This window comes from Gobius niger (assembly GCF_951799975.1).
Source record: "Gobius niger genome assembly, chromosome: 21".
NCBI classification, from domain to species: Eukaryota; Metazoa; Chordata; class Actinopteri; order Gobiiformes; family Gobiidae; genus Gobius; species Gobius niger.
In genome coordinates, this window is record NC_136872.1 from 16,797,309 (window position 1) to 16,941,487 (window position 144,179).

The 144,179-nt window shown below is 41.0% G+C and overlaps 6 protein-coding genes and 3 long non-coding RNA genes across 10 annotated transcripts; 8 read left to right on the forward strand and 1 right to left on the reverse strand.

The window, feature by feature from the left end:
• Window positions 1-547: 547 nt before the first annotated feature.
• On the forward strand, window positions 548-29,748 carry capn1 (calpain 1). The gene is made up of 20 exons (XM_079580422.1): window positions 548-1,148; window positions 4,398-4,467; window positions 7,985-8,103; window positions 15,821-15,954; window positions 18,581-18,749; window positions 20,066-20,149; window positions 20,746-20,831; window positions 21,115-21,189; window positions 21,270-21,430; window positions 23,428-23,597; window positions 23,852-24,063; window positions 25,314-25,353; window positions 25,424-25,489; window positions 25,560-25,617; window positions 25,689-25,753; window positions 26,781-26,849; window positions 27,017-27,095; window positions 27,193-27,309; window positions 27,406-27,464; window positions 28,382-29,748. Exons 1-20 carry the CDS (start codon window positions 891-893, stop codon window positions 28,406-28,408), a joined length of 2,118 nt encoding a protein of 705 aa, XP_079436548.1. The 5' UTR covers window positions 548-890; the 3' UTR covers window positions 28,409-29,748.
• A 538-nt stretch (window positions 29,749-30,286) lies between these two features.
• On the reverse strand, window positions 30,287-33,361 carry pnp5a (purine nucleoside phosphorylase 5a). 2 transcript variants are annotated; one of them, XM_079580680.1, is made up of 6 exons: window positions 33,164-33,361; window positions 32,412-32,581; window positions 31,994-32,097; window positions 31,743-31,918; window positions 31,449-31,639; window positions 30,287-30,785 (listed from the first exon to the last, which is right to left on the reverse strand). In XM_079580680.1, exons 1-6 carry the CDS (start codon window positions 33,184-33,186, stop codon window positions 30,568-30,570), a joined length of 882 nt encoding a protein of 293 aa, XP_079436806.1. In that variant the 5' UTR covers window positions 33,187-33,361; the 3' UTR covers window positions 30,287-30,567. The 2 variants fall into 2 exon arrangements, with proteins under 2 accessions (XP_079436806.1, XP_079436807.1); XM_079580681.1 differs by lacking the exon at window positions 30,287-30,785 and adding an exon at window positions 31,025-31,084 and having other exon boundaries at window positions 31,408-31,639.
• Window positions 33,362-52,859: 19,498 nt separating this feature from the next.
• kcnj10a (potassium inwardly rectifying channel subfamily J member 10a) lies at window positions 52,860-69,151 on the forward strand. The gene is made up of 6 exons (XM_079580400.1): window positions 52,860-53,294; window positions 62,530-62,935; window positions 63,075-63,286; window positions 63,788-63,919; window positions 65,044-65,221; window positions 68,415-69,151. The coding sequence occupies exons 2-6, from the start codon at window positions 62,548-62,550 to the stop codon at window positions 68,825-68,827; spliced, it is 1,323 nt and encodes a 440-aa protein (XP_079436526.1). The 5' UTR covers window positions 52,860-53,294; window positions 62,530-62,547; the 3' UTR covers window positions 68,828-69,151.
• A 4,144-nt stretch (window positions 69,152-73,295) lies between these two features.
• LOC306980354 (uncharacterized protein) lies at window positions 73,296-76,580 on the forward strand. The gene is made up of 5 exons (XM_079579702.1): window positions 73,296-73,453; window positions 73,590-73,886; window positions 75,208-75,492; window positions 76,058-76,203; window positions 76,266-76,580. The coding sequence occupies exons 1-5, from the start codon at window positions 73,417-73,419 to the stop codon at window positions 76,521-76,523; spliced, it is 1,023 nt and encodes a 340-aa protein (XP_079435828.1). The 5' UTR covers window positions 73,296-73,416; the 3' UTR covers window positions 76,524-76,580.
• Window positions 76,581-85,604: 9,024 nt separating this feature from the next.
• Window positions 85,605-86,404, forward strand: LOC306980812. The gene is made up of 4 exons (XR_013794053.1): window positions 85,605-85,647; window positions 85,722-85,778; window positions 85,916-85,969; window positions 86,245-86,404. It is a non-coding gene; the product is annotated as an uncharacterized lncRNA (long non-coding RNA).
• Window positions 86,405-105,882: 19,478 nt separating this feature from the next.
• Window positions 105,883-137,166, forward strand: LOC306980884. The gene is made up of 5 exons (XR_013794061.1): window positions 105,883-105,952; window positions 106,020-106,067; window positions 110,732-110,779; window positions 111,104-111,154; window positions 137,080-137,166. It is a non-coding gene; the product is annotated as an uncharacterized lncRNA (long non-coding RNA).
• LOC306980874 (uncharacterized protein) lies at window positions 113,785-116,220 on the forward strand. Its single transcript, XM_079580409.1, has 10 exons — window positions 113,785-113,891; window positions 113,968-114,243; window positions 114,309-114,419; window positions 114,641-114,656; window positions 114,729-114,796; window positions 114,882-114,935; window positions 115,442-115,480; window positions 115,555-115,611; window positions 115,748-115,801; window positions 116,077-116,220. Exons 1-10 carry the CDS (start codon window positions 113,861-113,863, stop codon window positions 116,136-116,138), a joined length of 768 nt encoding a protein of 255 aa, XP_079436535.1. The 5' UTR covers window positions 113,785-113,860; the 3' UTR covers window positions 116,139-116,220.
• Window positions 131,785-132,344, forward strand: LOC306980885. Its single transcript, XR_013794062.1, has 3 exons — window positions 131,785-131,854; window positions 131,922-131,969; window positions 132,293-132,344. It is a non-coding gene; the product is annotated as an uncharacterized lncRNA (long non-coding RNA).
• Window positions 137,167-139,468: 2,302 nt separating the features above from the next.
• LOC306980622 (Fc receptor-like protein 4) lies at window positions 139,469-142,752 on the forward strand (the record flags this gene model as incomplete). The annotated part of the gene is made up of 6 exons (XM_079580048.1): window positions 139,469-139,505; window positions 141,334-141,579; window positions 141,677-141,943; window positions 142,009-142,305; window positions 142,377-142,486; window positions 142,735-142,752. The coding sequence occupies 6 exons, from the start codon at window positions 139,469-139,471 to the stop codon at window positions 142,750-142,752; spliced, it is 975 nt and encodes a 324-aa protein (XP_079436174.1).
• Between the last annotated feature and the right edge of the window lie 1,427 nt (window positions 142,753-144,179).

Consider the following 144,179-nt stretch of genomic DNA (forward strand, 5'->3'; position numbering starts at 1 on the left):
GCAACTTGACTGCCACCGGACCGGAGCAACCAATACACACTAATGGAATCACGAAGAAGAAGCTAACATGCTAACGAGCAAAGCTAACTTGCTATATCCACTTTAAACAGTATTTACAGCCAAGTTTGAGTGAAAAAAAAACATCTCCATTGTGTAATTGGGTGTACAGTATCCCTCTCTCCCTTTGTCTTTTCTGTCAGCGTAGTATTTACTCTCACAGACAATTAATAAGTTAAAAAATCGCAACTTGCTCCAGCGCCTGCAGTTGCGCTTATGGCCTCTACGGGCGAGAGAGGGGATAAAGTTATCAGTTTAGCAAGATGCTACAATATGGCAAGATCTCTGAGTGGTTCTATCTTACTGAGATTTATAAACTATTTGGTTAAATAGCCTGAAACAAAAGCATACGGTAGCTTTTAAAATGTGCCAAAGTTCAGTTTAAATAAGGATTTTCCTCATTTTGTTCAAATGTATCATATTTTCTGGTATTCTGCAAGATTGTGTCATTTTTTTTACGTTCATCTATCTTCTTTTTCAGGTTTCCTCTGCTTTGTCCAGACTCGGAGCTGCAACCATTTGGATTAAATATCTTTGTTCTGAGGAGGAGACTTCACTCTTGAGACCGCAGATCCTGATTGCGTTTTCTGCCGTAGCTGAACCACAAGTAACCGGCACAACGCTGCAGTCGAGTGGTCATGTATTTTTAATGCCTTCTTAATGGCAAAGGAAGCTTCATTCTGATTTATGATCAAGCCCCCCCTCACTTCAGATTCACATCCCGCTGCGCGACATAAATCTACAATAGGTCACAGTTGCAGCGTTAAATATTTACACTCTCTTGTACTTTCCAAGCAAGTGACCCTGAGTCGTCAGCCGTACCCAAGCTCAAAATGGTGGAGGCGCCCTTCTATGCCACAGGTTCTGCGGCCCGTTTGAGGAGCCAGTGGGACCGGGACGAGGGGCTGGGGCAGAACCACAATGCGGTGAAGTTCCTGGGGCAGGATTTCGAGTCGCTGAGGGCGCAGAGCCAAAGGAGCGGCAAGTTGTTTGAAGACAGCTACTTCCCAGCGGCGGGATCCTCTCTGGGCTTCAACGAGCTCGGACCAAGATCCGCCAAGACCTCCGGAGTGCGCTGGATGAGACCCGCCGTGAGTATCGACCTAATGGACTTTCTGTTTCATGCTTGAGTTCATGGGGACTGGAATAGCACTTTTTCATTTATGGAAAGATGCTATTCTTGTTTTGGACAACATTGCATGAGAAGGAAATGGTCAAAATAGAAAGATTTACAAGATATTTAACTTGATATTATGAGAAAAAACAGATAAATAAAATAATACTTTGTTGGAAAATGCATAATGATACAATGCTAGTATAATTCTGTAATTGTTTCAACTGTAGATGGATGAATGCATACATACGCAGTACATTTTTAGCATTGCTTAACGATTGTGTTTTAGGTAGTATCACTAATAACAATGACAGAGATACTCATTTGAGCTGCACGATATGAAAAAAAAAATGGCGATATTCGATAAGTGACTGACTTGAATATTGCAATAACAATAATATTTCAGCTCAACCCATTACACTGAGCAGTCATGGACCAAGGCCACGTCTAAAACAACCTCATTCATTAGCAATTTCGCTGCGGTCAAAGCGTCTTGCCTGGAAACAAAACAATAATATTCAATGTAGTGGGGCTCAAACCAACCAGCTTTTTTATACTCACTACTGCCACCTCAGGTCTTACACGTAACTGCAGCTTCTATATTAAGCTCGTGCATGACGGTGCTTCAGACCCGAAATAACACCTTTTTTCAGTACAGGATTTTAGAGGCAGTTGTGGTGAACAGGTCTGAGCTCATTCTACACATTAGGACAGGGCTGGAACATGTTGGGGAGGAAAATACTTAGTTATATAGTCCTATAAGTACATTTTATGATGAATACTTTTTACTTTTACTTCACTACATTTTAGAGCCTGTATCTGTACTTTCTACTCCACTGTATTTTTAAATTGGGTTAAAAGTAAAAGTATTTTATTTTCAAAGTGACCTCTCTACGATGACCTGGTTTAGTCCCAGTTTTGACTTGGTTTAGTGGTCTACTCCTTTAGACCTTGTTTGGATCTGGTTTAGACCCAGTTAAGACCTAGTTTAGTTTAGACCCGGTTTAGTTCCTGTTTTTGACCTAAGTTAGTGGTTTACTCGTTTAGATCTGGTTTGATTCAAATTATTTAAATATCCTGCACATTAAACTCTTAAATACTTTAACTTTTTATTTATAAAGTACATTTTACAATGCATACATTTATACTTTTACTTAAGTAGACATTTCATCAGATTACTGAAAGGCACTGTCACTCAAAAAGTTGTTACTTCGGGTCCGAATTGCCGTCATGCACGATGACCTGAGGTGGCTGTAGTGAGTATGAAATTGCCAACTTGCATCTAGCCCCGTTAAGTACATTTTTGGTCCTGTATCTGCACTTTTACTTAAGTTAGAATATTGAGTCCTTCTTCCACCACTGCATATTAGTTTAGATTTACTAATCAAACTAAAAAGTGCAGAAGAATCCCTTAATACTACTCTCTTTTATTGTCGCGTCCTTGTCAATGATGAAAAACTTGACTTTGTAATGTAGCATAATTTGAAACGACCAGTTAGATATGATCGTTCTCATCTTCTATGTTTCGCAGCCTTCTTATCTCACCCACTGAAACCATTAGCTCATCATGTCCTTTTAGTAGATGGTCCCTCTGGTCTGGTTGTAGTCTGGGCTCAGCTCGTCTGCTCCGTCAGCCCTGTACCCTCTGCTCGGCACGCTCTCGGGATCTTAAAAGCTTGGAGGTCGTGAACTCGCGTGCCTGCTGCCTCTCCGCTCCTACATTTTGCTCTTTTAAAATCAAGATTCAGGCGCAGGTTTTTAAACACACTCGAGAAGCTCCTTGCTATTCCATATGTCTCCAAAAACTGTGTCCAGGATTGAAAAAGCGGCGAGGGAGAAATATCTGACCTTTTTGTGCGTTGCGGTGAATCCAAGCGTGATGTTTGTGCGATTGTGCAGCTGCGTGTTGTGTTGTGGGACGTGACACGAGATGAATCGGATCTTTTTATAGCTCCATGTGGTTATTCTTCGGTATCATTCAGATATGCAGAGCAGGAGCGGAGACACTAGACTGAGCTTATGTCCTTTTCATGAGCTGCCTGTCTCAAATGGATTTCAGACTAGACGGTGATTACTATTGATAAGCCGAGTGCGTTTTCGTAGTAGCTGTGCACTTTTCACGGGACGCTCGCACTTTCTGCATTGTCGTCAAGTGAGAACATTAGAAAACACTCTAAGGAAATGTTAATGTTAATGTTCTCTTGAGACTCTTGCCTTGTTGCTCTTAAGGCTGCGGGACAAGCACATCTTAGGCTTTGCATGAAACAAACCCTGAGTCTTCACGTGAAAAAGAGGCTCAGGATGATCCGCTTCTTTCTGCCACAACACAGGCTGATACATGTCCACATTTGTGCAATTCAGGAGCAACTATTTATCTGTGAAATGCTCACGGAAACAAGGAAACAATCGTCAAAACAAACAAACAAAAATTACATTCAAAGAAATAATCATAATCATTTTAATCATCTTGGTCATCAAAATTTAAAAGAAAAAAAACTAATTTTTTGGGGACTAATTTTGGGGGAAAAAGTGGGAAAATTGGGAAAAATCACATGGAAAATTGTGGAAAAATGTGGAAAAAATATGGAAAATGTAGAGAAAAATGTTGGCAAAGAATATTAAAATTTTGAGAAAAAATGTGAAAAATGTTGAGAAAAAATATGGGAAATTTTGGAGGGAAAAGTGAAAAAAAAAATAGGTTAAAACTTTTGAGGACTATACAGAGTTTAAAAATGTTACAATTATGTATTTTCCTCACCCCGCATTTTCCAGCCATGTCTTAAGGTGTATGAGCCAAGACCTGTTCACCACGTCTGCCGCCAAAATCCTGCACTGTCACTCAAAAACCTGTTAATTCGGTCCAAAGTGCCGTCATGCACGAGCTTAATATAGAAGCTGCAGTTACGCATAAGACCTGAGGTGGCAGTAGTGACTTGCATCTAGTTCCTTTAAAGGAAGTTTCTTGGTTGTTTCCGCTAAAATAAATAATACAAATGCAAAATAAATTAAATGGAAGGAAAATCAATAAATAAAGAAATTAATTAATCTGTTGTGTGGTTTTTCTGAAAAATATTTTAATATAGGTATCGGGAAAAGTATCGTTATAGTACCAGTATTGAGTAAAGACCATACCCAGCCCTCATCATGTGAATCTGTTCTGCTGTTCTAAGTAATGGCGTATTGTTCTTGTATCGAAGCCTAACCTTTTGCCCCGTCTGCTCAACAGGAGGTGTGCCGGAGACCTGAGTTTATTGTGGATGGAGCGACGCGCACAGACATCTGCCAGGGAGCGCTGGGTTAGTCCCACTGGAGACAGTCAATGTCTCTGCTACTTTCACTACTACACTGTTCTGCTTTTACTCCAACGACCACAGGCTTCTCTAATCAAGTGGGCACTTATATAAAACACATTTTGCAACATTAAAATTGACATTGTAGTGAGTGCCACTTGAGGCTTTTATTTACAGAGGTATTTCAGTCGTACAAGGAGCAGAGCTTTGCAGAGATACAGAGCTCTATCTATAATTCATGCATTGTTTCTTTGGCTCATAGCCGTAAACAAGGCCAGCATCAGTGCGGCGCAGCGCTCGCAGATGAGGAAAGCAATACTCAAAACACAAAAAGAGGAAGAGAGAGTAACCTAGATCTGTCAGGCTACAGACACGACGCTGTTGACGCGACAAAATGACAAATAGTTGAGATGAGGTCACGAAACACGGAATGTAACAGCAAGAATATAACATAGACTTTCCCCCTGCCATAATCACTCTCACCTACAACAAGAAGTTCCGAGGTTCGATTGTTGATTGCATGATTTATTTCTTAAAACAAGCCTTTATTGATTCTAATTGACTTTGTAATGATTTTGTCAGTGACTGTTTGCCCTGCTGTGTACTGCACTTTGGTCAACAGTGTTGTTTTTAAAGTACAATATAAATGAAGTTGGATTGGATTAGATCTACCCTGTTGGCGCTGGTTTCCCCGTCAATTAACCTCTTTACCTCTTAATAATAATAATAATAATAATACATTTTATTTATATTGCAATTTACATCTTTACAACTTTAATCCCAGAGCATATTTTGGTCCAGTTTATGCAGCAAATGATTCGAAGATGTGACAAAAACTCTGCGACAACAACGCAACAAAAAAGCTCAGATCAGTTTTGTAGGTCATAGCTTTGAAATGAGGCATTACTCTGGTCTGTAGGCTAATGTGCTCGGTGAAGGCGGGACGTAAGAGGTTAAAGCATGTACAATGGTGTCCCCTCCAATGCCTGGATTACCCGGAAGAGCTATCTAAGTAACTTGTTTACCTTAATAAATCCTTTCCGTAGTCCCTCTGGAGGTAATACAAGTGTTAATGGAATGATTGGGGGGGGTCTTTCATCTCCCCCTGGTGTCTCTTGCCAGAAAACCACCCTTGCAACTTTCCTGCCTCTAGGTCGGGGTCGCAATACACACTAATAGAATCATGAAGAAGAGGCTAACAGGCTAACGGGCAAAGCTAACTTCGGGCTAGCGCCACATAAACAGTATTTACAGCCAAGTTTGAGTGAAAACAAATATCTCCATTGTGTAATTGGATGTACAATATACCTCTCTCCCTTTGTCTTTTCTGTCAGCGTAGTATTTACTCTCACGGACAATTAATGAGTAAAAAAACGCAACATGCTACGACACCTGCAGTGGCGCTTATGGCCTCTAGGGGTTACTTAGTTCTGCATTAAGCTTTCCAGTATAGATATTGATAAGACAAGGAGGCGTATTTCACATGTCTGACATTTTTTCAAATATGGGATCAAAGCTACATAGCTACATATCTTAAAGGTTGTCCCGGGTCAACTGAAAACTGAAAGTACAGGTTGTGCCAGTGAGATGAGGGTTTTTGGAAACGATAATGTGTGTCTGTTGTATACATTTTAGACTGCTTTACATACTGACACTGTGTTCTTGGGCAAGACACTTTACCCCCCTTCATTATTTGAGTGTAACAGTTCAGTTCAGCTTTGTGACAGGTTCGGTTTTCTGCCAGTCCACTCTGCCCCGTGGCAATTATTGTGCTGAAATTTAGGCAAACTTACATCACCTCGTGTCTCCCAAAGAGGCAGGCACATTGCAAGACAGAGGTAACCTAAAAATGTCAAGCTGGAGCTGTAACGCTGCACTTTGTCGAACAGTCTAAGTGGAGACATCTTTCCCAGCGGTTCCTCCTGTGTGGCACCGCCTTTCAGCGCCACTTCGAGCTATTTTTAGATTTTACGGAAGATCAAATAATATGTTACCGGGCAGAATAACAATGGCTAAGTCAGTAGAAGAATCAAGGTGCTCAAGTCGATGATTTCACCATTTGGCAAGCGGCGAATAAACTATTATTAAAGGAATTGTGCACAATCATTAGCAATAGTCCATTAACTTTAAGTGTCAAATATAGCACTGTCACAGCACACTTGAAGACATCTCTGTCTTCAAGGCATTTTTAAAAATAGCGTGATCTCTTGTGGTGTGGGGTCAGGAAGGAGGTCGGAGCCTGCCACAAATATGAAGTCAGTGAATGCAAAGGAATAGATGCAATAACAAGATTCAAGAAAGAAACATCTTCCCACCTCGGAGCAATTTTTTCTCATGGCAATAAACAAACCCAGTCCAAAAACGTTTCCACTTTTGAAACACCCAATATTTCCTCTCTCTATTGCCTCTCTCAGAAACCCTCAAGTCGTAAACTGTTGATCATAATAAACAGTTTTCCTTCGGGAGTCCCAGTAACAACATAAGACAGATTCTGCGGTAACGTGCACTGCATTAGAAACCCCCCCCCGTCTTTCCTCTCTCTTTCCTCCCGAGGAAAATCTGCCGCAACCCCAGTTCACTTTGCTCTTTATGAAAAACTAATGGCCAGATGTGAGTTTAATGAGCCACACTTTCCACTTAGCTTTTAACTCCATCCAATTTTTATTATCGCAACATGAATTTGGGCTTGTTCGGCCTCATGTAAATGGGAAAGTGTGCTTCGCGGGACTTCGTTTTATGATATATTTAGCTCTGGGGCAACTGGTGTTTAAAATTCAGAGGTTAAAGAGGGTGTCATGAAGTTGTTCTTGTTGTTATTATAATTAACAGACACAATTCGATTCGTTCATCATCAATCGTGTTTAAATATCATCTTGGTTGCTTCCTCTCCAGGGCGAATGTCTTATAAGTGGCGAATATCTTTGAAACATGAGTAGCTCCTTGATGTTTTGGTTACGTGAAAGTTTCTCACAGGGTAAAAAAGGTTGGTTGGCCTGTCATGTGGACAAGAATGGTATTAAGTCTTGGTCTGACAGTTTCCTCGATCTTCAACTCCTCTCACTCCGAGCTGTCCGGTCTAATTAAGCCTAAAAATCCTTTTTTAAGAAATTAAAAGACTAACAATAAAACTAAATGAATGCAGTGTTTGGCTTTTTGCAAAAACCAAACACTGCATGTAAAAGCATTGTTGTTAGTCCAATGTAACCATCTTGTTTTGCTTATTGTTGTCCAGTCCTTGACAAACTTTGATCCACAATGAAAATTGCTTGGTCAGAATAGCTCAATAAAATACACAAACTTAATAAAAAGTAGTAGCACATACAAAAATAGGCACCATTAAACAAATTCCTTAATATTGCTTATTACCGAAGCAATAACTATTCTTCTTGGGGTCTAGCAGTCAAACTATTCCTGGATGTACAACTGAGTTGCTCGAACAGATCAAACTTGGCTTCAATGCTTCAGTGCCTGTAGCTTTGTTAAATTGTTGTTAGACTGTTAAATCTGTATCTTCTGTCCTCAGGTGACTGCTGGCTGCTGGCCGCAATAGCGTCTCTGACTCTGAACGATGAGCTGCTGCACAGAGTCGTCCCTCATGGTCAGGACTTTAAGAATGGATACGCCGGCATCTTCCACTTCCAGGTCTGAAGCACTTCCGCTATTTTACACCTTTAGTACATTGTAAAAGCAGTCATTTGTTTGGACAAAAACAATGGAGGAAAGCCCTTCTCTTTGGTCCTCATGGCTGTAATACCACCCCCTGGTGGCCAGGGGAAACAGGGCTTCTATGAAGACCGTGACCTCGTTTAAACTACTTAAAAGTCTCGCTCCAAAGAGTTTTTCTTTTTCTAAAAATTGCTATGACCCATGTGACTATGCTGGGCGATGTATCATATTTTTAACTGGAGATCTGTGGAGGCTCTTAGCTGGACTGCCTGGCTTCCTGCCTTTTTGGCCTTTAAAGGAACCGGCTTCGTAGGAGGAGATTGAATGGAACACCGGTAATAAAATTATATATTTATGTGCTGTGCATCGTGAAATAACAGGGTATGCTGTTTTTGTTTTGCGCCCTAAAAGTGGTGAAACTTCCTAATCAAACTCATCCTTGTCAAGAAATGGGATGCAAGAAATGTAGTGGAAAGTTATGAGCTAACAGTTTAAAACAGTTTTGCATGATTCCTCTTTCATCTGATGAAGATGGAGAACTTTGTGAATCTCAAAATGGAAAAACCTGCAGCTCTTGAAGACCAGTGAAGTGCAGATGGCAGGAAATATTAATAACAAGTTTATTTGAACTATATTTAGGAGAATAATACCAACATAGAAAGCAAGTAAATATCAGTTGAAAAATAGACTCTACTGTTATGATTACAAGACATTCTATCATATAGCTATAATACATGCATTTCTTGTTTGTCTCCAATCTGGTTGTGCAAAAGGGGAGGTTGGTAACACTGCTTTGATCTGTGCTGTGTGATTGCCTAGGGGTTTGCACTGTAGCACATCTGCATATTCTTAGCTGGCTCCAGCGTTGTGAGTTCTCCCTCCAGCTGCGGCAAATGGCTGAACTGCTGTCTTGTCCTTTGAAGCCCACGAGCCGAAAAACTGTAGAGAAGTTTGACATTTTTTTCCCTTCATTCATTACGATTTCATCCACTACTTGAATAAAAGATTGTGCTAGTCATAAGTCATTTGTTTCCAGATAATAACATTGGACTCTGTAGCCAGTGAATACCTTTGGTCTTTCAAGGACATATTGCAATTATAAATCCCAGTAAAGTGTTATGGTTAAGTGTCCTGTCATTTCCTCTCTTAAACCCTGCATCACACACATTATTAACATACATGCGACACAGCATTGCCCCACTGAGGCCCAGCAGCTATTAGCTTCTTGTGAAACATCATAGATCAAGCTATTTGCTTTTGTGGAAAGCCACCGAAAGCAAATTGCACAATTATAATGTATGCAAGCAGTCATACATCACGGCTGAACCTGTCTGTGCTCCTATTTGTCCCGCGGCTAATGAGGCTCATTTGTTTGTGTCATGTGTCGCTATTCCTAAATGCGAGAGAGAGTTTAATGTGGGAATCAACAGGAGGAGATATGGTTGAGTTGATCTGAAACAGCCTGCAGTGAGAAGTCCACCCCTGGGAGGAGCTGTGGTCCCGCACGTGCACCGATAGACAGAAAGACAGACCCGCCCCTGGCAAATATTCAGCAGCCTGTTTCCTTATTGTTATGCTTGGTCCCAGCTCCTCCATTTGCATATATGACTTCAAACTTGCTTTTAACATTTTAAGTACGCTGATGGCACGCTACAAATGTGCTACAATGTCAACGCCAAAAGCACTTAAGTTTAGCCAGTATATTCCAGTCACCTAAAACACACAGAGTATTGCAGTACTAATCCTATAAACTCCTGCCCTAGTTGTCAAAAGCCATAGATTACCCTCTTTCTCATACAGTTGTTTGGCCCTCTGCACACAGCGTCTTAAACCGATCAACTTTCCCACAGCTGCGCGGAGAATTACATTTCAGTATGACTCACACGGAGCTGAGAGGATTATCGCCGACACCGAGACACACTGGGAATCCCTAAAACAATTGGGGGGGGAAACAAGTCGAGGCAGAGAAGTAAACTGCAGAGAATCAGGCTAAGCTTACAGAACAACGGCTATAGATAGGACGCATGCATGAAAGTCTCTGAAGCACATGACAGTGTTATTTACAGTCATTTTAGCAGAGAGCGCGTCGAGGGGATCGCTATCGATGCTCATTAGTGAGCTGCGACTCCGACAGTGAGATGTGTGGCTTCCTCAAAGGACAGTTACCGTGTGATGGAAGTTACTGGAGACTTAATTACAGGTCTTTAAAGCACTCCAAGGGACGGCTCTGGACATATTCATCTATGAGAGGGGGGTGCCAGATTGCAGATTTAATTTATAATTCTTCTATATGATATGTTTACCTTAAAATGTGACATTTTTATACTCTGCATAGTCCCTTTAAAGCTGCATGCTCATTAGGGCTGCACAATTAACCGCATGTGAATCTAAACACAATTTTAATGGCCCAAACACATTTCAAAGACTTCAATTATTCAGTCTATATAATGTGCTTTGAAAGGAATGTATGTCTCCATAAGAATGCATTGTGTCTAAAGGCTGCTAACCCTGTAATTTAGACTTTTACAAACATGTTCTGTATCGGATTCTAGCCTTAGTTTCAGTTTTCTCTCGAGTCTCATCGCTCCTGGATATGGTTGAAATATGCACGGTCATCAAATCTAATTGCAACCAGAACATTTGTAATTAGGTATATTTCTGAAATGCTGCAGCCTCGTGTGGAAATCTGTGTGTCCTCAATTTGCAGCTTTAAACAACCCAGGTTTTGTTGTGAATGTATCTGTTTTCAAACCTGAAAGCGAGCCTGCTGCATCCCCTACCTTTAAATCTTCAGCAATAGCTTCAATCACTCCAAAACATACTTTATGGAACTTTTTCTCTTGCAGATTTAATTTATAATTCTTCTATATGATATGTTTACCTTAAAATGTGTAAAAAGAAAACAGTCATTTGTCCAAAGTGCATAAATCAAATGCCATTTATTGAAGTGTCAAAGCAGAACTAAGTAACTTGTTTACCATAATAAATCCTTTCCGTAGTCCCTCTTGGGGTAATACAAGTGTTGATGGGATGGTTTGGGGGTCTTTCATCTCCCCCTGGTGTCTCTGGCCAGAAAACCACAATTGCAGCTTTACCTGCACCGGGTCGGAGTCACCAATACACACTCATGGAATCACGAAGAAGAAGCTAACAGGCTAACGGGCAAAGCTAACTGCGGGTTAGTGCCACATAAACAGTATTTACAGCCAAGTTTGAGTGAAAAAAATAATCTTCATTGTGTAAATGGAGGTACAATATCCCTCTCTCCCTGTGTCTTTTCTGTATTATTTACTCTCACGGACAATTAATGAGTAAAAAAACACAACATGCTACGACACCTGCAGGGGCACGAGCTACTAAGTTCTGCTTTAAGATTGAAAAGTGCATCAACACAAAATGCAACAAAGTTCTTTGTAACTGTTACTGATAAAAAATGCCCTCAAACACAATCATTTAAAGTATATACGATCCTTTGTTCCAGCCCTAATCATTACAGTGCTTTCATTTTCGCTTTATATTGCACCATGTTATCAAGAAAGAAGAGATTAGAATGATGAGGGAAAAGTTTCGCTCTGTAGATCTTCACCTTTAATATTCAACCATCTGTCTCTCAAAATAAAAATACAAATTAAAAGCTACTCACACACCATAGTGAATGCAAACAATGTACATATATATGTTCATGTTCATACCGGGCGTTATATATAAGTATAAGTGTACCTGCTTTTAATCATATCCCACATTTGTGCATGCACTGAATCAATGTGAAAGTATTCTTGGTACTCAGAATACAGTACTCTGATTGGACAAAGTAATGGAATACGTTACAAAGTACATTTTAAGGACAGTATTCTGTAACTAAATTAAATTAAATTATTAATAGTTGAAGTAGTAATGCTAGTAGCAGTAGTAGTAGCAGAGGTATTTGTTGTACAAGCCGTAATAGTAGTGATAGTATTTGATAGTGGACAATGCTGCAGTAATTGTGGGAGAAGCAACAGCAGAAGCAACACTTTACACTTGTTTTTTTGTTTGTTTTACGACCGGATATACACAGGCAGTATTCTCAAAAGGTAATAGTAATCTGCTGTGGATTTGCTGCTTCCTGACTTTGCACAAAAGCTCGAGGTCAGTTCCCTGGTGCAGTCCGTGTACTGCTGTGTGTGTAATTCATGACAGAGCTCCCCCTCTGCTGCCAGCGGCTCTCCCTTCGCTCGCTTTTCTTCCCTCCGTCACCATTTGGCACGCTCGCGGTCGGCCTGGCACAGACCTCCGCTGCACCGCTGAAAGACGGACAAACCAGCTCCAGAATTCGAAAAGATTGGCCGACTTAAGAGAGCTGTTCATGGGAAAGACAATCGGCGAGAGATTTCTGGATTCTAATGTTAAGCATCTGTATGGCCTTATTGAGTCAGATTTCGTGACATTATTGGTTTGTTGCTCAAGATCAAATAAGCAGAACCAATAATTAATCGTGTATGAAATCAAAGTGCAGCTGATAAGCAAACAGACAATGACTAATTATAGACGGGCTGATAAGGGCTGGACATCAGAGTCAACTCATGGAGGTGATTTTTCGATGCAGATAATGGCAGTGGGTGGTGAGACACAGATCTTTGAGGTAACGTTTATCAAGTGACGACAGGGTGGAGCCCTGGAAACACATAGTTAGAGTGACTCACCTGGGTTTGACAAGTCCCTATCTGAAGTGTAGGCCACAGCAATGTTATGTAGTGGGATAGTGTCATGCTGTCATGCAATCTATAGGCAATACTCTATAATGGAACATAGGAGCATTATAGTTTAAGGGACTGTCTACTATCTTAAGCCTTCAGTTGACTGCTACTGCTTATAGTATTTGGTAAGCTTTTACTATGTACATTAAAGGTGCATTATGCAACTTTTTATGTGGGAAAAAAAATAAAATTACCTTGTAGTGAACCGGTGGCTGCATGAGTGGTCAGCATGGTGCCTTTACTTTCCATCACAGTGGTTTCTAGGACGCTCCAGAATCATTTGTTTGCAAGGTTTTCACTGCTGGCGGACCCTCTCACCAGAACACCTACAAAACAAGTGATCCTGGAGCGTTGTAAAGACCACCGGGATCGAAAGTAAAGGCGCCATGCTGACCACTCATGCAGCTGCTGGGTCACTACAAGGTAAAAAAACGCACAAACATCAACTTTTTTTTCCACATAAAAAGTTGCATAGTGCACCTTTAAAGACATGATGTAGTTTTTTTTTTTTTTAGGATTATTATTACAATCATTACCTATCCACAAATATAAAACAAACCAAGTTAAAAATGTGTTTATTTATTAAGGTCCGAAACCTCTTTTAGTTAAAGAGACAAGAAGCAAGTTGGTCATTTTTTGTACTCACTACTGCCACCTCAGGTCTTACGCGTAACTGCAGGTTCTATATTAAGCTTGCGCATGACGGCACTTCGGACCTGAACTTTTTGAGTGACAGTGTGTGGATGGGCTCACAGGTCTGGGCTCATTCTACACATTAGGACATGGCTGGAACATGTAGGGGGAGGAAAATACTTAGTTTTGACATTTTTAAACTCTGCATAGTCCCTTTAAAGCTGCATGCTCATTAGGGCTGCACAATTAACCGCATATGAATCTAAACACAATTTTAATGGCCCAAACACATTTCAAAGACTTCAATTATTCAGTCTATATAATGTGCTTTGAAAGGAATGTATGTCTCCATAAGAATGCATTGTGTCTAAAGGCTGCTAACCCTGTAATTTAGACTTTTACAAACATGTTCTGTATCGGATTCTAGCCTTAGTTTCAGTTTTCTCTCGAGTCTCATCGCTCCTGGATATGGTTGAAATATGCACAGGCTTAAAATCTAATTGCAACCAGAACATTTGTAATTAGGTATTTTTCTGAAATGCTGCAGCCTCGTGTGGAAATCTGTGTGTCCTCAATTTGCAGCTTTAAACAACCCAGGTTTTGTTGTGAAAGTATCTGTTTTCAAACCTGAAAGCGAGCCTGCTGCATCCCCTACATTTAAATCTTCAGCAATAGCTTCAATCACTCCAAAACATGCTTTATTGAGCTTTTGCTGTGACTTATGTTTTCTAATGTGGGATCGAACTTTACATCACCACGCAACAATTAACGATATTGTGCACCGGACAGGGTGTGGTTGAAAATCAAATCAACTTCCTCCATTTATTTACTAGTGTGTTCGTGAGTGTGTGTGTAAGAGTTGGCTGCAGGCTTTGTAATAGTAGGAAATGCCTCTCGTTTCACACTTGGTCTTGCTGGTCTTATACGCCCTCTGGTGGCCTAGAGGAGAACTGGAGAAATCAGGAAGCCGTTCTGCAACCATTCCCTCCCCTGCAGCCTTTTATACTGAATGTGTTTTGTATTTATTTTGCAATAAATAGTTTGAAATACTTAAGCGCCCTGCCTAGAACTGGATTAGAAGAGGTCACACGTGATTCTGTTGAGCTGGGTGTGCTTGATAGTTTCGAGATCTCAAACGTCCTGTTGTGCCTCCAGTTTAGTTTAGTTTTTTTTTACTTGGGACATCTAAAAATTGGTGTTTCGCCACCTCATGACATCATTTTTGGGGACGGGGGCTGTTTTGATGATCTAACATGATTAAAAGCACCTCTTAACCTTGTGCATTTTCAGTTCAGCTTTACCCAAATCTAAAAGCTTACAATAGGCCTCATTTGAAAAAGCTAAGACCTACAAGACTGATATAAACTGATATAAACGTTCATCACTTTCTTGACTTCTTCTTTCATTACTTTTTTGTTGCGTTTTCGTCACATATTCATCACATTTTTGTAACACTTTTGCTACTCTTTTGTTGCTTTTTTTGTTGCTTTGTCGTCGCTTTTTGTCACTTATTCATCGCTTTAATTCTGCGTTTTTGTCACTTTTCAGTTGCTCTTTTGTGGCTTTTTTGTGGCTTTTTCATCATTTTTGTCGCATTTTTTTGCTATTGTCGCTTTTCTATTTTGGTAGCTTTTTTCAAGAAGGAGAAAATATGCTCGGTTCAGGTGAGGGTTAAGAGGTTAAGGCAAAACACTGCACATGAATAGGGTTAAGCTATATATATTAATTTAAAGCTTTTCCTGTAGATTATGTATAATAATATTATATATATATGTCAGTAATCAACATATAATTTCCATTTCATTTTTAAATGAAAAAATAGTACATTTTAGTATAAAAGTAGTTCACTTAATGGTGCACTATGCAACTTTTACGCGAAAAAAAAAAAGAGAATTGTTGGTATTTGATCTTGTAGTGACCCAGCGGCTGTATGAGTGGTCAGCAAGGCGCCTTTTATTTCCATCACAGTGATCTCTACAACGCCTCAGGATAAATAGTTTTGTAGGTTTGATCCTGGAGCGTCCTCGACACCACTGTGATGGAAAGTAAAGGCGCCATGCTGACCACTCATACAGCCGCTGGGTCACTCTACAAGGTCAAATACGCAGAATTGTCAACTTTTTTTTCCTCGTAAAAGTTGCATAATGCACTTTTAATAACTTAACTTTTGAGGAAGTTACTGAAAAACCTTAAGTAGGAGCTTTTATCAGAACTCGGGGACACTCTGACAACACTACACTTCTTTGAATCAGGCCACAAATGAAGTGACACAACCTTGAGTCATGTTTTTTTAACCCGCATGTCATTGTTTATTCTCGTTGCAGTTCTGGCAATTCGGGGAATGGATGGATGTGGTGATCGATGACCGGTTGCCTGTTAAAGACGGGAAGCTACTGTTCGTGCACTCGGCTGAAGGCACAGAGTTCTGGAGCGCTCTGCTGGAGAAGGCCTACGCAAAGTAAGCCTTGTGTTTTCACGGTCAAAGAAAAGGGAACAATGTGTCAGTCCAAATAGCAATACATGTGTTAATACAATGAACGCAGCTATACGATGCTGCAAACCTGTGCACCCTTTGTCTTTCCCAGCACAAATGGATCAGACCATGCCAAGAGTGTGACAGGGCTTATGACTATCATGCACTTTTGGATTTGGGCCATTTTGGCTATTTTATTTCCATATAAAACCTCACAATACATTGCCCTTTTAAAGAGCTTACAGCCTATAGGCCAGAGTGATGCCTCATTTGAAAGCTAAGCCAAATTTCCCTGTTTAATGTCCGCTCTGATTGTGTGTGTGACAGTGTTTACAGGCGTCTCGGATGCGTGTCTTCTAACAAATACTCAGAAAAATACTCTGTTCCAAAAGCTTTATTGGCATTACCATCAGACATCCACAACACACACAGCTCCTCAGCGACAATAGATTAGACATGGTCGAAAGACTGTTTACCTCTACACTGCAACAGCTGTGTGCATTTGAGTCTTTATAGGGGAGGTAATCACGTAACAGGATACACACAGTGCTGCGCAGTGGCAGGAGGCTACAACATGGATCAACACACCGGCCCCTTCAGCAATAAATTACAATAGAAACATTATTAGTAAAACACAGAACATTCATAAGCTGTTGGCAGCACAGATTGTCCAAATCTTCCAGTGCGGTACTTGTTTCTTTGAGAGCTCTGAACTCTAGTTTTTGGCAGCAGTTGGTGTAGTGGGTGTCCACTGTGGCCCATCTCCCTGACCAGCTTCACAGCAGCAAGTCCAACTGTGAAAATGTGTTTTTGGAGTTTTCGGAGTTTCACATTTTTGTCACTTTTGTTGCTCTTTTGTGTCTTTTATGTTGCTTTTTCATCACTCTTTAGTCGTGTTTTTGCTGCTTTTTTATTGTGTTATTGTTGCTTTTCCGGTTTGTTGTGTCGCTCTTTAGCCTCTTTTTTGTCACTTTTTCGTTGCATTTTCATCCTCATTTTCATTGCTATTTTGAAGCTTTTAGATTTGGGTAAAGCCTAACTGGAGAAAATGTGCTCGTTTAAAGGCGGGGGGTTAACACACATCACTTCACAAAACAAAATCGTCCTTCACATGAACAGTTTTACATGTACAGTATTTGCCACTTACATGGGTTCTTAGTTCTTAAATATGTTTTAACTGAACCTTTTATTTACACATTCACTGCTCTTTTTTTCATGATTGGCAGGTTTTTCCGTTAAATGCCTTTCCTGTTGCCACCAAACAAAGCTAATAAGGCGTAACACTGCTCATATAAAGATAGAAACACTTTACTTGTTAGAACAGACGATGAAAGTAATAAGAATGAATTGACTTTGACACTCCAGACAGAAATACTGCGCCTTAAATCTCAAATTAGCTTAGCTTCAGGAGTTGTTCTGTGGCTTCTGTGAATAGCTCAGGGCTCAGCTGTAATTGAGGTAAAAATGACACATTGTTAGTGGAACTGTTTACCTTTTACGGCTCTGGGTAAGAGGAGTAGGAGTGACAGGGCGTTTAATGAAGTAAAGGTGAGATGGTCATACATGGGAATGTTCCCGTGTGAAGCCGAGGGCAGCTCTTCTGGACTCGACGTGCCTCTGCAGCTCAAATGTAAACATCATGAATACAGGCTGTATCTTAAGGCAAGTTCCACGTTTAGAGCTGTAGATAGTTATGCAATAGCTCTGGAGAAGGAATGTTAGAGGTTCAATGCTACTAATACTGAACATTGAATATACTATTATGGTGCTTATTTGGATCTAAATAGCGACGAAAACAAGAAGAAAACGCAACAAAAAAGCTTCAAAATGAACCATTGAAAGTGTGACAAAAAGGGATGAAAAAGCCAGAAACTAGCAACAAAAACATGACAAAAACCTACTACAAAAGTAAGAAAAACTCAACAAAAATGGGAGAAAAACTTATTTAAAACAGTGACAAAAACTCAACAAAAAAAGTGACAAAAACTTAATTAAAAAAGTGACAAAAACTTAATTAAAAAAGTGACAAAAACTTAATTAAAAAAGTACCAAAAACTTAATTAAAAAAGTGACAAAAACTCAACAAAAAAGGGACAAAAACGTATCAAAAAAGTGACTAAACCTCAACAAAAAGTGCCAAAAATGTAATTAAAAAAGTGTCAAAAACTTAATTAAAAAAGTGTCAAAAACTTAATTAAAAAAGTGACAAAAACTCAACAAAAAAGTGACAAAAACGTATCAAAAAAGTGACAAAAATGTGACGAAAAAACAACACGGCAACAACACAAGGAAAAAGATCAGTTTAGATCAGTTTTGTAGGCCTTAGCTTTCAAATGAGGCTCTACTCTGGCCTATAGGCCTTAAGGTCCAGTCAGAAGCTTTCAGATTTGGGTAAAACCAAACTGGAGAAAATGTGCTCAGTTAAGGCAGGGTTAAGAGGTTAAATATATTGCTCCACAAGTTTTCTCAATCTGTTTCTTATATCTCACTAAACGGTTGGACACTAGATGATTTTCTAATGTCGTTCAGCTCTATGTGACGTGTTGTAGACTCCTGAAAAAGCTTTAAAGTGTCATGTTTTCATACTGTATGTGTTCCTTGTGTGTCCCAGGTTGAACGGGTGTTACGAGGCGCTGGCCGGAGGCAGTACTTGCGAGGGGTTTGAGGACTTCACTGGAGGCGTCACAGAGATGTACGACCTGGACAAGGCGCCCTCAGACCTGTACAGCATCATCAGCCGCGCCGTGGAGAGAGGCTCCCTGCTGGGCTGCTCCATAGACGTCAGTGACACAAGCAAATCACCACACAGGCGCTTTTATAGGAGCTTTAGAAAGAAACTGATCCACTGTATTTTCTGATGTTCTGAGGTTCACCAGCAGAGGGCAGCAGCGCTTAACTTTTGCCACTGTTTACTAATGAGCTGACACAAGTCTATAGGGTCACTTGAGCCAAACAAGGAGCTTCTTGTTGTGGGAGATTTTGTGGAAGCCACTGAGCTGGTCTAACTGTGGATAAATGAGGTAGAGATCAGCTGAAGCACAACCCTGTGGACCTCGGAGAGACTTACATAACACTGTGTGCATTTAATGTGTGAAATGAAAGACTGTGTGGATATGGGTTAAAAGAGCACAGTTCGATTGGCATCTGAAATTCTGTAAGCTTCATACATCACGTCACGTCACGCTTTTTTATCCTAGTGCTAATCAAACTTTTATCAAAATCAACACATATTGTAACAAATGTTATATTTTGTTATTTGTGTGTTACCCATAGACTACATCTGTTGGTAGCAGGCCCAAATACGTGGCCCAAATACATCTTAGACTCGTATAATATAATGTAAAATATTGTCGTTTCCACAGATATTGTTGTAAATAATACTTAAAAATGGTGAATGGTAAATTTAGCGCTTTTCTACCTTCATCAGGCCCTAACCAGTCACCCATTCACACTCTCCTTCATCCACCAATGTACACAGACACTGCAGTCAAGGTGGGCGAAGTGTCTTGCCCAAGGACAGGACGACAGTGTGCATCTGCAGGAGCTGGGATTGGAACCCCCGACCTTCCGATCATGAGAGAACCCGCTCTATCAACAGCGCCACTGTCGCCCCCAGATAAATACTAAACACATCTGTGTCCCGACCCACCAGTTGAGAACCACTGTTATAGAGATCTGATACACTGTCGCCTCAAGGTAATTAGGGTATATGAATAAGAGTGTGAATGGGTGACTGGACCCTTGCTGTAAAGCCTGTGAGTGCCTCATGTAGGTGGAAAAAGCGCTAAATAAATTGAGACCATTTACCTTTTAATCTGTAGCTTTCTCCAGATGAACACTGGAACTAAATTACATCTCAACATGAATGAACCTCATCACAAAGCACTTCAGAGCGTGTTTGTAGAGGTCTAAACTACAGGGTTAGCAGGTTTTATACTTTCAAATGAAGACCTCATGACGACACAGGAACATTAAAGAGGACATTAGATTAGCTAATGCAAGTCAGTTTTCTCGTTTACTGTGGCCTTACTGTAAGTAGAGTTAATGGTGTGACGTGCCGTGGTTGAGCCGTTAATTCTTGGCTTGTTTGTTTCAGATCACCAACACCAGAGACCAGGAGGCCGTTACATTTAAGAAACTGGTGAAAGGACACGCCTACTCTGTGACCGGAGTCGACGAGGTGAGACATCCAGGACTTTGGTAAAATTGTTGTTGTAGATGATTCACGTCCACTTTGCCCCCTTCGTTCCCCACACAAGGAGACTGCTGCTCAGTTCACAATATACTAACATGAAAACAGCTAGATACTAAATCAATGAACGAGAACTTACTTTCTATAGAGGTGTCATTGTGCAGGGATAGAGCAGGGTATGACTCATTTATTAGTCTTGTACGAAAGTCTCACAGCGTTTCCACAGTAGGCTCGACTCCGTGTTCTCAAAACACACGGCTCTGTAGTCAAAACATTAACTATGACCCAGTTAGTGAAGCTGCTGTCACATGTTGAATGAACTCAGCCTGATGTCACAGTATTGTCTTCTCTGTGGACTTCGGGAACCTGCGCTATGACACAAGTGCAATGGGAAAAATCCAGCATGTCCAGGGACCGCAGGCAGATCTGCATCAGCTGTCATGTGCAAAATGATTTATAAAATAGGATCTTCCAGTCTTCATCTGACTGACAGAGCACAATGGATTTCTTTTGTTATTAATCTGACAGTTAATTCCGCTTCACAATCGCAGCTAAATTGCACTACACTTTATGTCTGCTTTTAGGTCGTGTACAGAGGAAACTTGACAAAACTGGTCCGTATCCGAAACCCCTGGGGCGAAGTGGAGTGGACCGGACCCTGGAGCGACAAGTGAGAGCGTAAAAAAAAAAAAAAAAAATACTCAGAAGGCGCCCGGAGGAATTTACAGACAGCGTTTGAAATATGTGTGTCTGGTTGAACTCTACAGGGATGGTTTGGGTTTGCGGAGCTTATATAACTGTTATGTCATTGCTCCTCTGAGATTTTCACACTTTGGAGCGGTAATAAAAGCTTCACTGTTAAATGTCTCAAGAAAGTACAAAGAAACGTACTGCTGTGTTGACCTACATTGTACAAAAGCTTTAAAAAAAAGTGTCGTCTTTTTCTGTTTTAGTTCAAGAGAATGGGACAGTGTGGACCGCTCTGTCAGAGGCCGGCTTCAAAACCGCAGTGAAGATGGAGAATTTTGGTGAAGCTCCTCTCATTTCGTACTTTGTTGCAGCAAATATAAATAAATCAATGTTTCACTGTGGTTTTTCTCTCCCTCAGGATGGCTTTCAGTGACTTCTTGCGCGAGTTCAGTCGTCTGGAGATTTGCAACCTCACGGCGGACGCTCTGCAGCACAGCCAGCTCAAAAAGTGGAGCTCCAACCTGTTCCAGGGCGAGTGGAGGAGGGGCAGCACGGCCGGGGGCTGCAGGAACTTCCCCGGTATGTGAGATCTGGCTTAGAATGGGGTTTAATCCTGGTTTAGTCTTGGTTTTATCCAAAACCGAGTGATGGAAGCAAGCATTATTCTAAACCTTTTATAGGGTACTCAATGAAATACTTATTTTATTGGGAGACATAACATAACACAAGTTTAGTGTCTGTTGTAATTTTTCAGTATCATTCAGAAAATCAATGTGAGCGAATTTACCATATTTGGTTCCTTGCCCATTAAAGGGACTATATGGAGTTTAAAAAGGTTAAAATTATGTATTTTCCTTCCCCTACATGTTCCAGCCATGTCCTAATGTGTAGAATGAGCCCAGACCTGTTCACCACGACTGCCTCTAAAACCCTGCACTGTCACTCACAAAGTTGTTGATTTGGGTCCGAAGTGCCGTCATGCACGAGCTTAATATAGAACCTGCAGTTGCGCGTAAGACCTCAGGGGGCAGTAGTGAGTATAACATGACCAACTTGCATCTTGTCCCTTTAAGTGGCAAAAAATGCAAACGATTTATATATAATATATACAAAAAGGACTTTCAGGTCTCGGGAGGTGCTGGTATTCAGGAGGCGTTGTGTTTTGTGATATTAATGTTTGAATGATCACACCTGTCATAGGCAAAAGTTTTTGTAATGTGCTTTATGTGCAGTGGGCGGGGTCAGTCACCTCCGATACTGTTTGCCTAAAAATTTTATTAATTTTACTAAAAATAACCTTTGGCAACATAAAAACATAGTCATTTATTTACCGTAAGTATGAATAATAGGTGCTATGGGCATGTCCAAATATGGACAAAACTAATTTGCTTTAGGTTTAAAGGGGCTAGATGCAAGTTTGCTATTTTATACCCACTACTGCCACCTCAGGTCATACGTGTAACTGCACCTTCTATATTAAGCTTGTGCATGACGGCACTTCGGACCCGAATCAACACCTTTTTGAGTGACAGTGCAGGATTTTAGAGGCAGTTGTGGTGAACAGGTCTGAGCTCATTCTACACATTAGGACATGGCTGGAACATGTAGAGGGAGGAAAATACATAATTGTAACATTTTTAAACTCTGTATAGTCCCTTTAAGTTTACAGGGCATATGATCATGCTGTAATTTCACTTATTTCACTACGTTCTCCAAAACCAACACATATATCATCACCGAGCACAATTATTCACCAATAACATGTGTGAGTTTCATAAACTTACCATGGTTAGTTTTGAAGTTATGTAAAGAAATATTATATTACATAAATATTATGCCTTTGGCTAAATTCAAATGTACCATGAATTTAGCCAGACTTGGGTTTTTCATGACTTTTTCAGACTTCAGAGAAAGGAAGTTGAGTAGGGTGATCTCCTCTGATTGGCTGAGTGAGGACTACATGCTTCTTTACCTCACTGATGTGCAGCAGGGAGGCCATATGTAAAGTGTGCAGAAACTACCAAAAGTAGTCAGGTAAATAGTCAGCAGAAATGCCTCAAGGATTTTTGGGATCCTTGAGTAAATTTGTGTCAATGAAAACATTCCTTTTGTAAATGCAGAGAAAGGACAGAGATGCAGATTGGTTTAGCGAGGGAATGTGAACCAAACAAAGACCTTTTTTTTTTTAGATAAAGCCCCGTCATCATGACCTTAAGGCGGAGTGACCTGGGCTTTACAGCTCCAGCTTCTTGTGGCGCTTATACTGCTGATAAAATGTATGGGACTGAAATGCAAATGTATGCCGTAACTACGCATTTACGAGGCAATAAAGCGGTTACGAGGGGTCGCGATCATGGTGAAAAGTCCAGAGTTACATCAGTGTGAAGTGGTGTTATGGAATCAACCACACGACCCAAATAATGCGAGTTTTGAGTATTCTATGCCACAAGCTGTATTCTTTGATCTCATGCACTTTCTGTCCCAGGGAGGCGATGGTTGATTTACCACAGCTGAATGAATCGTATGTAAAAAACAGATTATTTCATATGAGGCCCTTCTGTCTTGACTCTTCACAGCGACCTTTTGGCTGAACCCGCAGTTTAAGATCAATCTGCAGCACCCGGACAGCCCTGGCAGTTCGGACTGTTCCTTTGTGGCGGCTTTGATGCAGAAGGATCGCCGGAAGAAGAGGAGGGAGGGCAAGGACATGGAGACCATCGGCTTCGCTGTCTATGAGGTCAGCAGTGTGTCCATCTGTGCAGATTTCACTCTAGTTTTAAGGTTTAACAGCTAATCATCTTTACTTCTGTGTCCCTTTGCAGATTCCCCGAGAGGTACTATTTTCTGAACATGAAGAACTTTAAGTATTTATATGAAAAGTATAAATTTTTTTCTACGGATACTGTTATTATTAGGATACTAATACTTTTCTATGTATAATGCAAATACTTTCATAGTCACTACCGCCGCAGCTGTTTGAACATGTGGCCTGTGTTGTAGTTCGTGGGCAAGTCGGGAGTGCACCTGAAGCGGGACTTCTTCCTGACCCACGGCTCCTCCGCTCGCTCCGAGCTCTTCATCAACCTGCGGGAGGTGAGCTCCAGGCTGAAGCTGCCGGCCGGAGAATACATCATCGTGCCCTCCACCTTCGAACCGCACACGGAGGCCGACTTCGTGCTGCGCGTCTTCTCGGAGAAACCGGCCGGATCTGAGTGAGTGGAGGAAAATGAGTCACAGAACTGAAGACACTGCAAGACACAATATGATGTTACGAATATGATGAACATGGACGTTTTACTTTGATGGATTATTTAAATAACTCATAGTTGACATAGGAGCGCTAATGCTTATTCTAGAATTATTAGCTATTGGCAGATAAAAGGCTGATATCTCCGGGACCGAAAGTAATAGAGTCTTTGGGCAACTGAGAAACTGCGGTGAAAATTGGTCATAAGTTTGTACCACTATTTTATGCTGCAGACTTTTGAGCATAATTTCAAAACCACAAGAGATAGAGATTTGACCTTTTTTTTTGGAATCTACAGATCTTTGTCTCTCAAACAAGCATGAACGTTCTAAATAAATCACCCCCATGCCCCTCATACAGCGCCCCCCGTTGTCACAATTCAACACTGACACATTTTACAGCATAGAAGCATCATACACAGGATTGTAGTTAAAAAATGGCCAAAAATATCACCAGTGCATAACGGCATTGGCCAATCAAAATCCCAATAATCAGCATCGGCTTTAGAAAAACCCACCCCGTCGACCGCTATTGGATACATTATATTGCTATGATTGAAACCTTTACTATAATAAAAAATGTTTAACAATTAGCTATTAGAGAGATTTTAAAAATCCAGTTAAATTACTTACAATACCGTATTTTCCCGACTGCAAGTTGAACTTTTTTTCATAGTTTGGCTGGGGGTGCGACTTATACTCAGGTGCGACTTATATAGATCAAAATGTATCATTCACATATTTGTTATTTTCACATTGACAGCAGGCTTGTGTGCAGGTATCTACTAAGACTGAACACATATGCCCCCAAAAAGAAAAATACAGTATCAGCCTCTGTATCAGCTATCGACCAACCCCCTTCATATCGGCATCAAGCCCCAAAAATCCATATCAGTCGGGCCCTACTTTCTCTCATTCTTACAGTGTCTTTTGATCAATGCTGTTTTGGTCATAGTCAGTGTGATGCTTCTGACCACTGGTGCCCCCCCCCGCCTGAGGCCATAGTTTCTGAGAAGAGCTTCACTAAAACTGTTACTAGCAAGAGAGAGATCAGGTTAAGATGCTGCTTTTGGTATTTATTTGATATTTTCTCCCAAGTAGAGATTTTTAAAAGATATATCCTCCTTCAAATGAAATTAAAACCTTGTAAATGCAGTGTCTAAAGTCTATAAAGTCTGTTTTTATTTATTTACAACTGTCTTTCTCTCCTCTTCAGAGAAATGGACGATGACATCAAAGCAGAGCTCCCGAAAGACGTAAGACGCTGCACATTATAAACCCCTCGTCACTATTCATTTATATTAAGCGTCTCTTTATGTATTTCAGAATTTTCTCGATGAAAGCCAGATCGACGCTGGTTTTAAAAGCTTGTTCAGACAGTTGGCGGGAGCGGTGAGATATTCTTGTCTATTTGTCAGAAGTGCATTTTATTTAAAAATAGCTTAAATAATGTTTACGGCAGGACATGGAGATCAGTGTTTCCGAGCTGCAGACTATTCTCAACAGAATCATCGGCAAACGTGAGTAAAACTTGCATGTTGTTAAATAATGCTTGTTGTGTAATGTATTTTTTTATTTTATGTTTGAACAGACAAAGATTTGAAGACCGATGGATTTACAAAAGAGTCCTGTCGCAGCATGATCAACCTTATGGATGTATCCTTCATTTCTGCTTTTATTTTGAAGGGACAATGTTCTTTACAAACCGGTCATAACAAGGGCTGAGTACCGCTACTTTTTTTTTTCTTCGATACTGGTACTTTAATGATACTTGGTTTTCGATACCGATACCTATTCCGATACTTGTTCTTACATATTTGTCATCTAGAACCAGAAAACAGAAATAATGTGTGGAATATCTGCAAATTTACAATATCGGATTCAACTCCAATATCAAGAATTGTGTCAAAAATGGGGAATAATTTTGTAACTAATTTTTTTTTTAAAAAGTGGCAGAAATAGGGAAAAAATGGGGGGGAAATTGGGAAAAATGTGAAAAAATTTGGTGTTATAGGGAAAATATTAGTAATAACAAATGAGCAAAAATGAGGGGGAAAAAATGGGAAAACGAGAAAAAATCATGGCAAACATTGGGCAAAAAAAAAGAAGGGGAAATAGGGGAAAGATTAAAAGAAAATTGGGAAAAAATAATCTATTTGATCTGAAACAACCAGGTTTCTCAACCAGGGACTATACCGAGTTTAAAAATGTTTAAATTGTGTATTTTCCTCCCCCTACGTGTTCCAGCCATGTCCTTAAGTGTAGAATGAGCCCAAACCTGTTCCCCACAACTGCCTCTAAAATCCTGCACTGTCACTCAGAAAGGTGTTGCCGTCATGCACGAGCTCAATATAGAAGCTGCAGTTACGCGTATGACCTGTGGTGGCAGTAGTGAGTATAAAATGACCAACTTGTATCTAGCCCCTTTAATGGTGTCCTGGGCCAAACAGCATCAAAACTTGGATCTAGAAATAGAAGATATTTTTGTCCAGTATCTGCTTTTGACATTTTTTTAGATTCCATTAGTAGTTAATGGTATCATTTGTCGGTACCCAGCCCTAGTCATGACATTATGAAAAGGATAATGCTGCAGGTTCATTTTTGTTGTTCTTATGCGTTGTCTTGTTGCTTTTCTCAAGTAATATTTTGGCGCTCGCTTTCCTTTAACATCGTCCTTATTCAGAAAGACGGCAGCGGCAAACTCGGCCTGACTGAATTCCACGTCCTCTGGGAGAAGATTAAACGGTACTTGGTGAGTGCTGCTGTTGACTTTAGGCTGTTGTTGATTTTAGACGGGTTTCATGTTCTCTTGTCATTACGGTGTTTGTTCTGAAACGTTGCCAATAACTCAAACGGGGGCACGGTGTTCTTTCCACCTCCTTGATCACCTCGTTTTCTCTTGTCTGTCTGAAATTATAGACCATTTTCAGAGAGTTTGACTGTGATAAATCGGGCACAATGAGCTCCTATGAGATGAGGAAGGCTCTGGGGTCTGCAGGTACTTTCAACTATCATTTGCAAAACAGATTAAAACAGTTAATTCATGTTGCATTGAGAACTTTGTACGGTATTTACAATTACATAACTTTCCCCAGGTTTCAACTTGAACAACCACATCTTCCAACTCATCATCCTCCGTTACACAGAGGCAGACATGACCGTGGACTTTGATAACTTTGTCACGTGTCTGGTTCGATTGGAGACTATGTACAGTGAGTAATTCTTGAAATCTAAATGGTGGACCTTCTTTTTTTTTTATTCAGCTTTGTAGGATAAAGACTGATTTGTTTTGTCTTACTGTTTTGCAGAAACCTTCCAGACTTTGGACACAGATAGAGATAATATTATAGAACTAGATTTCGTCCAGGTAATTTTCACTCGCAGGAATCATACACCACGCTTCTTTAAGTATTGTGGAAGTTATTTCAGAATTGATACTTACATTTCCTGGTCAAACTTGCTCACTTTGCCAATTTCAAAAGATTCGCATGATTAACGCACCAGTACTAGACGCAAGTTGGTTATTTTATACTCACTACTGCCACCTCAGGTCTTGCGCGTAACTGCAGCTTCTATATTAAGCTCTTCTATATTAAGAGGCAGTTGTGGTGAGTTAATTTTACACCATAAGACATTGCTGGAACATGTAGGGGGAGGAAAAATACATAGTTTTAACGTCTTTTTCCAATGCCTGTACTAAGATATTTGTCATCTAGAACCAGAAAACCAGAGGGCAATAATGTATGGAAGATCTGCAAATGGGCAAAATATTAGAATAAGAATTTTGCAAAAATGAGGAAAACATTGGGAAAACAAGAAAAATTGGAAATAAGAAAAGATAAAACAGGTTTAAAAAATATTTTTTTAAAATTAGGTGAAAATGGGAAAAAATAGGGAAAAAATTGGGGGAAATTGAGATAATATTAGTAATTAAAAAATGACCAAAAATAAGTGGAAAAAATTGGGTAAACGAGAAAAAAAAAATAAGAAAAATAAAAACATGAGAAATGGGGCAAACATTGGGCACAAAATTGGGAGGGGGAATAATTTATTTGAGCTGAAACAATCAAGTCACGCCAGCATCAAAACTTGGATCTTAAGAGAGAAGATTTCTTTTTTCTGTTCCTACTTTCGATACTTCCATTTTTTCGATACCAGCAGCACCTAAACTTTTTTACCGATGCCAGACTGATATACATGTACTCTGATGTACACCCTTATCTAGGCCTGTCTTTGTTTGTCTTTGTCTTGTGCTAATTTGTGTGTGTCCTTCTCTCTCCCCAGTGGATTATGCTGACCATGTTTGCGTAGAGCTGACCGGACTGTGACTGTCGCCGGCTGCAGTGTTTTACAGAAGTGCCTTTTCCAGCTCCAGGGGCCACTGCTTCAAAGACGAACTGCGGTGCCCATTGGACAAGTGCCAAAATGTACAGTTAGTTTAAGATCAGAACTATCAATGAGCAATGTCTATAAGCAGCCAAGTATATAATAATAATAATCATAATAGCCAAAACACTTCCAATTGATGTTCATGTCAAGCTGGGTGCACAGTATTGTCTTTATATAATTGACATTTTGACGGCACTTGAGAAAGTACTTATTATATAGAAAAATGTTTACAAACTGCACCTAAAGCAAATTTACATGCATACAATTTTTATTGCGTTTTTTCAATCTAACAATATTATTTCCGCCGCCAAACAATCAATTAGTATTTCCAAAGATTAACAGACAAGTTTGCAATCAGATCGGGCAACAAATGTTTACGGAAACCGCGTTTTGCATAATGATGTTAGTGAGTGATGTTATTATATTGTCTACTTTCTCACATGTTTCACATAGAAGACATTAAGCACTGCCTGTAAATGTGCTGCAAGCCTGACGCAACTATTTCAGATTCTGATTGATGTCAAAGTCAGTACTGTACTTAGGGCAACATCTCGTGCTAATTTGAATGTTAAAAACTTGCCTTTGTAGCGACACTGCTGGTCCGGCATCGACACAAAATGCCGTTTTTCCAGATCTGAGCTGTAGATGTGATGACAAATGTACTTTTCAATATGGTTCTATTTTATGCATGGCACTTTTATGGCCAAAGGATGAACTTTTCAAACGCCTCTGAAAGTGAATATCAAAGGGAGCTTTGTACATTATAATTTTGCCTATTTGAAGGGAACAAGTTGTTTTGGGTGAAGGTGTAGCGTTGTGTAGGACATTTGTATGCATGCGGTGTGAAGTACAAAATGTCTGCCTGCTTTATTTAACCATGGGAGCAAATGTTGGACTTTTAAATATTGTGCCACTTCTTCACCATTGAGGCTTAATGACGGGTGAGGTCATGTGTTTCTGTTTCTGATTGGGAGATATTAAAGTGGCTTCGATGGGCCGTTGGTCATTCAGTTATGTCTTTAGTAAAGTCAAAGCCTTTGATTATGAAGCATTTTAGTAAAGAATATTACTCTACACAAAGTTTAAGTAGCCTGTGGGATACTCTTATTTTGAAAATGCCTAATTATGTTCACAATGACTTGTGCGAGACTGCCAATTTTCTATAATGCCTGCATTGGGCAGTATCAGGATTGTTCTGCCATATATCAATTTTATTGTTTACAGTTATCTTCTGCAATGTGTTTCATGTAAAGGTTTGCTTTACTTTCATACTTTTGAAAATAAATTTGGTTTGAACAGTAAAGACAAATGGACTTCATTCAATAAAAACTCGACACAGAGATTAAATATTGTAATAAATACCTTTTAGTAACAAGATTCATATATAAAAAACAGTCCAAAATGTACAGTTTAAAACAAAATCTTCCTACAAATCGTTGTTCATTGTTAAGTTACATTTGTACAAGCTGATTAAATACTTTAAGTTAGAACAAATACATTTTAAGTTATAAAAAGACAATTTTCATCTGGAAACCACTGTTTCAGGAATGGTAAAAGGTGCACCTCGATGATTAAGATTTCTCAGATGACAGACATTTTGACCTACAACTAAAAACGGCACAAAAATAAAGGGTAAAGTGGATAAATGATAATGTTACATTTGATCTTTTTCATATTATTTTACAAAGTCACAACATACAGCCTTGAGCAAAGGTTTTAGCAGGAGGATGAGGGGCTGAAGGCGGCTACGACCAGAGAACGTTGTCCTGTATCAATAAGGAGTCTGCCAAAGAATTACTTCTGTCTCTAAAAAGTAAAAAAAAAACTTTGACTATTTAATGGTACAGCAGGACACTTTGTATCTACTACTACTGAACTACAAAGTCTTTGTCCAAAAGTGCTCATAAGGGGTCCATAACGGGAGAAAAGTCATGTGACTGAAAACACATCAATATAACGATCCCCAACATTTGCCTGTGGCCTGACACTGATTTCGCCGACCTTTCGTTCCTCCTAGTTTCCCCAAACCTCCCTGAAACCTTTGCACCGAACCGTACACACGTCGTGCCGGGTCAATCTTTTTAGGCATAGTTGTTGTTGTGCTCGATCCTCGTCACCATCGTGGACACGAGTTTCTCCAGCTGCTCGGCGCGGTGCTTCCCCGTCTGCAGCACCTCCTCGTGGTTGGCCTTCTCCTCGCTGTCATAGTCCATCACGGACTGGTTCGTGATCAGCGACAGTGCGAAGACGCGCATGCCGCAGTGCCGGGCGACGATCACCTCGGGGGCCGTGCTCATACCTGCAGCAGGGGCATGACAATAATGAATACAGAATCTTTTTTTATGCCATGTTATTCTCGCTTTCTTATCAGTTTGGAAGAAAAGGTCAACATAAGGAGTTGGAGTTCAGGGTAAAGTGTGAAGTAAAGTAACCCCCCAGACATATTTCTTAACTTAAAGATCTTCCAAAATCAATGAGTTTAAAGGTAGAGGTTGATCGGTTGTGTCATTGATTGTAAAACTGTCCAAGTCGGAGCTTCAGTACATTTGATCAAGTTCACTATCACAGGTGAATAGGCACAAACAGCCTCCGTGACCCCTCGGGATTGATCCGTTGTCTAAAGCAGTGTTTCCCAACCAGGGGTACTCGAGGACCTAGGAAGGGGGTACTTGGAACTATTTCAGATTGAAAAAGGGGAGAATGTAACATCATTTTTATAGGAAAAGCTATATCTTTCAGTAAAATGTGTTGCTTTGGGAGAATTTTAGGTTTATTTTGACTGCGACATTGTCCTTTTTCTTGCAAATGCCACTTTTAAGTCATTACTTTCAAAATAAACTATAACACCCTTGCGGTAGGGGGTACACAGTTGACCACTGAAAGTCCAAAGGGGTACGAAAGACAAAAAAAACGTTGGGAACCACTGGTCTAAAGTGTAAACTCTTGCGTTCTTGCCACTCACCCACTGCGTCAGCGCCCAGCCGGTACACCAGCCTGCACTCTGCGATGGTCTCGAAGGAAGGCCCGCCCAGAACGCAGTAGACCCCTTCCTTCATGAAGTCCTCGTAGCCCAACTCCTGCGCGACGTTCATGGCCAGCTGTCTGAGTTCTCTGTCGTACGCGTCGGACATGCAGGGGAAACGCACGCCGAACCTGCACAGGGGAGGAGAGTCAGTGAGCATGGACGACTCTGGGTTTCACAAAGCAAGAGAAGGAGGCGATCAATAAAGTGGAAGGCGGCTTTGGAAAATGGTACCTGTCGTCGTTGGCGCCGACCAGTGGGTTGAAGCCGACCATCCCCGGCACGTTGATGTGGTCTTTGATGCTCATAACGTCCCCGACTTTGAAGTCCTCGTTGAGTCCGCCGGCCGCGTTCGTCAGAATCACCGTCTGTACCCCGAGCAGCTTGAAGATGCGCATCGGAAGCGTGATCTGGATGCAAAGAGAGAAACTTAGCTGCTTTGTAGACTTTTGCGTGTGAGTCTTGGATCTGCCCAAAAACCACACCTTTTGAATGGAGTATCCCTCGTACAGGTGGAAGCGTCCTTGCATGCAGACACAGGGCCTGCCTTTGAGCGTCCCAAACACCAGCCTCCCAGCGTGTCCGTGAACTGTGAAGAGGAAATACTTTTGTCAATTATACAGCGTGACAAAAGTGTTGTAACAAGTTTGAAGAGCTGGGAAGTCACAAAAGTTAAGTTTCAAGAAATTGGCCACAAATCAATCTATGAGTTCCTGTTTCCTTCATTTCCCCCCCCCCCCCCACATTTCATCAAGTCAAGTTCAACAAGTCAAACTAGTGGCTCAAGTCTAAGTCACCCTCATCAAATTGATCACAACCAACTTTGGATTGCATTAAAACCTTTTAAAAGAGCATAGTTTGCAGGGACTCGAACCATCTACCCTCCGATCCACTTCCACTCACCGGTGCTCTGCGGGAAGTCGGGGATGTCCTTGTAGTTGAACGCCACCTGATCCTTCAGCATGTCCGCCAGCCCCCCCAGGCCCGAGCCGCACACGATGCCTATGGTGGGGCGCACGTCGGTCTGGGCCATGAGCCAGTCCGCCGTGCCTTTGCAGTCGTCGTAGCTGTAGCTGCAGCGAGGAGAAGGTCACAGGTTCAAATGAATTGAGTTGGCGGGGGTGGAACAGGTCAATGTCGTTTTGTAGAATCAGATTAACTAAATATACACTGGTGGCTGCTGTGAATGGCTGTGCAGTGAACTGGAAGAAACGCGCCTTTCATTGGATCACTTTAAACTGTTTAGAGAATTTGCTTAGAAGGCTGTATGTACTGTCTTATATCTGATGTAGCAGCATTTTTGAAAGCTCAGGTAGGAACTTATAATAGCAAATCTTTTTATTTGAAACATAGACAACAAATAGATGACCTGATATGACCATTGTAAGAATAAGTGCAAGAACTAAAGAAAACCCCAGTCCCAGGGTTATATAAGATTAGCTCACACAGTCCAACCCACTGAACCCAACTTTTTTTCTTCTCTTGGGATCCAAAGAATGAACGGTCCCACCAGAGCGCATGCGCATAAACTTTTTGGCTCCTAACCAAACTATGCCGGTGTGCGCACATCTCTTGTTCAAATATGGCAGACAGCCATGTGGTCCGAAGAAAAGGGAGAAGTCATAACTTATAGGACGAGTTTTTGATCCACTTACCTTTGGTTAGTCTCGGGAAACATGTTGGAATTGGTAGGAAAAAAAGAATGCTAAATTGAAAACTTTTAATATCGTTAAAATTTAGGTCCAAAAGCTCCCAAGCAGTTCTTTAAAAAGTTACTTCAACGGACAGCTGAGGTAAGCTCTTCTCACAGGTAGAAAGGTTTCTTCTTAGGATAAAGTGATGTCGCTCGTGGGTTTTCTCGTCCAAGTCTGAAACGGAAGAGTTGCCGCTCGGTTTATTATAGGGCCGCCTGCCCCTCCCCTAGCGACTGGTTACGCACGTGTGTCGCGCAACCCCATTGGCTGAGCAGACACACCTTCAAGAAGTCCGTCATTTCCATAGAAGTATGCTTGCTTAATGTCTATTCCCGGCAATCAAAGAAAGTGCAATTTCTCTGTTAAGTCTGACTAATCGGTGCGTAAATCTGTTTAGGAAGAATTTTATCAGAGAGAGATCAAGTAAGACTCATTTTACTACTTATTTATGGTCATTCCCATCAGGCTGTGTCATGATGATGCTGCCTGATTGTTTTGAACATCACGTGTCCAATGTTGTTCTTTCAGCGTGTTTTTTTTTTTTTTTTTAAAGTGCAGGAAATTTTAGGCAATAAAACAGAAGGACATAGATAGTGGGCTGCCAGGTACTTCCTTAATCATATGAACCTACAAGTTAACGTTATAGGACAACATGTCTCAAACCTCAGTTAATAATTCTCCATTGGCATTGAACATATGGGTCATAAATTCAGAACAATTCAGATTGTAAAAGAACATTTCGATCCCTTGTTTAAATGTAAATTAATGTAAATGTTACAACTTTGTCAACAATTTAGAGTCGCTTATAATAGTTTTCTTTCATTTGGCCTTTTTTCAACCTGGAAAGTTCCACTGCGATTTCAGATGCATCTTTTTGCAGGAGGTCCTGGTTCCAGAAGGGAACCTATTGTATATGTTTTAGTGGTTGGGAACATCAAAGCACCTGGAGGAATCCAACACGGTACAGGCACTGAGATAGAGGTCTTCTTGCTGGACCTCTCTCAAGACTTTGAGCCAGGAGTCAGTGGGTCATAGGAGAATTTACAGTGGTTCACGAGCCTTTCCCAAACAACATTTCTTTCAATGTTTATCTATCCATCCATCAATTTCCTCCACTTTATCCGGGGGCGGGTTGCGGAGACAGGAGTCTGAGCAAAGATGCCTAAACTTCTCTATCCACGCACACTTCCCACGAGCTGTTCATGCAGGATCCTGCGGCATGTCCTGGGTCTTCCCAGTGGCATCCGCCCAATGGGACAGTCCGGGAGACGTCCAGGAGGCAGCGAAATAGATGCCCAAGCCACCTCAGCTGGCACCTCTCAACGTGAAGGAGCAGCGGCTCTACTCGGAGCTCCTCCCGGGTGACTGAACTCCTCAAACTTTCTCAGGGTGCAACCAACCACCCTGTAGAGGAAACTCATTTCGCTTTGACCCCCGCATGGCCCTTTTTAAATGCTACATTTTAGCATATGTATTTTGTCCATTCGGTTATGACCCAGGTCTCATGACCATGGGTGAGGGTAGGAACGAACACTGAGCGGTAAATCGAGAGCTTTGCCTCTCAACTCAACTCTCTCTTAACCACAACAGTCCAATGCACCTCTCTGATCCATCTGTCAATCTGATTCTTCTCTACCTGAGTCTGTCTGTGACTAACTGCTGCGCCACCGTGCACCTTGACGTGATTTGGGTCGGATGTGCCAGGTCAGTGCTGTCAGGGAATGAATGGATGACATGCCCTTTTGAATTATTCAACGGTAGATTGAACAAAAAGATGCTGCTACGTAACATTGTTTATACGTACTATGTAATAAACTATATGGTGTGATATAAAGATATGTTTATCACTCTTGTTTTCTTTGAGATAGTCTTTAAAGTGTGAAGCCGAGAGAAAGATAAGCTTCTAATCTTTGTATTGCATAATGGAAATAGCTTGTGACAAATGATACAGTTTTCACATCGGGACCTCAAATTGAGAACATGACCCACATGTCAATATTTAGTTTTTTAAATGTGTTGTTTGTTCCAGTTTGAAGCCCTGCTCGAAGCGTACCAGGACAGTCACGGGGCAAATGCCCCGGCCCCACACTCGATGTGCCATAAATGTTGTGAAATGCATGAAACCGTAATCAATATACAGTAACAGACAGAGATAAGACAGCCTTGACTGGATATATTCCATTAACGACACTTTGCGATTATTCCCATATGGCTCAAGGCTGGTTATGTAGAAACTGACAGTGTTTTAAATATTTATTTCAACTTATGTAAGACACTTATCATCAAAGAAGTTGAAGAAGATTTAGTGGAAAGGTGTACATAACACAATGACTTATAACGTTCAATGTTTTGTTTGTCAGGAACTTCCCTGTTTCTGAAGGCCAATAAAGATGCCACTACAACAAGTACTTGGGCAACATGAAGGTAAGTCTTGCATTGAGTAAGTATAGGAGTTGTAATCAGGCTGATCCTGTATTTTGAATCGGCCTACCTACTAACAATGACAGCCATCTTTAGTAGGTATCCTCACCATGTTTCTAGTTTAGTGCCGTGTGTTTTTACAATGTTGTTTAACCTAAGCTTGAAACTCTTCATACTGTATTCTAGACGTTGCATGAACAGAACACTTGATTCATTAGTTTTAGCGTGGGGTCTTGCATAATCCGTGAAAGCCTTTAGTTCCTGTGAGCAGCTGCAGAGAACAACTGGCGGTCAAGTGCAAGTCAGCCTTAGTTGGCTCTCAGGATAGTATTTTTTTGCATTGCATCAGAAACCACGTACATAATTTTTCATTTCGTTGAGTCATGACTCATTCACAGATACGCATTTTAAAGGTCCTCTATTATGCAAAACATTGAGCAAAATAACGGAAAGATTTGAACCCAATGTTATTTGCTCATCACAAACATACGTGAAGGGTTGTTTGAATGTAAGTCTATCTGGATCAGACTTCGCAAGATTAATGTAAGTTGTTTGGATAGGCCTTGTAATTACAGAGATATTAACCATAAACCAGGTCCAAACATCAGTAATGTAGAATAATGGCTTGTCCTCTTCGTCAATATTGACTCAAAAAGCTCTTTACAGTATCATGATGCCACGTGATCCCCCCCTACTTTCCTACATGTGCGTACTGAGAGAGCCGTGAAGCTAATCTGCGAGGACGTACTGACGTGGAGCTTTGTTTTTGTCAGACCTGAGTCAAAACAGAAAAAACGACCACAACATACAGCGTGACGTCCGCTCTGTTGTCACCGCCGCTTAAGTGACATATGACTTCCGACTGGGCGACCTCTGTTTGGGCTGGGGGGGGGGGGGCGTCTGTATCAGCTGAACACCGTGGGGTCAATGTAGGCTGTTGACTTTGGCTGATAATACAGGCCCAATACAAACAAATCCCCTTTGCCCTGTATGAACGCCCCTCCACCGTTGTGGATATTACGCCTCAGGCTCGGGCCAATCACAGAGCAGAGTTCGCAGACTGTACCTTTCCCACAGTTTTCAGGTCAATTCAATTCGGTCTGGGGGATCAAGGGCAGGGTTTAAGGGACACAGATATGCAGCTTTTCGTTTTAATTTAGGATTCAGTAAAGCAGCCCAGTCACAAAATAATGCACCTATGGATAAATGAGTGAATGATTGCAGGAGCTTTCCTAGAACTCATAAATAGTTGCACTTTGACAGTCTTTATTGTGGGTTACGGTTGGGACATGGGATTAGTCATTTGAAGTAAATTATGTGTCCTGTTTTCACACCATTCAGTTCGTTGTGTCCTTCGCCGATTATCTGCAAGGTTGATTCTGTTTCCCTCCATTGTGAGCGAGACACACCTTTATCTCACCAACGCTCTGGTGGTCACTCTCACTTCACTCACCGGGATTCTCGGCTGCTGGTCTCCCATCCTGCTACCCGCTAACTGCTGATTGGACATCCACAAGGCAATACGTAAAAAAGGGGGCTTATTCCAAAGTGTCAAAGCCAGGATTCATGGGGCTCACCTTGTGAAAGAGTGGATTGGCCGAGTCCAGATCTTAACCCCATTGAGAATCTGTGGGATGTGCTGGAGAAGGCTTTGCACAGTGGTCACACTCTCCCATCAATGCGACATGTTGGTGAAAAATTATTGCAACACTAGATCTTTTGACATTGCAATAGATTCTTCTTCTAATTCTCCTCGTTCTTCTCCTCCTTCTCTTTCTGCTTCTTCTTCTTCTCCTTCTCCTCCACCTTCTCCTCTCTCTTCTTCTTCTACTCCTTCTCCTTCTCCTTCTCCTTCTCCTTCTCCTTCTCCTTCTTCTTCTTCTTCTTCTTCTTCTTCTTCTTCTTCTTCTTCTTCTTCTCCTCCTTGTTCTTGTTCTACTTCTCCTCCTTCTCTTTCTTCTTCTCCTCCTCCTCCTCCTTCTTCTCTCTTCTCTCCTTCTTCTTCTTCTCTCTCTCTCTCCTCGTCCTCCTCCTCCTCCTCGTCCTCCTCCTCCTCCTCGTCCTCCTCCTCCTCCTCGTCCTTCTTCTTCTTCTTCTTCTTCTTCTTCTTCTTCTTCTTCTTCTTCTTCTTCTTCTTCTTCTTCTTCTTCTTCTTCTTCTTCTTCTTCTTCTTCTTCTTCTTCTTCTTCTTCTTCTTCTACTCCTTCTTCTTCTTCTTCTTCTTCTTCTTCTTTTCCTTTTCCTTCTCCTCCTCCTTCTCTCTCTTCTTCTTCTTCTTCTTCTTCTTCTTCTTCTTCTTCTTCTTCTTCTTCTTCTTCTTCTTCTTCTTCTTCTTCTTCTTCTTCTTCTTCTTCTTCTTCTTCTTCTTCTTCTTCTTCTTCTTCTTCTTATCTCTCTCCTCCTCCTCCTCCTCCTCCGCCTCCTCCTTCTTCTTCTTCTTCATTGTATTTCTAGTCTGTCCACCATACTTTGATATGACTAACCACTAACTGGTCATCTGCAATGTCTTCTCCAGACACAGCGTGTGGCTCATTGAATGACAAATCCCTCTTAGACCAGTTCAAGCCTTGAGGATGAAAAGAGGAGTTGAAAGAAATTTGCCAGATCATTGCACACCCCCACCCTTTTGGACACATTTATCTCACATTTCATCCTGAAAAGCTAAATACATAATTGTAAAGATGCATAATTCATTTGTTTGAGAAGCACGGGATACAGCGTCAGGAGACCGTTGGCAAATAGCATTTCCTAATTGGACACACATACCATTGATCATCCTGCGCATTTTCAAAGCTTGATAATGGAGTCATGCTTAGATTTACTGGTGGAAGAGAAGGCGTCAGGTCACAAGTTCTAGTTCTGAGCTTATTTTCTGCCTTCTGTCTTGTGATGAATGATGAAGCGTAATTTGAGACTTATAAGACTTATAGACCAGAATAAAGGTGCATGAAACTGAAAAAAAGACTGAATAAGACTAAATTAACCCTCAATAATGAATTACATTCTCCCTCTGTGCTTAGGTTAACTACTGGTACAATTTTACAAGTACAAACCTAATACTGCATACACAAATACATTGCACAATTGTCTTAGTAACTTAAAGCCACACCGCGTAGAATTTTACCCAATAAATAAAATTGAAATACAAACATTTATTTTATGACAGATTGACATCATTGAAAAAAAAAAAAAAAAAACATTATGAGGCTCACCCCTCCTAAGATATGACTGTAAACTTAACCCGGAGTGGTTTCCATGGAGATGTGCAGTAGAATATGAGATTTAAGCAGGTTAACTCTTCATCCATTCTTTTATTACACACTGCAGTAATAGCATTTTCTGTGTTGAGCTGGTCATTAGGAGCATGTTTTGTTTTTTTTGCCAGCAACAGTATAGTTCAAAATGTTGCGCAGTGTACCTTTAAGTATGAGTACAGTAGGAGTTACACTTAGCACCTCACTGTCTTGAACTCTAAAAAAAAAAAATCAGGTCACTGGAATCAGTCAAGGCCGAAACCAATGTACACAGACGTTGGTTTGTGAAGGTAAATCGAAAGTTGACCCACTTTAAAGTTTGTTTATTTTGCGACACAAGATTTGACCTGCCCTGTTTTACTTTGTTTTTTACATTAATACAACTTGATAAATAGAATAGAACACAAGTATTTATTTGTATAGGTGTGTTTTGTTTTGTTTGTGTCTATAGTGAACAGGCTCCTCAGATCTGACTCTTGACTTTACCAGGAGCACAACATCAACATTTTAATACATTAGATCCCTTTAAGTGATTCCTTTTAATAACGCTCTGTAAACGTAGCATTGTGTCTGTGTAGCTGAGCATTAGGAGCATGTTTAGTATTTCTGGAATGTTTGTTTTGAAGGTTCAAGGTTTTGGGTCAGTTAGCTGCTCCTGTAACATTGCAACATACAGGTACACTGTAACCTGAAATGCTCCACAATGTGGCTTTAATCTCTCTGATTCGTGTGAATGCATAATGGGTGAAGTGCAGCTTGACCCCAGGTGACTGAAGGTATGGTAGAATTCAACTCGTGGATCTGTTCGTGATGGAGAGCGAGTGATTGACAGAAAATGGCCTGCACATGTTTCGTGTTGATCACATGCTTCACAGAGGGGCGCATCGTATCATTGATTTAGTGGCTCAGCAAACGGACGGATTACTCTGTGAACAGGATTCTCAGGTCAAAGCATGTGGGAAAAGCTGATGTTTATATGGTTCTATAACACATTCACAATTAAAACCGAACAGAATTATATGCAAGCATGTATTTCACTATAGGGGCTTTTGCTGTTGAAAAATCCCAGAAAAAATAGATGCCTTTATTATATAGCATTGTGTAGCTGAGAGCATGTTGCTCTTGTGACAGTAACAGATACCCTTAACCTCTTAACCTCCACCTACACTGAGCACATTTTCTCCAGTTTGACTTTACCCAAATCTAAAAGTTTCTGTAAAAAGCGGCAAAGAGTGACAAAACGAGACAAAAACAAGGACAAAAATGCAGCAAAAGAATGACAAAAATTAGATGAAAATGAGGATAAAAACACAACAAAAATGTGCTGGAGAAGGCTTTGCACAGTGGTCACGCTCTCCCATCAATGTGCAAGATGTTGGTGAAAATTGATTGCAACTCTGGATCTCCTTCTTCTTCTTCTTTGAAAAAACAAGGACGAAAACGCAACAAAAGAATGACAAAAAGGAGATGTAAATGAGGAAAAAACACAACTAAAGAGTGACAAAAAAGGCCACAATAATGTGGCAATTATGCTATGGGGGAAAAAATCACGGGGAAAAAGGTCTGTTTAGACCAGTTTTGTAGGCTTTAGCTTTCAAATGAGGCATTAAACTAGGCTGTAAGGTCCAGTAAAGAAGCTTTTAGATTTGGGTACAGCTGAACTGGAATGGACAAAATGCACTCAATTAAAGGCGGGCGTTAAGACGTTCCACTGTGCGGCTTTATAAATATGTAGAGTCACAACAAGAAGAGCATCCAGCGTAAAAAACCAAAAACAAAGAAGCAAATAAAAATTTTTTTGAGCCGAACCAGATATACTCCCACACTACAAAAACTGTCCATCAAGCATGGCCTGCAACTAAAAATATATACAATAGGTTCCCCCATGGCCAGGACTCCCTAGGAAAAGAGACTCCAAATCTCAGTGGGACCGTTCAGGTTAAATAGAGGTCAAATAACTGATCACCTGAAATAAAGACAAAACGTATTGGATTGAGTCTGATTTTGAAAGCATTTACTGTTTAACAGAGTTCTATCCAACCACAGACTTTCTACATGTCCTGATACGCTTGATGAGTCACATTTCGGATCCAATGTTTCTTTTGTTCTGAACATGTGAGTCACAATCTGCAGACATTCAAGTAGGCTAAATAGTAAAGTATAAAGGGGAAGCTCAAGTTGCAGAGTTACGGAGCATAAACAGCTCACTGACATTTAAACAATAGTTGAAGTAAAAAGTTGGAGACCCTGTAATAGAGATTTTGCAGATGACATTCCTACATGGCAACAGCAAGACAAACCAAATATGAGAGTTGGGTTGTTATCATCTGAACGTTGTGTTTACAGTGGAAATTCCTTGTTGATCTCACTGTTCCCTGTATAACTGTATGCCTGTCCTTTGCGTTCCATTGTAAACCTTAATTGCAGGATTAACGACGCGGTTAATCAGTGAAAGGTACAGACGGTCCTCACATTATGTAAAGCTCATTCGCACTGACACTGGGTCACTGGTTTTACTGCAGTGACAAATGCCACAGCTGGATGACAGTGTGTGTTTGCAGGCGCTTATATAAAAGGCCGATTTAAACACAGATAAAGCAGCAGGCAGATTCTTTACTGTCTGTGCATTTTAGAACTTGTTTACCTTATGTCTACAACGCGCAGCCGATAACCGCCGCCTATTGATCTATTTTGCAGAACAGAAATTCAATTTTGCTGTGACCGTTTTGGAAAGTCAATAATGGGCCAAGGACATAATATTTAGGTTATGACAAGATAAGATTTATTACAAAGAGCCTTTGCTTCAGAACTAGTTTGGATCGAAGCAGAGATGGCAGGTTTGGGTTCTCCGTCTTAAAGGGATAGTTCAGGATTTTTGACATTAGGCCTCACATCCTTGTTATCCAGAGTGTTGTTGATTTCTGGAGATCCATATTTTTTTTTAACTTATGCAGTCCTTATATTTGAAGAGTTTTGTGATGCTAGGCTAATGCTAGGCTAGCGCATGTCTATGGTAACTAGTAGCCTGCATTAAAAAACAGTCTAACCCAAGCACAGTGCACCTGAGGAAAATCACTTATAACACCAGACGACCCATATAAATGTCTGTGTTGACTGAATAATTTTGGAAATATAACCATTTTGCTTTTAAAATAACTTATATTTGAGCAGCATCAGCTTCCTGGTTGTTAGCTACGCAGAGGCGGAGTGATCTGCTCGGTTACCGGATCCAGTTTGTTTACCTGCGGCCGACATTACTACACGTGGAATTCACAAAGGAGCTTTCTACAAATCAGATATGGCAACGTTTGGAGGACGACCCCATGATTTTGAAGAGGTTTTTAATGCAGGCTACTAGTTACCATAGACATGCACTAGCCTAGCACTAGCCTAGCACCACTAAACTCTTCAAATATAAAGACTGAATGAAGTAACAAAAAATATGTATGTCCAGAAATCAACAACACTCTGGATAACTAGGAAATTAAGCCCTATGTCAAAAATCCTGAACTATCCCTTTAACCATTGAGGGACAAAAGTGTCTTGCCCAATAGCATAACAGAATGACCTGAGCCTCTCATAGAAAGTTTTATTTCCAACACCCTACTTTGTTCACAATCTACTTTAAAATCAGTTGCTGTCTACTTTCATAAAACGAGAGATTTCTAGTCCATCAGCGGATTTCGTAACTCTCCATAGAGATAAGCGCAGACACAAATCAAAGGTTGTTTTTCATCGACACAGACGGACGCTGTATCAGAGGATGCGTCTGACATCGTCTTTAAACTCTCGGTCACGATGAAAAGTGCCCTGCTCCAGTCAGCGCCATCGTGCCCAGTAAATCATTTTGTAATCACTAAATATCTGTTTCAGTAAAAAATGAGATACTGTTTGTTTTCCCTTGTTTCTTTGATTGTTTTAAGGCAGGACTGGATCTGGATGTGTCTTGGCTTCTGGTTAAAAATGGGGCTTTTGTGTTTGGGATCTCCAACTATTTGCTTGAAATCGTTACCCTCTGTGTCAGTGTTGTTCACAAGGGCACTTTTCACAGTGTACGTCGGGGTAGGCAACGTCAGGCCCGGGGGCCAAATCCGGCCCTCCAGCGCAGAACCTCTGGCCCCCAATATGATTTTGAGAAATATTATTATGCAAATAAGGGATCAAATACCGAGAGAAAATAGTGTCTTTTTATAGTGTATTTTTTTATGTCCTTGCAGAACATTGCACTCATATATAATGTAAAACAGTGATTCTCAACTGGGGACTCAAAAGTGGGTCGCGAGCCTATAGGGAACTTTTTTCAATATTTTCCATCTGAAACTACACGGAAACACACTGGAGTCTGTTGAAATTAATAATATTGGGTTGTTTTGATCATAATTTCAGTCTTAAAGGGGCTAGATGCAAGTTTGCTATTTTATACTCACTACTGCCACCTCAGGTTATATGTGTAACTGCACCTTCTATATTAAGCTTGTACATGACGGCACTTAGGACCCGAATTGACAACTTTTTGAGTGACAGTGCAGGATTTTAGAGGCGGTGAACAGGTCTGAGGGTAATACATAATTTTAAAATGTTTAAACTCCGTAGTGTCACTTTAAAAGCAAATCTACGGCTTGTTCAAAAAAACATGTGTGTTAAATACAATATTTTATACGATATAAGACAAATTACAGTTTTATTTGGGTCGTAGCTTGTCATTAAGGTAATGGCGGGTCTCGGAGCCGGACCACTTTAGAACCACTGATGGGAAGTATTGGCATTTGCAGAAAATGGTTCCTAACTTTAGGCTACAATGGTTGCATCGGTTGAACTTGTTGAACAGTCACATTGGTGTTGTGGACGGATATAGAGCCTGGGAACGTCCAGCTGAATAAACCTTCTTTTAGACTTCGAAACTTGTCGCTCTCATACAAGCTTACAGTTAAATGCTGCTAAAGTGGACAGCACAGTTGGTTGCATCATCCATAGGGAAGTGACCATATTTAGGATGTTTCTTGATGTTTGCTAGAGGAGCGCTGATCAAGTCGGGTCATGCAGGCCTCATTCTCCTGCCCTGCTAGGCCCCCTTATGTAACACTGACCTGCTCGACTTGTTTTCTTTACAGGTGACTGCGCCAAAGCCCTTCGTCCCGCTGCCATCCGAGTGGGACAGTCCAGGAGTGCAAAGAGTTGCAACAGAACGTCGATCATGTGAGTTAAGCCTGGTCTACAAATGACTGTATTGAAATGCAAAAGGCAGGAGATAAACTGGCACATTGTGTAAATACTTTGTGTGTAAAACAGCCTCTGCCTTTCTATAAGGGTCGATATACAGAGGCGTTTAGCAGAGACTAAGCTGTGTAGGTGAGTGACTGTAAGTATCTGTGTCATAGTTTAAACGAGGCAGATACAAATAAAAGAGTTCAGACTAAAGAACTTGGTCAACTCTGACTAAAGAGATAAGGTCTGAATCATTGAAACCAACTTGGAAAATGGCACCCACACTGACTTTTTGTTTGGGCGAAATGGGCTTTTCTAACACAAAAGGTCCAACGTATAAGCCAGATTTTGAGCTCATATCACAACATGAAATAGGCTTAATCTACGATACTATTCTGCTTCCACTTTAATAATATCACTTTTGCGACTCCCCCTGACTCCAACAAAAAGACTATTTACTTAAGAGTCATATCAGCCGTGGGTTTTATAGACAGACCTTGGCTTTATCTTTCTTCTTCCCACTGGATTTAGACCGAGGCTTCAACTGTGTTACCCTGTGTCTGTCCCAGGCGATTTCTCAGTCTTATACAACTAACATGTTGGCAGCAGCAACGCATGAGGATAATAGATAAGTCGATGCCTTGTGTTAGTTTCATTGTCCGTAGCATGTATGTACAGAAAATAAACGGAATTGGCCCTAACATCAGCGTGAGAACTGCGGTGAGACAGCCAATGTGTCGAAACACGTGATGATGAAAGAGACACAAGAAATGCCTGTTCTTTTACAGTTGATCTCCTCCTCCTCACACTGCACAGAAATTACAAGGAAAGGAAATTACAAAACACACAAAGCACTTTTATTATTATTATCATTATTATATTATTTAGATATTCACACATTTAAATGCTACTCGGTGTCATTTAAGGAAATGTATTCAATTATGTAATGACTAGAGTGAGATTTTGATCATTTTAACTCCTGAAAAGAAAGGGTGCACTACAAGACTCTCACCACCAGATGGAGATAACAGTCAATCTTGCACTTGCTCTGGGAAGTTCATTTTTCTAATCCTTGAGAAGCAGGACAGAAGCAGAGACGCACAACCAATTTAACTGTTCATCCCACAGCTGGGGAGAAGCAGGACTGCAGAGTAAGTCACAATTGGACAGTATTCGTAGATGACTGGGGTGAAGTTAGGAACCGTAAAATAAATTACCATACTAAGCAGTCTGCTTAAAATCTATGGTATCTTATTAACGATTTTACATCAGAAATGTGGGTTTTTCCTCACTGGCTTTTCTACCTTTTGACCCATTGATCCCAAACTACTTTAGGCTAGTTGTACCAACGCTGGGTTACTGGGTTTAGGCCTTGAATTTCTGCTACAAATAATCTTGTCTCTATTTGTAAGATATGCTAACCTTGTAGACCTTTACATAGGCCTACATGTTTTGAAATACATGTGTGATTCTTGTTTTTCTTTTTGCAATTCATATTTCATCAAGAAGCCTGGACATGTTTAAGATGTGCACAGTGAACTGAATGTTGATTGTAAATGTAATTCAAAGGGAAAGTGCAATTAAATTGGAAAAAATACAGACTAACAAAACAGACAATGGAGAGATGCACAATGGGCCTGATCTTGTGTTTCTAAACGCACACTATAGAGTAACTTTTTGTGCTTAGTTGTAGCGCCCTGTGATTTCTGGCAGCTCCAAGACCTAGGCGTTATGTGGGCTGGACAGACTGTCCAATAGTGATGTTTCCTCCAATCAGAGTCCGCGAGGGCAAGGGAGAGGGGTGGTGGGGGAGTGGGCGGTGAACATGTGCTTTTGTTTAGGTCGCGTTTAACGCAATTACGGCCGAGCAGGACCTGCTGTACATTAGACACGCCAGTGTTTAACTCAAGTAGCTACTTAGTTTGACTGATAGAGCTTATAAAAGCCCTTCATCCCGCTAATGCTAAAGGAGGAACACGAGGCAGTGTGATGTCAATGAGGAAAAAAATGTGAGGCTGACAGGAGAGCAGCGCCTTTTATCACTGTTGCCTATATTAATACAGGTGCTACCAATTTTTGGTCCACCTGAAAGTGATTCTAGAGTTTATTAAGTTCAGTTCTGTTTTTGTGACAATTCAACTATTTTAACCACAAAAAAAGTCCTAAAAACATGTCTAGTTTCACTTCCCTTCTTTATGTTACAGTATTACATGTTTTTGTCAGCCATTGATTACTTTCACTATTAGTTTCCTATTCATAATATTTAAGATAAGATAAGATAAGATAAGATGGTACTTTATTGATCTCACAGATGGAGAAATTGCATTCGATGAGAGAGCATCCGGCAGCAGCACCCATTCATTGCGCACCACTCCTTTTTTCTTTGGTGAAAGATGGTTGTGTCGCGGCCGCCATCTTCACTGTTTAGGTCACAGGAGGAGCACTGGTTGATGGGAAATCCGTAGACGATGACCACGGCGGTGGAGCTCTTGCGCTTGGCCACGATGTTCTTGGCCACACAGGTGTAGTTGGCCGTGTGGGACAGACGCGCCTGCTTGATGATCAGGTTGTGTCCACGGTGATGTAGAAGAATTTACAAACCATTCTTTTAATTCGAGGCATCAGCGCGCCCTTTGCTGGTGTTATCTATATATATAACTACATTTAATAACGTCTTCAGTATTAGCTGTATTTACTAGACACATATTGAGATATTTATCAAGGCTTAGGTGTCCAAAAGTGGAAAAAGAGCCTATAACCTATCCGTGACCCCACGTCCCCTGCATGTTGCATGTGTCTGCCGTGTTGTTAGTTTGTTATTGTGTGTTGTAGGTCCCGGTCGGTGCAGAGTGGGGTTCTGGGGAAGCCACATGAAAACAGCGCCATGTGTTTGTGTGCGCAGGAGCAGGAGGCGCGAGAGACGGCTCCACGAGGTGACAAGTGCAACATGCAACGGCCACAAAACATCAACAAAGACGGGGGTGTAAACGAGGGAGGACGTTTCCGACAAATCTGCAAAAAAGCCACCAATGATTCCTTCCTCTTTCATTGTGTGGCCCTCTCCTGTCTGCGCCGCTTTCCGTCTTCCTTCCCCGTGGTACAAATGCAGACTGGTCTTGATCTCCCTGTCCTGATCCTCCTCTTTTGGCCCAGAGCCCTCTCAGTGACCGCTGACCTGCGTGACTCTGCTTTCCTAAAACGCTGGGGTGAAAACAAGTGTGGGTTCAGTCGATGTAGCATGGGGTCACCTTTGTTCATACTTGCTGGACATTGAATGACAGCATGAGTATTACAAGGTTATTTAATCTGTGTGGTGGTTTTAAATCTACCAAATATTTTTTTAATAATTCCGATTCTGACTCAACCTTCCAAACACATTCCCAGCATCACGATGGTTACGAGTTTCTAAACATGCTTCAAAGCGGGTGCAGAGTGGTGCATTAATGTCCTCAAACCTGCGCCAGGCTAAGTGTTTTTAGCATTGGTTCTTCTTCTGGGTTTAGGATTGCTAAAACTACTCCACACATTGCAGCACAATCTGTTTTTAAGTCTGCAAACACAATGATATACTACAAGGAGGGAAATGGACCACGAATAAAAATCAAGAAAAATCATATACAATTACAATACAATACAATTACAATTTTACTTTTTCGGAAATGTTTACAGTGTTTTTGGCCTGTGTGGTATATTGTATAATGAGTATAGTGAGAAAGGGAGTAAAGGAGGAAAAATATGATGACAAAATCATGACGCTGAGGACGGCACAAACTGAGCTTGCATGTAAGTACATTGAAAAAAACAGATTTTGAAAGAAAATATACATTTATCTGCAACAATATAATAATTATAATTTAATTTCTACCTACTGTCATTGCTAAACATTGCAATTAATGTAAATGTAAGCTCCAAGTTTAGATCTAAAGGAAAATGAAAAATAAATAATAAAGATCAATTTGAATAGATTAAAGGGACTATGCGGAGTTTAAAAATGTAAAAGTTATGTATTTTACTCCCCCAACATGTTCCAACAATGTCCAAATGTGTAGAATGAGCTCAGACCTGTTCACCACAACTGCCTCTAAAATCCTGCACTGTCACTAAAAAACATGTTACTTCGGGTCCGAATTGCCGTCATGGAGGAGCTTAATATAGAAGGTGCAGTTACACGTATGACCTGAGGTGGCAGTAGTGAGTATAAAATGGCGAACTTGCATCTAGCCCCTTTAAGTATACTATTATTGGGGCCCCCCGAGAGGTTATCAGATCAATAAGGGGGGCCGTGATGTCCTGGCCTTATAGAAATGTCTGCTGTTGGAAAATTCATTCCCTGCATTTGATCCATCCTCAATGCTGGTGTCAGAAACACCTGGCTGGCTTATTGTACATGTTTTTAGTGGTAGGGGAAACCGGAGTACCTGGAGAATCTCCGTCCCGGGATCGAACCCGATACCTTCTAGCCGTGCAGCTTAAACCCATTGGCTGTGTGCACACAAAGCTTTGAGGGAGGTTGGTTAGAAATGCACTGTGTTTGTACACGACTAGTTGGGATTAGTTAGCACTTTATATTCACTTATCTTCATCTTTTTGTTTATAGGAGATGCATGTCTATTTGTTTATTTGACCTTTATTTAACCTGGAAAGTCACACTGAAATTAAGAATCTCTTTTTCAGGGGAGTCCTGGCCCCAGAGGGAAACCTATTGTGCATGTTTTCAGAGGAAACCTACGCAGACACGGGGAGAACATGCAAACTCCACACAGAAAGGCCCCGTCCAGGTGGGAATTGAACCCGGGACCATCTTGCTGTGAAGGTGAAGCACGAGGGCTAACCGCTGGAGTGAGATACGCCATGTGGAAAGGGGTAAGTTTCTGTTTCTCTTGTTGCCTCTTGTTTTATTTCATGTTTCCTGGATAGTGGAAGAGCAGAAAAGTGCTAATAACTGACCACACAGCCTCCTTGCCTTCAGCTTAGTTCCACTTTGTTTCTAAACAGCCTGTACAGTATGTTTTTTCTGTAGTTAACCAGCTGTTGTTGTCACTAGTTAGCTGTTTCCAATGAATGTCTCTTTGATCCTCTTTATGTCTTCAGGTGCAGCGTTTCTCCCTGGAAACTCAAGCTCTCAAAACGTGCCCACAAGATCGCCACCTCGATGGTAAACACATATATAACCGGACCCCTGCGCTTTCGGGGCCCCAGCGGAGCCCCAACTACAGCAGGACGAGAGAGGGGACAGTGCAGAGGGGAGCCACCCCCCGACCGGGCAGCACTGAGGGCCTCACAGATTGATGTGCGTGTGAATCACTGGGGCCCATATTGTGGAGGAGAGAGGTCAGGGCAACCTTTTACAGTTAGAAGAGAAAATGGTGAATAGATTTGTTTCTGTAAAGAGCCACAAAAAGTTAGACTAAAACAGAACCTAACTGTAGATTTTAAGCGTTATAATAGGTTTCGTGGTAGTTTCCTGTCTCAATATATCAAACTTTACATTTTGGTATCGTTATATGATAACGCTGCATGCTTTTCAGTCACATGACTTTCGTTGGCGGCCATTTTGAATACCGAAGTATTATTATGCAGTACTACATAACATGTAACAATATTTCTACTCATTTGACATTTGATTGACAGTGACATTTTTATGTTCTCGTAATCATTGCTTAAGAAGATAACAGTAAAAACATGGCCCCAGAGATGCACATTTATGTGAAGAAACCAGTAAGTCAGTGTTTAAGCTGCTCAAGACGTTAGCATGCTACCGGTTAGCATTTAGCTTCGGAAGTCAGAAGTCAGAGCTGAGCTGTTACTGTAGTATTTCCTCAGTGTCATAAATGTGAGCCACATGTATCGTGTTGAAGCCATTGACAGTTGATTGATGACAGTTGCTAACCGGTAGCATGCTAACGTCTTGACTCACTGACTCAGACTGAGACTCTATTGACATGACAAACTGTAAAAATCACAGAGAAAGGTTTTCTGTTTCCTCTTTGATGGGTTAATTTTGTCTGAGGAGTGAAGCAGATCTTTAGTAAATCTTGCTGTAGCTCCACAGACAGAGCTGCTACATCTGTGCCACATTTGCTCCTTATATCACATAAACGTATTCTCTCTGGGGCCGTGTTTTAGCTGTTATCTTCTTGAGCAATGATTACGAGTTCATAAAAATGCCACTGTCAATCAGTTGTCTTTCATTAGAGATATTGTTACATGTTGTAGTACTGCATAATTCTACTTCGGTATTCAAAATGGCTGCCGGGTCTATGCGTGATGTCATTGGAAACACACACATAGTGAATTATCTCTTCTTCTAAATACTTTCTGATGCTTTTGACACTTTATTATTGTCCCCCAAGGGAAAACTGAACTCTGCATTTTACACATCCTTCGATCAGTGGAATAACTGGGGTAAACCTGAGTGATGAGAGAAACCTACCCAGACACAGGGAACATACGCATACTGTCTATCTGGCAATCCAACCGAAGACCTTCCTGTGAGGTAAGAGTTAAGAGGAAGAGTTTATTATGAGGCTGTATTATTAAAAAAACAAGGAAACATGTGTTGCTCAAAATACGGCAAGAACTTAGACAGTGATTTTCCTCCAAGTGCTATCAGGCCAAGAGCAAGGCCCAATCTGGATTAAATGAAGTGAAATGAATTCTAAATCTGCAACTTAGAACCCAGACGAAGCCCATGTACCCCCAGTTCGAGGTCGCAGATGTCTTGTGAGGAGGCCTCTGTGTGGTTTCATGTCTGTGTGCCCCCTGCTGGCGAACGGTAGAGTCGCCCCTGGTCAAAACATGGCAATTCAGGACAGCTCTAAACACACAGCTGACAGTTGCCCTTTAGGATACAGTTTTATACGGGACGTCCCACAGAGGCTCATTTTAACCCTCTGTATTTCAGTATAGGGTCTCTCATTCAATTTGTACAACAGTATTAAATATAAAACCGAAACATCCAGGTAGGGTTGAAGCTAGAACTGTAATTGCAGGTGGTTCAGAAACATGATTGGTTAATGCTGGACAAAGGTGCAGGTCCAGTGGATAAAAGCAAGGCAGACTAGAGTAATAATCAACATCTGAAATGGTAGATGTGGGTAAAATGACAAGAAAGTGGACAGAAATAAAGCAGAGAGAGTATTTTGGTGACACTTTATGTTAAGGTGTGCTCGTTAACTATTAATAAGGCATTAATAAGCAATAGTAATCTGCTGATAAGTGTTTTATAAGCAATCTATAAGACTGTTTATAAGGTATTTGAAATATGTCGTGAACAATGTGCATGTAAAGGTTTTATTAACCCCTTAACTGATTGCATTTTCTTTAGTTCAGCTTTACCCAAATCTAAAAGCTTCTTGAAAAAAGCGTCAAAGTAGTGACAAAAATGAGACAAAAAAGCAAAAAGACGAAAATGAAAATGCAACAAAAGAGTGACAAAAACACAACCAAATAGAGACAAAGACTAGGATAAAAATGCAACAGAAGGGCGACAAAAAAGTGACAGATACGCAATAAAAAATTGGCAAAAATTAGCTAAAAAACAAAGGGACAACACGGAAACAACGCGAGGAAAAAGATCTGTTGACATCAGTTTCTCTAGGTCTTTCAAATGAGGTGCTACACTGGCCTATACACTGTAAACTCCACTCTAGAAGCTTTTAGATTTGGGTAAAACTGAACTGGTGGAAATGCACTTGGTTAAGGCGGGGTAAGGGGTTATTACCTTTAATTGCTTATTAAAGATATTAAAGCAAAACTAAGTAACTCATGCCCCTAGAGGTCATAAGCGCCACTGCAGGTGTTGTAGCATGTTACGTTTTTTTACTCATTAATTGGCCGTGTGAGTAAATACTACGCTGACAGAAAAAACAAACGGAGAGAGGGATATTGTACATCCAATCACACAATGGAGATGTTTTTTCACTCAAACCTGGCTGTAAATACTGTTAAAGTGGTGCTAGCCCACAGTTAGCTTTGCCCGCTAGCCTGTTAGCTTCTTCTTTGAGATTCTATTAGTGTGTATTGCACCTCCGACCCAGTGCAGGGAAAGGTGCAAGTGTGGTTTTCTGGCCAGAGGCACCAGGGGGAGATGAAAGACACCCCGATCATCCCATTAACACTTGTATTACCCCCAGAGGTACTAGAAAAAGGATGTATTAAGGTAAAAAAGTAATTACTTCCTCTTTAATAAGCTGCTTATTAATATCATTGTATTAAAGATGCGACTTGAGGTGACTTGCCGACTATAGTGTGACTTGACTTGACTTGATAAAAGCTATGACTTGAACTGCATTCAGTTTCAGAGGGAAATTTCTGTTTGAATCAATTTGATCAATACTATTTTCGCATCCTTAGTTCACCTTTTTGAAATGAAACTCTCTTGTAGCCTGCTCAATCTCTCTCTCTCTCTCTCTCTCGGTCTCTCTCTCCTCTCTGCTCCTGGCATGTCTTCACACAGCTGCCCCGGCGTTACCCATTCACTGCTCCGCGGCCAAACTCTTATCTTTGGCCGGCCTCTCTCTCACGGGCCAAAGCGCGCACAATACCAGCGCCTTGTCCCGTCCGTCCACTTTGATTTGTAAATACCTCCGTCGCTGCGAGACAACTTCCACTCTTGTATCTCATAAACCATCAAAAGTCGACACGAGAAAGCTGACAAAGGCCAAACCAGCAGAGGAGGACCGGGCAACAAAGGGGCCCATTTATAGCATACAGTGACCGAGAAGGGCGGGTGGGAGGAGAACCGGGGTGGAGAGTGGAATTAATGAATTAAAATGTGTAGAAACAGCACTTGCTTGAAACGCTTTTTTTTTTTCTTCTCCTTTTTTTTTCCTTCTTTGCACGAGGGGGGTCCGAGGAGGAGTGGACCTCATAAGTAGAAGCGGCGAGGGCTTTCGGGGGGCAGAAGCAGAGCAGAAGATTTGATATCGGCGATTACATAATGGAGCAGTGAGGCAGGGAGAGCGCGGCCAGTGCCAGTCGGTCACCCCCAGTTAGCGAAAGGGTCAGGCTCTGATTGACCATGGCGAGGAGACTGCGATGCTAGGGTAAGGAGAAAGATGCAGACAACAGCGGCAGGAGAGGCTTAGCATGAGGAAGTTGGCTTTGGAGAACTGCAGTTTCTGAGAGTTGTTTGTGACACATGTGGCTCCCAGGACAGTGACATCAATCGACGAGTTTGAGAGGCTGCGGTTCGAGACATCTTCATAAAGGTAAGATACATTTTTACAGGACATTTGCACATTTTACATATTATTCCTATTGATGTTGACTTTCTACATCGATGGATCACAACCCTTATTGTCTAAAGTATGCACTCTTTTTGAAAGTAAGCTACTCAAACGTGTGTTAACCAGTATTTATTAAGACTCTTAGAATACTTTCATATTAAATCACTGTTTTATGTTCAAGTAGTTAATAACTTTCAATAATAATAGTTTTTAACAATAGTTTTTACTTTCAGCTTTAAAAATGTCCAAACTCGTCTCTTTTAACCTCTTAACCCCCACCTGAACCGAGCATATTTTCTCCAGTTTGTCCACTTTACCCAAATCCGAAAGCTTCTTGAAAAAAAGAATCAAAATAGTGTCAAAAACAGGGATGAAAACGTGACCAAAGAGCCACAAAAAAGTGCCGGAAAAGCAACAATAGCATGATAAAAGAGCAACAAAAACACTGCTAAATAGTGATGAAAAAGCAACAAAAAACTGACAAAAACATGAGCATATTTTCTCCAATTTGGCTTTACCCAAATCTAAAAGCTTCTTGAAAAAAAGAGTCAAAATAGTGTCAAAAACAGGGAGGAAAACGCGACAACAAAGTGACAAAGTTGTGACCAAAGAGCGACAAAAAAGTGGCGGAAAAGCAACAATAACATAATAAAAAAGGCAACAAAAACATTACTAAAAAGTGATGGAAAAGCAGTAAAAAAAAAGGCAAAAAATAGCAACAAAAAAGTGACAAAAACATGAGCACATTTTCTCCAGTTTGGCTTTACCCAAATCTAAAATCTTAAAAAATAGTAAAAAATTGTTGAAATAGTGTCAGAAACAGGGACGAACACGTGACCAAAGAGCGACAAAAAAGTGCCGGAAAAGCAGAAATAACACGATAAAAAAACAACAAAAACACAACTGAAAAGTGATGAAAGAGCAACAAAAATGTGATAAAAACATGAGCACATTTTCTGCAGTTTGGCTTTACCCAAATCTGAAAGCTTCTTGAACAAAAGAGTCAAAATAGTGTCAAAAACAGGGAGGAAAACGCAGTGACAAAAAAGTGCCGGAAAAGCAACAAAAACACGATAAAAACATGTCACAAAAAAAAACAACAACAATGAAAACACGACAAAAAAGAGTACAGGACAGTTGGGTCTGCTATAACAGTACTTTGTCTTTTATCACATTTAAACCAGTAAAATCACATTACTTTTCTTCACATTAACATCCATGTAATACCTTCAGTCGTGTTATTGATTGATCTTCTGTGTGTTAAGCAACTAACTCAAAATCCCTTTAAAATACTTGTTTACTAAACTGCCATTGAACAGTACTAGACAGTAAAAGCTTCCTGGTCGGTATAAAAGTTATGAATGAGATGGAGCTCAGTGCCTTTGGTCCGGTAGTAGCAGGTGCGGCGCTTCTGTTGTGTTTACAGCTGAGAACAATCAGCGGAGCTTCTAAAACAAGAGTCCCACGCTCGGGCCACAGCTGATCACCTCTGCGTATCAAAGTACATCAGGATATTTCATAGTACTGCCTTTAGTCAATATAACTTCTCTTCTACTTCAGTCCAGTGGAGCAGCACATGGTTAAGTGGAGATAGTAAAATGCCCAAAGTTGTGAATGAAAGCCCCGGGAGCGCGGAGAGCAGGTGTTTCCCCCCCCCCCCCACCCGGTCTCCCGGTCAACAGCACAACTTGGCTCGGAAACATTTGGCCATTAAGTTCAGCATCACAGCAGAGTCAGATTTACCACCACTGGCCACTGTCGACTTCAGTTAAAACTGTTCTCACTAAATCTCACATCCGGGCGGCAAAGGCTGTTGCTGAATGGAGGTTACGGCCCTCAGAAACTGCCAGACAAGGAGATAGTAGAAGTTGTTTGTACACAGATGTATTAGACTCTGGAGGGTATTTCTGCTGCTGTGACATCACCTACATACAGACCGGTCATTACAGGTCAGTCCAGTATTTGACTGATTGAAGAACACCTACTTTATAAAGTGCAAATTCTGCTGTTTATGAATAGAATCTATAAAAGAACCCATTATGACTAAATAACCACATATTTCAAATCTGTTTTTGCAACATTTTATGAACAACTGAACACAGTGGGATGAACTCTCTCCATATTTGAGAATTCACCAACTATACCTGAGAGAACTGCACGTATCAGGCTGGCTTTCACCTGGTTACTATTGTAAAACACCACCATATAAGTAGCACTGTCATGATTATATCAACTTATTGTTCAGAGGGACTATATAGAGTTTAAAAATGTTAAAATTAAGTATTTTCCTCCCCATACATGTTACAGCCATGTCTTAATGTGTTGAATGAGCCCAGACCTGTTCACCACAACTGCCTCTAAAATCCTGCACTGTCACTCAAAAACGTGTTAATTCGGGTCCTTGTGCCGTCATGCACGAGCTATATATAGAAACTGCAGTTACACATAAAACCTGAGGTGGCAGTAGTGAGCATAAAATGACTAACTTGCATCTAGCCCCTTTAATAAATGGCAGATAAACAAGTCATTGTTAGGCTCAATATTTATCGTCTGTGCATGTATTATTTGTTGCCATTTTTCTAATGTAATACTTTATTTTCTACCCCAAGTAGGTTGTGTTTCATTGTATTTCGATGTATTGTGGGAAATTGCAAGATTAAGTCAAAGCTTTACTCACATTTTTAAGCGTTAGAGCAGGGGTAGGCAACTTCAGGCGCGGGGGCCAAATCCGGCCCTCCAGCACAGAACCTGTGGCCCACAAGGTGATTTTGAGAAATATTGTTATACAAGTAAGAGTTCAAATACCTGTTAAAGTACTCTGATATGTGGGAAATTCTGTCAGTATTTCTTAAGTTTCCTGGTTGAACATCCCACTATGTCGTATATAATGTAAAACATTGGCCTTTGCAGGAAATGGTTCTTTCCAATGGTGAGGTTCGGCCCTTGGTGTTTTGGCAATGATGAAAATCGGCCCTCCTTGAAGCAAACTTGCCTACCCTTGCTTCAGAGTTAGTTTCTGATAAGACGGTCTTCAATAATATTGTTTATCGCCATATTTTCCTGCCTCAATACATCAAACTTCAAATTTTGTTATTGCGACTACCTTACACATCGGTAAGTAGTTTGAAAATTGAGGCTTGAGTATTGTAAGAATAATATTAGAAGTTATGTATGTGAAAGATGGCCTTGTCAGAATGTGTGTCGTCCTGTGTGGCGGCGCGCCTCGCTCAGTGGTGTCTGCTCCTCTCTGTTTGTCTGAGCAGATGTCTGCTTGGCTCCGTGTTGATGTTTGGACAGTGTTTGGAGCCCGGGCCAGCGGCTGCAGTGGTGCAGCGGACAGTGGTCGGCCCATTCACGCTCTCCTCTATGGGCTCCTTTCACTGCGCGGGGATTACTGTCTCCTGCTGGAATACTAATGATGGGCCTTTGTCGTCGCTATACAGTAACTTCCACCTTCACCGCGCAGAAATCCTTCCCCTCCGCTCCTTGCTTTGTCACCTGATGCCCAAATGTGCTCAATCTTCCCCCCTCCAATTCAATTACACTGTGTGCACTGCAAAAACAGCCTCCTCTCGGACTGCAAGGTCTTGTTTTTTGTTTATATTTAGTTGGTTGTGTTTATTTAAGATCTTGATTTGGAGACTTTACTGTCCCCATTCACAAATTTGTCGTCCGCATTTTGATCCATCTCTCAAACTTTTTTTTATATCTTTTTTATATCTTGGTGAGGACTGTGAAGGATTAGTCTATTATGCATGTTTAGGGTTGACTTGAAGTGTTGCTGGTTTCTACTTTACATGGATTTCTTACTAAGAAAATTGTTTTCCGAGTCAATGGAAACTCTGAAACTCAAGGATGATACTCTACTAATACTAATACTGTAGTATACACCACATAGATCTAAAAGGAGGGGTCTGTAGTATTTGGCAGTACTTGAACAGGTGTAGATCACTGTTTGGTGTTGTATTTTTCAAGATATACTCTTTGGTTCCCACTACAGTATGTAAAGTAAAACGAAAAACAGAAATCTCACTTAAAATGTGTTTGTGAAGGCTTCGTCATCCAGGAATGATCCATTACACAGATTATCTTTACAGCTTTACCGGCTTGAAATGACAAACAATATACTGGCTATAACTGTTTGAAACTTGTGAAAATAGTAATACGGGGACTTATTAACCAAATAAATCTACACTTAACCTGCACAAAACAGTACATTTCCCAATTCAAGTCATCATAGCTAATATTTATTTCATGTTTTGTTTTTTCAGTGTGTGATTTCCCCCATTAGTGGCCCTTCACGTCAAACAAACTCTCAGAGCATTGGCCCCCCCTCCGCCCCTCTCTCACTCTCACTCGCCCGGTTGGTATTATTCAATGGTGGCTTTTGTCTCTTTCATCTCACTGTGGACAAAGGATTCTTGTGCAAAAGGGACAGTGGACAGAGGGGAAGAGATACACCTAAACTTGGCTGTGGCTGTCCAAACATTTTTACTCATACAAGTATTGCATCATTGACGTAAAAAACTGGGGGGCAAAGTCGACACAAACTCCATTTTGTTGTAAACAAAGCAGCAGACCAACAACCTGGGACCTCCCAATGTAAAATAAATAACTAGTATTTATAATAAATTCAGGTGGACAACCTTCAAAATCTGGTTTGTTTTGATAAAATGTTTTGATATTTGGCTTAACTCATTGTTATGAATCTAAAAATATAGTGTTGTCTAGAAAACTACTGACCCCCATTTTTGGAACACCAGGGTGATCAGGGGTGTCCAAAGTGTCCACATGTGTCCCTCAGACCTATTTTTGATGGCCCACATGCTACTTGTTGAGTTGGCACACATCGACAGAGATGATACTTTACCTGCAAGTCCAATAATTCCTTGCGATTAAACTAAATATTAAAAAAATGTTGTGGTTCCGAGCCTAAATACAGGTGTGGGTAACAGGGCAAACCCCTCATGGACCTACCTCCAATTTGTGGTCCTCCATGCAATATATGGAGTGACGCTATTAGGCTGACCTCTCAATGAAATACACAGCCATCTCAAAGTTACTCAGACAACTTCATAGGACTAGGGCTCTTTAGTTTAAGGCTTCAAATGCAGAGAAACAAGCCATCGGGAAACTTGTTGCACCACTGACTATAGAGTTAGGAGCAATACGGCAGCATGTTACCTGACTTTCGTGGGTGTATAACAATATTTCAAATGGTTTGATGAAAAGTAATTGTCATCGTTTTATTAGATTGAAATTACGCTTTATATTCCAAGGGTAGAAGTGGGACACACACACTTATGTACAGTATTAGTGCACAGTGATAGTTATATGCTTAAAGGAGCTATACTTGATTGTACAAAGAAACAGGGTCACTCAAATTTCAAATTGCTATTTTCTGGTCCAAACCCATCTCAAACTTTTCTAATGCATTTACAACATCAACATTTAAAGAGTTTAAACCAGGTTTCACAACTTTCAGAAAACTGACACTTCACTGTAAACAATGCCTGCTAGCCTGACATTTTATGACTGTTTAAAAGGCTTTAAAACCAGTGTTTTTTGGATAAATGTCTGTTTTTACCATATACTAAAGGACAAAACAAATTTTATTCCAATAACAGTGATGTCACTTCTTGTGCCCATTTTCAATAAGGAAGTACAAAATCACAAAATTGTGAAATCAGGGAAAGCTAGGTTACATTTTCAGCTAAATCTTTAATATGATTATGTCTACTGTGTTCTGTGTCGTATGCACTTTAAGTGGAAGTGCCACTGTGGTTCTGGTTGTTGTGAGGCTGAAGCTCTTCCGCATTGTAGTGTCCTTGGGCAAAACACTTGACCCCTTGTTACTTGTGTCTCCATGAATTCGCTCTCAATGTTAAGTGCTTTAAAGGTCAAACTATCACTTCAATTACTGCACTAGTAGGTCTTAGATCAACCAGATTATACAGTACACACATGTTGCGTAGATTTGACATGTTGAAACAATACCTGTTCTAGTCACCCCATTCATTGTCTATACATAAATGCGAGAATAATCTTCTAATGCATTCGAAACATCTCAAAAATGTAAAACTGCCAGAACAAACGGCACATTGGCGGACAATCTGAAAAGGTCTATATGTTTACTGTATGTGTAGGCGGGAGGTTTGTTGAGTTCAAAGTTCAGCCGGACACAGATTTAGCCAATCGCGTGCATCAACTTTGACCCCGCCCTCTTCCCCTCTCGCTCCTCCGCAACTCAGTATTCAGAGCTATCACAAACACAGATGTCTATTATCCGTTTGGTTGTGGACACAGAGAGAGAGGGGTCAGAAGGGACAGACAGGGGAAGACTGCGCCTATCAGATTCTTCCGCTAATGTTTTTGCTTTTTTTGGTGTGGATTTGTTGTATTTGCGCCCGGAAAGGCATCGGCCGTCTGGGACAAAGGGGCCATTGAGGAGATAGATGTAGAGACAGCTATTATCGGCTGTACAGATAATGCCCAACGCAGTGACAATTAGTGTCCGTGGCACAGGGGCGAGAGGGTGCAGACTCCTCATTCAAACATGCAGTGGTCCATGTATACGAGAGGCAGCTATTGTGGACAACAACATCTATGGAAACAAAACAAGCACTCAGTTGACACCAATGAAACGTATGAGTGAACATGAACGGGGGCAGTTATAATCACAGAGACATGCTGCACAACCACAGTACCATATCGCTTTGAAGAATCTCGTCAAGTGAAATTGTAAATAACCCAGATTTCCATCGATATTCGGGATCTCCAGTTACCATATTTTCCGGACTGGGGGTGCGACTTATCCTTTAGGTCCGACTTATATTTAAAAATATATGATTTCACATATTTGCAATTATCACACTGACAGATGCTCGAGGGCGCTAGAGGCTTGTGTACCAGTATCTGCTACTCCTGAACCACTGATGATTTAAAAAAGAAAGTTTGGAGGTGTTAGGTGGCCACAGCGAGAGGAACGAGTTCGAAAATGGGTGCTTGAACAACGTGATGCCGGGAGAGGTTTGTCAATGGTGCAGTTACGCCTCCATGCCCAGGTAGTTGCCACGGCCGGTGCGACTTATATATGTTTTTCCTTTTTAATTATGCATTTTTTGGCTGGTGCGACTTATATTCCAGGGCGACTTAGAGTCTGGAAAATACGGTAGTAACTACCAATAGCCCTCCACCAGCCCTTTGCAATTGCTCCCCAAAGGCTTTCTACATTTCTACATTAGCTCCATGAGTCAAATTTGGTTACTTTCTGAAATTAGTTTCTCTTTCGCACCAAATGAGTGACAATGAAAAAAAAATAGAGCATAATTTAGGTTAACGTAGCAAAAGTATTGAGGGGGATATAAGTTATTTTTCTTTCTTTGTCTTGAAATATCATCTTGAACTAACTGCAATGGGTGTACCAAAATCCCAAAGTTATCTTTAAACAAGTAGCTCACAAGGGAAAAGAAGGTCAGAGTCCCCTAATCAATAATATTACATCTAGTTCAAGGTCAGGTTTCTTTATAAAGCACATTTACATAACAGTGATTACTGCCCCAAAGTGCTGTACAGGTTTAGAGTGCACAGTGCACTAGATACTGGTTTTCAATAAAGAAAACCAGAATAAACACAACAATATATAAAACAAACAAAGCAAAAATAGACAGGAAAAATATGGAAAATGCTCATGTGTTAAAAGCCTGTTCAGTTTAGATATAAAAACACTGCAACATGACAACACCTCACAGACATAGGCTGAGTGTAATTTAATGTAACAGTATCTTGTGGAGGATGGTGGTGAAAGTGCTGCAATCGGCTTCACCAATTTGGCCAAAGCGTCGGATTTTACGCCCGCTGTTAAGTAACGGCCAGTAGCATCTCCTCATCTTCATTCTTGTGCTGTCTCGCGACTTTGGCACATGAACAAACCTGAACTATCGCGCTCTTAATGTGAAAGAGCAGCTGTGCCCTGATGCTGAAAGGAGGCTTTTATTTTGACGGGGCCAGCTGCCTGTGTAGAAAGGGTTCAGTGGAGCGACCAGGACAGGCAGAATAAAGAGCATTTGAAATATGTGCCGCTTTGGTCACTTCTCTGAGGATCCCCCTTTTTTTACAAATGTCACACTCTGTCTCACAGTCGAAATATTTTGTACATTCAGAACTGTATTGCGTATACAAATAACTACTGTTATTTCATTTGCGGGAAACTGCTGGTGCTCCATTGTCAGAAATGTAACTAAGCTGAGCTGTTTTAACCCAGAGGCGCCCAAACCTTTTTAATTGGAGGGCCAAAAAGGAAACTGATCAGTGGGTTAAGGACTGACTGTAATACCGTTTTGCATGTAAAAATATGGATCTATTAAATGTCCTTTAGTTGACTGCTCACATACTGTTTAACCTCTTAACCCCCACATGAACCGAGCCCATTTTCTCCAATTTGGCTTCACCCAAATCTAAAAGCTTCTCGGACAAAAAGTGTCAAAATAGTGACGAAAACGAGGATTAAAAACTAAACAAAAAAACAGAAAAAGCGACAAAAACACGATTAAAGAGTGATGAAAAAGCAACAAAAAGCCCCAAAAAAGTGACAAAAATGTGCTGAAAATGTGCTGAAAATCTGAAAATATAAACACCAAAAACACGACACAAAAAGAGACTAAAACATGACTTAAGAGTGATAAAAAAGCAACAGAAAAGCATCACAATCCGTTTATTGTCATTGAGCAAATGCTGGTCTCAAGTCAACCCTTGCAATCAAGAAAAAAAAAAGCGACAAGAGAGTAACAAAAAAGTGTTGAAAATGCGAGAGACAAAAACGCAGTGAACAAAAAGTTACAATCAGCTATGTAGGTCTTAGCTTTCAAATGAGGTGTTACTTTGGCCTATAAGCTGTAAACACCAGTTGAGAAGCTTTTAGATTCGGGTTAAACCGAACTGGAGAAAATGTGCTTAGGGTAAGAGGTTAAGTGTTGCGAGTACATGTTGATGAATGATGTGTCTATTGAGTGCACAATGAATCAAAGTAGATCCTCCTTCCAAGTCCAATCACCATCTCTCGAGGAGTCAAACCAGTGGCTAAATTTGATCCACTTTGAGCACCCCTTCTTTAACTTTATTGCTTAGGCTTAATGTTACTGATGTTACCTCATAAATGAAAGATAAAAGTCTGATTCCTTTCATGGTTTTGTTTCTTATCTGTCCTTTCCTCCTCCAGACCACCCCTGCTTCAGCCATGACCACGGCCACGCCCCCGTCCTCCGAGGGCTCCTCCCCCCAAAAGGTGTGCCACTCCCAGACCCAAACGGACATCACCAAACCTCTGCTGGGATCCCCCGGCGGGACAGGGGGGGCCAACACTGGCACCAACGGGACCAACGGAGCAGCCGGAGCGAACGCACTGAGGAGGCGGCGCAGGGTCCTGTCCAAAGACGGCCGCAGTAACGTGTGCATCGAGCACGTGAGCGGCCGGGGGGCGCTGTACCTCCGCGACCTCTGGACCACGTTTTTGGACATGCAGTGGCGCTACAAGTTCTTCCTTTTCGCAGCCACCTTTGCTGGGACGTGGTTCTTGTTCGGGATCCTCTGGTACCTGATCGCTCTGGTGCACGGAGACCTACTGGGTAAAAAAATCCCTGTATATGCAAACATCCGATCTGTAATGGTAATTCATCAATGAAATATGATTGCCTTGCTTTTTCCAATTGGGGTTACAGGTTGAGAATTACTGCCTCATAACTTCAATTCTTTATCCCGCTCCAGAGTTCGACCCTCCGTCTAACCACACTCCCTGTGTGATGGAGGTGAAGACTCTGACCGGGGCGTTCCTGTTCTCCCTGGAGTCCCAGACCACCATCGGGTACGGCTTCAGGTGCATCACAGAGGAGTGTCCCGCCGCCATCGTCCTGCTCATTTTTCAGCTGGTCCTCACCACCATCATGGAGATCTTCATCACCGGCACCTTCCTCGCCAAGGTCAGGAATAAGGAAGACAGTGATCTATCTATCTATCTATCTATCTATCTATCTATCTATCTATCTATCTATCTATCTATCTATCTATCTATCTATCTATCTATCTATCTATCTATCTATCTATCTATCTATCTATCTATCTATCTATCTATCTATCTATCTATCTATCTATCTATCTATCTATCTATCTATCTATCTGTGTGTATATCAATGTGTAGCATAACCCTGGGCCACTTATTTTATTGTTGTTTTATTAAGTGATTGGCACATAGTACCTGCATCCCGTCTCTGTTTTCTAACAATTCTTATCTTTACTGCACTCTTCTCACTTACATGACACTTCTGTTTATGCGATTACTGCAATAAACGCCTTTATATGAAGGGCTATCATAGTTTTACGAGTCACGAACTGTGCGAACAGTTTAAATGGATTTTACAATCCAGACTTCGAGAATGAGTCTAGTAGTGGTGACGTTGCATAATCTTGTTCTTTCACCTTAGGTTGCTCGTCCAAAGAAGCGCGGAGAGACCGTGAAGTTCAGTCAACACGCGGTCGTCTCCAGTCACGAGGGACAGCCCTGCCTCATGATCCGAGTGGCCAACATGCGCAAAAGTCTGCTGCTGGGGTGCCAGGTAAAAGGAAACAGGAGCAGGAAGACTTGATAAAAGAAAAAGGGGAATGACTGTATAGACATACTTTTAACTCTTTATGTGAAAATAAAAAGTAGATATTTGTGCTTGTAGGGACCCCGCGGCTGTATGAGTGGTCAGCATGGCACCTTTACTTTTGATCACAGTGGTCTCTAGGACGCTCCAGGATCAAATGTTTAAAGGTTTTCACTGCTGATGGACCCTTTCACCAGAAAACCTACAAAACAATTGATCCTGGAGCCGTGATCGAAAGTAAATCCGCCACGCTGATCACTCATTCAGCCGCTGGGTGCACAAATATCAACTTTTTTCACATAAAAAGTTGCACAGCGCACCTTTAATGTACAGTATGGCCATTGTAAACAAATTAGAATGAGGACGTACTCAACTATGGGAGCTTTTTCACTCTTTATTGTCAGTTTTGGCAACAGGGATTGCTACAACCACAAAGAACTGTATATTGGACAAAATACAGCCACATCTTGAAACATAGAAAGAGGGACTATACAGAGTTTAAAAATGTTAAAATAATGTATTTTCCTCCCCCTACATGTTCCAGCCATGTCCTAATTTGGAGAATGAGCCCAGACCCACAACTGCCTTTAAAATCCTGCACTGTCACTCAAAAAGGTGTTAATTTGGGTCTGAATATAGAAGGTGCAGTTACACGTATGACCTGAGATGGCAGTAGTGAGTATGAAATGGCAAACCTGCATCTTGCCCCTTTAAACAATAGCAGGAAAAGGTTTGATAACGTCCGTGTGTATGGTAGTACTGACCAAAGCACTCATTTAGTTTTGAGGTTGTTCTGAGCACTTATGTCTTGGGCTTTTAACAGATACCCATGACAAGTTCATTAAAGGCAATCGGTGGCGCCAACAATGCCGATACCATGGGTTACCGATAGGTTTTTGAGACGTACAATGTCATAAACCGGTATGCTTTTTTGGGCTAGTTGTACCTAGTCATTTCTCCTCCCCTCCTTCTGGGCTACCGGCTGAACAGCCCAGATAAGATATCCACATTAATCTTTTATTACTGACTCTATCCTTCTTGTTCGGCCGCACACAGCTTCTTACATCCACTGACTCCATGTGTTTCTCCAGGTGACGGGGAAGCTGCTCCGGACGTCCCTGACCAAAGAGGGAGAGACCGTCAGACTAGATCAGAGGAACGTGCCCTTCAGTGTGGACACCTCCACCGACAGCCCCTTCCTCATCATCCCCCTCACCTTCTACCATGTGATCGACGAGAGCAGCCCGCTACGAGCATGGGCTGCGAAAGGTATATCACACTTGTTGCCCTGGAAGTCAAAACCCTTATCCTGAATTCAACTCATTTGGTGCACTTGAGCCCTTGAGTATGTAAACGTAGGTAGGTGTGGGCCTCCGCGGTCATGTGCTGGTTGTAGCTGTTGAACTGGAGCTGGCACTGGGGCAGAGGGAGGAATGTGACGGACAGAGGGCAGAGACAGCCCTCATTAGAACACAATGCGGCTCAGTCCCAGGACCAGGGCACAGGACAGATCCACTTACAACTGAGCAGGGCTACCAGGAAAACGAAAGAAAGAAATGGCCTTTAAATAGCAAAACTCAGCCTTTATTCAGGAAGACATTGTAAAAAAAGTTTAGGCTTTTATTTGACAAGCTTGCAAACAGTGTGAAATGGGAAAGAAGTGTGTGAGAAATCGATGTTGTGATGCTGTGGTTGGCACAAAGCTCCTGCCCAACCCTTTGTCCTGGTTTGGGTGTGGTTCAGTCCGATATCAATCCTGGCTTAGATCTTTTTGCCCCTTTGTTAGTAGGGCTGCACGATGAGAATGAATATTATATTACTGTCTTGATCATGTTGCAATAACATTTTGGCTGCATTATTCTACCAAACCATTTCAATACAGTTTGATTTCTTTTTGTGTGTCAAAACAAATGTTTAAAAAAAACAAAATGAGGGTAAAAGCTAGGAAGGAAGGAAGTGCTTTATTTGTCACTGTACAACCGTTTTTGGAGGTTGAGGAAACCGTAGCATCCGGAGGAAACTTGCTGCCTTCAGTACTTCTCTGATCCTCTGAAACAGTGCACCGCCTCCTGGGTTTGTCCCTGTTTCAGAGCGTGGTGTCCTGCACTGGTCAGCTCCACCTCCTCCTTCCACTTCCTCCTACAGCTCCCTCTGCCCACAGCAGTTAATCTGTTTTATTCTCCAGTGAGCGTCCATTAGCCAGAACAAAATAGAAGTCATGTGCGGGTTAGCTGTGAGTCTTGCCCTGGATTCCGGCTTGTTTGGCCCTTTTTTGTTTCCTGTACCAAAAGAGAGGGAGTGTGCTTGTTTACACGTCGCCATGACTAAGAATCATGACTGAAACTGAACTTTTTTACATTTTTGAGTTGTCAGGCATTTGGTAAATCTCAGTCAGATGGAAAACCTCAATGAACTTTCAGTAGAGTGTCATTTTTTGCGATTATAGATATTGTGTCACCTGCTCAAATAATAATTTAGTGCTATATGGTGCTGCCCTAACAGCTCCACATCATATTATACTATATTGCCAGCACTTGTGTGGTCCTATTACGAGGAGCTTCACTGTACCACACAAAAGACACTCTTAACATGTTACTGTCCATGAGCACAGCACGACAAACCGCTTCTCCTTTGTCCATCCTCTTCCACATCCGAGCTCTTTACATGAATCCAACGCAGTGACATGCGGCGGCGTGGATCTGTTTCATCCTGTCACTGTGAGTCCTCTCCGTGGGACACTGTGGAGAAGACCCATGAATGTATAGTCTGCAGCCACTGAGCAGAGACGGCAGAAGAGCCCTACAGTACATTTGATGGACCGAACCAACAGACCATTCACGCTTTAGTGGTTGGTTCTGAAAAGGGTGAAGTCATGTACAGTAAAGAGTTCCTTCCAAATCCCTTGACGAATCACAGTGTTTGCTTTTTTTCGTTGTATTTGCTCAGATGAGAGAACAAAAGAACGGAAACGCTGCAAATTGCCTTTGTGTGCACGCCTGAAGACTAATCCCATATGGTTTTGCTTCAGTAAGCGGTTAATAGTGACCTCATTCCCAAAGAGATACTTGAAGGTGTCTCCTGTGTATCTTGTTCGACCATGGCAACTCTAGTAATACTCTTCTGATGAACATTTTTTACACCAATATCCAAAGAGAGATACAAATGTGCGTTGCCCTGAAAGTAGAAGGTTACACACGTTTTTGGTAAGACAATAGAAGATTTGGTGCCCTAATGTTTCTGAATGGTGTAGCCCTGTAGTATGAATGCCGTGTTGGCTGGTTGCGAAACAGTGTTTTGTGAGGCTGAGGTGCGGGTCGGCGTCAGGCTCAGGGCTGTTTGCACAGATGACGGTCTGGATGATGGAGACTGTTGATGCAGGTGTGGAGTTGTTTGACTGAACATGTCTCGTATGTGTCCTCTGTATGTGAAGGATGTGACCAGGGACAGGCTACACATGTTACACATTGTTAAGGGCAAGTTTGTAGTGACTCTTATCAAACGGTCCTGCTTCTGTGTTGATTTTAATCGAGGCTTGATTTTTCTTTAGAGGCTGGGGATGGGAAGGGTTGTGTTGGAATGTCCAAACTTTGATTTGATTATTTTTAAGTCCTCAGTTCTCAATTATCAAAAGCATATTTTATGATATTTTACAACAAATGTGCTAAATAATTAGCAAACACAACTGTACGAGATCTACTGTTCTTACAATTAAATGTTTGGTTCTTTGTTACATCGTTTTACCTTACCGGATAGTTGCATACAGGTAACACAGAGTAGTTCACTTTAGTCAGGGGTGTCCAAATGTTTTTTCAGGTCACATATTGAAGTTTAAGGCCACAAACCAGTGGTCAATGCATTGAAACATTCAACTGGGTACATTTCAGAGACATTTTAACGGTGCTCCACACCGTTAATTGGACTTGGAAGGTGTGTTTTACGATTGTCCATAGCCGTAGCCATAGCACGCCATCGTCTTGCCGTCCCTCCCCGTTCTGTGATTGGTCCCTAAATCCATGCAAAGATGCTGAGCAGTTCGAAATGATTAGAGCGCACAAAGCAGCATTGGTATTCCCAGGCTAACCATCGCTGGCAGTGTTTGCCAATTCAACAAGGGGCCACCAAAAAATGGTCTGAGGGTTATCAAACATATAAAAGTCATTGGATTGTGGAAATCACCACAGAAGAGGGCATTGAGAGTTCTTACTGGGGTTTTGGCAGCCAAAACAGCTCCAGAAAAATGTTGCCTGAAGTGGTATCATGAGGTGCCAGTAGAGATCTTCATCATTTAAGTACATTGTGAAATTTGTGATGTGAATAAAACTGAGAATGCAAATGTTTTCAAATGAAGTTGCAATCCACCAATGCTCCTTGTAGATCCATGGTCTGAAACACATCCATAATCAGGTCTTGGGAAGTAACTACAAGTTTAAAATTATTAAAATGCATTTCTTGTGTCTTCCAGGAGGTGGTTGGACAGACCCAGAGCTGGCTGACTTTGAGCTGCTGGTGATTCTGAGCGCCACCATCGAACCCACCTCTGCTACCTGCCAAGTCCGGACGTCCTACCTCCCAGACGAGATCCTGTGGGGCTACGAGTTCCCGCCCGTGGTCTCCCTGTCCCCCTCCGGGAAATACGTGGCCGATTTCGCCTTCTTCGACAAAGTGGCCAAAACGAAATCCGCTCCACTTTTAAAACAAGCCCTACCGCCCAGTCCCACCACTCAAACCAGGGGCAGCCAGGGCGGAGGAGCGGATCCGGAGAAGATGCGGCTCGAGGAAAAGTATCGCGGGGAAGAGAAGGGGCGAGAGAAGGGGCGAGACAAAGGGCGTGTCCGGGACAGCAGCCCGCTCAGCGTCCGAATCAGCAACGTGTGAGAAAAACAAAGGGAAGTGGTTCACACAGCAAAACTGAAACTGTTGACAGCTGCTAAACTCAAACTTGCAAAGCGATGCAGAGGTACCGCAATATGGCAGGAAACCCTTCACATCAAAGACACTGCGCCTCTCTGCCGACTGTAACCACACAGTGTAAATAACATAGACAACATCAGGAGCAAGGGCGGCGACTCTTTACCTTGTACATGTAAACACAGGACTGGATTACTGTTACACTCAGCTAAAAGACAGACTAATCTTCATTTTAACTCATATGGCATGACTGATAAAGAAAAGAAGGAAATAGGACATCAAAATGAAAAGGTCGAGCAAGAATGTTTTAAATCAAAATTAAGCGTTTGTTTTTAAAAAGTTAACCTCTTAATCTCCACCTGAACCGAGCACATTTTCTCCAGTTTGGCTTTACTCAAGTCTAAAAGCTTCTTGAAATAAAAATATCAACAAAAATGAGACGAAAATGAGGATGAAATTAAAAAAAAGTGACAAAAATGTGTAGAAATGTATTGGAAAAAAGCCACAAAAGAGCAACAAAAAAAAATTGCAATCAGCGATAAAAATGTGTCAAATATGTGACTGCAACGTGAGGAAAAAGATCCATTTAGATGAGTTTTGTAGGTCTTAGCTTTCAAATGAGGCATTGTGAGGTTACACTGGCCTATTGGCTGTAATCTTTTGGATTATTTTGCACTCAGTTAAGGCGGGGTTTAAGAGGTATAAAAGTGTCTTTAAAATTGAGTTATATGCAAGTCTGATTATTATTTAAATAGATTTTTTACAGAAGGTCTAAGAAATATTTTAACTAGACAAGAAGTAAAAAATAATCTGGAATGGCCAGAATGTACAAAAGGGACTTTACTGTACCGTATTTTCCGGACTATACATTTTTTTTCATAGTTTGGCTGAGGGTGCGTCTTATACTCCGGAGAGACTAATATGTGATGTTTTTTTTTCTCTTTTTTGAATTCAAATATATAATTTCACATGCCACTAGAGGGCACTGCAGGCTAATCGAGCAGCAGAAAGAACGTTTGGAGTGAGCGAGAAAGCGTAAAAAGGACCAGACACCTATTCAGTTTGTTGTTTAGCTTCATGTCGCTAGCCATCCATGTGTTACATTAGCATACCGTACACCTATTCAGTATGTTGTTTTCTTCTTCACTACGCATATTTGGCCTGCTGCGTCGCTATATCCCCACGAAGACAAAACGCTTATATTTTCTGAAAGGTCTGTGAAAACGGTGCAAGGCCTGTGTGAGGCGCTGTGACGCTAACGCAGATAATAGAACAAGATGTAGAGGGCGCATGCGCAGGAAACTTTTGTGGAATGAGAAAATGAAAGACAAGGAGGAGAGTTTATTCTTCAGATGTAACGGGACTAAAGCAGAAAAACCTGTCACCGGACTTTTACTGTCAGTCCAAAAACACAGATTGACTCGGCCGTGTTTTTCTCATAGACTGTATATATAAATGGACAGCTTCTGCTCACTCCTCCCCGTTTATCGTAAAGACTACGGTCGTGGGGGAAGTCATGGCAGAATTACAGACTCCCCCTCCCCAGCTCTGACGAAGCATGTTCCTAAAAAGGGCATGAGGGCGGGATCTTCACTGTAGACTCGGCCCTTGCGTGACGTGTAGCTTGCGCTGCTCCAATGCAAACAGTTCGACCCTTATCAAGTACGAGATTTCTAAAATTATTTTTATGAAAACCAGCCTGGTTTCTTGAATTGTGACTAACCCAGCGTTATCTCAGGAGAAATATCTTGCCTATTCTAGTGTTGAAAAAACAGAAACCAGGCGTTAAAGTTGTTTTAAGGTGTCTAAACTCCAATGCTTTTCAATGGGGGCCTAGTGGCGATATGGAGGTACTGCAACAATGGCAGAGCAATGGCGGCCTCCAGTGTCGTGGGCATAAAGCAGAGCAGCCAGCGGCCATTGGTTTTTCTACTTGTCACCTGTGGCTTGTGGACTGCAGTGGAGCAAAGAAGGGCGGAGTCAAACCATCATAGATCCATGAGTAAAAGTCATTATAAGGTCAGTAGATCATGGATAACAGACACCGCTCTGGCGCTGTGATGTCATTGCTTTAGTAAAAGTTGTGGAGACGTCGTAACAACGGCGCCACGTAAACGGCGTTTTGAGATCTTTCCACTCTGGGACCTAGTTTGGAAAATGTTCGTTTACAGACCCCAAAACGCCGCGCTCGTATGGACGATACACTGGATTGATGATATATCTTTGTGTTTGGTCCTCAGCTTGACTTCGTATGGACAGGGCCTTACTCCAGAGCGACTTATAGTCCGGAAAATACGGTATATTCGGGAAGATCAAAGCAATAAAGCCTGTCCGGAGCCAGCGCCCGGAAACCAGTGATGGAAAGCAACAAAACAAAAATTGAAATTACTAATAAAAACGTAAACATATTAGGTACTTTTACGATTCAAACTTTATGACGCATACTTTGTACTTTACCACATGGAGGGAAACCCACCTACACAAACACAAAGGGGAAAAATGAACGCCAGCTCCACAGAAAGGCCCACACATGAAACTGAACCCGGGACTCTCTTGGTGTGAGGCGTACAGCGCTCACCACTCACCCACTGTGCCTCAGACGGTGGAAAAAAAGGGAAGCCACTGTTTTATGGCGTGATCTCAAGATATGGCAGCTTCAACAAGACAGCACTCCTTTAGCAGAGATAAGCTACATTGCGAAGTGTCCTTGTCTTTATTGCTCAAATGTGTTCCAGAGTTTTACTGCATGTAAATAGTTACGATTCAAGTCTCTCCTTTTGGACACTTGTTCAAAACATTCAACACTTGCATCATCTCGAAACCACATGTATTATTCTATGATAACGACTTCTAACATTGCACTAGAAATGATCACGATGAATGTTAGTCTAATAACATTACTAAAAGCACTTTAACTTTACAGTAATCTATTTTTATGAAACTAACTTTTGTAACGATTGTACTGTAAAAGGTGATTTTATGTCGGTTATATTGTGACTGTACTGTATGCATTTACGCATGCACATTCCTCTGTACATTTTGTAAAATAAGGTCGTTTTTTCTCTAATTTTCACGTTGCTGCCAGCCGTAAAAGACACACCTTTTGTTTAGGTGGATATCAAGGTGACTGTTTATTGCATATTAACAGAAGAGCGCACAACAACTTGAAAAATGTGTCTTTCTCCACTGGAAATAGAAATGAAATCATCATTAAATTGTAAAATAAATGCATCTTTTTGGTGTGTTTTTTTTACTGTAGGAGAGTGGGTTGACCTCCTGACTCAAAACGAAACGGTTGTGGGTTCAAACATGAACTTCTTTCGTGGCATCTCTGGGCACTTTAGTTTAGCATGAAGAGGTGTTTGTGTAAAGTTCTGTGTTAAGTCTGAAGAATCAGAAGAAGAAGAAGAAGAAGAATGATTATTTATATAAAGCACCCTTCACAGATAAAATCACAAGATGCTTACCAGGAGTTTTCCACCATCAAAAATGGTTCTCAAATCATTGAGACTGGTTGGTTTTAGCGTTGAGGATGTCTTTCATCAAGTGGCTTCATCATCAACTTCCCTTAGCTGCAGGCTGGTCTGTTTACGTCGGTCCCTCCCATCTCGATTTTGAAAAGCAACACTTCTTGCCCTCTTATTATTGTAATAAAGAAGTTTGGAACCACAAAGTAAACCATCCTCACAAAACAGTATAAATATAATCATCTGCCAAAAGATCATTAGTTGCTGATGAAGCCTCTTGAGGATAGAGGCGTTCTTATGAAAGTATGAACAGCTGAATGAAGCCTAACTTTTAAGTCAAAATGGAGTTTGTTTTGTTTTCTCATATAGCTCAGTGTGTCCTCATGAGTTCAGATTTACTTCCACTTACTTCCAAAGCTGCCATTGTATCCTTGGGCAAGACACTTTCCAACCTTCCATCCAGTTTCTACACATGCAAGTGATAGTGTGGATAAATGCCTCCTTGATGTCACCTGCCGCTCAAAGGAGAAGCTCTGCATAAGACAATTTCATTACTATTTTAACATCATATTATTCTTTGAGATGATTCCCTTTCATCTACATCAGGGGTGTCCAAACTTTTTTCATGGGGGGCCGCATACTGAAGCGTACACAGGGTGAAGGGCCATAGATCGGTGGTTAGTGCCGCAAAACCTTTGACTAGCAGAGGTTTAAATTGCGCCCCACACCTTTATTTATGCTCAAAACCTTCATGCCAGCTCTGTCTCACAGTAAAAGGTTAGTTGTTTGGTTAGAATTGTGTAGAATTATTACATTTCAAATAAAAAGGACCATCTCTGATGATGTGTCCCGATTCAGCAAGAAGGCAGAGGGCCACCAAAAATTGGTCTGAGGGCCGCATTTGGCACTTTGGACACCCCTGATCTACATACTAAGTGATCTCCATCAGTGTGAACAGGATGTTGCACACTTGAGTGAGCTGCGCATTTCCTGCACATCTGTTTTCGCTTATCGCCTTGAAGCACCTGAACCTGCAACTTTATCTCCTCCACTTTCCTCCTCGGCTGACACAACAACAGCGGAAACACAATGCTGCTCCTGCTATGCTGCCTGTGCTTTGTTTTAGGTAACGGATTGTCACATTTTCCTCATAACATTTGCAATTTTAGCTGCAAATGTTGAAATTTAATGTTATGTTTTGCCGTAACATTATCTTTTTCTCTTGATGCTATTTTTAACCACCGGTCTCTTGTTTTGTGCAGAGATAAGGGCAGAGGAGGCGCCGCTGGAGACTGTTTATCGCTTGAAAAGTCGCTCTGTTTGCCTGGACGCTGGAGGGCAACCACCGTATGAAAGCGGCCACTGGAGTCGAGGCAACACAGTGATTGCTTCTAACCAAGGAATCAATCCCTCTTATAAAAAAAAAAAGATTACCTTTTATAAATCAAATGCTACGTTATGCATCAAAGATCTGAAAAAGACGGACAATGGCACCTATATATTTTCCTATGAGAGGAATTTCACTAAAATCAACAAAAGATACCGACTTGATGTTCAAGGTAAGTCAACTGTATTATACCACGTACTAATCCGAATGATTACCATAACAAACGGACCATGACAAGTATAGTTCCACATACAGACTTCTCAATAAGAACATAAAGCTTTCCATAAATACCAATAAAACAATGAATGTGAGGCCAAAACTCAGTCCAAATTCCTTTCTATTGTTCCCAAGGCTTTTATCATCCCCATTCTCCACAGGGATGAGATTATAAGCATGTTTCACAACTTTTGGGGAGGACAGCGTAGCTTTATTATTACAGTTGTAATGCAAATTTGGAATTAGATGCAGGCCTCTTTTTCTTGGTCTCTTTTTCACAATAAACAAAAAAAAAAAGAAAAAAATCCACTTCTGGAGGAACTGGGCCTTTAACCTCTTACCACCCGCCTAAACCAAATGCATTCTGTCCTTTTGGCTATTATATAGGCCTGTGCAACACCTCATTTGAAAGCTAAGACCCACAATACTGATCTTTTTCCTCACGTTGTTGTGTCACCTTTTTTAATGTTTTTTTTTCTTTTCTTTTTTCCATTTTTGTCACATTTTTGTGGAATTTTTGTGGAATTTTGTCATATTTTTGTTGAGTTTTTGTCACATTTTTGTTGAATTTTTGTCACATTTTTGTTTCGTTTACATCCTTGTTTTCGTCTCACTTTTTGTGGCTATTTTGGTGCTTTTTTTGCTTGGGTAAGAAAATGGGATCTGTTTAGGTGGGAGTTAAGAGGTTAATGTGTGGTTCTGTTGGTGGTGTGTTCATTAACATGCACTGTCCCAACCAAATAAACCAATTTAAAAATATATATATAATAATAATAATAATAATAGCTGAATGAGAAAAAAAGTCTAAAAGAATATCATTGACAGCCTGACAGAAATAAAAATAAAAATCACATTGTAATATTTAGCGCCTGTAGCTTTGATCACATTTGCCCTGGCATTGTTTCAATGAGCATCTGCAATGTCAGAAGATCCAGTGTTGTGCAAAGCCTTCTCCAGCACATCCCACAGAGTGTCAGTGGGGTTCAGATCTGGACTCTGTGGCCCATCTATGTGTGAAAATGCTGTGTCATGCTCCCTGATCCACTCTTTCACAATGTGAGCCGGATGAATCAGCGAAGAAGAATGCTGATCTCATTCTTGGGGCACATATTGCTAAACCTAGACCATAAGGGAAACCCCAGATCAGATCAATTTGTTAAATCCAAGTGGTGACTTTTTTTTTTGGTCAGGCAAAAATGTGAAAAGCTTAAATTCCTTAATTCTCACTACTGTACAGCAGAACCAGTGATTGCTAACCCTTATATTTCATGCCACAGATGCAGTCCCTGAACCTTCCCTGACCATCAGAGTGGAGCAGGTCAACGTGTCCACTGGTCTGTGCAGCTTCACTGTGAACTGCTCCATCTCCAACAACAGGCTGTGGACTGAGTGCGACAGAGACGGCTGTCAAACTCCACTCAAATCCTTCACTCAGCTCAACATCAGCGTTTACACTGACAACGGAAGAGTCGCCTGCACCGCCAACAACCATGTCAGCTCCCGAGACGCTTCACAAGACATTCAGGAAATGTGTATTAAGATGATGTCGCACACACACAGAGGTAATTGAAGTGTTCTCTCTCTATAGTTTTGCTTTATCTTTCTATGGTTAGAAAACACATATTATTCCCAATTGTGTTTGAAGCTCCTTTATCCCAACTTTTGCCAGAATCTGACTATTATCCTTTAATAAATTAAGTTCAAAGCAAGGCAAGTTTATTTGTAGAGCACAATTCATACAAAGTGCTTCACATGTACATAAAGTGATGAGAAAGACACATTAAATCACTCCATAAATCATGCAAATAATCATGAATCATTAGAGTGTGAAAAGCAGCAACTACTACCACTATTTTCAAAACCATTTGCTTCACTACTTCTTCTATCTTACATGTACTTCTGCTATTTCCATCACTATAGGCTACGACTACTTTTACAGTGCTGTTGCAACTGTTACTTCTGCTACTGTATATATTTATAGTTCTTCTAATTTTCTTACAACACTTTTCTAACATAGAGAAGGTGCCAGGTTCTTCTTTGTTTCCATATTTTCAAAATGGAAAGTCTGATCGTGTAGCTGTCGTTATAGGCAATTTTCTACATTTCTAATTTTCTTCTTTTTCAAAGGTTTTGATCCCGAAAACTCAGAAGCACCAACATTTGATTATCTTCTCTACATAAAGATAGCAATTCCCATTATTTTATTGGTCGTCGCTTTTATTTCTGTTTTCTTTGTGGCTAAGAGGATTATTTTGACAAAACGTAAAACCCCGGTAAGCAACAACGCAAAAATGCCTTTGAATTTTTGAAATACTAAAAACATGCTCATTCGCAGCCACAGGTGATACAAAGTCAGCCCCTGGAGCAGCCATCAAGAGTCTCCACATCCTCAACTGTGACTGAAGCCTCCTATGAAAACGTAGATCCAGGAAACACCGATGGAAGTGAACAAAAGCCAGACACGATTTACTGCGTGTTGGACCCGATCCCCGCCTCAGGATCTGACCACAGAGAAGGCAATGAAGAGCCTGAGAATAGAGACTCTGATCAGACACATACAGTGTACAGTGTGATCAAAAAGCCTAAGGTCTGAGCGCCATCTGCAGGCCATGAGGCAAAACAACAACAACACAACTTTGAGGTGGATGTTTCTCTTTCAGTTAGTACTGTCTTTACTTTGTTTAAATGCAATCAGACAAAGTTCTATGAAATGTTGAAGTGCCCTCCAACACTGAATCTCTGGCCCCCAATCAATATTATTCGGATCAAATACCTATAAAAATGCGAGAAATAGTGTCTTTTTATAGTGTATTTTTTAAGTGTCCATGCAAAACATCCCACTTGGTCATATATAATGTAAAACAGTGATTCTCAGCTGGTGTTGGGACTCAAAAGTGGGTCGTGAGCCTACAGGGAACTTTTTCAATATGTTCCATCTGAAACTACAAGGAAGCACACTGGAGTCTGTAAAAATTAATAATATTGGGTTGGTTTTATCATAATTTCAGTCTTAAAAGCAAATCTACGGCTCGTTCAATAAAAACATGAGTGGAAAATACAATATTTTATACGATATAAGACAAATTAGTTTTATTTGGGTCATAGCCTGTTTTAAGGTAATGGCGGGTCTCGGAGCCGGACCACTTTAGAACCACTGATGGAAAACATTGGCATTTGCAGAAAATGGTTCTTAACTTTAGGCTACAATGGTGAGGTTGGCCTTTGGTGTTTTGGCAATGATGAAAATTGGCCCTCCGTGATGCAAACTTACCTCCCCCTGTATTAGGGTGACCAGATGTCCCAGTTTACCCGGGACTGTCCACGTTTTAAGCCCATGTTCCAGTGCATTTCTCCGTAGCCATCCAGTATTACACAATTTCTGTCCCATGGTTAAATATGTCCCTTGAAGCGCTTTGTGATCGTGTAAATGTGAAAAGTGAAGAACAAATACATTTCTCTGCTCACAATTCTGACCAGTTTGTTTTTGTATATTGATAATGGTTTGAATAAGTAAAATTGTTGATTTTTGCACTCTGTCAATGAATAAACGTGTGAATGTGTCAAGAAGCATATTAGATAATTTACATATGTTTTTGGGTGTATTTATTGACTAAAACTGGGCTTTTTGAGTTTGTTCATGAAGTTGTAGCACTTTTGTTGGTGAAATATAATGTTGGAGATGGGGATGAGCTTTTTGTTCTTCTATTCTGTTCTGTCAACCCAAAAAGTGAGTTGAAATATGTTTCCCCCCAAAATAGAAAAGTCATGATTTTAAAGTTGTTGTGTTGTTTGTATTAACAATAGAAATGTTGGTGTTTACTCTGAAATTGTTTCTTGATACAATAAAAACTGCTGGAAATATTGACTCTAAATATGTGCAACTGTGCTGTAAGTGCAAAGCATAGTATGAGTGACAAACCGTTCTATGTATCTAGTCTAAAATAAAGAAGTGTGGGCGAAGGTTCAAAGATAAACCTCAAACTAACGGAAGAAAAACCCCACCAGCTCTGAACTTCTCAAGAATCATTTCTGAGCCACAGTTGGTCGAGTGGTCGGCTACAACAAACCACATTAGTCCAAGTGAGAGCACAGTCGTTTAATCGGCTGCATTCTTAAACAAATTTGATCTTTTTCCTCAATACAAAGATGCAGAGGATTTTTTTTAGCAATATATTTTTAATACAATGAGGCGCATGTTCTTTATGCAGTTGAGTGTGGGCTGATTTACAGAGTGAGGTGTGAAGAGGAAGGAAACTCGACAAACTGAGGTCATAAAGTGGAGCAAGAATAATTATCAGCAGTGACTTCTTGTTTCGTTGCTTTGAGCCTGTTCAGAGGAATGAGAGCTCTGAGGATGGGCTCCTCTCTGATCTGGACACTGGCGTCTATCTGTGAGTAAAAACTGCTTTTACAGACCTGGGCCAAATACAAAGACATGATTTATGTTTCTCATTTCAGTGTTTAATGTCCTTCTCTGCCAACACACCAAAGGTAAGCAGCTGTTTACAAAGACTTATTGATGGATGACCTATAGATGTGCTGCTGTTTCTGTAAAACAGTGACGTGTGTTGGTTCATTCACTGCTGTATTTCTCTGAACTTTGTGTATTTTGTTGCACAGGGGCCACTCTGTCCAGTCCTTCAGATTCTGTGTATCTGGGGGACACTGTGAGAGTCTTCTGCACAGATGTTGATCCAAAAGTCAAGTTTTACAAAAACAACTCACTTTTGGACACAGAACATTACACATTAGATCAATATAACAATCGTGTGGACTTGACAATTTCTTCAGTGTCAAAATCAGATGAGGGTCTGTACTCGTGTGGGATCAATCAACAAAACAAGTCTCCTGAAAAACACCTGACAGTAACAGGTCAGTACTGAATGAAGTGAGAAGAAGATTTCATATCAAATACAAACAAGCATCAGCATTATTTGTAACGTTATAACATGTTTTCTCTTTTCAACAGAAAAGACCCGCAGAGGTGAGTTCACAGAGTCCACATTCATTTCTTTCCTCAGGGGTCACTGTGAAAGAAACCAGTGAGACCTGTGTATTTTTTGTACATTGTGTTGTTCTGTGCTGCACATTATTACTTAAATGAAGCAGAAAATAGAAGCTAAAGCTATTTGACCTCATAAATAGTTTGTTTTCTTACTGTCCAACACAGTCTCTGTGACTCTGGATCCAAACTGGCCTGAGGTGTTTGTTGGAGAGAAACTGACTCTCAAATGTGAAGTCGAGGGAAGTGAAGATGGTTGGGCCTATGTCTGGAAGAGGAAAAATACGTTTTTAACTGAAAGAACCAGAGACATTACTGTCTCACATGTGACTGAGTCTGACAGAGGAGACTTCATCTGCAGAGGAGTGAGTTCCTACGTCACGACTCAGTGGAGCAGCAGAACCACTGTCAATGTACTGAGTGAGTCTGAAAACTATAAATGACTGTAAAATATTGTGCAAACTTGTTTAGTTTCTGTTGTAATAATCTTGTAATCCCAGACAAACCTGTGGCCCGAGTGAGTGCAGACACAGAGCTGCAGACAGGGGGCAGTGTGACTCTGAGCTGCTCGGTGTCTCCCTCTTCCTCTGGATGGAAATATGAGTGGTACATAAACCAGCACTTCCATAAACATGGTTTCTCTGAGCTCAGAGTCTCAGAGGGAGGAGAGTACCAGTGCAGAGCCTTCAGAGACACTCCCTACTTCACTGAGCTCAGCCCCAGCTTCAGCCTCACAACGGCCGGTCAGTTTGTAGTATGTCTCTCACTCAATATGTCCATGTCCTTCTGTTTTCTTTATATTGTGTTTGACTGTGTACAGTGACTTCATTGCCTCAGTTTCTGTGGTTTTGTTATTTTCCCCCAAATAATAAAAAAGAACACTAGTTGTTTTAGAACAATGATCCCATAATTCTACAGATTTCTGTTTGCCTCAGCTACAAAAAAGTCTTTCAAGAGAAATTGTCCAGATGTAGACCTACTATGGGCCGACTTTAGTCTGAACCAAAGTAATAACGCAACAATATCTGATACAGCTGTGACGCTGGATCCAAACTGGTCTGTGATGTTTGTTGGAGAGAAACTGACTCTCAGATGTGAAGTGGAAGGAAGTGAACATGGTTGGACCTATTACTGGAGAAGGAACAGTGAGTTATTATCTGGACCAACCAGAGAAATCACTGCCTCCAGACTGATTAACTCTGACAGTGGAGTCTACAGCTGCAGAGGAGAGAACGGCCCGAACCACAAGACTCTGTGGAGCAGCACCACCTCAGTCACTGTGCAGAGTGAGTGATTAACTTACTATATCATTTTAACTTGTGAAATGTTAGTGGCATAAACTGAGAGGTATAAATATTTCCCTAATCCAGTGTTTATATTTTGTAATCCCAGAAAAACCCGTGGCCCGAGTGAGTGCAGACACAGAGCTGCAGACAGGGGGCAGTGTGACTCTGAGCTGCTCGGTCTCTCCCTCTTCCTCTGGATGGAAATATCAGTGGTGGAGCAGAAACAAGCAGCTCTTCACAGATGGTTCCTCTGAGTTCAGAGTCTCAGAGGGAGGAGAGTACCAGTGCAGAGCCTTCAGAGGAGACACTCCCTACTTCACTGAGCTCAGCCCCAGCTTCAGGCTCACAACGGCGGGTCAGTTTGTAATATGTCTTTGTTGTTCATATTATACTTGTGGATTTATCCAGAATATGTTCATGTCCCTCTGATTTCCTGAAAAATTGTGATTACCTGTGAACAGTGTCAAAAATTGCCTCTGAATTGGTGGTCTTGTTGTCCCTCCCAAAAAATCCCAAACAACACTACAAATTTACATTTTCCACAACAATGAAAAACACAAGTTAACCAACAGAAATATTTCAGAAGTAGACCTACAATGGGACGACTTTAGTCTGAACCAAAGTAATAACACAACAATATCTGATACAGCTGTGACGCTGGATCCAAACTGGTCTGTGAGGTTTGTCGGAGAGAAACTGACTCTCAGGTGTGAAGTTGAAAACAGAAGAGCTGCTGGATGGACATATCAATGGAGCAGGAACAATAGGATCTTACCTGGAAGAACCAGAGAAATCACTGTCTCATATGTGACTGAGTCTGACAGAGGAGACTACAGATGCAGAGGAGGGAGTTCCAACCACGCAACTCAGTGGAGCAGCACAACCACTGTCAATGTACTGAGTGAGTCTGAAAACTATAAATGACTGTACAAGATTTTACCAACTCTGTGTAAAACTATTTCGTTTTTGTTGTAATAATTATTCCCAGACAAACCTGTGGCCCAAGTGACTGGTTACACTCAACTGCAGACAGGGGGCAGTGTGACTCTGAGCTGCTCAGTTTCATTCTCTTTTTCTGGTTGGAAATATGAGTGGAGCAGAAACCAGCAGTTCTACACAGACGGTTCCTCTGAGCTCAGAGTCTCAGAGGGAGGAGAGTACCAGTGCAGAGCCTTCAGAGGAGACACTCCCTACTTCACTGAGCTCAGCCCCAGCTTCAGCCTCACAACAGCGGGTCAGTTTGTAATATGTCTATGTTGTTCATATTGTACTTGTGGATTTATCCAGAATATGTTCATATCCCACTGATTTCTTCATATTGTGTTTACCTGTGTGCAGTGCCTTTGAGTCAATGGTCTTTTATTATCCCTCTGTAAAAACTCAAGTTATCCATGTTAATATGAACCAAAGTACCTGTAATAACGCAACAATATCTGATACAGCTGTGACGCTGGATCCAAACTGGTCTCTGATGTTTGTCGGGGAGAAACTGACTCTCAGGTGTGAAGTGGAGGGCAGAGCTGCTGGATGGACATATCAATGGAGCAGGAACAATAGGATCTTATCTGAAACAACCAGAGAAGAATACACTGTCTCCAGACTGACTGACTCTGACAGTGGAGTCTACAGCTGCAGAGGAGAGAAAGGCCCGAACCACAAGGCTCTGTGGAGCAGCACCACCTCAGTCACTGTACAGAGTGAGTGATTAACTTACTATATAATATTTCCTTGTGAAGACTCATGTTGGTGTAAATGCAGCAGCTTCAGAAAATGATGAAACCTCAAATTTCATGTTGTAGCGGATACTACAATCTTCTATATGTATTTTCTAATGCAAAAATTTGACACTGATCAACAGCCATGAATCCATTCCATTGTTCTCAACCATGGTTGTGCAGCTGCTTTGAAACATTCATTATTATTGCCAATGATACAGAAAGAACAACCCAATAGCAGAAGAATAAACAAAAGGGTAAACATACTTACTTCATCCAGTGTTTATATTTTGTAATCCCAGACAAACCTGTGGCCCGAGTGAGTGATTACACAGAGCTGCAGACAGGGGGCAGTGTGACTCTGAGCTGCTCGGTCTCTCCCTCTTCCTCTGGATGGAAATATGAGTGGAGCAGAAACAGGACACTCTCTACAGATGGTTCCTCTGAGCTCAGAGTCTCAGAGGGAGGAGAGTACCAGTGCAGAGCCTTCAGAGGAGACACTCCCTACTTCACTGAGCTCAGCCCCAGCTTCAGGCTCACACAGACTGGTCAGTTTGTAATGTCTATGGTGTCCATATTATATGTGTAGATTCATCCAGACTGTGTTCATGTCCCTCTGATTTCTTTATATAGTTTTTACCTGTGTATAGTGTCAAAAAAGCCTTGAATCAGTTGTCTTTTGTTTCCCCCCGCTAAGAATTCAATAAAACATTAGTCATTTACAGATTTATAATTTTTCCACAGCAATGAAAAACAAGTTAACCAAGAGAAATAGTTCAGATGTAAACCTACTATGGGACGACTTTATGTAGTGAAGTAATAACGCAACAATATCTGAATACAGCTGTGACGCTGGATCCAAACTGGTCTGAGATGTTTGTCGGAGAGAGACTGACTCTCAGGTGTGAAGTGGAGGGAAGTGAAGATGGATGGGTTTATCAGTGGAGGAACAATAGGATCTTATCTGGAACAACCAGAGAATACACTTTCTCCAAACTGCGTTACTCTGACAGTGGAGTCTACAGCTGCAGAGGAGAGAAAAGCCCGAACCACAAGACTCTGTGGAGCAGCACCACCTCCGTCACTGTACAGAGTGAGTGATTGACTTACTATATCATTTTAACTTGTGAGGACTTATTATGTTTGTGTAAATACGGCAGCTTCAGAAAATTGTCAAACCTTCTCTAATTTATTTCATTTTATAGGGGATACTAAAATCGTATACGTTTCTAATGCAAAAATTCTACACTGATCCACCGCCATAAATCCATTGCATTGCTCTCAGTCATAGTTGAGCGCTGCTTTTGAACATTCATAAACGTTCAGAAACACGGCTCCCACAGACTCAGGCTCCTACAGCTGCAGAGGAGTCCTGGACCTCACAGTGACTCAGTGGAGCCGCCCGCTCACTGTCCACGTGTCTGACCGTACGCTCTGTCGTCTCATATGACGTTATAAATGTGATGATCTGACTCTAACTCTGACTCTGCAGGCGTCCCCCGCCCGCTCCTGTCGGCCTCAGTGTCCTGGCTCAGTCCTGGGGCCTCTGTGTCTCTGAGCTGTGCTGTGACAGCGCCCTCTGCAGGATGGAGCTATCACTGGTACAGGGCTGTTCCTCAGACACAGGGGTACAGATATGAGCTCCTCCCAGAGGCCAGTGCTGGTACTACACAGGACTCCTTCAGCGTTCAGGGCCTCACCAACACAGCAGCGTTTGTGTGTCGAGCGGCGCGAGGAACTCCACGCTTCTACTCTGGACACAGTGACCCCTCCTTCGTCTGGTCTGCAGGTACATCCCCCTCATGTTCCTCTGAGTCTGACTGAAGCCCACTCACTGAAGCCTGACTTGTGTTGTTCAGATGCTGAGGCCTCGGTGTCTCTCTCGGTCAGTCCTGACAGAGCACAGCACTTCACGTACGATGTCATCACTCTGAGTTGTGGGTTCAACTCCACTGACACCGAGTGGAAAGTCCAGAGGCTTTATCAAAACAAACTCTACACACAATGTTATGAACATGTGAAGACAGATGAGACAAAATGTACTTTCAAGCAACACACAGAAAGTTTAAGTGTGTTTTGGTGCGAGTCTGGATCTGGAGAAATGAGCAACGCACTCAACATCTCTGTTCACAGTGAGTTTTTGATTCATCTATAATCAATTATATAGAGTTGGTGCATCTACAACTAAATGGTTCCACCTTTTAGCAGGTGACATCATCCTCATGAGCCCTGTGCGTCCGGTGACTGAGGGACAGACTGTTTCTCTCGGCTGTAAACTGAGGACAGTGACTTCTCTAGTTCTGTTATTCAGTTTTTATAAAAATGGAAAACTGGTTCAAAATGGGACCAAAGCAGAGTTCAACATCTCTGCAGTGTCCAGGTCTGACCAAGGATTCTATAAATGTGAGGCTCAAGAACTAAAGAAACAATGGCCATGGTCAACACCAAAGACCTGGACGTCTCTGGAGAGCTGGATGTCTGTTAGAAGTGAGTGAAACTAGACTTAAAAACTAATCATTTTGTGACAAATACAATCTAACTTTTGTTTGACAGTTGCTCCAAAGGTCAAAGGAGACTCATTCCCTGTGATGTTGGTCATTGGGCCTGTTTGTGCAGTGGTTTTACTCATTCTGCTGCTGCTTCTGTGGCGCTTCAAGATTAAAGGTGACAGTCATGTTTTAAAGCCACACTGTGTAACATTTCACTCTTTAAATAGAATAAAAATACAGGCATTTATTTCATGGGAGTTGTTACTGGAAGTGTGACATCATCAGACCGTCTCCATGGCGATGTCTTTGGGTTTCCCTTTGTTTAACTTTAGGTTTATGTTATGTCTTTTTAGTTTTTCTTCGTTTCTGACTCAGATGTGTCTCTTTCCTTTACAGATTTGTGGTCTATGAGGTTAGTAAACGTTTGTGAATAATTTTCATCAAATTGTCGATCTGTCAGTGGTAAATCTTTAACCTTCTACAGAACTGTGAGAACCAATCCGAGCTCTGCTGAAGATCAAGTGACCAGCACTGACACTTCTCCTTCAATGGGTCAGTGTCAACAAAGCAAAAATCATTGAAAAAGCTGGTCAGACATTTGCAAACAAGAGTGTAAATAAGATATTGTTTATTTTAGGTGAAAATGTGACGTATGCCCAGGTAAACCGGGACAAAAAGAAGAAACCTACAGGTGAGGAAAAATGTATTACACACAAAAAAAGATCACAATGAAACAGAAGAGAATGAGCTATGTTCAGTTTAAAATGCTGTGTTTTATGAGTTAGAACATGGCTGATTATCCTGTGTTGTGCTTTTAAACCCTTAATATTTGAATATTCCGGAGAGTCAGTGAATAAAATGAATGAGATTTTTATTTCCGGCACCATCAAAGTGGAAATGGCGGGACTGTTGCTTTTCCATGTTATCTTTGTATGTTTATTGTGACATCTAGGGGCCAAGGAGTGAACTACAATCCAGGGACTGTCATTACCCAAAGAGTTACTCACAGAATATGTCTATCAAACATGAAAATATAATCGCACTACTACCTCTCACTACTATTACAACTCATCCAACTACTACTACTCACAAATGTACTTGGAGTTCCCTTCTTAGGCCCATAGTTGCTTCAGGCCTGAGCACTATCCACTCCTAAAGTAAGTAACTTTTTTTCCCTTCTCCACAGATGTTGCTTACTCTGTGCTGGAGCTGAAAAACATAAAAGGTGAGTCAGTTGTAATTCAATTTTGAGATGTTTTATTCATTTTGACACATTTTTTATGTTTACTTTCCACTCAGGGAGGAGCAACTGTCCCCCAGAAGAACCTGTTTATTCAGAACCACACTCATCAGCAGGTAATACTACAGTAACAAGTCACTGATCTGCTGTTTGTCTGTCCATCAAAAACACTTCAGAGCAAACTTAGAAAAGACATTTATTGTTGCATGATAGAAAATTATATAAAGAGCTGACGAGATGTTGTTTATTTTAGGTGAAAATGTCACATATGTCCAGGTAAACTACAACAAAAAGAAGCAGACGAAAGGTGAGCTACAGTTTATTGCTCTAACAAATAATAACAATGAAATTTAAGGGAAGTAAATACATAAAAGCAATATGTCTGAAAGTTATTCTTGTGCTTGTTTGTTTGTTTACTCGCTGTTTTACGGAGGACAAAAAATGACTTCATCGGAAATTAATAAATAATTTGTTTTTACCTTTATACTTTGTACTTGCTCACTCATTTTTGGTCCTCCATATTGACTGAGATCAGTGTGATCCCACTTTTTGATTTAATGGATTTTTGTTTTTATGTTGCAGCAAAATCAACTCCTTCCGCTGCAGAAGACACTGTTTACTCTCAAGTCCAGTTACACTTGTAAAAACAAACCTGCGGGATGTTTAAAATCATTGGTATTGTTGTAAAAATCAGCAGAGGGCTGTGATTGTTTTTCGGTGAATGAGAGTCAGAGTCAAGGCACCAAACTGTCATGAAAGACACAATGACTCATTAACATTCAGATACATGAGCACTGAGCTCACACAGACTGCCCCCTGCTGGCCTCTTGTGTCTATGTCTGAGTGAGGTTGAATGAAGGTCTGCTGCTCTTGTACATAGTGATCTGTTTTTTCAATATTGTTTACTTATGTAACTGATGGTGCAAATGTTGTAATGCTGAATTCTATTGTTCTTGATTTTAAGATTTTAGAAAATAACACCTGTCCTGGGATGAAAAACAGATGAAAAGTATAGCCTTGTCTTTAACTGGCAAATGTACAGAAATGTTCATTAATATGTGCTCTCCCTGAAATAAAAAACATTATGTTATTAAGTCTGTGATTGTTTAGACTGAAGCTAATTTGTGTCTTATTTTTCTGGGAAATAAACAATTTTCTGAAACTCCAGATTTAACTGTGTACAGATAAATCCTACTGTCTTATTTTCCTGACAACGACCAGCGTTCTGTACATTATCCCTCACATAATGATCACTTTGCTCCAGGTTAAAACTGGAATAACCTTATAAAAGAAACATGTGAATGTGGATGAATATGTCAAGAAGCATGTTAGATTGTTTCTATATGTTTATTTATTTACTAAAACTGTGCGTTTTCAGGTTGTTCATGCAGCCGGTGAACTTTTGTTGGAAAAATATAATGATAGAGATGAGCTGGAATGGAAAATGTTCACCAAACATGTCGACCTTTTATTCTGTTCTGTCAACCCAAAAGGTGAGTTGAAATATTTACCCCCCCCCCCCCCCCCCAAAAAAAAAAAGTCAGGATTTAAAAGTTGTTGTGTTGTATTTATTAACTATATAAATGTTGTTGTTTACTCTGAAACGGTTTGTCTCTTGATACAATAACAACTGCTGATATAATAAAAACATACTCTAAATATGGGCAAAACATGGTATGAGTGACAAACCGTGTGAGACAAAGTGTGACAAACCTCAAACTAACAGAAAAAAAAGACCAGCTCTGAACGTGGGAAGAATCATTTCTGAGCCACAGTCGGTCGAGTGGTCGGCTACAACAAACCACATTAGTCCAAGAGAGAGAACAATCATTTAATAGGCTGCATTGTTGCACAAATTTGATCTTTTTCCTCAATACAAAGATGCAGAGGATTTTTTTTTATCAATATATTTTTAAAACAATGAGGCGCATGTTCTTTATACAGTTGGGTATGGGCTGGTTTACAGAGTGAGGTGTGAAGAGGAAGGAAACTCAAGAGCAAGAATAATTATCAGCAGTGACTTCTTGTTTCGTTGCTTTGAGCCTGTTCAGAGGAATGAGAGCTCTGAGGATGGGCTCCTCTCTGATTTGGACACTGGCGTCTATCTGTGAGTAAAAACTGCTTTTACAGACCTGGGCCAAATACAAAGACATGATTTATGTTTCTCATTCCAGTGTTTAATGTCCTTCTCTGCCAACACACCAAAGGTAAGCAGCTGTTTACAAAGACTTATTGGTGGTTTTCAATTTGAAGCGTCTCTGATGCAAGAGTTAGTTTTCCGCTCAAAAGTTAATTTGTTAGAACCAGGAAGAAATATATTTGAGGCTCCACAACTTAACTCGATGGAGCAGCACGAGCGCTGTCAGTGCCTTGAGTGAGTCTGATCACTGATGAATGACTGCATGAGGTTTTCTGATCTCTGTGTGGATTTGTTAAAGTAATGAAGTTTGAATCCCAGACAAACCTGAGGAGACACAGAGCTGCAGACAGGGGGCAGTGTGACTCTGAGCTGCTCCACTTCTCCCTCCTCCTCTGGCCAGAGCTGAAACAAGCAGCTCTTCTCTGTGTTTTTTTATACTTTGCACAGAAGGATTCAGTAACATAAATAGGTTTATTTACAGAGCCGTGGGAAGATATTTTAGTTAGGGGGTGCTAAGGGACAAAATTTATCCCCAAAATACTTTTTCTGTGCATAAATCCTATTTATTAACCTCTTAACTCCCGCCTGAACCGAGAGAATTTTCTCCAGTTCAGCTTTACCCAAATCCTGTAGGCCAGTGTAACGCCTCATATGAAAGCTAAGACCTACAAAACTAAATTGATCTTTTTCCTCACATCAGATTTTTTTTCATCACTTTTTTTGTTGGGCAGTCATCTCATTTTTGTCAAATTGTCGTGACTTTTTTGTCATTTTTTGTAAATTTTTTGTCACTTTTTCGTCAAATTATTCACATTTTTTTGTCAAATTCTTATCACTTTTTTGTCAATTTTTTTTCTCAATTTTTCGTAAATGTTTTCTCACTTTTGTCACATTTTCATCATTGTTTTCGTCTCAGTTTTGTCGCTATTTTCACACCTTTTTTCCAGAAGCTTTTGGATTGGGGTAAAGCTGGAGAAAATGTGCTCGGTTCAGGTGGGAGTTAAGGGGTTAATATTGCCTGCAGTTCACAAACTATCCACCAGGGGGGGCTGCAGCGCCCTCAGCACCCTGGGTTCCCACGGCCTTGTTTATTTATTCAAAGTAAAAACACGGCTTCATTGACACATCACTCAGCTCCTGCAGCAGCTTCACAACCTGTCTCACAAGATCTGGTGTTTTATGCATTTTCCACTAAACTCTGCTGTTAATCATGGTTTGTAAAAACTTGGAAAAGAGTAAAAGAAAATGTCTGTGTAATCTCTCTCATCCAAAGTTTAATTTGTATATATCATATCAAAGGCTTTCACATATTATGATATTCTATACTAAAGGATGAACTATAGATGTGCTGCTGTTTCTGTAAAACAGTGACGTGTGTTGGTTCATTCACTGCTGTATTTCTCTTAACTTTGTGTATTTTGTTGCACAGGGGTCACTCTGTCCAGTCCTTCAGGCTCCGTGTATCTGGGGGACACTGTGAGACTCTTCTGCACAGATGTTGATCCAAAACAAGTCAAGTTTTACAAAAACAACTCACTTTTGGACACAAAACATTACACATTAGATCAATACAACAATCATGTGTTCTTGACAATTTCCTCAGTATCAAAATCAGATGAGGGTCTGTACTCGTGTGGGATCAATCAACAAAACAAGTCTCCTGAACAATATCTGACAGTAACAGGTCAGTACTGAATGAAGTGAGAAGAAGATTTCATATCAAATACAAACAAGCATCATCATTATTTGTAACGTTATAACATGTTTTCTCTTTTCAACAGAAAAGACCCGCAGAGGTGAGTTCACAGAGTCCACATTCATTTCTTTCCTCAGGGGTCACTGTGAGAGAAACCAGTGAGACCTGTGTATTTTTTGGACATTGTGTTGTTCTGTGCTGCACATTATTAAATGAATGAAGCAGAAAATAGAAGCTAAAGCTATTTGACCTCATAAATAGTTTGTTTCTTACTGTCCAACACAGTCTCTGTGACTCTGGATCCAAACTGGCCTGAGGTGTTTGTTGGAGAGAAACTGACTCTCAGATGTGAAGTCGAGGGAAGTGACGATGGTTGGACCTTTGACTGGAAGAGGAAAAATACGTCATTAACTGAAGGAACCAGAGAAATCACTGTCTCACATGTGACTGAGTCTGACAGAGGAGACTTCATCTGCAGAGGACTGAGTTTGTATCTCACGACTCAGTGGAGCAGCAGGACCAATGTCAATGCACTGAGTGAGTCTGAACACTATAAATTATTGTACAATATTGTGCAATCTTTTTTTCTTGCAATCAAGTTTTTGTTGTAATAATCTTGTAATCCAGACAAACCTGTGGCCCGAGTGAGTGCAGACACAGAGCTGCAGACAGGGGGCAGTGTGACTCTGAGCTGCTCGGTCTCTCCCTCTTCCTCTGGATGGAAATATGAGTGGAGCAGAAACAAGCAGCTCTTCACACATGGTTCCTCTGAGTTCAGAGTCTCAGAGGGAGGAGAGTACCAGTGCAGAGCCTTCAGAGGAGACACTCCCTACTTCACTGAGCTCAGCCCCAGCTTCAGGCTCACAACGGCGGGTCAGTTTGTAATAATATGTATATGGTGCTCAAATTATACTAAATTATTATTATTATTATTATTATTATTATTATTATTATTATTATTATTATTATTATCATTATCATTATCATTATTATTATTATTATTATTATTATTATTATTATTATTATTATTATTATTATTATTCAATTATTAATATTATACACAAAATGGTTTTGTTGTTTACCCCCAAATAATCCAAACGCACAATAGTTGTTTTAGAACAATCATCCCATAATTCTACAGATTTATGTTTGCCTCAGCTTCAAAAAAGTATTTCAAGAGAAATTGTTCAGATGTAGACCTACTATGGGCCGACTTTGTCTGAACAAAAGTAATAACATAACAATATCTGAAAACAGCTGTGACGCTGAATCCAAACTGGTCTGTGATGTTTGTTGGAGAGAAACTGACTCTCAGGTGTGAAGTGGAAGGAAGTGAAGATGGATGGACCTATTACTGGAGGAGGAACAATGAGTTATTATCTGGAACAACCAGAGAAATCACTGCCTCCAGACTGATTAACTCTGACAGTGGAGTCTACAGCTGCAGAGGAGAGAAAGGCCCGAACCACAAGACTCTGTGGAGCAGCACCACCTCAGTCACTGTACAGAGTGAGTGATTAACTTGCTATATCATTTAACTTGTGAAACTTTAGTGGCATAAACTGAGAGGTATAAATATTTCCCTAATCCAGGGTTTATATTTTGTAATCCCAGAAAAACCTAAGGCCCGAGTGAGTGCAGACACAGAGCTGCAGACAGGGGGCAGTGTGACTCTGAGCTGCTCAGTTTCATTCTCTTTTTCTGGTTGGAAATTTGAGTGGAGCAAAAACCAGCAGTTCTACAATGACGGTTCCTCTGAGCTCAGAGTCTCAGAGGGAGGAGAGTACCAGTGCAGAGCCTTCAGAGGAGACACTCCCTACTTCACTGAGCTCAGCCCCAGCTTCAGCCTCACAACAGCGGGTCAGTTTGTAATGTCTATGTTGTTCATATTATATGTGTGGATTCATCCAGAATGTGTTCATATCCCACTGTTTTCTTCATATTGTGTTTACCTGTGTGCAGTGCCTTTGAATCGATGGTCTTTTATTATCCCTCTGTAAAAGCTCAAGTTATCCATGTTAATATGAACCAAAGTACCTGTAATAACGCAACAATATCTGATACAGCTGTGACGCTGGATCCAAACTGGTCTCTGATGTTTGTCGGGGAGAAACTGACTCTCAGATGTGAAGTGGAGGGCAGAGCTGCTGTATTGACTTATCAATGGAGCAGGAACAATAGGATCTTATCTGAAACAACCAGAGAATACACTTTCTCCAGACTGACTGACTCTGACAGTGGAGTCTACAGCTGCAGAGGAGAGAAAGGCCTGAACCACAAGACTCTGTGGAGCAGCACCACCTCAGTCACTGTACAGAGTGAGTGATTAACTTACTATATAATATTTCCTTGTGAAGACTCATGTTGGTGTAAATGCAGCAGCTTCAAAAATGATAAAACCTCAAATTTCCTGTTGTAGCGGATACTAAAATCTTATATGTATTTTCTAATGCAAAAATTTGACACTGATCATTAGCCATAAATCCATTCCATTGTTCTCAACCGTGGTTGTGCAGCTGCTTTGAAACATTCATTATTATTGCCAATGATACAGAAAGTACAACCCATAAGCAAAAGAATAAACAAAAAGGTCAACATACTTACTTCATCCAGGGTTTATATTTTGTAATTCCAGACAAACCTGTGGCCCGAGTGAGTGCAGACACAGAGCTGCAGACAGGGGGCAGTGTGACTCTGAGCTGCTCGGTCTCTCCCTCTTCCTCTGGATGGAAATATGAGTGGAGCAGAAACAAGACACTCTCTACAGATGGTTCCTCTGAGCTCAGAGTCTCAGAGGGAGGAGAGTACCAGTGCAGAGCCTTCAGAGGAGACACTCCCTACTTCACTGAGCTCAGCCCCAGCTTCAGGCTCACAACGGCGGGTCAGTTTGTAATGTCTATGGTGTCCATATTATATGTGTGGATTCATCCAGACTGTGTTCATGTCCCTCTGATTTCTTTACATTGTGTTTACCTGTGTGTAGTGTCAAAAAAGCCTAGAATCAGTTGTCTTTTGTTTCCCCTTCTAAGAATTCAATAAAACATTAGTCATTTACAGATTTATAATTTTTCCACAGCAATGAAAAACACAAGTTATCCAAGAGAAATAGTTCAGATGTAGACCTACTATGGGACGACTTTATGTAGTAAAGTAATAACGCAACAATATCTGATACAGCTGTGACGCTGGATCCAAACTGGTCTGAGATGTTTGTCGGAGAGAGACTGACTCTCAGGTGTGAAGTGGAGGGAAGTGAAGATGGATGGATTTATCAGTGGAGGAGGAACAATAGGATCTTATCTGGAACAACCAGAGAAAACACTTTCTCCAAACTGCATTACACTGACAGTGGAGTCTACAGCTGCAGAGGAGAGAAAGGCCTGAACCACAAGACTCTGTGGAGCAGCACCACCTCAGTCACTGTACAGAGTGAGTGATTGACTTACTATATCATTTTAACTTGTGAGGACTTATTATGTTTGTGTAAATACAGCAGCTTCAGAAAATTGTCAAATCTTCTCTAATTCATTTCATTTTATAGCGGATACTAAAATCTTATACGTTTCTAATGCAAAAATTCTACACTGATCCACCTCCATTAATCCATTGCATTGCTCTCAGTCATAGTTGAGCGCTGCTTTTGAACATTCATAAACGTTCAGAAACACGACTCCCACAGACTCAGGCTCCTACAGCTGCAGAGGAGTCCTGGACCTCACAGTGACTCAGTGGAGCCGCCCGCTCACTGTCCACGTGTCTGACCGTACGCTCTGTCGTCTCATATGACGTTATAAATGTGATGATCTGACTCTAACTCTGACTCTGCAGGCGTTCCCCGCCCGCTCCTGTCGGCCTCAGTGTCCTGGCTCAGTCCTGGGGCCTCTGTGTCTCTGAGCTGTGCTGTGACAGCGCCCTCTGCAGGATGGAGCTATCACTGGTACAGGGCTGTTCCTCAGACACAGGGGTACAGATATGAGCTCCTCCCAGAGGCCAGTGCTGGTACTACACAGGACTCCTTCAGCGTTCAGGGCCTCACCAACACAGCAGCGTTTGTGTGTCGAGCGGCGCGAGGAACTCCACGCTTCTACTCTGGACACAGTGACCCCTCCTTCGTCTGGTCTGCAGGTACATCCCCCACATGTTCCTCTGAGTCTGACTGAAGCCCGACTCACTGAAGCCTGACTTGTGTTGTTCAGATGCTGAGGCCTCGGAGTCTCTCTCGGTCAGTCCTGACAGAGCACAGCACTTCACTGGCGATGTCATCACTCTGAGTTGTGGGTTCAACTCCACTGACACCGACTGGAGAGTCCAGAGGCTTTATCTAAACAAACTCTACACACAAAAATGTTTGAAATATGTGAAGACAGAAAAGACAAATTGTGCTTTCAAGCTGTATGCAGGAAGTTTTGGTACAAGTGTGTTCTGGTGCGAGTCTGGATCTGGAGAAATGAGCAACGCACTCAACATCTCTGTTCACAGTGAGTTTTTGATTCATCTATAATCAATAATATAGAATTGGTGCATCTACAACTAAATGGTTCCACCTTGTACCAGGTGACATCATCCTCATGAGCCCTGTGCGTCCGGTGACTGAGGGACAGACTGTTTCTCTCGGCTGTAAACTGAAGACAGTGACTTCTTCAGTTCTGTTATTCAGTTTTTATAAAAATGGAAAACTGGTTCAAAATGGGACCAAAGCAGAGTTCAACATCTCTGCAGTGTCCAGGTCTGACCAAGGATTCTATAAATGTGAGGCTCAAGAACCAAAGAAACAATGGCAAAGGTCAACACCAAAGACCTGGATGTCTCTGGAGAGCTGGATGTCTGTTAGAAGTGAGTGAAACTAGACTTAAAAACTAACCATTTTGTGACAAATACAATCTAACTTTTGTTTGACAGTTGCTCCAAAGGTCAAAGGAGACTCATTCCCTGTGATGTTGGTCATTGGGCCTGTTTGTGCAGTGGTTTTACTCATTCTGCTGCTGCTTCTCTGGCGCTTCATAAAAACTAAAGGTAAAAGTGATACAGGCTGAAACGTGTGTAATATGGACTGGTTTATTCAATCTCATGACATTTCAACAAAACTATTAGATCTGATGTCTCCAAACCAATGATAAAAATGATCTTTTTTCTTCTTACAGACACAAATAACAGGTTGGTCATCACAAGAACCTTATATCATTTACCAACAATCTTATTATTGTTATTATTAATGACATGTTAAAACTATTATTACTGTAGCTCCACCGACCAGACACACAACGCCACTGAAGGAAACCAACAGCAGTTATATTCAGCTCTTCTTCATGGTCAGTTCTGTTCACACAATATCATAGTTTGCAACAATATTGAATCACTTATTCATATTTTTTACAGGTGATGTTGATGTTTATGAAACTATCAGAGGCTCAGAAGAAAATTATGGTAAAGATGAAAACACTGATCCATCTTTGTTCCTAAAAAGCTTCTTGAACGAGTTGAGAGAAGCTTTTTAGAATAACTCCTCCATTAATGGATTGATATATACTCAGCCTGCTGCCAATACACTATTAGTTGCTGATGAAGCCTCTCACTAAATCAACCCAGTTCAGCTGACAGCGTAATTAACTTTCATCTACCGGGGTCTGAGGCCAAAGTTTAACTTTACAACTGTTCACGTCTTCCCCCCTCGAGCTCAGAAACATATTTACTTCTTGTGTTCATTAATATTCAATAATTAGTGATGTTTTCATTTATATTTACTTCACAGATGATGTTGGTGTTTATGAAACTGTCAGAGGCTCAAAAGAAAATATCAAAGGTAAAGAAAAGTGTAAAATTCAACCAAACACTATGAATTACTTTTTTCTCTCTGTTTTTCTTCACAGATGCTTGAAGACATTTATTACAAGGAGATGTGATGTTGGAAGGGTCTGTCAGTCTACCCCAGGGCAGCTGTGGCTACAAACTTACCTTCTTGAAAAAAACAGTTCTATAACCATTTTCACAATAGTGTTTATTGTACATTGTAAATAGTTTTAAAAAGTAAAATGATTGTCTTGATTTTTGCAGCTTTGTCAGTGATTTTCCTCCTGTTCTTGCTGCCACATGTAAATAGACTTTTTATTCACATGACGCATTCTTTGTAAATAAAAACTATTGTTAAGTAATGAATAATAAAATGTAGATGTGAAAAGTTTTGTCTCTTGATACAATAAAAACTGCTGATATGTTAAAAAGAAACATTAACTCTAAATATGGGCAACAACTCTAGTGCGAAACATAGTATGAGTCATAAACCGTTCTATGTAAAAGAAAGACGTGTGAGGTGAAGGTGCAACGACAAACCTCAAACTAACAAAACAAAACATCAGCCTCCACCACCTCGGGCAGAACCATTTCCGACGAGTGTTTGGCTGAAACAAACCACATTAGTCCAAGTGAGAGCACAGTCGTTGTATAGGCTGCATTCTCAAACAAACTTCATCTTTTTCCTCAAAACAAAGATGCACAGAAGATTTTCTAAATGATCAATATGTTTTTATAACAATGAGGCGCATGTTCTTTATGCAGTTGGGTGTAGGCTGATTTACAGAGTGAGGTGTGAAGAGGAAGGAAACTCGACAAACTGAGGTCATAAAGTGGAGCAAGAATAATTATCAGCAGTGACTTCTTGTTTCGTTGCTTTGAGCCTGTTCAGAGGAATGAGAGCTCTGAGGATGGGCTCCTCTCTGATCTGGACACTGGCGTCTATCTGTGAGTAAAAACTGCTATTACAGACCTGGGCCAAATACAAAGACATGATTTATGTTTCTCATTTCAGTGTTTAATGGCCTTCTCTGCCAACACACCAAAGGTAAGCAGCTGTTTACAAAGACTTATTGATGGATGACCTATAGATGTGCTGCTGTTTCTGTAAAACAGTGACGTGTGTTGGTTCATTCACTGCTGTATTTCTCTGAACTTTGTGTATTTTGTTGCACAGGGGCCACTCTGTTCAGTCCTTCAGACTCCGTGTATCTGGGGGACACTGTGAGACTCTCCTGCACAGATGTTGATCCAAAAGAAGTCAAGTTTTACAAAAACAACTCACTTTTGAACACAAAACATTACACATTACATCAATATAACAATCGTGTGGACTTGACAATTTCTTCAGTATCAAAATCAGATGAGGGTCTGTACTCGTGTGGGATCAATCAACAAAACAAGTCTCCTGAAAAACATCTGACAGTAACAGGTCAGTACTGAATGAAGTGAGAAGAAGATTTCATATCAAATACAAACAAGCATCATCATTATTTGTAACGTTATAACATGTTTCCTCTTTTCAACAGAAAAGACCCGCAGAGGTGAGTTCACAGAGTCCACAGTCATTTCTTTCCTCAGGGGTCACTGTGAGAGAAACCAGTGAGACCTGTGTATTTTGAACATTGTGTTGTTCTGTGCTGCACATTATTAAATGAATGAAGCAGAAAATAGAAGATAAAGCTATTTGACCTCATAAATAGTTTGTTTCTTACTGTCCAACACAGTCTCTGTGACTCTGGATCCAAACTGGCCTGAGGTGTTTGTTGGAGAGAAACTGACTCTCAGATGTGAAGTCGAGGGAAGTGGAGCTGGTTTGGCCTTTTACTGGACGAGGAATAATACGTTTTTAACTGAAACAACCAGAGAAATCACTGTCTCATATGTGACTGAATCTGACAGAGGAGACTTCAGCTGCAGAGGAGAGAGTTTGCACCTCGTGACTCAGTGGAGCAACAGAACCACTGTCAATGTACTGAGTGAGTCTGAAAACTATAAATTACTCTACAAGATTTGACCACCTCTGTTCAGATTTATTCAGTTTCACTGTCCACGTGTCTGACCGTACGCTCTGTCGTCTCATATGACGTTATAAATGTGATGATCTGACTCTAACTCTGACTCTGCAGGCGTCCCCCGCCCGCTCCTGTCGGCCTCAGTGTCCTGGCTCAGTCCTGGGGCCTCTGTGTCTCTGAGCTGTGCTGTGACAGCGCCCTCTGCAGGATGGAGCTATCACTGGTACAGGGCTGTTCCTCAGACACAGGGGTACAGATATGAGCTCCTCCCAGAGGCCAGTGCTGGTACTACACAGGACTCCTTCAGCGTTCAGGGCCTCACCAACACAGCAGCGTTTGTGTGTCGAGCGGCGCGAGGAACTCCACGCTTCTACTCTGGACACAGTGACCCCTCCTTCGTCTGGTCTGCAGGTACATCCCCCACATGTTCCTCTGAGTCTGACTGAAGCCCGACTCACTGAAGCCTGACTTGTGTTGTTCAGATGCTGAGGCCTCGGTGTCTCTCTCGGTCAGTCCTGACAGAGCACAGCACTTCACTGGTGATGTCATCACTCTGAGTTGTGGGTTCAACTCCACTGACACCGACTGGAGAGTCCGGAGGCTTTATCAAAACAAACTCTACAAACAAAAATATTTGAAATATGTGAAGACAGAAAAGACAAAATGTACTTTCAAGCTGTTTGCAGGAAGTTCTGGTACAAGTGTGTTCTGGTACGAGTCTGGATCTGGAGAAATGAGCAACGCACTCAACATCTCTGTTCACAGTGAGTTTTTGATTCATGTATAATCAATAATATAGAATTAGTGCATCTACAACTAAATGGTTCCAACTTTTACCAGGTGACATCATCCTCATGAGCCCTGTGCGTCCGGTGACTGAGGGACAGACTGTTTCTCTCGGCTGTAAACTGAAGACAGTGACTTCTTCAGTTCTGTTATTCAGTTTTTATCAAAATGGAAAACTGGTTCAAAATGGGACCAAAGCAGAGTTCAACATCTCTGCAGTGTCCAGGTCTGACCAAGGATTCTATAAATGTGAGGCTCAAGAACTAAAACAACAGGAACAATCAACTCCAACGACCTGGACGTCTCTGGAGAGCTGGATGTCTGTTAGAAGTGAGTGAAACTAGACTTAAAAACTAACCATTTTGTGACAAATACAATCTAACTTTTGTTTGACAGTTGCTCCAAAGGTCAAAGGAGACTCATTCCCTGTGATGTTGGTCATTGGGCCTGTTTGTGCAGTGGTTTTACTCATTCTGCTGCTGCTTCTGTGGCGCTTCAAGATTAAAGGTGACAGTCATGTTTTAAAGCCACACTGTGTAACATTTCACTCTTTAAATAGAATAAAAATACAGGTATTTATTTCATGGGAGTTGTTACTGGGAGTGTGACATTATCAGGCCGTCTCCATGGCGATGTCTTTGGATTTCCCTCTGTTAAACTTAAGGTCTATATTGTCTTTTCTTTTAGTTTTTCTTCATTTCTGACTCAGATATGTCTCTTTCCTTTACAGATTTGTGGTCTATGAGGTTAGTAAATGTTTGTAAATAATTTTCATCAAATTGTCGATCTGTCAGTGGTAAATCTTTAACCTTCTACAGAACTGTGAGAAACAATCCGAGCTCTGCTGAAGATCAAGTGACCAGCACTGACACTTCTCCTTCAATGGGTCAGTGTCAACAAAGCAAAAATCATTGAAAAAGCTGGTCAGACATTTGCACATAAGAGTGTAAATAAGATATTGTTTATTTTAGGTGAAAATGTGACGTATGCCCAGGTAAACCGGGACAAAAAGAAGAAAACTACAGGTGAGCAAAAATGTATTACACGAAAAAAAAAGATAATAATGAAACAGAAGAGAGAATGAATGAGCTATGTTCAGTTTAAAATGCTGTGTTTTATGAGTTAGAACATGGCTGATTATCCTGTGTTGTGCTTTTAAACCCTTAATATCTGAATATTCCGGAGAGTCAATGAATAAAATGAATGAGATTTTTATTTCCAGCACCATCAAAGTGGAAGTGGGCGGGACTGTTGCTTTTCCATGTTATCTTTGTATGTTGTTTATTGTGACATCTAGGGGCCAAGGAGTGAACTACAATCCAGGGACTGTCATTACCCAAAGAGTTACTCACAGAATATGTCTATCAAACATGAAAATATAATCGCACTACTACCTCTCACTACTATTACAACTCATCCAACTACTACTTCTCACACATGTACTTGGAGTTCCCTTCTTAGGCCCATAGTTGCTTCAGGCCTGAGCACTATCCACTCCTAAAGTAAGTAACTTTTTTTTCCCTTCTCCACAGATGTTACTTACTCTGTGCTGGAGCTGAAAAACATAAAAGGTGAGTCTGTTGAAATTCAATTTTGAGATGTTTTATTCATTTTGACACATTTTTTATGTTTACTTTCCACTCAGGGAGGAGCAACTGTCCCCCAGAAGAACCTGTCTATTCAGAACCACACTCATCAGCAGGTAATATTATACAGTAACAAGTCACTGATCTGCTGTTGTTCTGTTCCATCAAAAACACTTCAGAGCAAACTTAGAAAAGACATTTATTGTTGCATGATAGAAAATTATATAAAGAGCTGACGAGATGTTGTTTATTTTAGGTGAAAATGTCACATATGTCCAGGTAAACTTCAACAAAAAGAAGCAGACGAAAGGTGAGCTACAGTTTATTGCTCTAACAAATAATAACAATGAAATTTAAGGGAAGTAAATACATAAAAGCAATATGTCTGAAAGTTATTCTTGTGCTTGTTTGTTTGTTTACTCGCTGTTTTACGGAGGACAAAAAATGACTTCATCGGAAATTAATAAATAATATGTTTTTACCTTTATACTTTGTACTTGCTCGCTCATTGTTGGTCCTCCATATTGACTGAGATCAGTGTGATTCCACTTTTTGATTGAATGGATTTTTGTTTCTATGTTACAGCAAAATCAACTCCTTCCGCTGCAGAAGACACTGTTTACTCTCAAGTCCAGTTACACTTGTAAAAACAAACCTGTGGGACATTTAAAATCATTGGTATTGTTATTAAAATCAGCAGAGCGTTGTGATAGTTTATCGGTGAATGAGAGTCAGAGTCAAGGCACCAAACTGTCATGAAAGACACAATGACTCATTAACATTCAGATACATGAGCACTGAGCTCACACAGACTGCCCCCTGCTGGCCTCTTGTGTCTATGTCTGAGTGACGTTGAATGAAGGTCTGCTGCTCTTGTACATAGTGATCTGTTTTTTCAATATTGTTTACTCATGTAACTGATGGAGCAAATGTTGTAATGCTGAATTCTATTGTTCTTGATTTTAAGATTTTAGAAAATAACACCTGTCCTGGGGTGAAAAACCGATGAAAAGTATAGCCTTGTCTTTAACTGGCAAATGTACAGAAATGTTCATTAATATGTGCTCTCCCTGAAATAAAAAAACATTATGTTATTAAGTCATTATGTTATTAACATGTGAATGTGGATGAATATGTCAAGAAGCATGTTAGATTGTTTCTACATGTTTATTTATTTACTAAAACTGTGCGTTTTCAGGTTGTTCATGCAGCCGGTGAACTTTTGTTGGAAAAATATCATGATGGAGATGAGCTTGAAAGGAAAATGTTCACCAAACATGTCGACCTTCTATTCTGTTCTGTCAACCCAAAAGGTGAGTTGAAATATTTTTCCCCCAAAATAAAAAAAGGTCAGGATTTAAAAGTTGTTGTGTTGTATTTATTAACTATGGAAATGTTGGTGTTTACTCTGAAACGGTTTGTCTCTTGATACAATAAAAACTGCTGATTAAAAACATACTCTAAATATGGGCAAAACATGGTATGAGTGACAAACCGTGTGAGACAAAGTGTGACAGACCTCAAACTAAGAGAAAAAAAACACCAGCTCTGAACTTCTGAAGAATCATTTCTGAGCCACAGTCGGTCGAGTGGTCGGCTACAACAAACCACATTAGTCCAAGAGAGAGAACAATCATTTAATAGGCTGCATTGTTGCACAAATATGATCTTTTTCCTCAATACAAAGATGCAGGGGATTTTTTTTTATCAATATATTTTTAAAACAATGAGGCGCATGTTCTTTATGCAGTTGAGTGTGGGCTGATTTACAGAGTGAGGAGTGAAGAGGAAGGAAACTCGACCAACTTAGGTCATAAAGTGGAGCAAGAATAATTATCAGCAGTGACTTCTTGTTTGTTGCTTTGAGCCTGTTCAGAGGAATGAGAGCTCTGAGGATGGGCTCCTCTTTGATCTGGACACTGGCGTCTATCTGTGAGTAAAAACTGCTTTTACAGACCTGGGCCAAATACAAAGACATGATTTATGTTTCTCATTCCAGTGTTTAATGTCCTTCTCTGCCAACACACCAAAGGTAAGCAGCTGTTTACAAAGACTTATTGGTGGTTTTCAATTTGAAGCGTCTCTGATGCAAGAGTTAGTTTTCCGCTCAAAAAAGTTAATTTGTTAGAACCAGGAAGAAATATATTTGAGGCTCCACCACTTAACTCGATGGAGCAGCACGAGCGCTGTCATTGCCTTGAGTGAGTCTGATCTCTGATGAATGACTGCATGAGGTTTTCTAATCTCTGTGTGGATTTGTTAAAGTAATGAAGTTTGAATCCCAGACAAACCTGAGGAGACACAGAGCTGCAGACAGGGGGCAGTGTGACTCTGAGCTGCTTCACTTCTCCCTCCTCTTCTGGCCAGAGCTGAAACAAGCAGCTCTTCTCTGTGTTTTTTATACTTTGCACAGCAGGATTCAGTCGCATAAATAGGTTTATTTATTCAAAGTTAAAACACGGCTTCATTGACACATCACTCAGCTCCAGCAGCAGCTTCACAACATGTCTCACAAGATCTGGTGCTTGTGGATTTTCCACTAAACTCTGCTGTTAATCACAGTTTGTAAAAACTTGGAAAAGAATAAAAGAAAATGTCTGTGTAATCCCTGTCATCCAAAGTTTAATTTGTATATATCATATCAAAGGCTTTCACATATTGTCTTATACCAAAGGATGAGCTATAGATGTGCTGCTGTTTCTGTAAAACAGTGACGTGTGTTGGTTCATTCACTGCTGTATTTCTCTTAACTTTGTGTATTTTGTTGCACAGGGGCCACTCTGTCCAGTCCTTCAGGCTCCGTGTATCTGGGGGACACTGTGAGACTCATCTGCACAGATGTTGATCCAAAAGAAGTCAAGTTTTACAAAAACAACTCACTTTTGAACACAAAATATTACACATTAGATCAATATAACAATCGTGTGTACTTTATCAATTCTTCAGTGTCAGATGAGGGTCTGTACTCGTGTGGGATCAATCAACAAAACAAGTCTCCTGAAAAACACCTGACAGTAACAGGTCAGTACTGAATGAAGTGAGAAGAAGATTTCATATCAAATACAAACAAGCATCATCATTATTTGTAACGTTATAACATGTTTTCTCTTTTCAACAGAAAAGACCCGCAGAGGTGAGTTCACAGAGTCCACATTCATTTCTTTCCTCAGGGGTCACTGTGAGAGAAACCAGTGAGACCTGTGTATTTTGAACATTGTGTTGTTCTGTGCTGCACATTGAATGAAGCAGAAAATAGAAACTAAAGCTATTTGACCTCATAAATAGTTTGTTTCTTACTGTCCAACACAGTCTCTGTGACTCTGGATCCAAACTGGCCTGAGGTGTTTGTTGGAGAGAAACTGACACTCAGATGTGAAGTCGAGGGAAGTGACGATGGTTGGACCTATGACTGGAGGAGGAACAATACGTTATTAACTGAAAGAACCAGAGAAATCACTGTCTCATATGTGACTGAGTCTGACAGAGGAGACTTCAGCTGCAGAGGAGTGAGTTTCTTCTTCACGACTCAGTGGAGCAGCAGAACCACTGTCAATGTACTGAGTGAGTCTGAACACTATAAATTATTGTACAATATTGTGCAATCTTGTTGAGTTTTTGTTGTAATAATCTTGTAATCCAGACAAACCTGTGGCCCGAGTGAGTGCAGACACAGAGTTGCAGACAGGGGGCAGTGTGACTCTGAGCTGCTCGGTCTCTCCCTCTTCCTCTGGATGGAAATATCAGTGGTGGAGCAGAAATAAGCAGCTCTTCACACGTGGTTCCTCTGAGCTCAGAGTCTCAGAGGGAGAAGAGTACCAGTGCAGAGCCTTCAGAGGAGACACTCCCTACTTCACTGAGCTCAGCCCCAGCTTCAGCCTCACAACGGCAGGTCAGTTTGTAATGTCTATGCTGTCCATATTATATGTGTGGATTCATCCAGAATGTGTTATTGTGTTATGTATAGTGTCAAAAAAGCCTTGAATCAGTTGTCTTTTGTTTCCCCCTCTAAGAATTCAATAAAACATTAGTCATTTACAGATTTATAATTTTTCCACAGCAATGAAAAACACAAGTTATCCAAGAGAAATAGTTCAGATGTAAACCTACTATGGGACGACTTTATGTAGTGAAGTAATAACGCAACAATATCTGAATACAGCTGTGACGCTGGATCCAAACTGGTCTGAGATGTTTGTCGGAGAGAGACTGACTCTCAGGTGTGAAGTGGAGGGAAGTGAAGATGGATGGATTTATCAGTGGAGGAGGAACAATAGGATCTTATCTGGAACAACCAGAGAAAACACTTTCTCCAAACTGCATTACTCTGACAGAGGAGTCTACAGCTGCAGAGGAGAGAAAGGCCTGAACCACAAGACTCTGTGGAGCAGCACCACCTCAGTCACTGTACAGAGTGAGTGATTGACTTACTATATCATTTTAACTTGTGAGGACATATTATGTTTGTGTAAATACAGCAGCTTCAGAAAATTGTCAAACCTTCTCTAATTCATTTCATTTTATAGCGGATACTAAAATCGTATACGTTTCTAATGCAAAAATTCTACACTGATGCACCGCCATAAATCCATTGCATTGCTCTCAGTCATAGTTGAGCGCTGCTTTTGAACATTCATAAACGTTCAGAAACACGACTCCCACAGACTCAGGCTCTTACAGCTGCAGAGGAGTCCTGGACCTCACAGTGACTCAGTGGAGCCGCCTGCTCACTGTCCACGTGTCTGACCGTACGCTCTCTCGTCTCATATGACGTTATAAATGTGATGATCTGACTCTAACTCTGACTCTGCAGGCGTCCCCCGCCCGCTCCTGTCGGCCTCAGTGTCCTGGCTCAGTCCTGGGGCCTCTGTGTCTCTGAGCTGTGCTGTGACAGCGCCCTCTGCAGGATGGAGCTATCACTGGTACAGGGCTGTTCCTCAGACACAGGGGTACAGATATGAGCTCCTCCCAGAGGCCAGTGCTGGTACTACACAGGACTCCTTCAGCGTTCAGGGCCTCACCAACACAGCAGCGTTTGTGTGTCGAGCGGCGCGAGGAACTCCACGCTTCTACTCTGGACACAGTGACCCCTCCTTCGTCTGGTCTGCAGGTACATCCCCCACATGTTCCTCTGAGTCTGACTGAAGCCCGACTCACTGAAGCCTGACTTGTGTTGTTCAGATGCTGAGGCCTCGGTGTCTCTATCAGTCAGTCCTGACAGAGCACAGCACTTCACTGGTGATGTCATCACTCTGAGTTGTGGGTTCAACTCCACTGACACCGACTGGAGAGTCCGGAGGCTTTATCAAAACAAACTCTCTACACAATATTGTGATAAATCTTTGGGAACAGCTGAAACCAAATGTCAGTTTTACGGATATGAAGGAACTGCTGTGTTTTGGTGCGAGTCTGAATCTGGAGAAATGAGCAACGCACTCAACATCTCTGTTCACAGTGAGTTTTTGATTCATCTATAATCAATAATATAGAATTAGTGCATCTACAACTTAATGGTTCCACCTTTTACCAGGTGACATCATCCTCATGAGCCCTGTGCGTCCGGTGACTGAGGGACAGACTGTTTCTCTCGGCTGTAAACTGGAGACAGTGACTTCTTCAGTTCTTTTATTCAGTTTTTATAAAAATGGAAAACTGGTTCAAAATGGGACCAAAGCAGAGTTCAACATCTCTACAGTGTCCAGGTCTGACCAAGGATTCTATAAATGTGAGGCTCAAGAACTAAAACAACAGGAACAATCAGCACCAAAGACCTGGACGTCTCTGGAGAGCTGGATGTCTGTTAGAAGTGAGTGAAACTAGTCTTAAAAACGAATCATTTTGTGACAAAAACAATCTAACTTTTGTTTGACAGTTTCTCCAAAGGTCAAAGGAGACTCATTCCCTGTGATGTTGGTCATTGGGCCTGTTTGTGCAGTGGTTTTACTCATTCTGCTGCTGCTTCTGTGGCGCTTCACAAAAACTAAAGGTAAAAGTGATACAGGCTGAAACGTGTGTAATATGGACTGATTTATTCAATCTCATGACATTTCAACAAAACTATTAGATCTGATGTCTCCAAACCAATGATAAAAATGATCTTTTTTCTTCTTACAGACACAAATAACAGGTTGGTCATCACAAGAACCTTATATCATTTACCAACAATCTTATTATTGTTATTATTAATGATATGTTAAAAACTATTATTACTGTAGCTCCACCGACCAGACACACAACGCCACTGAAGGAAACCAACAGCAGTTATATTCAGCTCTTCTTCATGGTCAGTTCTGTTCACACAATATCATAGTTTGCAACAATATTGAATCACTTATTCATATTTTTTACAGGTGATGTTGATGTTTACGAAACTATCAGAGGCTCAGAAGAAAATGACGGTAAAGATGAAAACACTGATCCATCTTTGTTCCTAAAAGCTTCTTGAACGAGTTGAGAGAAGCTTTTTAGAATAACTCCTCCATTACTGGATTGATATATACTCAGCCTGCTGCCAATACATCATTAGTTGCTGATGAAGCCTCTCACTAAATCATCCCAGTTCAGCTGACAGCGTAATTAACTTTCATCTACCGGGGTCTGAGGCCAAAGTTTAACTTTACAACTGTTCAGGTCTTCCCCCTTCGAGCTCAGAAACATATTTACTTCTTCTGTTCATTAATATTCAATAATTAGTGATGTTTTCATTTAAATTTACTTCACAGATGATGTTGGTGTTTATGAAACTGTCAGAGGCTCAAAAGAAAATATCAAAGGTAAAGAAAAGTGTAAAATTCAACAAAACACTATGAATTACTTTAAATAAAAAGAAGTGTTTTTTTCTCTCTGTTTTTCTTCACAGATGCTTGAAGACATTTATTACAAGGAGATGTGATGTTGGAAGGGTCTGTCAGTCTACCCCAGGGCAGCTGTGGCTACAAACTTACCTTCTTGAAAAAAACAGTTCTATAACCATTTTCACAATAGTGTTTATTGTAAATTGTAAATAGTTTTAAAAAGTAAAATGATTGTCTTGATTTTTGCAGCTTTGTCAATGATTTTCCTCTTGTTCTTGCTGCCACATGTAAATAGACTTTTTATTCACATGACGCATTCTTTGTAAATAAAAACTATCGTTAAGTAATGAATAATAAAATGTAGATGTGAAAAGTTGTTTGTCTCTTGATACAATAAAAACTGCTGATATGTTAAAAACAAACATTAACTCTAAATATGGGCAACAACTCTAGTGCGAAACATAGTATGAGTCATAAACCGTTCTATGTAAAAGAAAGACGTGTGAGGTGAAGGCGCAACGACAAACCTCAAACTAACAAAACTAAACATCAGCCTCCACCACCTCGGGCAGAACCATTTCCGACGAGTGTTTGGCTGAAAAAAACCACATTAGTCCAAATGAGAGCACAGTCGTTGAATAGGCTGCATTCTCAAACAAACTTCATCTTTTTCCTCAATACAAAGATGCACAGAAGATTTTTTAAATGATCAATATGTTTTTATAACAATGAGGCGCATGTTCTTTATGCAGTTGAGTGTAGGCTGATTTACAGAGTGAGGTGTGAAGAGGAAGGAAACTCGACAAACTGAGGTCATAAAGTGGAGCAAGAATAATTATCAGCAGTGACTTCTTGTTTCGTTGCTTTGAGCCTGTTCAGAGGAATGAGAGCTCTGAGGATGGGCTCCTCTCTGATCTGGACACTGGCGTCTATCTGTGAGTAAAAACTGCTTTTACAGACCTGGGCCAAATACAAAGACATGATTTATGTTTCTCATTTCAGTGTTTAATGTCCTTCTCTGCCAACACACCAAAGGTAAGCAGCTGTTTACAAAGACTTATTGGTGGTTTTCAATTTGAAGTGTCTCTGATGCAAGAGTTAGTTTTCCGCTCAAAAAAGTTAATTTGTTGGAACCAGGAAGAAATATATTTGCGGCTCCACCACTTAACTCGATGGAGCAGCACGAGCGCTGTCAGTGCCTTGAGTGAGTCTGATCACTGATGAATGACTGCATGAGGTTTTCTGATCTCTGTGTGGATTTGTTAAAGTAATGAAGTTTGAATCCCAGACAAACCTGAGGAGACACAGAGCTGCAGACAGGGGGCAGTGTGACTCTGAGCTGCTTCACTTCTCCCTCCTCTTCTGGCCAGAGCTGAAACAAGCAGCTCTTCTCTGTGTTTTTTTTATCCTTTGCACAGCAGGATTCAGTCGCATAAATAGGTTTATTTATTCAAAGTTAAAACACGGCTTCATTGACACATCACTCAGCTCCTGCAGCAGCTTCACAACCTGTCTCACTAAGATCTGGTGTTTTATGCATTTTCCACTAAACTCTGCTGTTAATCACGGTTTGTAAAAACTGGGAAGATAATAAAACTAAATGTCTGCGTAATCCCTGTCATCCAAAGTTTAATTTGTATATATCATATCAAAGGCTTTCACATATTATGATATTCTATATTAAAGGATGATCTATAGATGTGCTGCTGTTTCTGTAAAACAGTGACGTGTGTTGGTTCATTCACTGCTGTATTTCTCTGAACTTTGTGTATTTTGTTGCACAGGGGCCACTCTGTCCAGTCCTTCAGGCTCCGTGTATCTGGGGGACACTGTGAGACTCATCTGCACAGATGTTGATCCAAAACAAGTCAAGTTTTACAAAAACAACTCACTTTTGGACACAAAACATTACACATCAGATCAATATAACAATCGTGTGTTCTTGACAATTTCCTCAGTATCAAAATCCGATGAGGGTCTGTACTCGTGTGGGATCAATCAACAAAACAAGTCTCCTGAAAAACATCTGACAGTGACAGGTCAGTACTGAATGAAGTGAGAAGAAGATTTCATATCAAATACAAACAAGCATCAGCATTATTTGTAACGTTATAACATGTTTCCTCTTTTCAACAGAAAAGACCCGCAGAGGTGAGTTCACAGAGTCCACATTCATTTCTTTCCTCAGGGGTCACTGTGAGAGAAACCAGTGAGACCTGTGTGTTTTGAACATTGTGTTGTTCTGTGCTGCACATTGAATGAAGCAGAAAATAGAAACTAAAGCTATTTTACCTCATAAATAGTTTGTTTCTTACTGTCCAACACAGTCTCTGTGACTCTGGATCCAAACTGGCCTGAGGTGTTTGTTGGAGAGAAACTGACTCTCAGATGTGAAGTCGAGGGAAGTGGAGCTGGTTGGACCTTTTACTGGACGAGGAATAATAAGTTTTTAACTGAAAGAACCAGAGAAATCACTGTCTCATATGTGACTGAGTCTGACAGAGAAGACTTCAGCTGCAGAGGAGTGAGTTTCTTCTTCACGACTCAGTGGAGCAGCAGAACCACTGTCAATGTACTGAGTGAGTCTGAACACTATAAATTACTCTAAAAGATTTGACCACCTCTGTTCAGATTTATTCAGTTTCACTGTCCACGTGTCTGACCGTACGCTCTGTCGTCTCATATGACGTTATAAATGTGATGATCTGACTCTAACTCTGACTCTGCAGGCGTCCCCCGCCCGCTCCTGTCGGCCTCAGTGTCCTGGCTCAGTCCTGGGGCCTCTGTGTCTCTGAGATGTGCTGTGACAGCGCCCTCTGCAGGATGGAGCTATCACTGGTACAGGGCTGTTCCTCAGACACAGGGGTACAGATATGAGCTCCTCCCAGAGGCCAGTGCTGGTACTACACAGGACTCCTTCAGCGTTCAGGGCCTCACCAACACAGCAGCGTTTGTGTGTCGAGCGGCGCGAGGAACTCCACGCTTCTACTCTGGACACAGTGACCCCTCCTTCGTCTGGTCTGCAGGTACATCCCCCACATGTTCCTCTGAGTCTGATTGAAGCCCGACTCACTGAAGCCTGACTTGTGTTGTTCAGATGCTGAGGCCTCGGTGTCTCTCTCGGTCAGTCCTGACAGAGCACAGCACTTCACTGGTGATGTCATCACTCTGAGTTGTGGGTTCAACTCCACTGACACCGACTGGAGAGTCCAGAGGCTTTATCTAAACAAACTCTACACACAATATTGTGATAAATCTTTGGGAACAGATGAAACCAAATGTCAATTTTACGGATATGAAGGAACTGCTGTGTTTTGGTGCGAGTCTGAATCTGGAGAAATGAGCAACGCACTCAACATCTCTGTTCACAGTGAGTTTTTGATTCATCTATAATCAATGATATAGAATTAGTGCATCTACAACTAAATGGTTCCACCTTCTACCAGGTGACATCATCCTCATGAGCCCTGTGCGTCCGCTGACTGATGGACAGACTGTTTTTCTCGGCTGTAAACTGGAGACAGTGACTTCTTCAGTTCTGTTATTCAGTTTTTATCAAAATGGAAAACTGGTTCAAAATGGGACCAAAGCAGAGTTCAACATCTCTGCAGTGTCCAGGTCTGACCAAGGATTCTATAAATGTGAGGCTCAAGAACTAAAGAAACAATGGCAAAGGTCAACACCAAAGACCTGGACGTCTCTGGAGAGCTGGATGTCTGTTAGAAGTGAGTGAAACTAGACTTAAAAAGTAATCATTTTGTGACAAATTCAATCTAACTTTTGTTTGACAGTTGCTCCAAAGGTCAAAGGAGACTCATTCCCTGTGATGTTGGTCATTGGGCCTGTTTGTGCAGTGGTTTTACTCATTCTGCTGCTGCTTCTGTGGCGCTTCATAAAAACTAAAGGTAAAAGTGATACAGGCTGAAACGTGTGTAATATGGACTGGTTTATTCAATCTCATGACATTTCAACAAAACTATTAGATCTGATGTCTCCAAACCAATGATAAAAATGATCTTTTTTCTTCTTACAGACACAAATAACAGGTTGGTCATCACAAGAACCTTATATCGTTTACCAACAATCTTATTATTGTTATTATGAATGATATGTTAAAACTATTATTACTGTAGCTCCACCGACCAGACACACAACGCCACTGAAGAAAACCAACAGCAGTTATATTCAGCTCTTCTTCATGGTCAGTTCTGTTCACACAATATCATGGTTTGCAACAATATTGAATCACTTATTCATATTTTTTACAGGTGATGTTGATGTTTACGAAACTATCAGAGGCTCAGAAGAAAATTATGGTAAAGATGAAAACACTGATCCATCTATATTCTTAAAAGCTTCTTGAACGAGTTGAGGGAAGCTTTTAAGAATAACTCCTCCATTACTGGATTGATATATACTCAGCCTGCTGCCAATACATCATTAGTTGCTGATGAAGCCTCTCACTAAATCAACCCAGTTCAGCTGACAGCGTAATTAACTTTCATCTACCGGGGTCTGAGGCCAAAGTTTAACTTTACAACTGTTCACGTCTTCCCCACTCGAGCTCAGAAACATATTTACTTCTTCTGTTCATTAATATTCAATAATTAGTGATGTTTTCATTTATATTTACTTCACAGATGATGTTGGTGTTTATGAAACTGTCAGAGGCTCAAAAGAAAATATCAAAGGTAAAGAAAAGTGTAAAATTCAACAAAACACTATGAATTACTTTTTTCTCTCTGTTTTTCTTCACAGATGCTTGAAGACATTTATTACAAGGAGATGTGATGTTGGAAGGGTCTGTCAGTCTACCCCAGGGCAGCTGTGGCTACAAACTTACCTTCTTGAAAAAAACAGTTCTATAACCATTTTCACAATAGTGTTTATTGTACATTGTAAATAGTTTTAAAAAGTAAAATGATTGTCTTGATTTTTGCAGCTTTGTCAGTGATTTTCCTCCTGTTCTTGCTGCCACATGTAAATATACTTTTTATTCACATGACGCATTCTTTGTAAATAAAAACTATTGTTAGGTAATGAATAATAAAATGTAGATGTGAAAAGTTGTTTGTCTCTTGATACAATAAAAACTGCTGATATGTTAAAAACAAACATTAACTCTAAATATGGGCAACAACTGTTGTGCGAAACATAGTATGAGTCATAAACTGTTCTATGTAAAAGAAAGACGTGTGAGGTGAAGGCGCGACGACAAACCTCAAACTAACAAAACTAAACATCAGCCTCCACCACCTCGGGCAGAATCATTTCCGACGAGTGTTTGGCTGAAACAAACCACATTAGTCCAAGTGAGAGCACAGTCGTTGAATAGGCTGCATTCTCAAACAAACTTCATCTTTTTCCTCAATAAAAAGATGCACAGAAGAGTTTTTTAATGATCAATATATTTTTATAACAAAGAGGCGCATGTTCTTTATGCAGTTGAGTGTGGGCTGATTTACAGAGTGAGGTGTGAAGAGGAAGGAAACTCAAGAGCAAGAATAATTATCAGCAGTGACTTCTTGTTTGTTGCTTTGAGCCTGTTCAGAGGAATGAGAGCTCTGAGGATGGGCTCCTCTCTGATCTGGACACTGGCGTCTATCTGTGAGTAAAAACTGCTTTTACAGACCTGGGCCAAATACAAAGACATGATTTATGTTTCTCATTTCAGTGTTTAATGTCCTTCTCTGCCAACACACCAAAGGTAAGCAGCTGTTTACAAAGACTTATTGATGGATGACCTATAGATGTGCTGCTGTTTCTGTAAAACAGTGACGTGTGTTGGTTCATTCACTGCTGTATTTCTCTGAACTTTGTGTATTTCGTTGCACAGGGGCCACTCTGTTCAGTCCTTCAGGCTCCGTGTATCTGGGGGACACTGTGAGACTCTCCTGCACAGATGTTGATCCAAAAGAAGTCAAGTTTTACAAAAACAACTCACTTTTGAACACAAAACATTACACATTACATCAATATAACAATCGTGTGGACTTGACAATTTCTTCAGTGTCAAAATCAGATGAGGGTCTGTACTCGTGTAGGATCTATAAACAAAACAAGTCTGAAAAACATCTGAGAGTAACAGGTCAGTACTGAATGAAGTGAGAAGAAGATTTCATATCAAATACAAACAAGCATCATCATTATTTGTAACGTTATAACATGTTTCCTCTTTTCAACAGAAAAGACCCGCAGAGGTGAGTTCACAGAGTCCACATTCATTTCTTTCCTCAGGGGTCACTGTGAGAGAAACCAGTGAGACCTGTGTATTTTTTGGACATTGTGTTGTTCTGTGCTGCACATTATTAAATGAATGAAGCAGAAAATAGAAGCTAAAGCTATTTGACCTCATAAATAGTTTGTTTCTTACTGTCCAACACAGTCTCTGTGACTCTGGATCCAAACTGGCCTGAGGTGTTTGTTGGAGAGAAACTGACTCTCAGATGTGAAGTCGAGGGAAGTGAAGATGGTTGGACCTTTTACTGGACGAGGAATAATACGTTTTTAACTGAAAGAACCAAAGAAATCACTGTCTCATATGTGACTGAGTCTGACAGAGGAGACTTCATCTGCAGAGGAGAGAGTTTGCACCTCATGACTCAGTGGAGCAACAGAACCACTGTCAATGTACTGAGTGAGTCTGAAAACTATAAATTACTCTAAAAGATTTGACCACCTCTGTTCAGATTTATTCAGTTTCACTGTCCACGTGTCTGACCGTACGCTCTGTCGTCTCATATGACGTTTTAAATGTGATGATCTGACTCTAACTCTGACTCTGCAGGCGTCCCCCGCCCGCTCCTGTCGGCCTCAGTGTCCTGGCTCAGTCCTGGGGCCTCTGTGTCTCTGAGCTGTGCTGTGACAGCGCCCTCTGCAGGATGGAGCTATCACTGGTACAGGGCTGTTCCTCAGACACAGGGGTACAGATATGAGCTCCTCCCAGAGGCCAGTGCTGGTACTACACAGGACTCCTTCAGCGTTCAGGGCCTCACCAACACAGCAGCGTTTGTGTGTCGAGCGGCGCGAGGAACTCCACGCTTCTACTCTGGACACAGTGACCCCTCCTTCGTCTGGTCTGCAGGTACATCCCCCACATGTTCCTCTGAGTCTGACTGAAGCCCGACTCACTGAAGCCTGACTTGTGTTGTTCAGATGCTGAGGCCTCGGTGTCTCTCTCGGTCAGTCCTGAAAGAGCACAGCACTTCACTGGTGATGTCATCACTCTGAGTTGTGGGTTCAACTCCACTGACACCGACTGGAGAGTCCAGAGGCTTTATCTAAACAACCTCTACACACAATATTGTGATAAATCTTTGGGAACAGATGAAACCAAATGTCAATTTTACGGATATGAAGGAACTGCTGTGTTTTGGTGCGAGTCTGAATCTGGAGAAATGAGCAACGCACTCAACATCTCTGTTCACAGTGAGTTTTTGATTCATCTATAATCAATAATATAGAATTAGTGCATCTACAACTAAATGGTTCCACCTTTTACCAGGTGACATCATCCTCATGAGCCCTGTGCGTCCGGTGACTGAGGGACAGACTGTTTCTCTCGGCTGTAAACTGAAGACAGTGACTTCTTCAGTTCTGTTATTCAGTTTTTATAAAAATGGAAAACTGGTTCAAAATGGGACCAAAGCAGAGTTCAACATCTCTGCAGTGTCCAGGTCTGACCAAGGATTCTATAAATGTGAGGCTCAAGAACTAAAACAACAGGAACAATCAGCACCAAAGACCTGGACGTCTCTGGAGAGCTGGATGTCTGTTAGAAGTGAGTGAAACTAGTCTTAAAAGTAATCATTTTGTGACAAATACAATCTAACTTTTGTTTGACAGTTGCTCCAAAGGTCAAAGGAGACTCATTCCCTGTGATGTTGGTCATTGGGCCTGTTTGTGCAGTGGTTTTACTCATTCTGCTGCTGCTTCTGTGGCGCTTCAAGATTAAAGGTGACAGTCATGTTTTAAAGCCACACTGTGTAACATTTCACTCTTTAAATAGAATAAAAATACAGGCATTTATTTCATGGGAGTTGTTACTGGGAGTGTGACATCATCAGACCGTCTCCATGGCGATGTCTTTGGGTTTCCCTTTGTTAAACTTTAGGTCTATGTTATGTCTTTTTAGTTTTTCTTCATTTCTGACTCAGATGTGTCTCTTTCCTTTACAGATTTGTGGTCTATGAGGTTAGTTAATGTTTGTGAATAATTTTCATCAAATTGTCGATCTGTCTGTGGTAAATCTTTAACCTTCTACAGAACTGTGAGAACCAATCCGAGCTCTGCTGAAGATCAAGTGACCAGCACTGACACTTCTCCTTCAATGGGTCAGTGTCAACAAAGCAAAAATCATTGAAAAAGCTGGTCAGACATTTGCAAACAAGAGTGTAAATAAGATATTGTTTATTTTAGGTGAAAATGTGACGTATGCCCAGGTAAACCGGGACAAAAAGAAGAAAACTACAGGTGAGGAAAAATGTTTTACACACGAAAAAAGATCACAATGAAACAGAAGAGAGAATGAATGAGCTATATGTTCAGTTTAAAATGCTGTGTTTTATGAGTTAGAACATGGCTGATTATCGTGTGTCGTGGTTTTAAACCCTTAATATCTGAATATTCCGGAAAGTCAATGAATAAAATGAATGATATTTTTATTTCCGGCACCATCAAAGTGGAAGTGGGCGGGACTGTTGCTTTTCCATGTTATCTTTGTATGTTGTTTATTGTGATATCTAGTGGCCAAGGAGTGAACTACAATCCAGGGACTGTCATTACCCAAAGAGTTACTCACAGAATATGTCTATCAAACATGAAAATATAATCGCACTACCACCTCTCACTACTATTACAACTCATCCAACTACTGCTACTCACACATGTACTTGGAGTTCCCTTCTTAGGCCCATAGTTGCTTCAGGCCTGAGCACTTTCCACTCCTAAAGTAAGTAATTTTTTTCCCTTCTCCACAGATGTTACTTACTCTGTGCTGGAGCTGAAAAACATAAAAGGTGAGTCTGTTGTAATTCAATTTTGAGATGTTTTATTCATTTTGACACATTTTTTATGTTTACTTTCCACTCAGGGAGGAGAAACTGTCCCCCAGAAGAACCTCTCTATTCAGAACCAAACTCATCAGCAGGTAATACTACAGTTACAAGTCACTGATCTGCTGTTTGTCTGTCCATCAAAAACACTTCAGAACAAACTTAGAAAAGACATTTATTGTTGCATGATAGAAAATTATATAAAGAGCTGACGAGATGTTGTTATTTTAGGTGAAAATGTCACATATGCCCAGGTAAACTACAACAAAGGGAAGCAGACTAAAGGTGAGCTACAGTTTATTGCTCTAACAAATGATAATAATGAAATTTAAGGGAAGTAAATACATAAAAGCAACATGTCTGAAAGTTATTCTTGTGCTTGTATGTTTGTTTACTTGCTGTATTACGGAGGACAAAAAATGACTTCATCGGAAATTAATAAATAATATGTTTTTACCTTTATACTTTGTACTTGCTCACTCATTGTTGGTCCTCCATATTGACTGAGATCAGCGTGATCCCACTTTTTGATTGAATGGATTTTTGTTTTTATGTTGCAGCAAAATCAACTCCTTCCGCTGCAGAAGACACGGTTTACTCTCAAGTCCAGTTACACTTGTAAAGACAAACCTGCGGGATATTTAAAATCATTGGTATTGTTGTAAAAATCAGCAGAGGGTTGTGATTGTTTGTCGGTGAATGAGAGTCAGAGTCAAGGCACCAAACTGTCATGAAAGACACACTGACTCATTAACATTCAGATACATGAGCACTGAGCTCACACAGACTGCCCCCTGCTGGCCTCTTGTGTCTATGTCTGAGTGAGGTTGAATGAAGGTCTGCTGCTCTTGTACATAGTGATCTGTTTTTTCAATATTGTTTACTCATGTAACTGATGGTGCCAATGTTGTAATGCTGAATTCTATTGTTCTTGATTTTAAGATTTTAGAAAATAACACCTGTCCTGGGGTGAAAAACAGATGAAAAGTATAGCCTTGTCTTTAACTGGCAAATGTACAGAAACGTTCATTAATATGTGCTCTCCCTGCAATAAAAAACATTATGTTATTAAGTCTGTGATTTTTTAGATTGAAGCTAATTTTTGTCTTATTTTTCTGAGAAATAAACAATTTTCTGAAACTCCAGATTTAACTCTGTACAGATAAATCCTACTGTCTTATTTTCCCGACAACGACCAGCGATCTATACATTATCCCTCACATGATGATCACTTTGCTACAGGTTAAAACTGGAATAACCTTATAAAAGAAACATGTGAATGAGCATAAATATGTCAAGAAGCATGTTAGATTGTTTCTATATGTTTATTTATTTACTAAAACTGTGCGTTTTCAGGTTGTTCATGCAGCCGGTGAACTTTTGTTGGAAAAATATAATGATGGAGATGAGCTGGAATGGAAAATGTTCACCAAACATGTCGACCTTCTATTCTGTTCTGTCAACCCAAAAGGTGAGTTGAAATATTTTTTCCCCCAAAATAAAAAAAGGTCAGGATTTAAAAGTTGTTGTGTATTTATTAACTATGGAAATGTTTTTGTTCACTCTGAAACGGTTTGTCTCTTGATACAAAAAAAACTGCGGATATGTTAAAAACAAACTCTAAATATGGGCAAAACATGGTATGAGTGACAAATCATTCTATGTAAAATAAAGAAGTGTGAGACAAAGTGTGACAAACCCCTAACAGAAAAAAAAGACCAGCTCTGAACGTGGGAAGAATCATTTCTGAGCCACAGTCGGTCGAGTGGTCGGCTACAACAAACCACATTAGTCCAAGAGAGAGAACAATCATTTAATAGGCTGCATTGTTGCACAAATTTGATCTTTTTCCTCAATACAAAGATGCAGAGGATTTTTTTTTAATCAATATATTTTAATATAATGAGGCGCATGTTCTTTATGCAGTTGAGTGTGGGCTGATTTACAGAGTGAGGAGTGAAGAGGAAGGAAACTCGACAAACTGAGGTCATAAAGTGGAATAAAAATATTCATCAGCAGAGACTTCTTGTTTGTTGCTTTGAGCCTGTTCAGAGGAATGAGAGCTCTGAGGATGGGCTCCTCTCTGATCTGGACACTGGCGTCTATCTGTGAGTAAAAACTGCTTTTACAGACCTGGGCCAAATACAAAGACATGATTTATGTTTCTCATTTCAGTGTTTAATGTCCTTCTCTGCCAACACACCAAAGGTAAGCAGCTGTTTACAAAGACTTATTGGTGGTTTTCAATTTGAAGCGTCTCTGATGCAAGAGTTAGTTTTCCGCTCAAAAAAGTTAATTTGTTAGAACCAGGAAGAAATATATTTGAGGCTCCACTTAACTCGATGGAGCAGCACGAGCGCTGTCAGTGCCTTGAGTGAGTCTGATCACTGATGAATGACTGCATGAGGTTTTCTGATCTCTGTGTGAATTTGTTAAAGTAATGAAGTTTGAATCCCAGACAAACCTGAGGAGACACAGAGCTGCAGACAGGGGGCAGTGTGACTCTGAGCTGCTCCACTTCTCCCTCCTCTTCTGGCCAGAGCTGAAACAAGCAGCTCTTCTCTGTGTTTTTTATACTTTGCACAGCAGGATTCAGTCGCATAAATAGGTTTATTTATTCAAAGTTAAAACACGGCTTCATTGACACATCACTCAGCTCCTGCAGCAGCTTCACAACATGTCTCACAAGATCTGGTGCTTGTGGATTTTCCACTAAACTCTGCTGTTAATCACAGTTTGTAAAAACTTGGAAAAGAATAAAAGAAAATTTCTGTGTAATCCCTGTCATCCAAGTTTAATTTGTATATATCATATCAAAGGCTTTGACATATTGTCTTATACCAAAGGATGAGCTATAGATGTGCTGCTGTTTCTGTAAAACAGTGACGTGTGTTGGTTCATTCACTGCTGTATTTCTCTTAACTTTGTGTATTTTGTTGCACAGGGGCCACTCTGTCCAGTCCTTCAGGCTCCGTGTATCTGGGGGACACTGTGACACTCATCTGCACAGATGTTGATCCAAAACAAGTCAAGTTTTACAAAAACAACTCACTTTTGGACACAGAACATTACACATTAGATCAATACAACAATCGTGTGTTCTTGACAATTTCCTCAGTATCAAAATCCGATGAGGGTCTGTACTCGTGTGGGATCAATCAACAAAACAAGTCTCCTGAAAAACATCTGACAGTAACAGGTCAGTACTGAATGAAGTGAGAAGAAGATTTCATATCAAATACAAACAAGCATCAGCATTATTTGTAACGTTATAACATGTTTCCTCTTTTCAACAGAAAAGACCCGCAGAGGTGAGTTCACAGAGTCCACAGTCATTTCTTTCCTCAGGGGTCACTGTGAGAGAAACCAGTGAGACCTGTGTATTTTTTGTACATTGTGTTGTTCTGTGCTGCACATTATTAAATGAATGAAGCAGAAAATAGAAGCTAAAGCTATTTGACCTCATAAATAGTTTGTTTCTTACTGTCCAACACAGTCTCTGTGACTCTGGATCCAAACTGGCCGGAGGTGTTTGTTGGAGAGAAACTGACTCTCAGATGTGAAGTCGAGGGAAGTGACGATGGTTGGATCTTTGACTGGACGAGGAACAATACGTCATTAACTGAAAGAACCAGAGAAATCACTGTCTCATATGTGACTGAGTCTGACAGAGGAGACTTCATCTGCAGAGGAGATAGTTTGTACCTCGCGACTCAGTGGAGCAGCAGAACCGCTGTCAATGCACTGAGTGAGTCTGAACACTATAAATTATTGTACAATATTGTGCAATCTTGTTGAGTTTTTGTTGTAATAATCTTGTAATCTCAGACAAACCTGTGGCCCGAGTGAGTGCAGACACAGAGCTGCAGACAGGGGGCAGTGTGACTCTGAGCTGCTCGGTCTCTCCCTCTTCCTCTCGATGGAAATATGAGTGGAGCAGAAACCAGCAATTCTACAAACATAGTTCCTCTGAGCTCAGAGTCTCAGAGGGAGGAGAGTATCAGTGCAGAGCCTTCAGAGGAGACACTCCCTACTTCACTGAGCTCAGCCCCAGCTTCAGCCTCACAACGGCGGGTCAGTTTGTAATATGTCTTTGTTGTTCATATTATACTCAATATGTCCATGTCCTTCTGTTTTCTTTATTTTGTGTTTGACTGTTTACAGTGACTTCATTGCCTCAGTTTCGGGGGTTTCGTTATTTACCCCAAAATAATAAAAAAAGAACACTTGTTGTTTTAGAACAATCATCCCATAATTCTACAGATTTATGTTTGCCTCAGCTACAAAAAAGTCTTTCAAGAGAAATTGTCCAGATGTAGACCTACTATGGGCCGACTTTAGTCTGAGCCAAAGTAATAACGCAACAATATCTGATACAGCTGTGACGCTGGATCCAAACTGGTCTGTGATGTTTGTTGGAGAGAAACTGACTCTCAGGTGTGAAGTGGAAGGAAGTGAAGATGGTTGGACCTATTACTGGAGGAGGAACAATGAGTTATTATCTGGACCAACCAGAGAAATCACTGTCTCCAGACTGATTAACTCTGACAGTGGAGTCTACAGCTGCAGAGGAGAGAACGGCCCGAACCACAAGACTCTGTGGAGCAGCACCACCTCAGTCACTGTACTGAGTGAGTGATTAACTTACTATATCATTGAACTTGTGAAATTTTAGTGGCATAAACTGAGAGGTTTAAATATTTCCCTAATCCAGTGTTTATATTTTGTAATCCCAGAAAAACCTAAGGCCCGAGTGAGTGATTACACAGAACTGCAGACAGGGGGCAGTGTGACTCTGAGCTGCTCGGTCTCTCCCTCTTCCTCTGGATGGAAATATCAGTGGTGGAGCAGAAACAAGCAGCTCTTCACACATGGTTCCTCTGAGCTCAGAGTCTCAGAGGGAGGAGAGTACCAGTGCAGAGCCTTCAGAGGAGACACTCCCTACTTCACTGAGCTCAGCCCCAGCTTCAGCCTCACAACGGCCAGTCAGTTTGTAATATGTCTTTGTTGTTCATATTATATTTGTGGATTTATCCAGAATATGTTCATGTCCCTCTGATTTCCTTAAATTGTGATTACTTGTGCACAGTGTCAAAAATTGCCTCTGAATTGGTGGTCTTGTTGTCCCTCCCAAAAAAATCCAAAACAACACTTGTGTTTTACAGATTTACATTTTCCACAACAATGAAAAATACAAGTTAACCAACAGAAATTGTCCAGATGTAGACCTACTATGGGACGACTTTAGTCTGAACCAAAATAATAACACAACAATATCTGATACAGCTGTGACGCTGGATCCAAACTGGTCTGTGATGTTTGTCGGGGAGAAACTGACTCTCGGATGTGAAGTTGAAAACAGAAGAGCTGCTGGATGGACTTATCAATGGAGCAGGAACAATAGGATCTTATCTGGAACAACCAGAGAAATCACTGTCTCATATGTGACTGAGTCTGACAGTGGAGTCTACAGCTGCAGAGGAGAGAAAGGCCTGAACCACAAGACCCTGTGGAGCAGCACCACCTCAGTCACTGTACAGAGTGAGTGATTAACTTACTATATAATATTTCCTTGTGAAGACTCATGTTGGTGTAAATGCAGCAGCTTCAGAAAATTATCAAATCTCAAATTTCATGTTGTAGCGGATACTAAAATCTTATATATGTATTTTCTAATGCAAAAATTTGACACTGATCAACAACCATGAATCCATTCCATTGTTCTCAACCATGGTTGTGCAGCTGCTTTGAAACATTCATTATTATTGCCAATGATACAGAAAGTACAACCCATAAGCAAAAGAATAAACAAAAGGGTCAACATACTTACATCATCCAGTGTTTATATTTTGTAATTCCAGACAAACCTGTGGCCCGAGTGAGTGCAGACACAGAGCTGCAGACAGGGGGCAGTGTGACTCTGAGCTGCTCGGTCTCTCCCTCTTTCTCTGGATGGAAATATGAGTGGAGCAGAAACAAGACACTCTCTACAGAATATTCCTCTGAGCTCAGAGTCTCAGAGGGAGGAGAGTACCAGTGCAGAGCCTTCAGAGGAGACACTCCCTACTTCACTGAGCTCAGCCCCAGCTTCAGGCTCACAACGGCGGGTCAGTTTGTAATGTCTATGCTGTCCATATTATATGTGTGGATTCATCCAGAATGTGTTCATGTCCCTCTGATTTCTTTACATTGTGTTTACCTATATTGTCAAAAAAGCCTTGAATCAGTTGTCTTTTGTTTCCCCCTCTAAGAATTCAATAAAACATTAGTCATTTACAGATTTATAATTTTTCCACAGCAATGAAAAACACAAGTTATCCAAGAGAAATAGTTCAGATGTAAACCTACTATGGGACGACTTTATGTAGTAAAGTAATAACGCAACAATATCTGATACAGCTGTGACGCTGGATCCAAACTGGTCTGTGATGTTTGTTGGAGAGAAACTGACTCTCAGGTGTGAAGTGGAGGGAAGTGAAGATGGATGGATTTATCAGTGGAGGAAGAACAATAGGATCTTATCTGGAAAAACCAGAGAAAACACTTTCTCCAAACTGCGTTACTCTGACAGAGGAGTCTACAGCTGCAGAGGAGAGAAAGGCCTGAACCACAAGACTCTGTGGAGCAGCACCACCTCAGTCACTGTACAGAGTGAGTGATTGACTTACTATATCATTTTAACTTGTGAGGACTTATTATGTTTGTGTAAATACAGCAGCTTCAGAAAATTGTCAAACCTTCTCTAATTTATTTCATTTTATAGCGGATACTAAAATCCATTGCATCGCTCTCAGTCATAGTTGAGCGCTGCTTTTGAACATTCATAAACGTTCAGAAACACTGCTCCCACAGACTCAGGCTCCTACAGCTGCAGAGGAGTCCTGGACCTCACAGTGACTCAGTGGAGCCGCCCGCTCACTGTCCACGTGTCTGACCGTACGCTCTGTCGTCTCATATGACGTTATAAATGTGATGATCTGACTCTAACTCTGACTCTGCAGGCGTCCCCCGCCCGCTCCTGTCGGCCTCAGTGTCCTGGCTCAGTCCTGGGGCCTCTGTGTCTCTGAGCTGTGCTGTGACAGCGCCCTCTGCAGGATGGAGCTATCACTGGTACAGGGCTGTTCCTCAGTCACAGGGGTACAGATATGAGCTCCTCCCAGAGGCCAGTGCTGGTACTACACAGGACTCCTTCAGCGTTCAGGGCCTCACCAACACAGCAGCGTTTGTGTGTCGAGCGGCGCGAGGAACTCCACGCTTCTACTCTGGACACAGTGACCCCTCCTTCGTCTGGTCTGCAGGTACATCCCCCACATGTTCCTCTGAGTCTGACTGAAGCCCGACTCACTGAAGCCTGACTTGTGTTGTTCAGATGCTGAGGCCTCGGTGTCTCTCTCGGTCAGTCCTGAAAGAGCACAGCACTTCACTGGTGATGTCATCACTCTGAGTTGTGGGTTCAACTCCACTGACACCGACTGGAGAGTCCAGAGGCTTTATCAAAACAAACTCTCTACACAATATTGTGATAAATCTTTGGGAACAGCTGAAACCATATGTCAGTTTTACGGATATGAAGGAACTGCTGTGTTTTGGTGCGAGTCTGAATCTGGAGAAATGAGCAACGCACTCAACATCTCTGTTCACAGTGAGTTTTTGATTCATCTATAATCAATAATATAGAATTAGTGCATCTACAACTAAATGGTTCCACCTTTTACCAGGTGACATCATCCTCATGAGCCCTGTGCGTCCGGTGACTGAGGGACAGACTGTTTCTCTCGGCTGTAAACTGAAGACAGTGACTTCTTCAGTTCTTTTATTCAGTTTTTATAAAAATGGAAAACTGGTTCAAAATGGGACCAAAGCAGAGTTCAACATCTCTGCAGTGTCCAGGTCTGACCAAGGGTTCTATAAATGTGAGGCTCAAGAACTAAAACAACAGGAACAATCAGCACCAAAGACCTGGACGTCTCTGGAGAGCTGGATGTCTGTTAGAAGTGAGTGAAACTAGTCTTAAAAACAAATCATTTTGTGACAAAAACAATCTAACTTTTGTTTGACAGTTGCTCCAAAGGTCAAAGGAGACTCATTCCCTGTGATGTTGGTCATTGGGCCTGTTTGTGCAGTGGTTTTACTCATTCTGCTGCTGCTTCTGTGGCGCTTCATAAAAACTAAAGGTAAAAGTGATACAGGCTGAAACGTGTGTAATATGGACTGGTTTATTCAATCTCATGACATTTCAACAAAACTATTAGATCTGATGTCTCCAAACCAATGATAAAAATGATCTTTTTTCTTCTTACAGACACAAATAACAGGTTGGTCATCACAAGAACCTTATATCATTTACCAACAATCTTATTATTGTTATTATTAATGATATGTTAAAAACTATTATTACTGTAGCTCCACCGACCAGACACACAACGCCACTGAAGGAAACCAACAGCAGTTATATTCAGCTCTTCTTCATGGTCAGTTCTGTTCACACAATATTATAGTTTGCAACAATATTGAATCACTTATTCATATTTTTTACAGGTGATGTTGATGTTTACGAAACTATCAGAGGCTCAGAAGAAAATTATGGTAAAGATGAAAACACTGATCCATCTTTATTCTTAAAAGCTGCTTGAACGAGTTGAGAGAAGCTTTTTAGAATAACTCCTCCATTACTGGATTGATATATACTCAGCCTGCTGCCAATACATGATTAGTTGCTGATGAAGCCTCTCACTAAATCAACCCAGTTCAGCTGACAGCGTAATTAACTTTCATCTACCGGGGTCTGAGGCCAAAGTTTAACTTTACAACTGTTCACGTCTTCCCCACTCGAGCTCAGAAACATATTTACTTCTTCTGTTCATTAATATTCAATAATTAGTGATGTTTCATTTATATTTACTTCACAGATGACGTTGGTGTTTATGAAACTGTCAGAGGCTCAAAAGAAAATATCAAAGGTAAAGAAAAGTGTAAAATTTAACAAAACACTATGAATTACTTTTTTCTCTGTTTTTCTTGACAGATGCTTGAAGACATTTATTACAAGGAGATGTGATGTTGGAAGGATCTGTCAGTCTACCCCAGGGCAGCTGTGGCTACAAACTTACCTTCTTGAAAAAAACAGTTCTATAACCATTTTCACAATAGTGTTTATTGTACATTGTAAATAGTTTTAAAAAGTAAAATGATTGTCTTGATTTTTGCAGCTTTGTCAGTGATTTTCCTCCTGTTCTTGCTGCCACATGTAAATAGACTTTTTATTCACATGATGCATTCTTTGTAAATAAAAATTGTTGTTAAGTAATGAATAATAAAATGTAGATGTGAAAAGTTGTTGATATGTTAAAAAGAAACATTAACTCTAAATATGGGCAACAACTGTAGTGCGAAACATAGTATGAGTCATAAACCGTTCTATGTAAAAGAAAGACGTGTGAGGTGAAGGCGCAAAGACAAACCTCAAACTAACAAAACTAAACATCAGCCTCCACCACCTCGGGCAGAATCATTTCCGACGAGTGTTTGGCTGAAACAAACCACATTAGTCCAAGTGAGAGCACAGTCGTTGAATAGGCTGCATTCTCAAACAAACTTCATCTTTTTCCTCAATAAAAAGATGCGCAGAAGAGTTTTTAAATGATCAATATATTTTTATAACAAAGAGGCGCATGTTCTTTATGCAGTTGAGTGTGGGCTGATTTACAGAGTGAGGTGTGAAGAGGAAGGAAACTCAAGAGCAAGAATAATTATCAGCAGTGACTTCTTGTTTCGTTGCTTTGAGCCTGTTCAGAGGAATGAGAGCTCTGAGGATGGGCTCCTCCCTGATCTGGACACTGGCGTCTATCTGTGAGTAAAAACTGCTTTTACAGACCTGGGCCAAATACAAAGACATGATTTATGTTTCTCATTTCAGTGTTTAATGTCCTTCTCTGCCAACACACCAAAGGTAAGCAGCTGTTTACAAACACTTATTGGTGGTTTTCAATTTGAAGTGTCTCTGATGCAAGAGTTAGTTTTCCGCTCGAAAAAGTTAATTTGTCAGAACCGGGAAGAAATATATTGGAGGCTCCACCACTTAACTCGATGGAGCAGCACGAGCGCTGTCAGTGCCTTGAGTGAGTCTGATCACTGATAAATGACTGCATGAGGTTTTCTGATCTCTGTGTGGATTTTTTAAAGTAAGGAAGTGGGAATCCTCTGTGCAAACTTGTTTAGTTTTTGTTGTAATAATCTTATAATCCCAGACAAACCTGTGGCCCGAGTGAGTGCAGACACAGAGCTGCAGACAGGGGGCAGTGTGACTCTGAGCTGTTCGATCTCTCCCTCTTCCTCTGGATGGAAATATGAGTGGAGCAGAAACAAGCAGCTCTTCACTCATGGTTCCTCTGAGCTCAGAGTCTCAGAGGGAGGAGAGTACCAGTGCAAAGCCTTCAGAGGAGACACTCCCTACTTCACTGAGCTCAGCCCCAGCTTCAGCCTCACAACGGCGGGTCAGTTTGTAATAATATGTCTATGTTGTTCATATTATACTAAATTATTGATTGACTACGGAATTCTTCCGCAGTCAATTATTGGTTTTCATGTTCTTTATTATTATTCCTCTTCCATCTTTTTCCCGATTTTCTCCAGCTTTCAGCACCTTCATGCTTTGTGCAATTTATGCAAGTTATGCATCAAAACGTTCCGCATGTTGAGGAGAAGGGTGCTATGACTTTTGGGACTTCTGCACCTTACGGTTTTTCCGCAATCTTCCAAAATGTCGGAGATTTTTCCCATTGACTTATAATGGGGCTGCTGCAAATCCATGCTTTTCTGCACTTTTTTCTGCATTTTATGCAATTTCTGCACTTTGTGCATGTTCAGCTTCTGCAACTTGTGTGTTTTGAGATAAAATTGGCCTTCTGCAGATTTCCAGTTTTTTTATACGAGAGTTTGAAATTTTTGCATTAGTGTGTATGTCGGAATCCAGCCAATGGGGAGACTCCAGGACTTTCAGCCATTTGTGCAGCTTCTGCCAATCAAGCACTGAGGCCATTTCAACAGTTTGACCAGTTTATGGAATTTAAAAAGTTTATGCAATATTAATAAACTGTAAAGGGGCGACAGTGGCACAGATGGTAGAGCGGGTCGTCTCATGATCGGAAGATCGGGGGTTCGAATCCCATCTCCTGAAAGTGCACATTGTCGTTGTGTCCTTGGGCAAGACACTTCACCCACATTGCCCCCAGTGTCTGCGTACATTGGTGTATGAATGAGAGTATGAATGGGTGAGTGGACCCTTGCTGTAAAACGCTTTGAGTGCCAAATGTAGGTGGAAAAAGCGCTATATAAGTTGAGACCATTTACCATTATGAATAATTTATGCAAATTAACCACTTTATGGGATTTAACCAGTTTATGCATTTTAAACCGTTTATGCAACTTAAAGAGTTTATGCCATTTAGGATTTATGAATTTTAAAGAGTTTATGCAATTTACATAATTTATGCAAATTAACCCATTCATGCATTTTACCACTTTATGCAGTTTATTCACCTTATTCCGGAGCCTCGCGTGGGCACCGCCATGAATTGTGCCCGCCCCTTTTCTCCTGTGTTAACATGGGGCTGGAGAAGTCCACATAAAATCAGTCACTACACGAAAACAAAGCCGTTTTTCGGCCGCGCTGAGAAACGGTGCAGTGTTGACTTGTGGGTGCAAATGAACATTGGACATTTTACACAAATCAATCGACTAAACATTAGATTTGAGCAGAGAATATTTTCCCTCGTTCTCCGTTTAAATGAATGGGCTTCGCGCTCGACCGGAAGTGTCTGGACAACGGAAGTGCCGAGACAACGCAAAAAGTGGCAAAAGTGGCCGGGGCGGAATAAGGTGAATACAGTTTATGCAACATGACATTTTATGCATTTTACCAGTTTATGCAAATTAGATTATGCAAATTGAGCATTTTTTGCAATTTGAAGAGTTTATGCAATTTCTGCATTTGCTTCCCGCAATTCCGCAGTCAATCGCAATGGTGCAGCCATTGCATTTCTAGTTATTATTATTATTATTATTATTATTATTATTATTATTATTCAATTATTAATATTATACACAAAATGGTTTTGTTGTTTACCCCCAAATAATCCAAACGCAAACTAGTTGTTTTAGAACAATCATCCCATAATTTGACAGATTTATGTTTGCCTCAGCTACAAAAGTATTTCAAGAGAAATAGTTCAGATGCAGACCTACTATGGGCCGACTTTAGTCTGAACCAAGGTAATAACACAACAATATCTGATACAGCTGTGACGCTGGATCCAAACTGGTCTGTGATGTTTGTCGGAGAGAGACTGACTCTCAGGTGTGAAGTGGAAAACAGAAGAGCTGCTGGATGGACTTATCAATGGAGCAGGAACAATAGGATCTTACCAGGAAGAACCAGAGAAATGACTGTCTCATATGTGACTGAGTCTGACAGAGGAGTCTACAGCTGCAGAGGAGGGAGTTCCAACCATGCAACTCAGTGGAGCAGCACAACCACTGTCAATGTACTGAGTGAGTGTGAAAACTATAAATGACTGTACAAGATTTTACCAACTCTGTGTAAAACTATTTCGTTTTTGTTGTAATAATTATTCCCAGACAAACCTGTGGCCCAAGTGACTGGTTACACTCAACTGCAGACAGGGGGCAGTGTGACTCTGAGCTGCTCAGTTTCATTCTCTTTTTCTGGTTGGAAATATCAGTGGTACAGAAACCAGTATTTCTACACACATGGTTCCTCTGAGCTCAGAGTCTCAGAGGGAGGAGAGTACCAGTGCAGAGCCTCCAGAGGAGACACTCCCTACTTCACTGAGCTCAGCCCCAGCTTCAGCCTCACAACAGCGGGTCAGTTTGCAGTGTCTTTGTTGTTCATATTGTACTTGTGGATTTATCCAGAATATGTTCATATCCCACTGTTTTCTTCATATTGTGTTTACCTGTGTGCAGTGCCTTTGAATCGATGTTTTTTTTAATTATCCCTCTGTAAAAACTCAAGTTATCCATGTTAATATAAACCAAAGTACCTGTAATAATGCAACAATATCTGATACAGCTGTGACGCTGGATCCAAACTGGTCTCTGATGTTTGTCGGGGAGAAACTGACTCTCAGGTGTGAAGTGGAGGGCAGAGCTGCTGTATTGACTTATCAATGGAGCAGGAACAATAGGATCTTATCTGGAACAACCAGAGAATACACTGTCTCCAGACTGACTGACTCTGACAGTGGAGTCTACAGCTGCAGAGGAGAGAAAGGCCTGAACCACAAGACTCTGTGGAGCAGCACCACCTCAGTCACTGTACTGAGTGAGTGATTAACTTACTATATAATATTTCCTTGTGAAGACTCATGTTGGTGTAAATGCAGCAGCTTCAGAAACTTGTCAAAACTCAAATTTCATGTTGTAGCGGATACTAAAATCTTATATATGTATTTTCTAATGCAAAAATTTGACACTGATCAACAGCCATGAATCCATTCCATTGTTCTCAACCATGGTTGTGCAGCTGCTTTGAAACATTCATTATTATTGCCAATGATACAGAAAGTACAACCCATGAGCAAAAGAATAAACAAAAGGGTCAACATACTTACTTCATCCAGTGTTTATATTTTGTAATTCCAGACAAACCTGTGGCCCGAGTGAGTGCAGACACAGAGCTGCAGACAGGGGGCAGTGTGACTCTGAGCTGCTCGGTCTCTCCCTCTTTCTCTGGATGGAAATATCAGTGGAGCAGAAACAAGACACTCTCTACAGATGGTTCCTCTGAGCTCAGAGTCTCAGAGGGAGGAAAGTACCAGTGCAGAGCCTTCAGAGGAGACACTCCCTACTTCACTGAGCTCAGCCCCAGCTTCAGGCTCACAACGGCGGGTCAGTTTGAAATGTCTATGCTGTCCATATTATATGTGTGGATTTATCCAGAATGTGTTCATGTCCCTCTGATTTCTTTATATTGTGTTTACCTATATTGTCAAAAAAGCCTTGAATCAGTTGTCTTTTGTTTCCCCCTCTAAGAATTCAATACAACATTAGTCATTTACAGATTTATAATTTTTCCACAGCAATGAAAAACACAAGTTATCCAAGAGAAATAGTTCAGATGTAAACCTACTATGGGACGACTTTATGTAGTAAAGTAATAACGGAACAATATCTGATACAGCTGTGACGCTGGATCCAAACTGGTCTGAGATGTTTGTCGGAGAGAGACTGACTCTCAGGTGTGAAGTGGAGGGAAGTGAAGATGGATGGATTTATCAGTGGAGGAACAATAGGATCTTATCTGGAAAAACCAGGGAATACACTTTCTCCAAACTGCGTTACTCTGACAGTGGAGTCTACAGCTGCAGAGGAGAGAAAGGCCTGAACCACAAGACTCTGTGGAGCAGCACCACCTCAGTCACTGTACAGAGTGAGTGATTGACTTACTATATCATTTTAACTTGTGAGGACATATTATGTTTGTGTAAATACAGCAGCTTCAGAAAATTGTCAAACCTTCTCTAATATAAATAAAGATCTTCTTCTTCTTCTTCTTCTAATTTATTTCATTTTATAGCGGATACTAAAATCGTATACGTTTCTAATGCAAAAATTCTACACTGATCCACCGCCATAAATCCATTGCATTGCTCTCAGTCATAGTTGAGCGCTGCTTTTGAACATTCATAAACGTTCAGAAACACGGCTCCCACAGACTCAGGCTCCTACAGCTGCAGAGGAGTCCTGGACCTCACAGTGACTCAGTGGAGCCGCCCGCTCACTGTCCACGTGTCTGACCGTACGCTCTGTCGTCTCATATGACGTTATAAATGTGATGATCTGACTCTAACTCTGACTCTGCAGGCGTCCCCCGCCCGCTCCTGTCGGCCTCAGTGTCCTGGCTCAGTCCTGGGGCCTCTGTGTCTCTGAGCTGTGCTGTGACAGCGCCCTCTGCAGGATGGAGCTATCACTGGTACAGGGCTGTTCCTCAGTCACAGGGGTACAGATATGAGCTCCTCCCAGAGGCCAGTGCTGGTACTACACAGGACTCCTTCAGCATTCAGGGCCTCACCAACACAGCAGCGTTTGTGTGTCGAGCGGCGCGAGGAACTCCACGCTTCTACTCTGGACACAGTGACCGCTCCTTCGTCTGGTCTGCAGGTACATCCCCCACATGTTCCTCTGAGTCTGACTGAAGCCCGACTCACTGAAGCCTGACTTGTGTTGTTCAGATGCTGAGGCCTCGGTGTCTCTCTCGGTCAGTCCTGACAGAGCACAGCACTTCACTGGTGATGTCATCACTCTGAGTTGTGGGTTCAACTCCACTGACACCGACTGGAAAGTCCAGAGGCTTTATCAAAACAAACTCTACACACAACAATGTTATGAGACAAATTGTGCTTTCAAGCGACACACAGAAAGTTTAAGTGTGTTTTGGTGCGAGTCTGGATCTGGAGAAATGAGCAACGCACTCAATATCTCTGTTCACAGTGAGTTTTTGATTCATCTATAATCAATGATATAGAATTAGTGCATCTACAACTAAATGGTTCCACCTTCTACCAGGTGACATCATCCTCATGAGTCCTGTGCGTCCGGTGACTGAGGGACAGACTGTTTCTCTCGGCTGTAAACTGGAGACAGTGACTTCTTCAGTTCTGTTATTCAGTTTTTATAAAAATGGAAAACTGGTTCAAAATGGGACCAAAGCAGAGTTCAACATCTCTGCAGTGTCCAGGTCTGACCAAGGATTCTATAAATGTGAGGCTCAAGAACTAAAACAACAGGAACAATCAGCACCAAAGACCTGGACGTCTCTGGAGAGCTGGATGTCTGTTAGAAGTGAGTGAAACTAGTCTTAAAAACGAATCATTTTGTGACAAAAACAATCTGACTTTTGTTTGACAGTTGCTCCAAAGGTCAAAGGAGACTCATTCCCTGTGATGTTGGTCATTGGGCCTGTTTGTGCAGTGGTTTTACTCATTCTGCTGCTGCTTCTGTGGCGCTTCATAAAAACTAAAGGTAAAAGTGACACAGGCTGAAACGTGTGTAATATGGACTGGTTTATTCAATCTCATGACATTTCAACAAAACTATTAGATCTGATGTCTCCAAACCAATGATAAAAATGATCTTTTTTCTTCTTACAGACACAAATAACAGGTTGGTCATCACAAGAACCTTATATCATGTACCAACAATCTTATTATTGTTATTATTAATGATATGTTAAAAACTATTATTACTGTAGCTCCACTGACCAGACACACAACGCCACTGAAGGAAACCAACAGCAGTTATATTCAGCTCTTCTTCATGGTCAGTTCTGTTCACACAATATCATAGTTTGTAACAATATTGAATCACTTATTCATATTTTTTACAGGTGATGTTGATGTTTACGAAACTATCAGAGGCTCAGAAGAAAATGACGGTAAAGATGAAAACACTGATCCATCTTTATTCTTAAGAGCTGCTTGAACGAGTTGAGAGAAGCTTTTTAGAATAACTCCTCCATTACTGGATTGATATATACTCAGCCAGCTGCCAATACATCATTAGTTGCTGATGAAGCCTCTCACTAAATCAACCCAGTTCAGCTGACAGCGTAATTAACTTTCATCTACCGGAGTCTGAGGCCAAAGTTTAACTTTACAACTGTTCACGTCTTCCCCACTCGAGCTCAGAAACATATTTACTTCTTGTGTTCATTAATATTCAATAATTAGTGATGTTTCATTTATATTTACTTCACAGATGACGTTGGTGTTTATGAAACTGTCAGAGGCTCAAAAGAAAATATCAAAGGTAAAGAAAAGTGTAAAATTTAACAAAACACTATGAATTACTTTTTTCTCTCTGTTTTTCTTCACAGATGCTTGAAGACATTTATTACAAGGAGATGTGATGTTGGAAGGGTCTGTCAGTCTACCCCAGGGCAGCTGTGGCTACAAACTTACCTTCTTGAAAAAAACAGTTCTATAACCATTTTCACAATAGTGTTTATTGTACATTGTAAATAGTTTGAAAAAGTAAAATGATTGTCTTGATTTTTGCAGCTTTGTCAGTGATTTTCCTCCTGTTCTTGCTGCCACATGTAAATAGACTTTTTATTCACATGACGCATTCTTTGTGAATAAAAACTATTGTTAAGTAATGAATAATAAAATGTAGATGTGAAAAGTTGTTTGTCTCTTGATACAATAAAAACTGCTGATATGTTAAAAAGAAACATTAACTCTAAATATGGGCAACAACTCTAGTGCGAAACATAGTATGAGTCATAAACCGTTCTATGTAAAAGAAAGACGTGTGAGGTGAAGGTGCAACGACAAACCTCAAACTAACAAAACTAAACATCAGCCTCCACCACCTCGGGCAGAATCATTTCCGACGAGTGTTTGGCTGAAACAAACCACATTAGTCCAAGTGAGAGAACAGTCGTTGAATAGGCTGCATTCTCAAACAAACTTCATCTTTTTCCTTTTATAAAAAGATGCACAGAAGAGTTTTTAAATGATCAATATGTTTTTATAACAATGAGGCGCATGTTCTTTATGCAGTTGAGTGTGGGCTGGTTTACAGAGTGAGGTGTAAAGAGGAAGGAAACTCAAGAGCAAGAATAATTATCAGCAGTGACTTCTTGTTTCGTTGCTTTGAGCCTGTTCAGAGGAATGAGAGCTCTGAGGATGGGCTCCTCTCTGATCTGGACACTGGCGTCTATCTGTGAGTAAAAACTGCTTTTACAGACCTGGGCCAAATACAAAGACATGATTTATGTTTCTCATTTCAGTGTTTAATGTCCTTCTCTGCCAACACACCAAAGGTAAGCAGCTGTTTACAAAGACTTATTGGTGGTTTTCAATTTGAAGCGTCTCTGATGCAAGAGTTAGTTTTCCGCTCAAAAAAGTTAATTTGTTAGAACCAGGAAGAAATATATTTGAGGCTCCACTTAACTCGATGGAGCAGCACGAGCGCTGTCAGTGCCTTGAGTGAGTCTGATCACTGATGAATGACTGCATGAGGTTTTCTGATCTCTGTGTGAATTTGTTAAAGTAATGAAGTTTGAATCCCAGACAAACCTGAGGAGACACAGAGCTGCAGACAGGGGGCAGTGTGACTCTGAGCTGCTCCACTTCTCCCTCCTCTTCTGGCCAGAGCTGAAACAAGCAGCTCTTCTCTGTGTTTTTTATACTTTGCACAGCAGGATTCAGTCGCATAAATAGGTTTATTTATTCAAAGTTAAAACACGGCTTCATTGACACATCACTCAGCTCCTGCAGCAGCTTCACAACATGTCTCACAAGATCTGGTGCTTGTGGATTTTCCACTAAACTCTGCTGTTAATCACAGTTTGTAAAAACTTGGAAAAGAATAAAAGAAAATTTCTGTGTAATCCCTGTCATCCAAGTTTAATTTGTATATATCATATCAAAGGCTTTGACATATTGTCTTATACCAAAGGATGAGCTATAGATGTGCTGCTGTTTCTGTAAAACAGTGACGTGTGTTGGTTCATTCACTGCTGTATTTCTCTGAACTTTGTGTATTTTGTTGCACAGGGGCCACTCTGTCCAGTCCTTCAGACTCCGTGTATCTGGGGGACACTGTGAGACTCATCTGCACAGATGTTGATCCAAAACAAGTCAAGTTTTACAAAAAAGAAAACCTTTTGAACACAAAACATTACACATTAGATAAATATAACAACCGTGTGTTCTTGACAATTTCTTCAGTGTCAAAATCAGATGAGGGTCTGTACTCGTGTAGGATCTATAAACAAAACAAGTCTCCTGAAAAACATCTGACAGTAACAGGTCAGTACTGAATGAAGTGAGAAGAAGATTTCATATCAAATACAAACAAGCATCATCATTATTTGTAACGTTATAACATGTTTTCTCTTTTCAACAGAAAAGACCCGCAGAGGTGAGTTCACAGAGTCCACATTCATTTCTTTCCTCAGGGGTCACTGTGAGAGAAACCAGTGAGACCTGTGTATTTTTTGGACATTGTGTTGTTCTGTGCTGCACATTATTACTTAAATGAAGCAGAAAATAGAAGCTAAAGCTATTTGACCTCATAAATAGTTTGTTTCTTACTGTCCAACACAGTCTCTGTGACTCTGGATCCAAACTGGCCTGAGGTGTTTGTTGGAGAGAAACTGACTCTCAGATGTGAAGTCGAAGGAAGTGAAGATGGTTGGACCTTTGACTGGACGAGGAACAATACGTCATTAACTGAAAGAACCAGAGAAATCACTGTCTCACATGTGACTGAGTCTGACAGAAGAGACTTCATCTGCAGAGGAGTGAGTTTCTTCTTCACGACTCAGTGGAGCAACAGAACCACTGTCAATGCACTGAGTGAGTCTGAAAACTAAAAATTACTCTAAAAGATTTGACCACCTCTGTTCAGATTTATTCAGTTTCACTGTCCACGTGTCTGACCGTACGCTCACTCGTCTCATATGACGTTATAAATGTGATGATCTGACTCTAACTCTGACTCTGCAGGCGTCCCCCGCCCGCTCCTGTCGGCCTCAGTGTCCTGGCTCAGTCCTGGGGCCTCTGTGTCTCTGAGCTGTGCTGTGACAGCGCCCTCTGCAGGATGGAGCTATCACTGGTACAGGGCTGTTCCTCAGACACAGGGGTACAGATATGAGCTCCTCCCAGAGGCCAGTGCTGGTACTACACATGACTCCTTCAGCGTTCAGGGCCTCACCAACACAGCAGCGTTTGTGTGTCGAGCGGCGCGAGGAACTCCACGCTTCTACTCTGGACACAGTGACCCCTCCTTCGTCTGGTCTGCAGGTACATCCCCCACATGTTCCTCTGAGTCTGACTGAAGCCCGACTCACTGAAGCCTAACTTGTGTTGTTCAGATGCTGAGGCCTCGGAGTCTCTCTCGGTCAGTCCTGACAGAGCACAGCACTTCACTGGTGATGTCATCACTCTGAGTTGTGGGTTCAACTCCACTGACACCGACTGGAGAGTCCAGAGGCTTTATCAAAACAAACTCTACACACAATGTTATGAGACAAATTGTGCTTTTAAGCGATTTTCCGAAAGTGTAAGTGTGTTCTGGTGCGAGTGTGGATCTGGAAAAATGAGCAACGCACTCAACATCTCTGTTCACAGTGAGTTTTTGATTCATCTATAATCAATAATGTAGAATTAGTGCATCTACAACTAAATGGTTCCACCTTTTACCAGGTGACATCATCCTCATGAGCCCTGTGCGTCCGGTGACTGAGGGACAGACTGTTTCTCTCGGCTGTAAACTGAAGACAGTGACTTCTTCAGTTCTGTTATTCAGTTTTTATAAAAATGGAAAACTGGTTCAAAATGGGACCAAAGCAGAGTTCAACATCTCTGCAGTGTCCAGGTCTGACCAAGGATTCTATAAATGTGAGGCTCAAGAACTAAAACAACAATGGCAAAGGTCAACACCAAAGACCTGGACGTCTCTGGAGAGCTGGATGTCTGTTAGAAGTGAGTGAAACTAGTCTTAAAAACTAATCATTTTGTGACAAATACAATCTAACCTTTGTTTGACAGTTGCTCCAAAGGTCAAAGGAGACTCATTCCCTGTGATGTTGGTCATTGGGCCTGTTTGTGCAGTGGTTTTACTCATTCTGCTGCTGCTTCTGTGGCGCTTCATAAAAACTAAAGGTAAAAGTGATACAGGCTGAAACGTGTGTAATATGGACTGGTTTATTCAATCTCATGACATTTCAACAAAACTATTAAATGTGATGTCTCCAAACCAATGATAAAAATGATCTTTTTTCTTCTTACAGACACAAATAACAGGTTGGTCATCACAAGAACCTTATATCATTGACCAACAATCGTATTATTGTTATTATTAATGATATGTTAAAAACTATTATTACTGTAGCTCCACCGACCAGACACACAACGCCACTCAAGGAAACCAACAGCAGTTATATTCAGCTCTTCTTCATGGTCAGTTCTGTTCACACAATATCATAGTTTGCAACAATATTGAATCACTTATTCATATTTTTTACAGGTGATGTTGATGTTTATGAAACTATCAGAGGCTCAGAAGAAAATGACGGTAAAGATGAAAACACTGATCCATCTTTGTTCCTACAAGCTTCTTGGACGAGTTGAGAGAAGCTTTTTAGAATAACTCCTCCATTACTGGATCGATATATACTCAGCCTGCTGCCAATACATGATTAGTTGCTGATGAATCCTCTCACTAAATCAACCCAGTTCAGCTGACAGCGTAATTAACTTTCATCTACCGGGGTCTGAGGCCAAAGTTTAACTTTACAAGTGTTCACGTCTTCCCCACTCGAGCTCAGAAACATATTTACTTCTTGTGTTCATTAATATTCAATAATTAGTGATGTTTCATTTATATTGACTTCACAGATGATGTTGGTGTTTATGAAACTGTCAGCGGCTCAAATGGTAAAGAACATTCTTTAAAATAAACAAAACACTATGAATTACTTAAAATCAAAATAAGTCATTTTTCTCTCTGTTTTTCTTCACAGATGCTTGAAGACATTTATTACAAGGAGATGTGATGTTGGAAGGATCTGGAGGTGCAGAAGTGCAGCTGCGCTTCTGTCAGTCTACCCCAGGGCAGCTTTGGCTAAACGTACTTCTTGAAAAGCATCTTTGAAATGCGCTATAATAATTTTCACAATAATGTTTTTTGTACATTGTAAATAATTTTAATAAAATGATTGTCTTGATTTTTGCAGCTTTTACAGTTGAACCTTTGTCAATGATCTTCCTCCTGTTCTTGCTGCCACATGTAAATAGACTTCTTTATTCACCTGACACATTCATTTTAAACAAAACTATTGTTAAAGGGGCTCTATGGAGTTTAAAAATGTTAAAATGATGTATTTTCCTCCCCCTACATGTTCCAGCCATGTCCTAATGTGTAGAATGAGCTCAGACCTGTTCACCACAACTGCCTCTAAAATCCTGCACTGTCACTAAAAATGGTGTTAATTCGGGTCTGAAGTGCCGTCATGCATGGGCTTAATATAGAAGCTGCAGTTACACAAAAGGCCTGAGGTGGCAGTAGTGAGTATGAAAATCACAAACTTGTATCTAGCCCCTTTACGTAATGAATAAAATGTACATGTGAGAAGTTGTTGTTTTGTCTCTTGATACAATAAAAGCTGCTGATTTGTTAAAACAAACATTAGCTCTAAATATGTGCAACAATATGTGAGGTGAAGGTGCAAAGACAAACCTCGAACTAAAAAAAAAAAATCACTCTGGGCTTGTGCAAAATCATTTCCGTGCCACAGTCGGTCAAGTGTTTGGCTGCAACAAACCACTTTAGAGAGTGAGGTGTGAAGAGGAAGGAAACTCGACAAACTGAGGTCATAAAGTGAAATAAAAATAATTATCAGCAGTGACTTCATGTTTCGTTGTTTGTTGCTTTGAGCCTGTTCAGAGGGATGGGCTCCTCTCTGATCTGGACACTGGCGTCTATCTGTGAGTAAAAACTGCTTTTACAGACCTGGGCCAAATACAAAGACATGATTTATGTTTCTCATTTCAGTGTTTAATGTCCTTCTCTGCCAACACACCAAAGGTAAGCAGCTGTTTGCAAATACAATTGAAAAATACAATCAACTTGAAATGTTTTACAGAGTCTGATGTAGGAGTTAGTTTCCCCCCACAATATTCATTTGTTAAAACAGGAGGGAATATATTTGGAAAAATGTCTCTATGATTTTTGGTTGAATTTTTATTTGTGCCTCATCTCTAAGATTTGTTCAGTTCATAATAATATTGGAATACACAACACTGAAAGATGTCAAGGATGTTTTTCTATTTCTGCAAATCGGTGACTTGTTTTTTATCTTATGCTGTTTTTCTCTAGACTCATTTTATTGCACAGGTGCCTCTCAGATGTCAGATCCTCCGGGCTCTTTGTATCTGGGGGACACTGTGAGACTCTTCTGCAAAGACAATGGTCAAAAAGATCTCAAGTTTTACAAAGATGGCTCACTCGTGAAAGAGAACAAACATTACACATTAGATCGATATGAAAACCGTGTGTACTTGATCATTTCTTCAGTGTCAAAATCAGATGAGGGTCTGTACTCGTGTGGGATCAATCAACAAAACAAGTCTCCTGAAAAACATCTGACAGTGACAGGTCAGTACTGAATGAAGTGAGAGGAAGATTTCATATCAAATACAAACAAGCATCAGCATTATTTGTAACGTTATGACATGTTTTCTCTTTTCAACAGAAAAGACCCGCAGAGGTGAGTTCACAGAGTCCACATTCATTTCTTTCCTCAGGGGTCACTGTGAGAGAAACCAGTGAGACCTGTGTGTTTTTTGAACATTGTGTTGTTCTGTGCTGCACATTGAATGAAGCAGAAAATAGAAGCTAAAGCTATTTGACCTCATAAATAGTTTGTTTCTTACTGTCCAACACAGTCTCTGTGACTCTGGATCCAAACTGGCCTGAGGTGTTTGTTGGAGAGAGACTGACTCTCAGATGTGAAGTCGAGGGAAGTAGAGATGGTTGGACCTTTTACTGGACGAGGAACAATACGTCATTAACTGAAAGAACCAGAGAAATCACTGTCTCACATGTGACTGAGTCTGACAGAGGAGACTTCATCTGCAGAGGAGTGAGTTTCTACCTCGCGACTCAGTGGAGCAACAGAACCACTGTCAATGTACTGAGTGAGTCTGAATGCTATAAATGACTGTAGAGGATTTTACAGCCTCTGTGCAAACTTGTTGAGTTTTTGTTGTAATAATCTTGTAATCCCAGACAAACCTGTGGCCCGAGTGAGTGCAGACACAGAGCTGCAGACAGGGGGCAGTGTGACTCTGAGCTGCTCGGTCTCTCCCTCTTCCTCTGGATGGAAATATCAGTGGAGCAGAAACAAGCAGCTCTTCACACATGGTTCCTCTGAGCTCAGAGTCTCAGAGGGAGGACAGTATCAGTGCAGAGCCTTCAGAGGAGACACTCCCTACTTCACTGAGCTCAGCCCCAGCTTCAGCCTCACAACAGCGGGTCAGTTTGTGATATGTCTTTGTTGTTCATATTATACTTGTTCAGAATATGTTCATGTCCCTCTGATTTCCTTAAATTGTGATTACCTGTGCACAGTGTCAAAAATTGCCTCTGAATTGGTGGTCTTGTTGTCCCTCCCAAAAAATCCAAAACAACACTTGTGTTTTACAGATTTACATTTTCCACAACCATGAAAAACACAAGTTAACCAACAGAAATATTTCAGAAGTAGACCTACAATGGGACGACTTAAGTCTGAACCAAAGTAATAACACAACAATATCTGATACAGCTGTGACGCTGGATCCAAACTGGTCTGTGATGTTTGTCGGAGAGAGACTGAGTCTCAGGTGTGAAGTGGAAAACAGAAGAGCTGCTGGATGGACTTATCAATGGAGCAGGAACAATAGGATCTTACCAGGAAGAACCAGAGAAATCACTGTCTCCAGACTGACTGTCAGTGGAGTCTACAGCTGCAGAGGAGAGAACGGCCCGAACCACAAGACTCTGTGGAGCAGCACCACCTCAGTCACTGTACAGAGTGAGTGATTAACTTACACATTGTTTTACCTTTTGAGGACTTATTACGTTGGTGTAAATGCAGCAGCTTCATGTAATTGTCAAACCTTCACTCTGGTCCACAGCAGTGTTGGGGGTAATGTGTTACAAATGTAACGAGTTACACAAATATATTACTTTTTCCGGTAACTATTGAATATAACATTACTTAATACGGGAATATATTAGTCATTACATTTCAAGTAACTCGAGTTACAAGTGCTTTTAAATGCAAACTAAAAAATGCCAAACTCCATCCATCCATCTTCTTACACTTGTCCGTTGCCGGGTTGTGGGGGCAGTCGTTAAGCTGCCCAAATCACATTGCACCAGCCCTTATGGCTCCTCCTGCAGGTGGTGGGTCCACAGAAGGACGGCCTCATGATTTAACAGGCGTGTTGGTCTCTCATAAGGGGCTTCTGAACCGCTCTTTGTCTGACCCGTCACCTAGGACCTGTTTGCCATGGGAGACCCTACCAGAGGCACCAAGCCCCCGACAACAGAGCTCCTAGGATCATGCGGGTGCTCAAACCCCTCCACCACGTTAATGTGGCGGTTCCAGGAGGGGATGCCAAACTCCCCCAAATAAAATTCAGCACCAAATCGAGTTGGACACTAGTGAATAAGATCTTTAGTCCGTAGTTAATGTCGTCAAAACAAAGCACAAGATAATGGGGGAAAGTGAAAGAAAAGGAAATCTCTGACTGCCCTGTCGCTCGGTGGCTTTATTTCTATATTCAGTTTATATTTTGACGAAAGTAACTGAAAAGTAACTGAAAGTAGTGTAACTGAGCTATTGCTGTTGTTTTGCAAGTTGGATCAGTTTCCCAAGAGCACAAACTTTCGAATACATTGGGACACCGAGAGTAATCAGTCTGTTGTTGTCTCTAACTCGGCTACATTTTTGAAACAATAATATGTAAAGCAAACATATTATATTCTTAGACCTGTAATCACTAATATAGAATGTATTACAATTTTTAATTCACTTGCCCAACACTGGTCCACAGCTGTATACCTATTCCATCGCTCTCTATCATAGTTGAGCGCTGCTTTTGAACATTCATAAAAGCTTAGGTCTGTGGAAAATTAAATTATTGTCAGTGATACAGAAGGTACACTCTCTAAGCAAGATAACAACCAGAAGGGTATGAATACTTTCCAAATCCAATGTTTTTATTTTGTAATCCCAGACAAACCTGTGGCCCGAGTGAGTGCAGACTCAGAGCTGCAGACAGGGGGCAGTGTGACTCTGAGCTGCTCGGTCTCTCCCTCTTTCTCTGGATGGAAATATGAGTGGAGCAGAAACAAGCAGCTCTTCACACATAGTTCCTCTGAGCTCAGAGTCTCAGAGGGAGGAGAGTACCAGTGCAGAGCCTTCAGAGGAGACTCTCCCTACTTCACTGAGCTCAGCCCCAGCTTCAGGCTCACACAGACTGGTCAGTTTGTCTAGAACCATCTCTCATATTTATATAACATATGCACACAGTAAAGGTTAATGTCCTTCTGTTTCATATCCGGTCTATCTGTGTACAGTGTCCAGCGCGGCCTCTCTGTCGGTCGACCCTCACTGGCCTCAGATGTTCCCAGGAGAGCAGCTGACTCTCAGCTGTGAGGTGCACAGAGCGGAGGCTGGGGGCTCGTATGCATGGAGAAAATCTGGACAGAGCCTCCATCACACACAAAGTCACATCACCATCAGAAACACGGCTCCCACAGACTCAGGCTCCTACAGCTGCAGAGGAGTCCTGGACCTCACAGTGACTCAGTGGAGCCGCCCGCTCACTGTCCACGTGTCTGACCGTACGCTCTGTCGTCTCATATGACGTTATAAATGTGATGATCTGACTCTAACTCTGACTCTGCAGGCGTCCCCCGCCCGCTCCTGTCGGCCTCAGTGTCCTGGCTCAGTCCTGGGGCCTCTGTGTCTCTGAGCTGTGCTGTGACAGCGCCCTCTGCAGGATGGAGCTATCACTGGTACAGGGCTGTTCCTCAGACACAGGGGTACAGATATGAGCTCCTCCCAGAGGCCAGTGCTGGTACTACACAGGACTCCTTCAGCGTTCAGGGCCTCACCAACACAGCAGCGTTTGTGTGTCGAGCGGCGCGAGGAACTCCACGCTTCTACTCTGGACACAGTGACCCCTCCTTCGTCTGGTCTGCAGGTACATCCCTCACATGTTCCTCTGAGTCTGACTGAAGCCCGACTCACTGAAGCCTGACTTGTGTTGTTCAGATGCTGAGGCCTCGGAGTCTCTCTCGGTCAGTCCTGACAGAGCACAGCACTTCACGTACGATGTCATCACTCTGAGTTGTGGGTTCAACTCCACTGACACCGACTGGAGAGTCCGGAGGCTTTATCAAAACAAACTCTCTACACAACAATGTCCTGAATATTTGAAGACAGAAAAGACAAATTGTGCTTTCAAGCTGTATGCTGGAAGTTTTGGTACAAGTGTGTTCTGGTCCGAGTCTGAATCTGGAGAATTGAGCAACGCACTCAACATCTCTGTTCACAGTGAGTTTTTGATTCATCTATAATCAATAATATAGAATTAGTGCATCTACAACTAAATGGTTCCAACTTTTACCAGGTGACATCATCCTCATGAGCCCTGTGCGTCCGGTGACTGAGGGACAGACTGTTTCTCTCGGCTGTAAACTGAAGACAGTGACTTCTTCAGTTCTGTTATTCAGCTTTTATCAAAATGGAAAACTGGTTCAAAATGGGACCAAAGCAGAGTTCAACATCTCTGCAGTGTCCAGGTCTGACCAAGGATTCTATAAATGTGAGGCTCAAGAACTAAAGAAACAATGGCAAAGGTCAACACCAAAGACCTGGACGTCTCTGGAGAGCTGGATGTCTGTTAGAAGTGAGTGAAACTAGTCTTAAAAACTAATCATTTTGTGACAAAAACAATCAAACTTTTGTTTGACAGTTGCTCCAAAGGTCAAAGGAGACTCATTCCCTGTGATGTTGGTCATTGGGCCTGTTTGTGCAGTGGTTTTACTCATTCTGCTGCTGCTTCTGTGGCGCTTCATAAAAACTAAAGGTAAAAGTGATACAGGCTGAAACGTGTGTAATATGGACTGGTTTATTCAATCTCATGACATTTCAACAAAACTATTAGATCTGATGTCTCCAAACCAATGATAAAAATGATCTTTTTTCTTCTTACAGACACAAATAACAGGTTGGTCATCACAAGAACCTTATATCATTTACCAACAATCTTATTATTGTTATTATTAATGATATGTTAAAAACTATTATTACTGTAGCTCCACCGACCAGACACACAACGCCACTGAAGAAAACCAACAGCAGTTATATTCAGCTCTTCTTCATGGTCAGTTCTGTTCACACAATATCATAGTTTGCAACAATATTGAATCACTTATTCATATTTTTTACAGGTGATGTTGATGTTTACGAAACTATCAGAGGCTCAGAAGAAAATGACGGTAAAGATGAAAACACTGATCCATCTTTATTCTTAAAAGCTGCTTGAACGAGTTGAGAGAAGCTTTTTAGAATAACTCCTCCATTACTGGATTGATATATACTCAGCCTGCTGCCAATACATCATTAGTTGCTGATGAAGCCTCTCACTAAATCAACCCAGTTCAGCTGACAGCGTAAATAACTTTCATCAACCGGGGTCTGAGGCCAAAGTTTAACTTTACAACTGTTCACGTCTTCCCCACTCGAGCTCAGAAACATATTTACTTCTTGTGTTCATTAATATTCAATAATTAGTGATGTTTCATTTATATTTACTTCACAGATGACGTTGGTGTTTATGAAACTGTCAGAGGCTCAAAAGAAAATATCAAAGGTAAAGAAAAGTGCAAAATTCAACAAAACACTATGAATTACTTTTTTCTCTCTGTTTTTCTTCACAGATGCTTGAAGACATTTATTACAAGGAGATGTGATGTTGGAAGGGTCTGTCAGTCTACCCCAGGGCAGCTGTGGCTACAAACTTACCTTCTTGAAAAAAACAGTTCTATAACCATTTTCACAATAGTGTTTATT

Coding starts and splice junctions, on each gene's coding strand:
- kcnj10a (XM_079580400.1), top strand. CDS start 62,548: ATGACCACGGCCACGCCCCCGTCCTCCGAGGGCTCCTCCCCCCAAAAG. Junction 62,936..63,074: donor GGTGCACGGAGACCTACTGG/GTAAAAAAATCC, acceptor ATCCCGCTCCAG/AGTTCGACCCTCCGTCTAAC. Junction 65,222..68,414: donor ACGAGCATGGGCTGCGAAAG/GTATATCACACT, acceptor TGTGTCTTCCAG/GAGGTGGTTGGACAGACCCA.
- pnp5a (XM_079580680.1), bottom strand. CDS start 33,186: ATGTTTCCCGAGACTAACCAAAG. Junction 32,582..33,163: donor TTTCCCGAGACTAACCAAAG/GTAAGTGGATCA, acceptor TCCTCGCTGCAG/CTACAGCTACGACGACTGCA. Junction 31,640..31,742: donor GTCGGCGCCAACGACGACAG/GTACCATTTTCC, acceptor TCCCCTGTGCAG/GTTCGGCGTGCGTTTCCCCT.
- LOC306980874 (XM_079580409.1), top strand. CDS start 113,861: ATGAGCAACGCACTCAACATCTCTGTTCACA. Junction 114,244..114,308: donor GAGCTGGATGTCTGTTAGAA/GTGAGTGAAACT, acceptor TTTGTTTGACAG/TTGCTCCAAAGGTCAAAGGA. Junction 114,936..115,441: donor CAAAAAGAAGAAAACTACAG/GTGAGGAAAAAT, acceptor CCTTCTCCACAG/ATGTTACTTACTCTGTGCTG.
- capn1 (XM_079580422.1), top strand. CDS start 891: ATGGTGGAGGCGCCCTTCTATGCCACAGGTTCTGCGGCCCGTTTGAGG. Junction 24,064..25,313: donor GAGAAACCGGCCGGATCTGA/GTGAGTGGAGGA, acceptor TCTCCTCTTCAG/AGAAATGGACGATGACATCA. Junction 25,490..25,559: donor TCAGACAGTTGGCGGGAGCG/GTGAGATATTCT, acceptor TGTTTACGGCAG/GACATGGAGATCAGTGTTTC.
- LOC306980354 (XM_079579702.1), top strand. CDS start 73,417: ATGCTGCTCCTGCTATGCTGCCTGTGCTTTGTTTTAG. Junction 73,454..73,589: donor CTGCCTGTGCTTTGTTTTAG/GTAACGGATTGT, acceptor TGTTTTGTGCAG/AGATAAGGGCAGAGGAGGCG. Junction 76,204..76,265: donor TGACAAAACGTAAAACCCCG/GTAAGCAACAAC, acceptor GCTCATTCGCAG/CCACAGGTGATACAAAGTCA.